The following is a 144,179-nucleotide window of genomic DNA, read 5'->3' as shown; positions in this document are numbered from 1 at the left end:
CATCGCCAAGCCCTCATGCGAGATAATATATCCCAAGAAGGAGACCGACCTTTGCTCTAAGACGCACTTCATGAGCTTTGCGTATAACGAATGCTCCCTTAGCCGAGAAAGCACTCGAATCACATCCTGCCGGCGCGTATCGTGAATGGGAGAAAAAATTAATATGTCATCCAGATAGACAACGACAGATGACAGTAGGAGGTCTCGAAACACATCATTTACGAAGTCTTGGAAGACTGCTGGGGCGTTGCATAAACCAAAGGGCATAACAAGGTACTCATAGTGACCGTCTCTGGTATTAAATGCGGTCTTCCATTCATCGCCCTAACGGATGCATACCAGTTATAAGCCCCATGCAGATCTAACTTGGTAAAGATGTGAGCACCTCGGAGTCTATCAAAGAGCTCTGCAATAAGACACAGGGGATACTTATTTTTCACAGTAATGGCATTGAGCCCCCTGTAATCTATACATGGTCGCAAATCACCCTCTTTTTTGCTCACAAAAAAGAACCCTGCTCCTGCGGGGTAAACGGATTTGCGAATAAACCCCTTCTCTAGGCTCTCTTTGATATAAGCAGAATTAACAAAGATAGCAACCAATACATAATTCCAAGATAATAGATACACTAAAAAGTACTGAAAAAGTTCATAGTGATGAACCTTGGAATGGACTAGGGCGATCGCAACCAATTATACAAGAACAAAGAAAAAACGACCAACAGAGCCCAATTAGCTGAAAGTGAAAACCTTTATTGGGGTGGTGAGCGGCACAATTACAAGAAGAACTCTGGCAACAGGATTTCCCAGCAAAATAGAGGTGTATCATTAAAACACCATACAATACATTATGGACCCAAAGATACAATTAGATTAAGTAACTAAATAATTATAGTAAACATTAGGGTGCGAGGTACTGAAGTAAAGGGAGGCGACTGAAGATAAGTGTGGCATAGTTTTAACACAATCTCATAGTGGTGATAACTGTAACTGTTTAATTTCATTAGGGATTTGTTGTCTGTGTTTGTCTGGGGTACTGTGAAAAAGCAAAAAAAAAAAAAAAAGTGTGTCTAGTGATTTAGTCAGTAGTATTAGCCACACCTGTTTCTAGAAGCTTCTAGCAGCTTCTAGTAGTCCTTGTAGAACTATATAAACCAGCCAGAGCAAGCGAGGTGCTGAGAGTGCGAGGTACTGAAGTAAAGGGAGGTGACTGAAGATAAGTGTGGCATAGTTTTAACACAATCTCATAGTGGTGATAACTGTAACTGTTTAATTTCATTAGGGATTTGTTGTCTGTGTTTGTCTGGGGTACTGTGAGAAAGCAAAAAAAAAAAAAAAAAGTGTGTCTAGTGACTTAGTCAGTAGTATTAGCCACACCTGTTTCTAGAAGCTTCTAGCAGCTTCTAGTAGTCCTTGTAGAACTATATAAACCAGCCAGAGCAAGCGAGGTGCTGTGAGTGCGAGGTACTGAAGTAAAGGGAGGCGACTGAAGATAAGTGTGGCATAGTTTTAACACAATCTCATAGTGGTGATAACTGTAGCTGTTTAAGAAGAGAAGAGTCGCCGTAAGCTGATCGATTGCTGGGACTTGCCGGGTCTCGCTGTTTGAGGACATCGCAAAACCGACTTTCGCCTGTCATACGCTACATCAGCATTATGGAAGAGAAGAAAATCCACATGGTCACCTGCAACACATGCTACATATTTACGGATCTGCCGCACAAAAAATCCAACTTCACCTGTCAAAAGTGCAAACTTGTTGCCCTCTTAGAGGAAAAGGTGCAGGGACTGGAAGAAAGAATAGCAACTTTGAAGCTAATTAAAGAACATGAGGACTTCTTGGACGAGGCAGAAGCAACAATTCAGGATATGGAAAGTGAGAAAAGCTTCAGAACACATACAGAGGCTGAAAAGTGGACACATGTGACCAAAAGAAGCCAGCGGATCAAGTGGTCGGCACCACCCACACAGCTTAGCAACCAATATGAAGCCCTCATGCTGGAGAACGAAAATGGCACAGCTCAGGATGATACCGTCTCTACAGGAGAAGACACAGTATCATCAAAAGAAGTTACTTTGTCAACAAAAGCAGAAACAAAAGACACTCAAAAACACTCAGGAGCAAAATGCAGTGCATCCAGAAAGAAAAGAAGAGTGGTAGTTATGGGCGACTCACTACTAAGAGGCACGGAGGCAACTATCTGCAGGCCGGACATAACCGCACGAGAAGTATGCTGCCTACCGGGAGCAAAAATCAAGGATGTGGCCAACAGGATACCAACTATCCTCGGATCCAAGGACGAATACCCGTTCCTATTGATACATGTAGGAACAAACGACACGGCAAGAAATGATCTACCAACTATTTGTGAAGACTTTGAAATTCTGGGGAAGAAAATTAAGGAACGGAACGTACAGGTTGTTTTCTCATCAATCCTCCCAGTCGATGGCCATGGTGTTAGAAGATGGAATAGGATACTAGATTTGAACAACTGGCTACGACGATGGTGCAGGCAGCAAGGATTTGGATTCTTGGACCATGGAGTGAATTACCTCTACGATGGACTTCTCGCAAGAGACGGGATACACCTCACAAAACCTGGGAAACACACGTTCGCCAGAATTCTTGCCACACTCATCAGGAGGGCTTTAAACTAGAAGAAGAGGGGATGGGAGAAAAAACAGCAGACAAGAACATGCAGCAGAAGGACAAACTAATCAAGGATACTAGATGCCGTAAAGAGGACCCAAGACAGGGTAATCAGAAGGAAGCTAAGAAAAGGGGAGCAAAACTTCTTTCCTGCATGCTGACCAATCCAAGAAGCCTGACCAATAAGATGGAGGAACTGGAGCTGGTAATGTATGGGGAAAAATGCGACATAGTAGGAATAACTGAGACATGGTTAGATGACAGTTATGACTGGGCGGCTAACCTGCAAGGATATGAATTGTTTAGGAGGGATCGTAAAAAAAGGAAAGGGGGTGGAGTCTGTCTATATATAAAGTCCAGTTTAAAGCCCAGACTAAGAGAAGATATTCAAGAGGGAAATGAAGACGTGGAGTCTCTATGGGTAGAGATACAAGGAGGGAAAACTAATAAAATCCTCATAGGGGTTTGTTATAAGCCACCAAATATAACAGAAACCACTGAAAATGTATTATTGAAACAAATAGACAAAGCAGCAAATCACAATGAGGTGATTATTATGGGGGACTTCAATTACCCCGATATAGACTGGGAAACTGAAACCTGCGTATCTCAGAAAGGAAACCGGTTTCTGTCAGTAACTAAGGATAATTTTCTGTCCCAACTTGTGCCGGGCCCAACTAGAGGGGCAGCCCTTCTGGACTTAATTTTAAGCAACAGGCCAGATAGAATAACAGACGTACGAGTGGATGGGCACCTAGGGAACAGTGACCACAATATAATACAATTCCACTTGTCCTTTAGTAAGGTGCCTTGGAGGGGGGTTACAAAAACGCTGAATTTCAGGAAAGCAAAGTTTGATCAGCTTAGAGAAGACCTTCGCCAAATTGATTGGGACAATGTCCTCAAAAATGGGAGCACAGAAAATAAGTGGGAAATTTTTAAATCGGTATTAAACACCCACTGCGAGCTAGCCATACCATACAGAAATAAAAGGGCTAGGAACAAGAGAAAACCAATGTGGCTAAATAAGGATGTAAAAGGGGCAATGAATAATAAGAAAAAGGCATTTAAAAAGCTAAAACAAGAAGGCAGCGAGGAAGCATTAAAAATATATAGAGAAAAAAATAAAATGTGTAAAAAACAAATTTATTTAGCAAAAGTAGAAACTGAGAGACTCATTGCTAAGGAAAGCAAAGCAAATCCCAAACTATTCTTTAATTATATAAACAGAAAAAAGATTAAAATTGATGGGGTTGGCCCTTTAAAGAATAATGAGGGTAAAATCATAGAAAGCGATGTGGGAAAAGCAAATGTTTTAAATACTTTTTTCTCAACTGTGTTCACACAGGAAAAGCATATGCCACGGGAAATGCAGAGTGATCATGTAAACGCTTCATTAAGTATGACCTGCCTAACCCAGGAAGAAGTGCAGAACCGACTTAGTAACATTAAAATTGACAAATCACCAGGCCCTGATGGCATTCACCCTCGGGTATTAAGGGAGTTAAGTAATGTGATAGACAGGCCTCTATTCCTTTTATTTAAAGACTCTATAGAAACTGGGTCTGTTCCACTGGATTGGCGGCTAGCAAATGTGGTACCAATATTCAAAAAAGGGTGCAAAAGGGAACCTGGAAACTATAGGCCGGTAAGCTTAACATCTGTTGTGGGTAAAATGTTTGAAGGGTTTATAAGGGATACTATTATGGAATGTCTCAATGTTAATAACTGTTTAACTCCATATCAACATGGATTTATGAAGGATCGCTCCTGTCAAACTAACCTGATCAGCTTCTATGAGGATGTAAGCTCTCACATGGACCGTGGAGAATCATTGGATGTCATTTATCTCGACTTCGGTAAAGCATTTGACACTGTCCCACATAAAAGACTGCTAAGTAAAATGAGAAAGCTTGGGCTCGGGGAAAATGTGTGTAGATGGGTAGGTAGCTGGCTTAGTGGTAGAAAACAAAGAGTGGTTAATAATGGTGCATACTCAGATTGGGCCAGGGTTACTAGTGGGGTGCCACAGGGGTCTGTATTGGGCCCCCTACTATTTAATATATTTATTAATGATCTGGTGGATGGTTTACAGAGTAAAATATCAGTATTTGCAGATGATACAAAACTATGTAAGGTAGTTAACACAAAGGAGGACAGTTTGCAACTACAGATGGATTTGAGTAAATTGGAGAATTGGGCTGAAAAATGGCAAATGAGGTTTAACACAGATAAGTGTAAGGTTATGCACATGGGAAGGAGAAACAGATGCTACGATTACTTACTAAATGGGAAACTGCTGGGGAAATCAGACATGGAAAAAGACTTAGGCATCTTAGTGAATAAGAATCTAAATTGGAGTGCCCAGTGTCAGGCAGCAGCCACCAAAGCAAATAGGGTGATGGGATGCATTAGAAGAGGTCTGGGGGCACGAGATGAAAACATCATTCTCCCTCTGTACAAATCACTAGTCAGACCACACTTGGAGTATTGTGTGCAATTTTGGGCGCCGGTGCTGAAGAAAGACATTACTGAACTTGAAAGGGTTCAGCGGCGGGCTACTAAAATAATAAATGGAATGGGTGCATTACAATACACGGAAAGGTTATCAAAATTAGGTCTATTTACTCTAGAAAAGAGAAGACTTAGGGGAGACCTAATAAATATGTACAAATATATCAGAGGGCCATATAGAGATCTCTCCCATGATCTGTTTGTACCAAGGACTATGACAAGAACAAGGGGGCATTCTTTTCGATTGGAGGAAAGAAAATTCCTACATCAGCATAGAAGAGGGTTCTTCACGGTAAGAGCAGTGAGGCTCTGGAACTCTCTTCCTGAGGAAGTGGTGATGGCCAACTCACTGAATGAATTTAAGAGAGGAATGGATGCTTTTCTTGTTAGCAAAAGTATAGAAGGTTATAAATAGCATAATCTTACAGGTAGATAGAAGAGCGACCTAGATTATTAGAGGAATGGGGGGGGCTGCAATACCAAGACAGGTTATTAAACTTGGGGTTAGTTAGTTAGGAAAAACAAAGGCTTAGGGGGATCTAATCACAATGTATAAATATATGAAGGGACAGTACAGAGACCTTTCCAAAGATCTCTTTACACCTAGGCCTGCGACTGGAACACGGGGGCATCCGCTACGTCTTGAGGAAAGAATGTTTAATCATAATCACAGATGAGGATTCTTTACTGTACGAGCAGTGAGACTATGGAGCTCTCTGCCGTATGATGTTGTAATGAGGGATTCACTAGTAAAATTTAAGCAGAGCCTGAACGCATTTCTTGAAAAATATAATATTACCAGTTATGTATATTAGATTTTATGACAGGGTGTTGATCCAGGGAACTAGTCTGATTGCCGGATGTGGAGTCAGGAAGGAATTTTTTTCCCCATTGGAGCTTATTTGACACATTGGGGTTTTTTTGCCTTCCTCTGGATCAACATGTTAGGCTGCGGGTTGAACTAGATGGACCTAGAGTCTCCCTTCAACCTTAAAAACTATGAAACTATGAAGGGTCCTAGATTGGTCAGGTATGTACTGAGACAGCCAAACACCAAGAAATCATGGGTGAAAGGATAAGGTTTATGGCTAGGATGGCAAAGAGGATTAGATCAGGTGTATGGCAGAAAATGGTAAAGGACACACACCACTAGGGTTATGAGGATCAATTAATTGCCATAACCACAAAGCCTATCTGTGCTAGAAAGAGTCTTATTAGGCACAAAGTACAAAAGACCATTGGAAAATTCCAAGAGGGAAGGACAAACATTATCCATGGAGGACATACCTGAGAAAGAACCGGGAGAGCCTGTGTCAGCGTCCACCCGACGGCCATTTCGGCATGAAATGCCTTCGTCAGGGGAGTGGTTTAGGTGAGGGAAGTGCAGGGATTAAAAGGAGGCATCATCCAATCAAATTGCTGGGCGGGGTGCATGACGCATGCGCTGCCTAGCAACCCAGGACGCGAATCACCCGCCGCATCAAGCATCACCCGGCGTACAGTCACGCGGCAACCACGTGACGCATCACATGGTCATCATGTGAGCGGACGCTGCGCGAGGCATAAAGACACAGCGGCGCGATGGCAATCCGGGGCAGGAGGTGCGCATGCGTGCTTGCCCAGCAGAGATGGAACCGTGGATACATATATGTTAAATGTGTAAGTGTATAAATATATTAGTAAAATTGTATAAACATGAGAAAGGCGGCCATAAAAGGAACTAAGGGCACCATAGTAAGACTATGGAACTTAATAGGTAAATAAATCCACCTCTTTCGTAGACATAGAAATTAATCTTAAAGAGGCAGTCTATAAATAGTTAACCCGGTACACGTCTAAAGAATATAAACAGATATATTAATATATGCCAAGCATGATAATATTCATATCTGGTACACTACTCTTCAAAAATGCTATAATGCAATGAGATGAGTAAAAGTCCATATGTATACACCATATATAGATAATGTTACACCCATACTAGTAGAAACCGTATAAGGGCAATAATTCAAAGCCATAAGTAAAAAAAAAAAAAAAAAAAAAAAGGGGACAAATGTTCATGAAAAAATTCATAATAACGAAATTAGCCAAAATGGTATGGAACATATGACGCTACAATATAGTACTAGAAAGAAGAAGTTGTAGTCACAATTTACAAACAATTCAGACAACAGACAATATTCAATAAATGTGCCCGGAAATCCATCTTGAAGGTGTCCAGTTCAATATGGTCCGCTTCATCTGTATAAATGTATAGTTATAGTCCTGAAGTTAAAGGGATGATGTCTGAATAAAAACAATGAAAGAATTAAAACCAAATATAAAATGGATAGGAAAGACTTTCCTAAACCACAACGAATCAAAGAAATGAGGAATAAGAAATATATTCATTGAGGCCCATAGGGCAAAGAGTTTTTAGGGTCCATATCCATCTTGTTTCCATCATTGCCAATTTTTGGCTAATTTTGCCCCCACGTATATTGGAATCGAGTCGATCAATGCCTCTAACTCTAAGTAGTGTTGCATCAGACTGGTGATATTGATGAAAGTGTCGAGGGATGGTTTTGAGAAGAGAAGTATCAACACAGTCCACCGCTGCAACAATCCCATTCACGTGTTCTCTGGTTCTGATTTTCAGTTGCCTGGTTGTAAGACCAATATAAATTTTAGGGCACAGGCAGTTGGCATAATAAATTACCGCAGTAGTTGTACAAGTGATGAATTTCTTGATCTTAAATGTGCGGGTCCCTGAGGAATCAGAAAATGAATTGGCCCTATCAATATTTTGGCAGGCAACACAATGCCCACAGGGGACACAACCAGTCCGGGGGGGCACGGGTCCAAAGGGAGATGGTTGAGTTACATAATCATAATGACTGGTAACTAGGTGATCACGCAGATTTTTAGATCTGCGGATACTGATCATTGGTCGATTTGGTAAGATCCTGGCTAACACTGAATCAGCCTGTAAAACAGGCCAAAATTTCTGTAGACAGGATCTCATGGCAGGGAATTGGCCATGATAATCAGTGACAAATCTCAACGTCTCCCTGGACCGGAGTTCCTTAGGGGCATAAAGTAAAGTGTTCCTAGTACTGTGTCTAGCTCTATTGTAGGCTTTTTTAACACATCTTTTACTATAGCCTCGGGCATAAAATCTATCTTTGAGCTCAATTGCTCTAATCTCAAAGTCAGAGTCTGTGGAACAAATTCTACGGAGTCGTAGAAACTGGCTCACGGGAATGGATCTGACCATGAAATTAGGATGGGAGGAAGAGGCATGCAAAAGCATGTTACCAGCGGTCTCCTTACGGTAAATATCCGTCTGTAAAATATTGGAGGAATCCCTTCTAACCATAACGTCGAGGAAGTTGATGGAATGCGGGTTTTCCTCAGAGGGGCCGAGGTGAATCTATGTTCAAGCACTCTATTTTGGGTGGCCAGTTCCTCCTCCTCTCTGGCCGCCTGTTTCTTGATATAAGAGATAGAGGAGTGACAGCATCCCCTCAAATACGCGTTAAGCGCGTCCCAATAGGCCGAGTGATTCTCTTCCACGGAGTTCATTTCCGTGTATGCCCTGAGCTGATCAGGAATCCTGTCATTGGTACCAAAGAGTGAAAGCCACCAAGGGTTAATCTTCCGTGACACTTTACGAGATTTACATCCTTCCCATTTAATGCCTACAAATACCGGGGAGTGATCTGATACTGATCTGGGCAGGTGACATACCGATTGTATATGGGCACAGACTCTTTCATTTCCACAAATGTAATCAATTCGAGATAATGAGTTTTTCCCTGGAGTATAACATGTATATTCTCTCAGTACTGGGTTAAAAAAACGCCACATGTCACACCAACCCACCTCCTGTAAGAATGCACTCAATCTAGTTTGTATCGTGGGGGAGATCGGGATCTGTCGGGTGTTGAATCTATCCAGTCCTGTGTTATTAATCAAATTAAAGTCCCCCATGCAGAGCACCAAGGCTTGTGGGAATTGTGAGGCAAACTTAGCGCTCAAGGGAAGAAGACTTTAAGGCACAGGCTACTGACCTGTTCGGTCGATTTCTAGACCGTGGCTACCCAAAAAAGATCATTCAGCAATCCTATGCTTTTGCTAAGAATACCAAGAGGCATAACATCATGGTCCCACGAGTCCGTGAGAATGATCATAACATCACACGTATTATTGGTACATATGATGTACAGTCCGAAAGAGTCTTTTCAGTGATAAAAAAGCACTGGAAGATTCTGAGGGCTGACCCTGATCTGGTGAAGCATATCAATAAGTTTCCAAGTATCACTTACAGGCGGGGTCGTACCATAGGTGACAAGCTAGTACATAGTATGTACCAGGGACCTAGACCACAGGGGACTTGGTTAGATAGACGCATCTGTGGGATGTTTCGGCGTGGGAATTGTAAATATTGTGGATCTATGGAACAATGTAAGAGGGTGATCAGTGCAGCTACAGGGAAGATTTTCCCTTTGCGTGATTTTGGCAATTGTAAAACCTCCGGAGTTGTCTATAGGGCTACCTGTACCTGTCCCCTTGACTATATAGGTAAGACCCTAAGAGAACTCCGGAGGCGGGTAGGTGAACATCTTTCGGATATTAGGAATGAACGAGACACTTCAATTTCCCGCCATGTTAATATGATACATGGGGGGGATGTAGCCCAAATCCGATTTTCCATTTTAGAGGTGGTGAAACCCAACCTTAGGGGAGGGGATTTTGATAGGACATTATTGCAGAAGGAATCCGCTTGGATATTCAAAATGGGATCTTTAACCCCAGGGGGGCTGAACGAGCAGCTCTCCTTTGGTTGCTTCCTTCCCACTTAGCTTTGAAGCGGTGTCAAAATTTGTTTAGTTTAAACCTGATTTGCTCTACTTTGCAAACCTCCTTTCCTTTTGGAATGGACCATATTGTTGGTGAATATCTATGCATTTTAGTCCTTGCCATGAGAGCCTGGTTACAGATGTACCCTCACTTAGTGGGGGATATGTCTGACTAGGAATGTGTGTATTTCTGTTGAATTTTTTGACAGTACCTGATGTATCACTATGTTATCAGTTTGTTCATCAAATTCCATACTATGCCTATGTAAATTAAGTGCCTACTAGGGGTTCGATCTGACATGGCGTCTTTTTATGATCATGGACGCTCATGTGGTATATATTGTCACAAATGAGGGTCATGTCTGTCGTGGCGTCCTTTTTATTAGCTTTCTTATCTATATTTTCCCCAATTAAGGGACCCCCTAATCACTATTATCGTTATCAATATAATTAAGGGTATATTTATATTAATGGGGGCTAAAGGCTAATATTGTATTTATGGAGGAGGCATTAAGTACCTTTTTTTCTTACGCCTGCGCATACATATGGTCTTCTGCACTATCTTATTATCTATATGCAGGCTCCGTTGGTTTTTGGCGCATGCGCTGTGCCTCTATTTACTTCTTCTTAACTTTGGCATCCTGAGGCCTCCGTCCACATGTGCGCGCTGCCTGTTGATTGGCGAAGGCGCAGTGGTGATGCGGACGGCGGCGTTCCTGTGGGCGTCACGATTTCCATGATCCTCAGACATGCGCCGTCCTTTTGTTTACATCCACCTATCTTTTGGCACATGAGGGCCTCCGTCGGCACATGCATGCTGCCAATGAGAATCTGGGCAGGCGCAGTTGTGATGCGGACGGAGGCGCCTTTAATACATCAGTCTCCTGGGTTTTTCTCAGGTGTGCGCATTTTATTAGGCATGCGCACATGTGGCGATATCGGCATCAGCTTGATTGCCTTGACCGCCTACAGCTGATCAGAAGACCGTGGGCTATTTAAATCTCTAAGTGATGTGCAGTTCCATGACGCCTCTCTGGACTATGGCAGTACATTTCCTTCAGCATTGTCTGACTAGCCGTGGATCCTGTGTGATGGGCGCCATGGATCTGCACATCTAAATACCCCTTTCTCCCTGGGCAAGTACTATTGTATTACTGTTTTGTATTACTGTGTTGTTCTGTTATCTTACATGCCTATTTGTGATGTAATGTATGAGTGTGCAATCTAGGTGAACATTTTTTCCAACCTGTTGCTGATAGAGCTTATCTGTTTTGTAGCCTCCTGATGAACCACATATTTATTATGTGGGGAAACGCGTCGAGGTGGAGACTGATGTAAATCTTGAATCTAATGGCTCACTTCTGCTAAACTGAATGAAATAGTTGCCATTTCTTGATTTTACAAGAAACCAGGGGACGCCTGGAGAGCACTGACTTACATTATCTGGACGTTCATGGACAGCAAGCATCCAAAACTTCCTAATTGTGGCGCTGCCTGAATGTATTTCTGTTTCCAAGTTAAGTCTTGAGCCCTCTGGTCCCACAGAAATTGGAATTTTATATTCTGCATGTGTTTACTGTATTTATTACACTGTGACCTGTTGGTCTATTTTTACACTGTTGGTGTGTTTTATATCTTTAATAAAATATTGTTAATGGGAATAACGTACCTCTACTGTTTATAAATATTCCCGGGCTTTGTCCCTAATTTTGAAAGATCCTGGCTAACACTGAATCAGCCTGTAAAACAGGCCAAAATTTCTGTAGACAGGATCTCATGGCAGGGAATTGGCCATGATAATCAGTGACAAATCTCAACGTCTCCCTGGACCGGAGTTCCTTAGAGGCATAAAGTAAAGTGTTCCTAGTACTGTGTCTAGCTCTATTGTAGGCTTTTTTAACACATCTTTTACTATAGCCTCGGGCATAAAATCTATCTTTGAGCTCAATTGCTCTAATCTCAAAGTCAGAGTCCGTGGAACAAATTCTACGGAGTCGTAGAAACTGGCCCACGGGAATGGATCTGACCATGAAATTAGGATGGGAGGAAGAGGCATGCAAAAGCATGTTACCAGCGGTCTCCTTACGGTAAATATCCGTCTGTAAAATATTGGAGGAATCCCTTCTAACCATAACGTCGAGGAAGTTGATGGAATGCGGGTGGTGAGTATATGTAATATTTATGTTGACATCATTGGAGTTTAAAACCTTCATAAAATTATGAAGATCAAAAAGTGTGCCCTGCCAGATCAAAAAAATGTCGTCGATCTACCACGTCCAAAAGGGGACGCGGTCCATCGACGGCAGATGATCTGACAGGAAGAGGTCCCTCTCCCACAGCCCCAGGAAAAAGTTGGCATACGAGGGGGCAAAAGATACCCCCATAGCTGTGCCCTGGAGCTGCAGGTAGAAGGACCCCTTGAAAACAAAAAAGTTGTGCGTTAAAGTAAATTCCAATAACTCCATGATGAGCAACACAATATCTCCAGGTAGGTTGGACATATCTAGAAAAAACCTAGTAGCCCGGAGTCCATCATTGTGTCTTATACTGGTGTACAGGGACTCAACGTCCCCGGTCACCAGTATAGTATCATCACCCACACACAGTCCATCAATCCTCCTCAGGAACTCACCTGTATCTTTAGTAAAGGAAGGTAAATCCTCAACCAGTGGTTGGAGTTTCGAATCAATCCAACGATTGACATGTTCCAAAAAATTGCCTCGACCAGACACAATTGGTCTCCCTGGTGGTATATTTATGTCTTTATGTACCTTAGGTAAAAGGTATAGAGTGGGAACTACAGGCTCGACCACCTGAAGAGCAGAAGCCAGCTCGTTGGTGATAACGTTGTTGTCTAATGCCACTTTAAGAATTTTTTGGAGCTGAATAGTATATGCAGACAGTGGGTTGAAAGTCAACTTCTTATAGCAGATTGTATCACGCAACTGTCTGAATGCTTCTTTTTCATATAATTCACGCGGCCAGACAACAACGTTACCACCCTTGTCTGCCGGCTTCAGCACGACATCGGGCAGGGCCTGCAGTTCCCGTAGCCGCACCCGTTCCTCTCTAGTGAGGTTATCAGACGTAATGGAAAATGGAATTTTTTCAAACTCTTTAGAGACCAATTGAACAAAAAGGTCTACATTGGTACAAGAGGATAAAGGAGGGAATTTTTTAGACCGAGGACGTATTGAAGGAGGAATCTTACCTCCTTCAGATGTATTATGCTCTATGGCGAGTTCCTCCAAGTCCCGTAGGGCTATCTGTTCCTCCTCTGTGGGAAAAAGAGCATCCAAATTAGAATAAAAAAAATGCTTCTTAAAGATCAAGGAGCGAGCAAAGAGATGCAAATCCTTGATAGCTAGAAATTTGTCGAATCTGGCAGTGGGTGAGAAGGATAGACCCTTCTCCAACAGGGACAAATCAGAAGAAGACAAGACATAAGTACTCAAATTAATCACCTTATTTGGATGTTTATGTCCTGAGATGTTATAGGTGTTTGAATTATTTGAGAATGTCCTGTTATCTCTAGATTTCCCAAAAACCATGCCAGATCGAGTAGTCATTGCAGATGACAAGGAAGGTGCATCCGTGTGGTCGCTCATGGAGGATGCAGATGAAAAAGAGGAGGCACGGGCAACCCGTGGTGAACCGGAGGGACTCTTCCTCCAGAAATAAACAGACTTTTGAGAAAAATCCCGCTGGTCTCGAATCAATTTCTTAGCTTGTGTGTCATGGATTTTCTTAACACACATGTCCAAAGCCTTATCCAGCTTAGAGTTGTAAATAACTAATTCGTCGGCTGGACAGTCTACTTTAAACTTAGATTGAATCACATCTAATTTTTCATCGATCTTAGAGATATTTTTACTATTTGATTCAATCAATAATTCTATGAACATTGTGGAACACACATTGCAAGCATCCTCCCATCTAGAAATAAATGATTCATCATCTATGAAAAAAGTGGGAATGACCCGAACTCTCAGCCCCCTGGGAATCAATTTCTTGGAAACATATTTTTGTAGGAATAAACGATTCCACCATAGTTTAGATCTTTTTAGATGTACCTGTTGAATGGTGGAAAAAACATCCTCAAAACTTTGATTATTTGTAGATTGTGAACCGCTGGCTGAATCACCATACACCAAGTCAGCTTGATCAAGCCAACTTTTTTCCTTCGCTTTATAGTCCATGGTTGATAACTGAAGGAGGTAACCTGTGCAAAACACAGCAAATAGATTAATTAACAAAGAGAGCAACCAATACATAATTCCAAGATAATAGATACACTAAAAAGTACTGAAAAAGTTCATAGTGATGAACCTTGGAATGGACTAGGGCGATCGCAACCAATTATACAAGAACAAAGAAAAAACGACCAACAGAGCCCAATTAGCTGAAAGTGAAAACCTTTATTGGGGTGGTGAGCGGCACAATTACAAGAAGAACTCTGGCAACAGGATTTCCCAGCAAAATAGAGGTGCATCATTAAAACACCATACAATACATTATGGACCCAAAGATACAATTAGATTAAGTAACTAAATAATTATAGTAAACATTAGGGTCCTAGATTGGTCAGGTATGTACTGAGACGGCCAAACACCAAGAAATCATGGGTGAAAGGATAAGGTTTATGGCTAGGATGGCAAAGAGGATTAGATCAGGTGTATGGCAGAAAATGGTAAAGGACACACACCACTAGGGTTATGAGGATCAATTAATTGCCACAACCACAAAGCCTATCTGTGCTAGAAAGAGTCTTATTAGGCACAAAGTACAAAAGACCATTGGAAAATTCCAAGAGGGAAGGACAAACATTATCCATGAAGGACATACCTGAGAAAGAACCGGGAGAGCCTGTGTCAGCGTCCACCCGATGGCCATTTCGGCATGAAATGCCTTCGTCAGGGAGGTGGTTTAGGTGAGGGAAGTGCAGGGATTAAAAGGAGGCATCATCCAATCAAATTGCTGGGCGGGGTGCATGACGCATGCGCTGCCTAGCAACCCAGGACGCGAATCACCCGCCGCATCAAGCATCACCCGGCGTACAGTCACGCGGCAACCACGTGACGCATCACATGGTCATCATGTGAGCGGACGCTGCGCGAGGCATAAAGACACAGCGGCGCGATGGCAATCCGGGGCAGGAGGTGCGCATGCGTGCTTGCCCAGCAGAGATGGAACCGTGGATACATATATGTTAAATGTGTAAGTGTATAAATATATTAGTAAAATTGTATAAACATGAGAAAGGCGGCCATAAAAGGAACTAAGGGCACCATAGTAAGACTATAGAACTTAATAGGTAAATAAATCCACCTCTTTCGTAGACATAGAAATTAATCTTAAAGAGGCAGTCTATAAATAGTTAACCCGGTACACGTCTAAAGAATATAAACAGATATATTAATATATGCCAAGCATGATAATATTCATATCTGGTACACTACTCTTCAAAAATGCTATAATGCAATGAGATGAGTAAAAGTCCATATGTATACACCATATATAGATAATGTTACACCCATACTAGTAGAAACCGTATAAGGGCAATAATTCAAAGCCATAAGTAAAAAAAAAAGAAAAAAAAAAGGGGACAAATGTTCATGAAAAAATTCATAATAACGAAATTAGCCAAAATGGTATGGAACATATGACGCTACAATATAGTACTAGAAAGAAGAAGTTGTAGTCACAATTTACAAACAATTCAGACAACAGACAATATTCAATAAATCTGCCCGGAAATCCATCTTGAAGGTGTCCAGTTCAATATGGTCCGCTTCATCTGTATAAATGTATAGTTATAGTCCTGAAGTTAAAGGGATGATGTCTGAATAAAAACAATGAAAGAATTAAAACCAAATATAAAATGGATAGGAAAGACTTTCCTAAACCACAACGAATCAAAGAAATGAGGAATAAGAAATATATTCATTGAGGCCCATAGGGCAAAGAGTTTTTAGGGTCCATATCCATCTTGTTTCCATCATTGCCAATTTTTGGCTACTTTTGCCCCCACGTATATTGGAATCGAGTCGATCAATGCCTCTAACTCTAAGTAGTGTTGCATCAGACTGGTGATATTGATGAAAGTGTCGAGGGATGGTTTTGAGAAGAGAAGTATCAACACAGTCCACCGCTGCAACAATCCCATTCACGTGTTCTCTGGTTCTGATTTTCAGTTGCCTGGTTGTAAGACCAATATAAATTTTAGGGCACAGGCAGTTGGCATAATAAATTACCGCAGTAGTTGTACAAGTGATGAATTTCTTGATCTTAAATGTGCGGGTCCCTGAGGAATCAGAAAATGAATTGGCCCTATCAATATTTTGGCAGGCAACACAATGCCCACAGGGGACACAACCAGTCCGGGGGGGCACGGGTCCAAAGGGAGATGGTTGAGTTACATAATCATAATGACTGGTAACTAGGTGATCACGCAGATTTTTAGATCTGCGGATACTGATCATTGGTCGATTTGGTAAGATCCTGGCTAACACTGAATCAGCCTGTAAAACAGGCCAAAATTTCTGTAGACAGGATCTCATGGCAGGGAATTGGCCATGATAATCAGTGACAAATCTCAACGTCTCCCTGGACCGGAGTTCCTTAGGGGCATAAAGTAAAGTGTTCCTAGTACTGTGTCTAGCTCTATTGTAGGCTTTTTTAACACATCTTTTACTATAGCCTCGGGCATAAAATCTATCTTTGAGCTCAATTGCTCTAATCTCAAAGTCAGAGTCTGTGGAACAAATTCTACGGAGTCGTAGAAACTGGCTCACGGGAATGGATCTGACCATGAAATTAGGATGGGAGGAAGAGGCATGCAAAAGCATGTTACCAGCGGTCTCCTTACGGTAAATATCCGTCTGTAAAATATTGGAGGAATCCCTTCTAACCATAACGTCGAGGAAGTTGATGGAATGCGGGTGGTGAGTATATGTAATATTTATGTTGACATCATTGGAGTTTAAAACCTTCATAAAATTATGAAGATCAAAAAGTGTGCCCTGCCAGATCAAAAAAATGTCGTCGATCTACCACGTCCAAAAGGGGACGCGGTCCATCGACGGCAGATGATCTGACAGGAAGAGGTCCCTCTCCCACAGCCCCAGGAAAAAGTTGGCATACGAGGGGGCAAAAGATACCCCCATAGCTGTGCCCTGGAGCTGCAGGTAGAAGGACCCCTTGAAAACAAAAAAGTTGTGCGTTAAAGTAAATTCCAATAACTCCATGATGAGCAACACAATATCTCCAGGTAGGTTGGACATATCTAGAAAAAACCTAGTAGCCCGGAGTCCATCATTGTGTCTTATACTGGTGTACAGGGACTCAACGTCCCCGGTCACCAGTATAGTATCATCACCCACACACAGTCCATCAATCCTCCTCAGGAACTCACCTGTATCTTTAGTAAAGGAAGGTAAATCCTCAACCAGTGGTTGGAGTTTCGAATCAATCCAACGATTGACATGTTCCAAAAAATTGCCTCGACCAGACACAATTGGTCTCCCTGGTGGTATATTTATGTCTTTATGTACCTTAGGTAAAAGGTATAGAGTGGGAACTACAGGCTCGACCACCTGAAGAGCAGAAGCCAGCTCGTTGGTGATAACGTTGTTGTCTAATGCCACTTTAAGAATTTTTTGGAGCTGAATAGTATATGCAGACAGTGGGTTGAAAGTCAACTTCTTATAGCAGATTGTATCACGCAACTGTCTGAATGCTTCTTTTTCATATAATTCACGCGGCCAGACAACAACGTTACCACCCTTGTCTGCCGGCTTCAGCACGACATCGGGCAGGGCCTGCAGTTCCCGTAGCCGCACCCGTTCCTTTCTAGTGAGGTTATCAGACGTAATGGAAGATGGAATTTTTTCAAACTCTTTAGAGACCAATTGAACAAAAAGGTCTACATTGGTACAAGAGGATAAAGGAGGGAATTTTTTAGACCGAGGACGTATTGAAGGAGGAATCTTACCTCCTTCAGATGTATTATGCTCTATGGCGAGTTCCTCCAAGTCCCGTAGGGCTATCTGTTCCTCCTCTGTGGGAAAAAGAGCATCCAAATTAGAATAAAAAAAATGCTTCTTAAAGATCAAGGAGCGAGCAAAGAGATGCAAATCCTTGATAGCTAGAAATTTGTCGAATCTGGCAGTGGGTGAGAAGGATAGACCCTTCTCCAACAGGGACAAATCAGAAGAAGACAAGACATAAGTACTCAAATTAATCACCTTATTTGGATGTTTATGTCCTGAGATGTTATAGGTGTTTGAATTATTTGAGAATGTCCTGTTATCTCTAGATTTCCCAAAAACCATGCCAGATCGAGTAGTAGTCATTGCAGATGACAAGGAAGGTGCATCCGTGTGGTCGCTCATGGAGGATGCAGATGAAAAAGAGGAGGCACGGGCAACCCGTGGTGAACCGGAGGGACTCTTCCTCCAGAAATAAACAGACTTTTGAGAAAAATCCCGCTGGTCTCGAATCAATTTCTTAGCTTGTGTGTCATGGATTTTCTTAACACACATGTCCAAAGCCTTATCCAGCTTAGAGTTGTAAATAACTAATTCATCGGCTGGACAGTCTACTTTAAACTTAGATTGAATCACATCTAATTTTTCATCGATCCTAGAGATATTTTTACTATTTGATTCAATCAATAATTCTATGAACATTGTGGAACACACATTGCAAGCATCCTCCCATCTAGAAATAAATGATTCATCATCTATGAAAAAAGTGGGAATGACCCGAACTCTCAGCCCCCTGGGAATCAATTTCTTGGAAACATATTTTTGTAGGAATAAACGATTCCACCATAGTTTAGATCTTTTTAGATGTACCTGTTGAATGGTGGAAAAAACATCCTCAAAACTTTGATTATTTGTAGATTGTGAACCGCTGGCTGAATCACCATACACCAAGTCAGCTTGATCAAGCCAACTTTTTTCCTTTGCTTTATAGTCCATGGTTGATAACTGAAGGAGGTAACCTGTGCAAAACACAGCAAATAGATTAATTAACAAAGAGAGCAACCAATACATAATTCCAAGATAATAGATACACTAAAAAGTACTGAAAAAGTTCATAGTGATGAACCTTGGAATGGACTAGGGCGATCGCAACCAATTATACAAGAACAAAGAAAAAACGACCAACAGAGCCCAATTAGCTGAAAGTGAAAACCTTTATTGGGGTGGTGAGCGGCACAATTACAAGAAGAACTCTGGCAACAGGATTTCCCAGCAAAATAGAGGTGCATCATTAAAACACCATACAATACATTATGGACCCAAAGATACAATTAGATTAAGTAACTAAATAATTATAGTAAACATTAGGGTCCTAGATTGGTCAGGTATGTACTGAGACGGCCAAACACCAAGAAATCATGGGTGAAAGGATAAGGTTTATGGCTAGGATGGCAAAGGGGATTAGATCAGGTGTATGGCAGAAAATGGTAAAGGACACACACCACTAGGGTTATGAGGATCAATTATTTGCCACAACCACAAAGCCTATCTGTGCTAGAAAGAGTCTTATTAGGCACAAAGTACAAAAGACCATTGCAAAATTCCAAGAGGGAAGGACAAACATTATCCATGGAGGACATACCTGAGAAAGAACCGGGAGAGCCTGTGTCAGCGTCCACCCGACTGATATAAGCAGCCATAGCCTCAGACCTGGGTATAGAAAGGGGGTAAACTGTACCCTTAGGTGGAATGGCACCCGGAATGAGGTCTATGGCGCAATCGTAGGGTCTGTGAGGAGGAAGTTTCTCGGCACCCTGCTTGGAGAAAACGTCTGCATACTCCAGGTAAGGAGTAGGTAGAGAGGAGACGTCAGGGGTCTTGATGGTAGACACTGTCTTGGAGGTTTTGGATAGACAATGAAACTGACACCCTGCATACCATCTGATAATACCATCAGACCGCCAATCTATCAAAGGTGAGTGCAGACACAACCAGGGTAAGCCTAAGAGCACGTCGTCAGTACTCTCAGGTAACACGAGAAACGAGATCTCCTCAGAGTGACCATGCGGTAAGGTAAGTTGTAAGGGTACAGTCCTTAGTGTTATTGCTTCTGAGAGTATAGTACCATTGACCACTCATACCGGACTAGCACTAGGTAAGATAGTGGATGGGATGTTATGTCTGGAAACAAAGGCAGAGGAGTCAAAGTTGCCATCTGCTCCAGAATCCACAAATGCCTGAATGGGCAATGGTTGGGAAGAAGAAAAACACAAACAACCCTTAAAAAAGCATTTAGAGGGTGAAGGTGACTTATCTAGCAACTCCCCTCTAATAGTCACTAGACCTGGGAGTTTCCCTGAGAGGATCCCTTACGTGAGGAACACTTATTGGCTTAGTGTCCTACCCGCTGGCATACAAAACAAACTGGGGGAGTAGCTTTGTGGGGTATAGGAGACGTACTGTGTGGAAAGGAGAAAAAGATTCAGCTCACCTGCTAGCCAAACTGCTCAAATCCTTAGGGTGCAAGGGTCCGCTGGTAGGTCCACGCCAGCATGGGATAAGCAACAGCAAAAAGGAGAGGAAAGATCCAGCACAAATTCCTTGTTGATAAAAAGTTTTTCTTATTCTTTATTGAAGTTTTAAAAGCAAAAACAAAAGGAGACCGAAGATGGGAAACATACATTAAAGCATGGGTGCTCTTAACGCGTTTCGGACTTTAAATAAAAACAAACTAAGTCCTTAATCATAAGTGACCCATACTGTGCAGAGTACTGCTCTTATAGACTGACTAACAAGCTCTAAGTTAGGGGTAGAATGAAAATGCAGTAATTAATTAACAAAAGGGTGTAATTGAGTTAAGCTAATTGAGAGGCAGTGAGTGAACCATGGGGATTGCAAGGTATATACCGTGGCGATGTTGAAATATTTCAGACATCTACAAAAAGTCCACATAACGAGCGAGATCCATAAATGCCTATATACAAACCTATACACGTATAAAAACATATTGTTATAAAGACTATATGAAAAAAATGTATATATAAAGAAGGGAGGATATATGTATCAGTAAATATATATACATGTATATGCATTTAAACGAACCCAATCGTGTGTCAAATAACCCAAATGTATGACAATATAACAAATAAATAAATAAATAAATCACACAGCAAAACTACAAATGTGTGAACAAATAAATAGATAAATATGATAGAGATGATGCATGTTGTAACACCCAGTTCATTGTAAATTAGGTCCATGTGTATTTCATTGTAACATTTATACATTTACAAAATTGACTAAGATCCTTGGTTATAATGAATATAACAAATATCATAAAATGGATAAATAAATATATGATAGGTGTATGCCTGCATGATCCCTATCATAAATGGAAAATTTGAAATATGTGAAAAATATATATGAAAAATATACATTTTTCCATATTCATTATAAATCCTTATTAGACCCACACCTCCATTTTGGCGGCTAGTGTTCACATAGCTATACACACATATGTATATACACATATTTATACTATGTATGTGTAGACTTATATGTCTTTGCAGTAGGTTCAATTTATTTATTTATAGGAATACCCGTGCTTACATTTCAGTGGTTGATTGAATTGTATATTTTATATCATAGGATATGCATATATATTTATAATATATATTTTTTTTTTTTTTTGGATATATATATTTTTTTGTATATTTTTCATATATATTTTTCACATATTTCAAATTTTCCATTTATGATAGGGATCATGCAGGCATACACCTATCATATATTTATTTATCCATTTTATGATATTTGTTATATTCATTATAACCAAGGATCTTAGTCAATTTTGTAAATGTATAAATGTTACAATGAAATACACATGGACCTAATTTACAATGAACTGGGTGTTACAACATGCATCATCTCTATCATATTTATCTATTTATTTGTTCACACATTTGTAGTTTTGCTGTGTGATTTATTTATTTATTTATTTGTTATATTGTCATACATTTGGGTTATTTGACACACGATTGGGTTCGTTTAAATGCATATACATGTATATATATTTACTGATACATATATCCTCCCTTCTTTATATATACATTTTTTTCATATAGTCTTTATAACAATATGTTTTTATACGTGTATAGGTTTGTATATAGGCATTTATGGATCTCGCTCGTTATGTGGACTTTTTGTAGATGTCTGAAATATTTCAACATCGCCACGGTATATACCTTGCAATCCCCATGGTTCACTCACTGCCTCTCAATTAGCTTAACTCAATTACACCCTTTTGTTAATTAATTACTGCATTTTCGTTCTACCCCTAACTTAGAGCTTGTTAGTCAGTCTATAGGAGACGTACTGCCTAATTCCATAGGGACTGGGGAATTCTCCAAAGTAGACTGCAAAGTTGGCGAGACCAGTAGGTCAGGTACTGGACTAACTTTAGGACGAGAGGTACCTAACTCGAGCTTACGCTCTTTATGCCGTACGTCTATCCTCGTTGCCACAGTGATAAGCTCCTCCAATGTTGGAGGAACTTCTCTAGTGGCAAGAGCGTCTTTAACGTAGCCAGCCAGACCTCGCCAAAAAATAGGAATCCGAACTCTCTCTGGCCAATCCAACTCAGAGACCAGCGTTCGGAAGTTAATAGCAAAGAGGCTAGTAGAGGAAGACCCCTGAGACAAGTCTAGAAGCCTTAAGGCTGCATCATGTGTGACTCGCGGACCTAAGAAGACAGACTTTAATGCCCCTAAGAAGGATGTAGCAGAATGTAAAACTACATCCTCACGTTCCCAGAGAGGCGTAGCCCACTCTAAGGCCTTATCTTGAAGGAGTGAGATAATAAACCCCACTTTGGTCCTTTCATTGGGAAAGTGAGAAGCATTATGTGCCAGGTGTATTTGGCACTGGCTGAAAACCCCCCGACATGTCTTGCTATCACCCAAGTACTTATTTGGGAGAGCAAGACGGGGTTCATGAGAGGAAGTCAGTACTGCAGTAACAGGTTTTTCCTCAACAGACTTGAGTCTAACCTCAAGCTGTTGAATATAGCGCTGTAGATGCTGTAACTCTGCCATCACAGCCAGGCCCTTGGCTCAGTCGTAATGTTACGGGGCTGCCTGGTATAACTAATTACGAGTAACAGGCAGTCAGGTCCCACCGTGCAACTGCTGCTAGTGACAGCAGAAAAGGGTGTCTGTACCACAGAAGTAGTACTTGTTCCTGTTGACAAGGGAGGAATTTGGGTTGAAGACTGCTAATGGAGTCCTCATTTGAGATATCCAGAGACGGTGCCGTATTAGCTGTATATCAGTGCCAATATATATCAATGTATATAAGACAAAGAACACACAGACATGCTCTCCCTGAGTCAACATCAGCAACTGAGCTCGTTATATATTAAAAGAAACTTAATTATTACAGAAGGCACCTTCGGCCTTGAAAATGATACACAGAGTTTATGGGAGTGTCACTTCCCTATTTCTCCCAGCATATTGTACAATACATCTGTTAATTAAAACATTCTTTCTGTGTGGACACTACTGATAAGAGTTTGTAGCTTCACATTTTGGCTTCATTATCTTTGGTTAACCCCTTCATGACTATACAACTTTGAATTATACTATGGGTCCATGCCATGGCTACATAGACAGACAGATAATTATGCATCTACATCTACATTTTGATTATTTATATACACAGATATTCTTATTACGTTTGAACAAACAAGCTATAGCTCAGTCGACCTCCACACTGTTACTTCACAGCAACACTAGGACTAGTATGACACACCCTGTTTAACTCACAGCGAGTACCGTATTAGCATAAACGAATATGTGGTAGCAAATAAATGTTAGGGCGACTACTGCATACGAATAGGAAATACCTCTGTTACTTCACAGAAGTAAGCTAGTAAATTAACAAAGCATAAACAATGCTCCTAGGAAAGGAGAGAATGCACAGGTCTCCTGTTAATGGTCACAGGCAAACCTAAGAACTAACCTCTATTATGCTCATAGAGGATGTGTAATATGACAACTGATAACAGAGAGCAATAGCTTTCTCTGAAATGGCTCAAGTGCAAGTCCCTGTCCAAGCCCCGTGTGCTAACCGCACTATAAGGAGCCAGGGAACTCTCTATGCTATCCGCAGAGAGTAAACAGGAGCGAAGGGGGAGAGGTTCCTACCTAGCCCGACTTCCCTAAAGCATGGGAAGCGGATATATTATGCAGACTCGCATGGAGCATCTACTCCCACACAAGCACATGTAACGACTGAGTACCGAGAGGCGGGCTCCAGGGCCCTTTATAAACTTGGCTCCACCCGCAAGATGGAGGATAATTAACAGGAACGACCCTGGGCCAATAGTAACGAGCAACGACAGAAGTGACATCACCCTCGGCCAATCATGTAATGCCACGTCACATGCCGAGGATCATGTGATCCCCGCATCATCTGTCACATCACACACGGCCAATCATGTAATGCCACGTCACATGCCGAGGACCATGTGATCCCCGCATCATCTGTGACATCACCCACGGCCAATCATGTAATGCCACATCGCAGACATGCTCAGAACAGAGTACACACTTAGCCTCAGAAATGATTAAGTCCGTGAGAATGCTCAGTAGCTCAAAATTGGGACTTAGACTCAGGAAGCTAAGAAGTTCCTAAACGACTGGAACGACGCAAACGAGAAGCAGAAGGGGAAGAAGAGGAAAGTGGAGCAACAGAACCACGGGCCGTAACACGAAGCTTATCTCAATCAAGGTGCTGGCTAAGCCAGAAAGAGAGACTCTGATCTGGGTGACTGCCACCAATCAGCAACTGATCCCATTCACAGGGGTCGTGGGTATGAAGGTTCGCGTCTGCAGGCAGGACGTTTGTAAGAAAGGAATCCTGTTAGGGAAGATGTACCCGTGATCCTCGGCATGAACATCTTGCATAAGTTGGATCAAATTATGTTCATGAAGAGTGGCCATGGTTAATGGAAACACACTACCCTGCAAGAGCCCATCCAAGAGGCTTTTCAACACTTAATTTGTGTCTGGGTGATCGTGAAGAGTTTGCTGGCCCACCAGTCTGTACGAAACATTAGGGTCCCTAGAGAGGAGCCTGTGACCCTACCCCTTGGACAAGGAAGAATGCTTTACCTGCCAGTTGGGACGTACCAAAACTTTGAAGGGATATAAGGGCTTGTCGAGCTAGCAGCCCCAGGAAGAGCAGGACAGGAGGTTATGATAACCTGCTTGCTAGCTGTAGTCCACCAGTTGAGTCCCGGAGGGAGCAGTGAATGTGGGTCCCAGGAAAGTCACCCTGCCATTGAGGATGGTGCTGGCAAGCATGTTGTTACTAATCGGCGCCGCCATATCCGCAAGCTGCCTGCTGCAGTTCCAGTTCTGGCCAGGCGCCGACCACCATTTTTGGCCGTGCCTCGGGTTGTCCAGCTTGCTCCTCCATGTCTACGTGTGGAGAGGCGGCTAGTGCGCATGCGTGTGCCAATTTACCCCAGCCAGAGCCTAAGTCCAGTGTTTCGCCTACTGAGCATGCTCAGCCTGATAGTACCATTTCTGAGGCTAAGTCCTCGGTTCAGGCTACTGAGCATGCTCCTACACTTAGTGCAAAAAGCCTCTTTGAAACAGGTATTTGGACTTCGTGCCGTGTCTAAGTCCTGTGTTGTGCCTACTGAGCATGCTCAGGCATCAGAGGCTAGGTCCGGTAAGGACCTTACTGGGCATGTCCGTGAGGTGGCAGGCCCTGATAGGGCAGAGGGCATCAGGTGTCCTGATGATGTGGCCACTCCGGACTGACTTGTGGAGGCCCGCCCCTATGACCTGGCACCTCACCATTGGTCGTCAGACGATGACTGGTGAGGTGTTTGTGGCATGGACTGCCATGAGGTCATCGGTGACGTGACGGTTCCGGATAGGCTGCTGATGACGTCTCTGATGATGTGGCACTCCGCAATTGAACCTAGGAGGTGCCATTGTGTTCCACCCTGGGTTTGGGTTGGACTCAGGTGATAAAAGGGGCTGGAGACAACATGGAGGGGCGCAGTCTTCTTATGTCATTGCTTTGTGCACACCTCCATGCAGTCTCTTTGCGGCCAAAACCACTAGTTCTGGAAGCAGTAGTTAGGGATAGGCGAATGGTGCCTGTCACGCCAAGATTCGTGGCTCGGCACATCAGGGTCAGGCGCCGTGCTTCCCTCCTGCCATTCCAGTCTTGCTGCAGCAGCCCAGTGACGTTAACTGGGCTGCGGCTGCTGCGCTACATGTCCAGTTGTGCTTCCTACGCATGCGGACAGCATACCCCAGGACCCCTGCGGCGTTAACAGGGAGTTCCTGAGCTGGGTGTGTGGACACTGTTATCCTCTTCGGATTCCCAGTCAACTCTACTGGTGTGACCACCTGGTCTGACGTGTCCTTCACACACGTGGCCAGTCGCGAGATGACCAGAAACGCTAATCAGAGGACCGCTCGACCTGATGTGTCCTACACACGTGGCCGACAGGGAGCTTTCGCGGCGACCTTCCGGTCAACGCTACCTGGTCATCACCCGGCCTGACGTGTTCCCTGCACACGTGGTCGGCGTAGCGCCAGGTACACCAAAACGCTAACTGGGTTGTGGTCTGGTCTGACGTGTCCCTACACACGTGACTGGTTCCCATGTCTCCACTGAGCCACCCAGCTCTGTATTCTCTACCAAACCTTCGGGTTGCCAGCAGCTTCTTTGTCATCTGGAGCACGGTGGGCCCCGACTGGCGACTGGGATATTTACCACCTTATCCTGATCTGCCAGTTCCCCCGTAACACATGTACATAACTCGAGCTGAGGTGATGAGCCAGACGAATGTGGCCCTGTCTCCGGTGTAAAATGTGGTGTGGACCCTGGAAGTCTCAGTAGTAACAGAAGAGGTGCCGACCTCAGAATGCAGTGGGTGAGTTTTCTTAAGCCAAATGAAGGTTCCCTAGCCAAGAGCGTGTATGGGTGATAGAATATGTGCTATGGCAGAACCAGGCCACATTCGCTCGCCACACTGAAGACTTTGGCTGCACTGAAGCCATCACCCACGAAATACCAACAGGGGACACTTACCCAATACAAGAACGCTACCGTCAAATCCCTCCTACATTGTACCAGAAAATGAAGATGTTGAATCAGATGCTGAATTCAGGGCTTGCACAAAGTAGTCAGTGCCGAAGAACAAGACTATTCCCTGGTCTTAGAAACAGGAGAAGTCCTTCAGGCCCTGAAAGGCACTCTAATTTCAGCTCCAATCCTGGTCTATGGAGATGTTGACCATCCATTCCTGCTGTACCCAGATGGCAGCCTCCACGGGCTGGAGCAGTCCTGTCACAAGAGCAAAATGGATGAGAAAGAGTCTTCACTTATGCTAGTAGATCCCTACAAGACACAGAAAGGAGCCTCTATAACTAAAATTCTTTTCATCTAGAACTCCTGGCCCTATTGTGAGCAACGATTGAAACATTTGTGGGCTTCCTGACAGGAACCAAGAACCAGGTCTGGACGGATAACAACCCCCTGGCCCACCTGGAGAATGCCAAACTGGAGGTCTTGGAGCAACAGTGGTGTAACGATAGTCCTGGGAGTGGACCCACTGGACCGTGCACCGGACTCCCCTGCGACGCCGCCTAGAGTGAACCCTTATACAGTGACTGTCGGGCGTAACCGCAGAGGGCCTAGATGCACGGAAGCCGGGATCAGCAAGAGTTACTGGATAGAGTCTTATGGATACAGGATCCTTATAAACAAAGAGAGCAAGACGAGAATTGGCACAAAAGTAGAATGCAAAAAATGTATCAAATTTTATTAACACCGATATAAAAATTGTATAAATATCAGGATAGTCATAAGAATTGCATAATCAGGTAACACAAAAAAGAGGATGGAATCACAAAGTTGCAAGTGGATGCAAAACTTAGTATAGCACACAATTGATATTAAAACAATCCAACCCGCCACTGAAGAAAAACAGGGGGGGGGGCCCATAGAAAATAGTAAGAATGATGTTAAAGAATTATATGTCTAAATTGTATGGGCCCGGAAAAAAGCCCCAAACCCCAGCAAGCAACGAGTAGCAGAAAGCCTCTCCACAGCTGAGTATAAACACAGTACAATGACTATTCAGTAGCTGAGGAGAAGTGCCAGAAAAGTGGACAAAGGAGGAAAAAGTAATAGTACAAAGAAAGAGGAACAGGTGTATCAGTGGCAGTCCATAACTAAGAAATGGGTAAGGGAAATTACAATCCAGATGCATAAACCTGTATATAACAGGGAATGCCAAAGGTAAAAGTAGTAAACATAATTAAGTAAGTCTGGATGGTAAGGACTGGCAGTGTTACACCTGAACACCAAGAGATTGAATATTAAAATAGATGAAAAAAGTAGTCGTGAACAGAGAGGTGCAGATGGTAATAGAATTAGTCGTGGAGCTAAGAGAGGATATCTGAACCAGGTACAGGTTAACGGGATCAGGCTGAAGTCCAGAAACGGAGACTGGTGCAGGTTAACAAGATCAGGCCGAGGTCCAGGAGTGGAGACTGGTGCAGGTTAACGGGATACGGCTGAAGTGTGTGCTCAGAACGGTACACAGGATCCGCAAGTGTGGCGCCCCTGACCTGGTCAGGCACCACTTAGTACTTAGTACTCATAAGTGAGATAGGGCAGGAAGCTATCTTTACTTGGTCCACGCTGCCAGCAAACGGGCCAGAAAGGGGAGAAAAGGCAGTTGCGACTTCCCTGGATGAATCCCATATACTTCAAGTCGGGGTTATCCGAAACAAGAAGTGCTAGGAAGGCGAGCTTACAGTCACCCCTATACGAGCCTGAAGGATACCTGGTTCTCTCTGGTTCATCTCAGCATCGCCTGGGTTGCCTCACTCTACATATGAATTTGAAATAACATAGAAGGAAAAGTGCACATCACTGCTTACCCTTTCAAGAGGTAGTGAGTAGAGATGAGCGAACCGGTCCCGGTTCGGCTCGAGGTCGGTTCGCCGAACGGAGGTCCCGTTCCAGTTCGGCTCGTCGAACGTTCGACGAACCGAACTCGAACTGCATAGGAAACAATGGCAGGCAATCACAAACACAGAAAAACACCTAGAAAACACCCTCAAAGGTGTCCAAAAGGTGACAAACAACTCACAACACATGGGAAAGTGACAAGGACATATACTCATGCGAAAACAAAAGAGCTGGACAAGGAAAAAGAGGAGGACACACAGATATATGAGTATATGCAAGGAAACATCGATTCCATTAATGTGCAACTTGAGCCCTGCTCATTTTAGGCTTCCAATCTGGATAAATTGCCTGAGCTCGCCACGTACGCCTTGGGGATCTTGTCGTGTCCTGCAGCCAGCGTTCTCTCGGAACCTGTCTTCAGTGCTGCTGGGGGTCTGCTGGCAGATAAGCACACGTGTCTGTCCACTGACAATGTGGACATGGCTCTCAGAGGACTTTTCTTCCCCTGGGTCAGCCAGGGGACGGGAAAGGCACGCGTATTTTTGAGAGTGCTTCATGCAAAGCATCTTTTTCTTTTTCAAAAGGGGGCTCAACCGATGCCAGTCAAGTGGGGTGTGTGTGGCCCAATTAGTGGCAACGAGGGAGACTGTGGTTGGAGTCCCCTTGCTGTGTTTCTAAAAGAATCAAGATGAACAAGTCATGGCTCTCAGAGGACTTTTCTTCCCCTGGGTCAGCCAGGGGACGGGAAAGGCACGCATATTTTTGAGAGTGCTTCATGCAAAGCATCTTTTTCATCTTGAAAATTGGGTCAACTGATGCCAGTCAAGTGGGGTGTGTGTGGCCCATTTAGTGGAAACGAGGGAGACTGTGGTTGGAGTCCCCTCGCTGTGTTTCTAAAAGAACCAAGATGAACAAGTCATGGCTCTCAGAGGACTTTTCTTCCCCTGGGTCAGCCAGGGGACGGGAAAGGCACGCGTATTTTTGAGAGTGCTTCATGCAAAGCATCTTTTTCATTTTGAAAAGGGGCATCAACTGATGTCAGTCAAGTGGGGTGTGTGTGGCCCAATTAGTGGAAACGAGTGAGACTGTGGTTGGAGTCCCCTCGCTGTGTTTCTAAAAGAACCAAGATGAACAAGTCATGGCTCTCAGAGGACTTTTCTTCCCCTGGGTCAGCCAGGGGACGGGAAAGGCACGCGTATTTTTGAGAGTGCTTCATGCAAAGCATCTTTTTCTTTTTCAAAAGGGGGCTCAACCGATGCCAGTCAAGTGGGGTGTATGTGGCCCAATTAGTGGCAACGAGGGAGACTGTGGTTGGAGTCCCCTCGCTGTGTTTCTAAAAGAACCAAGATGAACAAGTCATGGCTCTCAGAGGACTTTTCTTCCCCTGGGTCAGCCAGGGGACGGGAAAGGCACGCGTATTTTTGAGAGTGCTTCATGCAAAGCATCTTTTTCATTTTGAAAAGGGGCATCAACTGATGTCAGTCAATTGGGGTGTGTGTGGCCCAATTAGTGGAAACGAGTGAGACTGTGGTTGGAGTCCCCTCGCTGTGTTTCTAAAAGAACCAAGATGAACAAGTCATGGCTCTCAGAGGACTTTTCTTCCCCTGGGTCAGCCAGGGGACGGGAAAGGCACGCGTATTTTTGAGAGTGCTTCATGCAAAGCATCTTTTTCATTTTGAAAAGGGGCATCAACTGATGTCAGTCAAGTGGGGTGTGTGTGGCCCAATTAGTGGAAACGAGTGAGACTGTGGTTGGAGTCCCCTCGCTGTGTTTCTAAAAGAACCAAGATGAACAAGTCATGGCTCTCAGAGGACTTTTCTTCCCCTGGGTCAGCCAGGGGACGGGAAAGGCACGCGTATTTTTGAGAGTGCTTCATGCAAAGCATCTTTTTCTTTTTCAAAAGGGGGCTCAACCGATGCCAGTCAAGTGGGGTGTGTGTGGCCCAATTAGTGGCAACGAGGGAGACTGTGGTTGGAGTCCCCTCGCTGTGTTTCTAAAAGAACCAAGATGAACAAGTCATGGCTCTCAGAGGATTTTTCTTCCCCTGGGTCAGCCAGGGGACGGGAAAGGCACGCGTATTTTTGAGAGTGCTTCATGCAAAGCATCTTTTTCATTTTGAAAAGGGGCATCAACTGATGTCAGTCAAGTGGGGTGTGTGTGGCCCAATTAGTGGAAACGAGTGAGACTGTGGTTGGAGTCCCCTCGCTGTGTTTCTAAAAGAACCAAGATGAAGAAGTCATGGCTCTCAGAGGACTTTTCTTCCCCTGGGTCAGCCAGGGGACGGGAAAGGCACGCGTATTTTTGAGAGTGCTTCATGCAAAGCATCTTTTTCTTTTTCAAAAGGGGGCTCAACCGATCCCAGGCAAGTGGGGTGTGTGTGGCCCAGTTAGTGGAAACGAGGGAGACTGTGGTTGGAGTCCCCTCGCTGTGTTTTACATGCTTTTAGAAGGGCATGACATGGCTTGGAGGTTGACTTTCAGCATCTGCAAACTGTTGGCTACCAAAATGCTGCCTTTCCAACACCTGTGGTTATAGACAATGAGGAACATACTGATGAAGATGAGACGCAGATACCTGATTGGGATGACAACTTAAATATTCGGTCAGGGCAAGAAGAGGCTCGGTCTGAGGGGGAGGGGAGTGCAAACACAACAATTGATGAAGTTCTAGATCCCACCTACTGTCAACCCACAGTCAGACACTCGAGGAGGTCAACAGAGGCGGTGGAGGAGGATGCAACCGACGACGAAGTTACCTTGCGCCTTCCTGGACACAGTCGGAGCACTGGTAGCACGTCTACAACTGCATCCTCAGCCACCACTCTGCCTCTGAGCATTATTCGGGGTGGATCAACAGGTCGCATGGCCTCTAAGCCTTGCCTAGCCTGGTCCTTTTTTGACATAGAAAAAGATCGCCCAAATTATGTGATCTGTAAAATTTGTCATGGTTCTCTTAGTAGAGGTCAAAACCTCAGCAGTTTGACAACTTCTTCCATGAATCGTCACATGAATAAATATCATATGGCCTGGTGGGAAGCTCACCGTGCTGCAATGCGGCCTAGCGGAGAGAACCATCCACCGCCTGCCCCTTCCAGTGCATCCGCGCGCTCGTCATCTTCTAGGACTGTGGGGACAGCTGTCACACCTGTTTTTCCACCCACAACTTCCACCACTGTAACCGCAACAGGCAGTTTGCTTGGTAGGTCGTCAGTTGGTTTGGAAGGGGAAACAAGTGAGTGTGTACAGCTCTCTCAAACATCGATAGCACCAACGTTGGATGAAGGCAACATCATGTCTCCGCCTGCACTTTCCTCACAAACCTGCATTTTTCCAGGGACACCCTACTCAACACCGTCTACACACAGCAGCCAGATCTCTGTCCCTCAGATGTGGTCAAATAAAAGGCCACTTCCTGCGACCCATGACAAAGCTAAGAGGTTGACTCTATCCCTCTGTAAGCTGTTGGCTACCGAAATGCTGCCTTTCCGCCTAGTGGACACACAGGATTTTAGAGACCTTATGTCTGTCGCTGTGCCCCAGTACCAGATGCCCAATCACCACTGCTTCTCCAAGAAAAGCATGCCCGCGCTACACCAGCATGTCGCACACAACATCACCACTTCCTTGAGAAACTCTGTGTGCGACAGGGTGCATTTCAACACAGATACTTGGACCAGTAAGCATAGACAGGGTCATTACATGTCACTGACTGGGCACTGGCAAACTATGGTGAGAGATGGAGAAGGGTCTGCTGTACAAGTCTTGCCGTCCCCACGAGTTGTTTCAATCCTTCTTCTGTATGTAGAAGTTAATACACTGCTTCTGCCTCTTCAACCTCGTGTGGGTCCTCCACCTTGGCGCAAACCCTGTGTGGTCAGGCCACCCTTCCTTGTAACTGCGCACAAGGACTACCACACACCTCCTTACTATGCTGGCAGCAGAGCTCAATGCCATCAGGCGGTCAAAGTTTTACTTTGAAATGTATGGGAAATGTGAGTCACACCGCTGAGAAGTTGTGGACGGTTAGCTCTGGATACCGAGTTTCATCAATGGTTGTCTCCACTCAACCAGCAGCCAGGGAAGGCCGGGTGCGACAATGATGAAAACATGGGTGCGGCCCTTCGCTGTGACAATGTGACACACATGCCTTGTGTGGTTCACATGTTGAACCTGGTTGTCCAGCAATTTTTAAAGCACTATCCTGGCCCACATGGCCTTCTGCAGAGAGCACGGTGTAACGCCTTCCTTGATCCACACACTCAGATGGGCTGTTAATGATAGGCTAGAGGGAAGCCACTCACCAAGCAGGACCCCTAGAACCCTGAAACCCTTTAACCCCTATACAGGGATTAGGAATTGCACAGGGCCCAAGGTGATTAATACCTGTGGAAGGCTGCAGTTCCAGAGAATAGTAGTCAGGCAGGGTCAAAACATTAATTGAGGAACAGGAACAGAATGGGACGGCCAGGACTTAATCAGAAAACAAGCAGAGGTGAAATGCGGATCGGCCAACAAGGTACATAAACAGCAAGCAGGAAAAGTAGTCAGGTAACAAGCACACAAAATCATAAAACTGAACTGGGGGTAAAATTAACCAGAGGTTCATAGCTATGTCTGGCAGTGGTCTGCAGACAGGATGGGCATAAAAAAGGGTGTGGTGTCTTCCCATTGGCTGTAGCTGAATGATGGTATTTCATCTGTGAGATACCCACCAGCTACATTCAGCCAGAGATTCTGCATCTGTCAAGGTAATGCAGCCCAGTGGGTGAGCATAACCTGCGTCCACCTGCGCCGCTGGCATCGACTCCTCTCCCATCATCAGCACTATTCATGAAAGGAACACGTTGTCACCTGGCGACCGGAGTACAAATTGACGGAGCGGACTCCGTTGGTGACTTAATAGCCATGTGCGGCAATGATGCAAACCTGGCTGCGGGCCATCGTCAGGGCAATGTGACACACGTGCCTTGTATGGCTCACGTGTTGAACCTAATTCTCCAGCAATTTTTAAAACACCATCACGACCTACATGGCCTTGTGCAGCGTGTACGCTCGCTATGTGCTCACTTCCATCGTGCGCACACAGCAGCTCAACAACTTTCGTCGCTACAGAAGTCTTTAGGTCTGGTGGTTAAACGCCTGAAATGCGATGTGCCCACACGCAGGAATTTGAATCTGCACATGTTGCAGCGTTTGTGGCAGCACCGCCGAACCCTGCTGCAATACGTTATGACATATAGCCTGGGATCACTTGATCCAGAGGTGGTGCAGATCACGCTGCTGGAGTGGTGTCAGATCAAGGACCTATGCACCCTGCTACACAGTTTAGAAATGTCGACGAAGATGTTTAGCACTGGCAATGTCATTCTCAGCGTGACAATTCTGGTCATCTACATGATGGAGCACACTGTAATTATTATTCGGAGTCAGGTGTTGGGACAAGAGGAAGGGGAGGAAGTACAGGAGGAGTCATATGCGGAAGGGATAACAAGATCTACGAGGTCCAGTTGGTCAGCGGCACCTATGCGGCAGTCATGGTGAGGGAGAGGGATTAACAAGGGCGCATAGTATCAGCAGAAAGTGTTGAGGAAGGTGCAGGAGCCCATGAAGAAATGGAGGACGAACTGGCGATGGGCATGGAAGACTCAGCAGATGAGTGAGAGCTTGCTCACATTTCGGTTGTGCGAGGTTGTGGGGAGAGGGCAGAGGAAGGAGGCACGATTCTCACCTCTCTGCCACCAACACACCAAGGACTTGGTCCTCCTGGATGCACAAGACACATGAGCGGCTTCTTGCTGCACTACCTACAACATGACCCTCGGATTGTACGAATTCAAAGTAATCCAGAATACTGGGTTGCCACACTGTTACATCCCCGGTACAAGACAAAATTTGGCAAAATAATTCCTGCCATAGAAATGGACGCACGTATACAGGAGTATCTGCAGAATGTGTTACTCAATCTTAGATCTACTTTTCCACTAAACACCAGTGCAGCACAGAGTGAATCTCAACGCTTTGTCATGGATAGGAGGAAATGGTCTTTTACTTGTCCACATCTGAGGGACCGAGGCCTGGCTGCTGTGCTGAGATGGCGTTGAGTACGGTGTCCCTGCACAGTTGCACTTTTGGTCATATACCAAAATGAGTTGAAAAAGGACAGATGCTGGTGGAAAGGGGAACAGGTGTGTTGGAAAGGGGAAAAAAGTTTTGGTCCGTGGATTTGGTGGTTAAGCAACAGTAACATTTGCTGAAGAAACACCATCTGTTACAGTGGGACTGGCAGATTTGGATAAAGTGGTATATACTATGTTACCGCTATATAACGAAAATTAATAAGAAAAGAAAGAGAAAGGTATATATCCCCATCAGCAGTCAGTGTCCACCGTGCTCCCAGATGGAAAAGGAGAGGTTGGCAACTGGAAGGTTTGGTGGAGGATACAGAGCTGTGTGGCTATGAAACTAATAGTAGCCTGAACCGAGTTAGACGCCATTCGGATCTGGAGACTGTGAGCCCTGTTAGTGTCACAGGGTCCACATGCCCACCCAGCCCAGGAACTCCCTGTTAACAACACAGGGGCCATTGAGTACGCTGACCATGTGCGTAGGGGCACACCTGTGGACAGCAGGCGCATCAGCAGCAGCAGGCCTGTTAATGCCACTGGGCTGCACAAGCAGGACTGGTAGGACAGGAGCTGGTCTTAACCGTTCTGCGTTACCAACTGTGGTGGTGGCCTGCATCGACACCCTATCCTTGCCTACCTCTGGCCTAAAGCCGCAATGGGTTCAACACATGGAGGTGTGCTCTTTCGGAGCATAATAGAAGACTGCGCACCTCCTTGTTGGCTCCAGCCCCTTTTATAACCTGGGTCCGCCCCAAACCAGGGTGAACCACAATGCACCTCCTGGAGACAAAAGTAGAGTGACACGTCATGAGTGGCATAACTAGCGTCCTATTTGGAACCGCAACTTCAATGATGACCTCATGGCTGCCATGACCCAAACACCTCACCAGTCATCGTCTGACCATCAATAATGCGGTGACAAGTCATAGGGGTGGCCCTCTGCAAGCCATTTGGGAGGACACCTGATGCCCTGTGGTCTATATGTGCCCCCCCACATCAGGGGCAGGGCCAAAGAGTTCATTACCGGACCTAGTCTATGATGCAGTAAGTGCCTGAGCATTCTCAGTAGCATGAAATACAGTATCTGAAAAAAGACTATCAGCTTTAGCATGGTGTCTAGGCACAAAACAGGACTTAGACCCGGCACGTAATGCAAGCACCTGTGCAAAGAGGGTTTTCACACTTAGTGTGGGAGCATGCGCTGTATCCCTAAATGAAGACTTAGCGTCAGGAATAGCACAATCAGGCTGAGCATACTCACTAGGCGAAACACTGTAATTAGGCTGCAGCTGGGGTAAATCGGCACACGCATGCGCACTAGCTGCCTCTCCACACTTAGACGTGGAGGGGAAATTGCTCTTGGAGATGCTGTCTATGAACAGAAGGAAAAGCTAAAGGAAGCCTGACTTTCTATCCCTCCGAATTATCAAATGCAGCAATGAATTCCATGAGTTTGCTATAACATTAGCGTAGCAAAATGTGCATGAGGGTGTCATGTAGAGGTGCTAGAAATAGCTTGGCACCAGTGGGGCACTAATGGAATACAACAGCCAGTTCTATGATGCCACTAAATGGCAGTATTTTTTGCTATCATTATAGCTTATTAAAAACAGAGCAGGAGGGTGTCATGCAGAGGTGCTAGAAATAGCTTGGCACCAGTGGGGCACTAATGGAATACAACAGCCAGTTCTATGATGCCACTAAATGGCAGTATTTTTTGCTATCATTATAGCTTATTAAAAACAGAGCAGGAGGGTGTCATGCAGAGGTGCTAGAAATAGCTTGGCACCAGTGGGGCACTAATGGAATACAACAGCCAGTTCTATGATGGCACTAAATGGCAGTATTTTTTGCTATCATTATAGCTTATTAAAAACAGAGCAGGAGGGTGTCATGCAGAGGTGCTGCACATAGATTTGCACTAGTGTGACTAGACAAAAGTCCAATAGCCACGTTTAGGATGCCACTAGGTACACTGACTGTTTGCTAGTATAATGGCTTAGTTAAAAAAAGTTTGAGTGTGCAATGCAGGCAGACGTGCTGCAAATATCTTTACAATAGTGTGAATAGACAAAAGTACAATAGCCACGTTTAGGATGCCACTAGGTACACTGACTGTTTGCTAGCATAATGGCTTAGTTAAAAAGAGTTGGAGTGTGCAATGCAGGCAGACGTGATGCAAATATCTTTGCAATAGTGTGACTACACAAAAGTACAATAGCCACGTTTAGGATGCCACTAGGTACACTGAGTGTTTGCTAGTATAATGGCTTAGTTAAAAAGAGTTGGAGTGTGCAATGCAGGCAGACGTGCTGCAAATATCTTTACAATAGTGTGAATAGACAAAAGTACAATAGCCACGTTTAGGATGCCACTAGGTACACTGACTGTTTGCTAGTATAATGGCTTAGTTAAAAAGAGTTGGAGTGTGCAATGCAGGCAGACGTGCTGCAAATATCTTTACAATAGTGTGAATAGACAAAAGTACAATAGCCACGTTTAGGATGCCACTAGGTACACTGACTGTTTCCTAGCATAATGGCTTAGTTAAAAAGAGTTGAAGTGTGCAATGCAGGCAGACGTGCTGCAAATATCTTTACAATAGTGTGAATACACAAAAGTACAATAGCCACGTTTAGGATGCCACTAGGTACACTGACTGTTTGCTAGTATAATGGGTTAGTTAAAAAGAGTTTGAGTGTGCAATGCAGGCAGACGTGCTGCAAATATCTTTACAATAGTGTGAATAGACAAAAGTACAATAGCCACGTTTAGGATGCCACTAGGTACACTGACTGTTTGCTAGTATAATGGCTTAGTTAAAAAGAGTTGGAGTGTGCAATGCAGGCAGACGTGCTGCAAATATCTTTGCACTACTGTGACTACACAAAAGTCCAATAGCCACGTTTAGGATGCCACTAGGTACACTGACTGTTTGCTAGTATAATGGCTTAGTTAAAAAAAGTTTGAGTGTGCAATGCAGGCAGACGTGCTGCAAATATCTTTACAATAGTGTGAATAGACAAAAGTACAATAGCCACGTTTAGGATGCCACTAGGTACACTGACTGTTTGCTAGTATAATGGCTTAGTTAAAAAGAGTTGGAGTGTGCAATGCAGGCAGACGTGCTGCAAATATCTTTACAATAGTGTGAATAGACAAAAGTACAATAGCCACGTTTAGGATGCCACTAGGTACACTGACTGTTTGCTAGCATAATGGCTTAGTTAAAAAGAGTTGGAGTGTGCAATGCAGGCAGACGTGATGCAAATATCTTTGCAATAGTGTGACTAGACAAAAGTACAATAGCCACGTTTAGGATGCCACTAGGTACACTGACTGTTTGCTAGTATAATGGCTTAGTTAAAAAGAGTTGGAGTGTGCAATGCAGGCAGACGTGCTGCAAATATCTTTGCACTACTGTGACTACACAAAAGTCCAATAGCCACGTTTAGGATGCCACTAGGTACACTGACTGTTTGCTAGCATAATGGCTTAGTTATAATGAGTTGGAGTGTGCAATGCAGGCAGACGTGCTGCAAATATCTGTGCACTGCTGGGACTATACAGAAGTCCAACAGCCACGTTTAGGATGCCACTAGGTACACTCAGTGTTTGCTAGTATAATGGCTTAGTTATAATGAGTTGGAGTGTGCAGAGGACAGGAGGGTACAGTGCCAGGATTGTGGGGCTCTGGGTAGAGGAATGGAAGCCTGCCTTTCTGTTCCCTCCTAATGGGGAAATGCAGCGACGAAATCCCTGACCTTGGCTACACAGACGCTGTCTCTGTTTTCAGGACCTGTCACCTATGGCTCTGACCCTACCGGTTTCAGCCCTTAAAAGGACTGATAGAAAGTGCTATCCCTATGCTGTCTAACGCTGTGTATGGAGCGCATACAGCTGTATCGGCGATAGGACTCAGGAGGACGGAGCTGCGACAGTGATGTCTGACACCAAAGACGCAGAAGAGATAATGGCGTCCTGGAGGAAAATGTCCGGTTTTATAATGCAGGGACATGTGACATGGACATCCTATCACACATGCCGTTGCTTCTCTGGCTAAAAGTCCACTTAGCTGTGTGTGTGTCTGGGATTGGCTGACATGCTGGCCCGCCCCACTACACGCGCGCGCTTAGGGAAGGAAGACAAGGAAAAAAAAAAAAAATGGCGATCGCCATTATAGAAACAGCAGTGATCTGAAGGCGCTGTTCACGCACACTATACACAGAAATGTCATAATAGTGTGATTCACAGAGTAACTTACACTATTACAGCGGAAACCAAGCTAGGAATTAGCTGTTTTCTTGCTGCTAGAACCGTTCTCGAACGTTTCTAGAACTATCGAGCTTTTGCAAAAAGCTCGAGTTCTAGTTCGATCTAGAACAGGCCCCAAAATCACTCGAGCCTAGAACTGGAGAACCTCGAACCACGAACCGCGCTCAACTCTAGTAGTGAGATGATCCCGTTTCACCACTAAGCAGTGTGGTTGTTGCTTTATGACATCGGGCACAATCCTGAAAAAATTCCTGGTATGATGGAAGCTGCTGTCTCAACCGTGGTGCTATTGCCCAGACGAAGCCATCAATTCATAGAAAATAAAAGAGCGGGCAGCACTCTGCAGGTAGCTTCAGACAGCTTTATTTTTCGTTGCCTCACTCCACCATCAGCAAGTGAGTAAACAGTTAAAAGACATTTCTGGACTGCGACTGAGTTATTCTGCGACCTGTGGTTCCACACACATACACCCGAGCCCCTGTGGCCAGCCTCACTCTCGGGAGGCCATACTACCAGACTGCAGTCACCATCAGCCCCAGACGCTCGTTCAACTGCAGTGGCGGTCCCACATCACCCTGACCGCAAAACCAAGAGTGGCGTCACGACTCCTCTGAAAGTGAACCTGAGATATCTGTTGCCAGAAGGGTCCTTACAGAGAAGTCCCCGAAGTGTCCCGCAGGCAACCACTGCAGCGCTGTGGTGGGCGACTCACAAGCAGAGACAGAGTTACACAAAGCACAGGCATAGCGGGACCTGAACAACTGGTACAAGAGACAAGCTACAGGGACGCATTGAACAAGCACTGGCTATGGGGAATAGGAAGTCTTAAATACTCAAGGTTAATTAGTAGTCATATCCCGGACAGCTGGGCTGGCCCTTTAAGTCTAGGTGAGTGCACACGCGCCCTCTATTGTGCATGTGTGAGGACTGCAACCCGGAAGTCAGAGCTGAGACCACAGGAGGAGAGGCAGGACGCTGGAGCGCAGGTGGCTGCAGTGAGTGTGCGGCGCAGGGCCGGGACCGACAGGGAAAAGGTATGGACGAGGTAGCAGGAGAGCGGGCTCGGCGGGGAGTGGGGACCCCAGGAGTTGGAGAGACGGAAGGTGGGTGGCGCAGTTGGACCGGGAGCGTGACAGGTGGGTGGCCCGTCTAGTGAAGTTTGATTTCAGTATCTGCTATTGTGCCACTAGTGAGAGTGCCAATTCAGATGGGCTGTTGAGGGTGATTTTGGAGGTTCCATTAGGGAACCTTGATGAATACTTTGAAAGAGAGGAGACTCTGAATTTCCAGAAATTCACTCTCTCAGAGATGGTGGCCCTAAGCAGTGGAAAGGCCTGCTTGCTATCCAAGTCTAGGTGAATCAAGGAAGAGGGGGGACATGCTCAAGATGAAGATGAAGGACTGCAGCAGATGAAGCACTGGGTAGCCCAGCAGCAAATGCCTGGCAAAGAAGAAAGAGACAAGCTCAACGCTCAGGAGAAGAACATTCTCCACCAGTGGGAACGACTCAAGCTCCAAGAGACAGTACTTTACCATGGGAAACAGCACATCTAGGAGTCCGAAGTGAGGTGGCAGGTGGTCATGCGAAAGGGCTTTGCCCAAGAAGTCGCCAAGGAGGCTCATGAGACCTATCAGTGATTGGAGCAGTACGTGTACTGCCCCCGGTTGGAGTCCATAGTAGAAGAAGTCTGCCGGCGGTGCCAAGTGGGAGATCTCGTCAAGAGCACAGAACAGAAGGCACCCGTTCAGACCATCTGAACCAAAGAACCTTGGGGTGCCACAGTACTGCCTGGTCATGATGACTGACCACTTTTCCAAGTTAGCCATGGTAACTCCAACTGGAGATCAGATTGCCAAATCATCAGCATGAGCCATTTTTCAAGATTTCATTTGAGTGTACAGGGCCTGAAGCGGATCCATTCTGACCAGAACACATATTTTCAGGGCAAGGTGATGGAGGCACTGTATCGTCTGTATGGCATCAGGCAGTCTTTGACCACCCCCTATCAGGCCCAAGGCAAAGGAGCATGCAAACGCTTCAACCAGATGCTGCTCCAAATGTTGAGAACTTTAGAGGAAGACAAGAAGGTGCGCTGGCCGAACTACCTGTCAGAATAGGAATGGACCTATAAAAACTAGGTCCACTGTGCTACAGTGTACAGCCAGTACATGTTGTTGTTTGGAATTCCTGGGCAGGATGTGTTTGAACTAAATTTGAACCAGCCAGAGAACTTTACAGAGCAGACTGCTACCTCATGGGTGAAGGAGTACCACCAACAGTTACATGTCATCCGACGACTAGCCAGACAACAGCTGCACAAGAAAATGTACAATGGTTGCAGCTCAGTCCAGGATGTCCCACTACAACCCAGACACTGAGCAAACAAAGAAGAATCCAGGATCCAAGTCCAATATATAAAAAACTTCACTTTATTTTAATAAAAGTTAAAAAAACACAGTAAAAGTGCTTCATCAAAAATACATGATCATGCAAGGAAGACGCGTTTCGGACGCATAGCGTCCTTAGTCATCTATCACAATGAATATACAGAGGGTAAAAAAAGACATTCTACCGGAAATGACAAACAAACAGATCACCTGGACACTTGGACATATTCATTAATATAATGATAGACATATAAACAATGAATATAAACCTGGAATACATATAAAAAAAATAAATAAATAAATATTACTCAATTTCTCAAATTTAATATTAAAGGCATTCTGGTGTTTAATTCAAAAATCCATTTAGCTTCTCTCTTGTGTAACAAAGCTGCAGGGTTCCCTCACCTTTTGGGTAAAAAAAATTGTTCAATGGCATTGACTCTAAAAGAGCCAGTATTACCGTTATGCACATTGATGAAGTGCTGAGAAGCGCCCGAGGGGCTTCTACTGCTGGCAATATTAATGTCATAGAGATATTCTGAAATCCTGTGTCTTAGTGTGCGGCTTGTGCTCCCAACATACTGCACATCACATGAAATACAGGTGATTAAATAAATAACCCGACTAGATCCACAGTTAATAAAGGATCCCATATTAAATTCCCTTTTGGAGACACAGGAAAATATTTTTTTTAGTATTAAGCATGTGTTTGCACAAGCTGCACAGTTTGTGACCACACCTGCATGATAAAAGCTATAGATAAGAGCAGAAATCAGTATTTGTTCAATAAAAAGGAATCAGGTCCCAAAATAAATGATTCTGTGTTTTTTTCTACCAAATTTAGCAAAGATAATTTTGAAAGATGGTGTTAGATTCGTTTCTAAAAGAAACCACACTATAGGCTCAATACTTTGTCCCAGTGATCATTCAAATAAAAGTTCTTTTAAGAAAAACAACAAGAAAACCTGGCTTTCTACTGTGGGGTCATACAGGTGTGGTCACAAACTGTGCGGTTTGTACAAACACATGCTTAATACTAAAAAATATTTTCCTGTGTCTCCAAAAGGGAATTTATTATAGGATCCTTTATTAACTGTGGATCTAGTTGGGTTATTTATTTAATGTATTTAATGTATTTCATGTGATGTGCAGTATGTTGGGAGCACAAGCCACACACTAAGACGCAGGATTTCAGAACATCTCTATGACAATAATGACAGCAGTAGAAGCCCCTCGGGCACTTCTCAGCACTTTATCAATATGCATAACTATAATACTGACTCGCAGGTAACATCGCTGTATGAAGTCACCTGCTTGCCTGTGAATGGTAGAGTGCAGAGAGCTCCTAGCGCAAATTAATCAAATGTAGTAAAGCCCTGCCGGCGTCGGCCGCCTGCATAGTAACGCGATCGTCACGGGGTCTATGGGTCTGCAGGCCACAACAAGCAGTTAAGAGAAAACAGGGAACAGAGGAAAGGTGAGGAGAATCTTTTTTTTTGTGTGTGTGTCAAGATCGGCATAATAGGGAACTAGGATGAGGACTGGAGACATTATTACTTGGGCACAAAGCTACAAGGATGGGCACGATGCTACAAGGATGGGCACAATGCTAGAAGGGTGGGTACAATGTTACAAGGATGGGCACAATGCTGCATGATGGGCACAATGCTGCAGGATGGGCACATTGCTCCAAGGATGGACACAATGCTACAGGATGGGCACAATGCTACAAGGATGTGCACAATGCTACTGGGCACAGTACTAATGGGCACATTACTACTGGGCACAAAGATGGGATCATTAATACAAGGCACAAGGATGGGCACATTATTACTGGGTACATTACTACTGGGCACAAGAAAGAGATAAAATATTTTTTTTTACCATTAAAAATGCTTTTTTACATAAGTGCAGATTAGTTTTAATAAACAAGGAAAAAATGTTCACAAAAAGTGATCCAAAGGTGTATAGAAAAAAATACATGGAATCACTAAAATATCACTTGGCCCTGCAAATAATGTGGCCCTCCCAAATATTTTTTTCCTCTATGTGCGGCCCATACACCCAGTCGACTTTGAGACCCCTGCTCTAGATGAACTGAAGTCTGGAATTGCTGATTTGACTCTGGGTAAGGCCCCGGGTCCAAATGGCTTTCCTGTGAAGTTATATGGGAGGAATCAGGAACTTTTGGTACCACCTCTGCTAGAGGTTGTCATGCAAACCACCTGGGAAGTTCCCCTTCCAAACTCCTTTTATGATGAAAACATTATAGTGCTTATAGAAGAGGGGATGGATCCCCTGGAGGGCACATCTTATCATCCCATCTCCTTAGTCAATGTGGACTACGAAATTTTCACTAAGATACTAGCATCTAGACTGAACTCGGTAATTTTGGATATCATTAACCCAGATCAGACAGGCCTTATGCCAGGGAAGAATACTTCCATTAATATTAGAAGGGTTCAGTCTGTTGTATAATACAGTACCATTGTGACGGGCAATGAATGGGCCCTGGCCTCGCTGGATGCTGCCAAGGCATTTGATTTACCAGAGTGGAAGTTTCTGATGACCTGCCTTCAGAACTTCAGATTTGATCCCTGATTCTGTGCTTGGTTCCGAATGCTATATCTGGCCCCTAAGGCCAGTATGGTGGTTAATGGGATCTCATCTAAACCCTTCCTATTAGAAAAGGGGACTGATCAGGGGTGTCCATTGTCCTCAGCTCTCTTTGCCCTAGCCATTAAAGATTTAGCAATCAAGATTCACTCTGACAGGCTGATTAAGGGCATTCAAATTGCAGACCTGGTGGATGGAAGGACACAATAGGCCTGTACGCAGATGATATGATTGTAGCGCCCCTGAAACACTCAGGGCACAACAAGGAACTGCATCCTCTTGGGGATGCAGGACCTACCCCCTGGGACCTGGAGTACCTGTGCCGATACCACCAAAGCACAACTAAAATCCTATTTCTCCACTCAATGCACTCACGCATAGAGGGTTAACCATGTAAGGGGATAGTCGCCATGGAAAGGAACGAGTCCCTGGGATTAGCCAGCCTAGTGGGTGGGGGTCAGCAGTCAGTTGAGAGTCTAGGGAAGTGTGCCACACAAGAGAGGTGTGTGGACGTGCCTGAGCTGGATCCGTGCAGCAGTGACACGGGGCACAGGAAAGAGGTCGCCAGGACGGGTAACAGAGATACCGCTGGGACCGGAGCACGCACGGGGCACAGGGCCCTAGATTATGCACCAGTTCTACACGGCTTGATAAATACCTGCCCGGTGAGGACATCTTCACGGACTTCACCGAACCAAATAATCCGGGGGCATCAGCAGTAGACTAGGATCAGGGTTCGGACACTTACCTCCCCACAAAGTCCTCACTGACCGCCGTACGGAGAAGGAGACTGTATCCAAAAAGGGACAGTCGGGCCCCAAACGCTCCACATTATGGGCATCCAACCAACAGAGAGTGCCGGGGACAGAGCGAACTGGGTCACTACATTGGCACTGATACTCCAAGGGACCTGAACCAGCAACTCCTGGGTCCAAGTGAGTAGAGACTGTTAAAGACAACCTGGTGTGGTCTCCGTTATTATCCCTCATCATTTCCCAGGCACGGCCCTACCTGCAGAGGGCCTAACACCATTGCTGCAATCACCACCAGCTCTGGGAGTACCCACATTTAGCAGCGGCGGTTCTCTATCTTTAACCGCAACCCGCAGGTGGCGTCACATGACATTAACTCCATTCACCCCTGTAAATACCCCCTTTTATAAAAGAAGCCCCAGGGCACGGGATCGGGCAACGGCCACCAGAGTGACTTCCCCGTTTTCAACTGCCCAGGACCAAGTACCCCCTTCCCCAGGTGCGACATGATTATATTTATGGATTATGTGGAGCAGTCATTGCGTCGGGTTGTCAATGTTATAAATTATTTTACTAAATATTCTGGATTAAGCACAAATTGGGATAAATATAATCTGATGTCCCTTTCCCATGGCCCTATCCCCTCTGCATTTAATCTCTAACTTTAAATATTTGGAAATTATCATACATAAAGATAGTAAACAAGACCTCCTGTCCAATATATACTCTCTTTTAGAACTGGCTAAAGTGGGCTTTACACGCTACGAGTTTGCTACAGCGATCTCGTTGGGGTCACGGATTTTGTGACGCACATCCGGCCGCTGTAGCGATCTCGTTTTGTGTGACTCCTAGGAGCGATTTTGGATCGTTGCAAAAACGTCCAAAATCGCTCCTCGTTGATATGGGGGTCCTCTCCCAATTATCGCTGCTGTCGCTTGGGCGAAGTAGTTCGTCGCTCCTGCGGCAGCATACATCTGTACGTGTGACGCCGCAGGAACGAGGAACCTCTCCTTACCTGCCACACACCAGCAATCAAGAAGGAAGAAGGTGGGCAGGATGTTCGTTCCGTTCATCTCCGCCCCTCCGCTTTGATTGGGCGACCGCTTAGGGACGTCGCTGTGACGCCGAGCGAGCCGCCCCCTTAGAAAGGAGGCGGTTCGCCGGTCACAGCGACGTCGCTGAGCAGGTAAGTACGTATCACGCTGCCGTAGCGATAATGTTCGCTATGGCAGCGATCTTCACATATCGGTATAATGACGGAGGCGGGTGCTATCACGCTCGCTATTGCTAGCATTGGCTAGCGATGTCGCAGTGTGTAAAGCCACCCTAAGGCTAAATTCCTACTATGGAGCAAGTTACCTTTATCAGTTCCGGGAAGTATTAATATAATAAATTTAGCTATGTTCTTCAACATAGCACAGTTTTAGTCCCTAAATAATTTTTTTCATCCTTAAATACACTAATAACTGGGTTTGTATGGTGCAATGCAAGGCCTAAATTAAAACTGACTACACAAAATAGGTCCAAACAGCTGGGAGGGGGGCTGTGTTACCAGATTTCTACTATTATTGTCTAGCGGGGCAGTTAAAGGCGATATTCTCATGGATGCCAGGCTCTTCTTTGCCTTATGCTATGTTCACACACTGCGTATTTTACCCGCGTTTTTGGTGTCTTTTTGCTGCAGAAATGTCTTGAGAAATTCTTGTAACCTTTCTGCAGACATTTCCCAGCCAAACCTATGGCAAAAAAAATTAGCTGTGCGCACACTGCATTTTTTTCTTAAGAAAATTCTTTCAGTAGATTTTCTTAAGAAAAAGAATGAGCATGTCACTTCTTTTCTGCAGCTAACTGCATTATTTTTCTCCATTGACTGTAATGTAATCATGAAATAACGCAGAAATAACGCAGGTAGCAAGTGATGTGCGTTATTCCTGCGTTATTCCCATGTTATTTCACGTTTTTCGTGACATAGTGTACATCCCTGCCCTGCGTTTTGCAGGGAAGTGATGTCACTAGCAGAGGAAGAGGAAGAAGAAGAGAAAATAAAAGCGCGTGCTTCGCCGTATTTTTACCGTCCAGCCGGGTAAGCACACAGCGGCGGCCCGGTATTCTCAGGCTGGGGAGAGCGAGGGCCATGGTTAATGCACCCCCCACTCCCGCAGCCCAGAATATCAGCCCGCAGCTGCCCCAGGACTGTCGCATCCATTATGCGACAGTCCCGGCGTGTTACTGGCTCTTCCTGTTGCCGTGATGTGGTGGCAATCAGGGTAATATGGAGTTAACGGCAACCAATAGCTGCCGCTAAGTCCAAGATTAGTAATGGCAGTGTCTATGACACGCCATCACTAATCTGCAAGTGAAAGTAAAGAAACACTCCCACACACCGAAAAATCCTTTATTTGGAATAAAAGACAAAAAGCCCCTCTTTCTCCACTTTATTAAACCCCTGAACATAGCTCTGACGTAATTCACAGCGATGTCCCGCGGCGTCTGTGAGCGAGTGCACAATGCAGCTCCCTGAGCGATGCTGCAGTTAACTCCAGGTCATTTCTCACGGTCGGTGATGGGAACAAATTACCGGCCGCGAGAACTGCAGTGTGTGTGGGGGTTGGGGGAACACAAACATCATAAATAAAGCTGGAATATCTATCCCTCTATTATCTATCTATCTATTATCTATATTGTCTATCTATTATCTATATTACCTTTCTATCTATCTATTATCTATCTATCCATTATCTATATTATCTATTATCTATCTATCTATCTTATCTATCTAGCTATATTATCTATCTATGTATATATCCTAGCTTATCTTATCTATCTATCTATATTATCTATCCATCTATCTCTCTATCTCTCTATCTATCCCTCTATCCATCTATCTATCTATCTATATCTATCTCTCTATCTATCTCTCTATCTATCTTTTTTTTTTTCTTTCTTTTTCAATGTGCTTTATTGCTGTAAAAGCATTAAAAAACGCAGGGACCAACCTGAAAAAAACGCGCCAAAAACGCACAAAAAACGCACCTGAGTTATTGGTGTGTTTTTTAACGCAGGTGCGCTAATCCTTCACTCTCAAGAAATTTCTTAGGAAACTTCTTAAGAAAAATCATTTTTCTAGTGTGAACATAGCCTTACTCCTAGAGCCAGTTAGCTCATGCAGCAGGGACTAATTGTCTACTTGGTTTCCTCGAAACGGAGGAGCTGGATTCGCAGAAACTGTTGCCCCTTCATAGACTAGAGTGGCAGGTTTGGAGACAGATGAAGAGGGTCTTGCATTTCGCAGACATCATAGCTGAAATGCCCGTATGGCAAAACATATTTTTCCACATTATCAGACCGCTTATCTTCTACATTCTGGAGTTTGCATTGTGTTTTCTCTCTCAATGAGATATATGAACAAAATGCCAGTCCAACCCCTTCATAACCAAGGGTCATACCAGTATGTCCTATTTTTACGTGACTTAACAACCAATGGTGTATCGGTATGTCCCAAAAATTGCTGGGGCACAGGGGGCTGTGCTCCCGCGATCGCGGCCGGTTACTCGGCTTACCCGATGGCCGAGTCACTTTCCCCATAGCCAAGGATGGTTCCTGCACCATCCCTCGCTGTTTAACCCCCTAATTGCCTCGGTCAATACCGATCGTGACACTTACGGGATTAGGAGAGGGATCATGCTCCCTTTCCCCCCTGATCAGGATGTAATCGCGAGGGCCCCATTATTGTCATGGTGACCCGAGGTCATCATGATGACTTCCAGGTTACCTGACTACTGGGAGCATACGGAAATCCTGCAGCATGATCAAAGACACTCTCTGCGCAGCTCTGATAGCTGTGATGTCCTGCAGGGATCGATCACTGCAGAACATTACAGCTGCGATCAAAACAGTACATCAGTATCAGTATCAGAACAGTACATCAATATCAGTATCAGTACACTTTTTTATCGCCACATCCATAACAACCCGAGCTATAAAACTGTCACCCTACTTAACCCCTTCAGTGTAAACAGTAACAAATAAATATAAAAAGTAACAAAAACTGTCTTTTCAACATGCAGCTAACAAAAAAGTTAAATAAAATGCGATAAAAAAGTCATATATAAATAAAAATGGCACCACTGAAAATGTCATCTTGTCACACAAAAAATAAGCCACCAGCTCCATCATCCAAAAAATTAAAAGGTTATAGCTCTCAGAATGCAACAATGCATAAACTGTTTTTTTTCTATAAAATAGTTTTTATGGTGTAAAAGTAGCAAAAAAAACTATATAAATATAGAATTGCTGTAATCATACCGACCTGAGAAATAAAACTATCTTTTCACTTTTACGGCACGGCGAACGACAGAAAAAATAAATAAAACAAAACTATTCCTGGGTTGCGGTTTCTCCTTGATTTTGTGTAACGATTGCTTGGATCCACAGACTCAGACAGGCTAGAGGGAAACCACTCACCAAGCAGGTCCTCTAGAACCCTGAAACCTTTTAACCCCTATACAGGCATTTGGAATTACACAGGGCCCAAATTGATCACTACATGTGAAAGGCTGCAGTCAGATGAGAGTAGTAGTCAAGCAGAGTCGAATCGGGAAATGCAAAACAGGGACAGAATCGGCAGGCAAGGACGTAATCAGAAAACAAAGTAGAGGTCAAATCCGGATCGGGCAGCAAGGTACATAAACAGCAGGCAGGAGGGTAATAAGGAAACAAGCAGAAGTCAGAACACCAGAATCACTAAACAGAACAGGGCGGGAAAAGGAACCAAGAATACAAAACTATCTCTGGCAGGGGTCAGCAGACAGGAGGGGAAATAATAAGTGTGTGGTGTCTTCCCATTGGTTGTAGCTAAATGATGGTAACTTTAGCTGGAAGACATGCCACCTACAGTCAGCCAGTGGTACTGCAGATCCCAAGGGAACCCAGCCCGGTGGATGAGCAGAGCCTGTTCCCACCAGCGCCGCTGGCATCGACTCCTCTCCCATCACCAGCACTAGCCATGGCAGGAGCATGGCGTCGCCTGGTGATCGAAGTAGAAGTTGCTGGAGCGGACTCCGGTGGGAACGTAACAGTACCCCCCCTGCATGAGGGGCCTCCGGACCCTCAAAACCCGGCTTGTCAGGGAACTGGAGATGAAATAGCCTAACAAGACCTTTAGCATGTACCTCACTTGCTGGCACCCATGATCTCTCCTCGGGCCATAACCCTTCAAATGCACCAAATACTGTACCGCCCCTCTAACAACATGGGAGTCAAGGATCCTCTGTACTTCATACTCCAAGTTACCCTTAACCAAAATAGGAGGAGGGGGGCCTGACTGGGTGAATAGGAAAACAATACAACTTGAGGAGGGATTTGTGGAACACATTCGATATTTTAAAGGACTGAAGGAGGTTCAGGCGGAAAGCTGTGGGATTAATGACCTCGATTATCTCATAAGGTCCAATAAATCTGGGACCCAGCTTAGCAGAAGGGACCTTGAGTTTAATATGACGAGTGGACAACTATACCTTATCCCCAACTCCAAGGCTTGGGCCCTTGGAACGCCTCTTATTAGCAGCCAAGGCTTGACCACCCTGTGCCCTCTTCAAGTTCTCTTTCACCTCAGACCAGATAGCTTTCAGTTTGTCCACAGTGCTTTAAGCCTTTAAGCCTCAGGAGTAATCACCATAGAGGTAGAAAATGACCCAAAATGTGGATGCAACCCAAAATTGCAGAAAAAAGGGGTAGTCTGGATAGACTCCTGATACTGATTATTGATGGCAAACTCAGCTAGCGGCAGATATTTCACCCAGTTAGACTGACGGTCAGACACATAACACCGGAGATATTGTTCTTAGGTTTGATTAGAACGTTCAGTCTGACCATTGATCTCTGGGTGGTAGGCAGAAGAAAAAGATAACTCTATATTAATGTTTTTCATAAAGCCCTCCAGAATTTCAAGATGAACTGCGTTCCTCGGTCAGAAACAATATTCTCTGGAACCCAGTGTAACCACACAATATGCCTAATGAACAACCTACTTAGAGTTTCAGAATTAGGCAATCCGGACAATGGAACAAAATCACACTGTTTGCAGAACCTATCCACTACTACCCAGATACAAGTCTTCCTTTCCGAGGGTGGAAGGTCAGAGATAATGTAACGCCTGCCTGGATCCACAGACTCAGACGGGATGTGATGGACAGGCTAGAGGAAAGCCACTCACCAAGCAGGACCCCTAGAACCCTGAAACCCTTTAACACCTATACAGGGATTTGGAATTACACAGGGCCCCAGGTGATCATCATTGTGGCTGCTCATTCATATATGAGTCGCACATTTAGTCATGTGCAGACGAGCTGCTCTTCCTAAGGCCTAGCACACACGGGGAGAAAAAAAACCCGGAGCAAGTGGAATGCGATAAAATCCGAGAAAACAGTCGCAGCATGCTGTGAGTGTAATGCAAGCCTGTTTCACTTGCACCCATACAAGTCTATGAGGTGAGAGAAACATCGCACTGGACTTGTGTTACAGCGGTGTACTGCGACTGCTGTGCAATCTCGCATCAGCCGGCAATGGAGGAGTGAGGGAGAAAAATTCCGGCCCTCCCCTCCGCAGTGCAGATCCTCCCCACTGCAGCTGTGGTCTGATCGCACGATCGGACCACAGTCACAAGACCCTTGGCTCCCGCTGTGCTGCGAGCGTGAGCCGAGTGTCATGTGAGGACTCGCACTAATCCCTGTGTGGCTTCAGCATAACTCTCTCAATCTTCTTTGAAAAACAGAAGTAAAAAGAGACGCTAATTGTCACATGACTAAATATGAGACTTGCATATGAGTGGTGCGGCAATATGATGACTGCTGGAAACAGCAAGCGGAGCTGAATCCTGACAGTGAGTATATTATACGTTGTTAGCATTGGGCTACAAAGCTTAATTATAATTTTTTGTGATGAAAGTCTGCACTCTAGGTGACTGCAGGCTTCTGAATTCTCACAAATCATGCTCTGCACACATTTAGGATTCTCCCATGCCAGTGGCAAGAGTGGAGGGTCATGTGAGCACAATTATGCCAAGTACCGCACATCCGCCTCATTGATTAGCATGGGAACAGATGTACAGTACCTGGCCGCGGCCACTATCAGAAGACAGAGCAGATCTGGAATTGAGCCTTCAAGCCGTCTGCTGCTGTCGTCGATATTTAAAGTGAACCTGTCAGGTACAATATGGGTACATATTGCTAATCCTTACCTAACCGTCCCTGTTTATACTAGCATAGATAAAGAGATCTTTAGAAAAAGTATTTCTAAAGATGTTTTATCAAATGCGATGCTGCCATCGCCACCTGATGCTGGATTTCAGCTCAGTGTGCATGACCCCGGAGTTTTAGTCATGTGCACTATGAAGCCGGGTGTATGCGTCCTGGCTTCAAACTGAAGTAGTGCACATGACTGAAATTCTGGGGTCATGCGTACTGAGCCAAAATCCAGCGTCAGGCGGCAACAGCAAAGGAGAGGTGAGTGACATCATCCTCTAATGCTGCGTATTCATTAGCATGATCACACACCCACAGGGGCCCACAGGGGCGTATGAACATGCTAATGGGGCTGACTAGCAAAGGAAGTAATGCCCTTGGGACTAGTCCCCTCACTCATTAGCATATGATAACAGATCTTTTTCTAAAGATCTGTTTATCTATACTAGTACCAAAAATCAGCTTTGGCAAGATGTGAATACAATGGGAATTAAATATGATAAGGTGGTCTCCTAGTATAAGGAAAAAAGATGCCACCACCCACTTATTCACAAATATAATGGATATTCTGATCTATACAATCATGCAAACCAACTCACAAAAAGATCAGATAACAAATTTGATATAAGAACAATCTTTATTTATCAATAAAATATACATAAGAAAAAGAGGGGATGTAGCAACAGGGAGGATACACAAGGTGGCATACCAGAGCAGCTGGGAGCAGAGATATGTGCAGCGTTATAAAAGAGTCACCAAATAACCTTATTATAAGGAGAAGGGAAAGCCAGCATGTATTGATGAAGTATATTCAGGCCAAATCCCAAGATAAGACAATACAAAAGGCATCCGATGGTGACAATAAAGTATTAACAATGAGCACACATACTCACAGCTGGAGTCAGCGTGAGTATGTGTCCCTGACGAAGGCTGACGCTGAAACGCGCGTCGGATGGGACTTGGCGCCATTCCAGCTGTGAGTATGTGTGCTCATTGTTAATACTTTATTGTCACCATCGGATGCCTTTTGTATTGTCTTATCTTGGGATTTGGCCTGAATATACTTCATCAATACATGCTGGCTTTCCCTTCTCCTTATAATAAGGTTATTTGGTGACTCTTTTATAACGCTGCACATATCTCTGCTCCCAGCTGCTCTGGTATGCCACCTTGTGTATCCTCCCTGTTGCTACATCCCCTCTTTTTCTTATGTATATTTTATTGATAAATAAAGATTGTTCTTATATCAAATTTGTTATCTGATCTTTTTGTGAGTTGGTTTGCATTATCTATACTAGTGTATACAGGGACAGTTAGGCAGGGATTAACAATATACTCCCAAAACTGCTCATGGTCCTTGTGCATATTGCACCCGACAGGTTCTCTTAAAAACAGCCAATTGGCGAAAGTCCCACGTGCCGGATCCCGGCTGATCAGACACACTACCCGTATACCGCACACAGCCATGATACACTGACTGTATACCGCACACAGCCATGACACACTGACCGTATACTCCACACAGCCATAACACACTGGCCATATACCACACACAGCCATGATACACTGACTGTATACCGCACACAGCCATGATACAATGACTGTATACCGCACACAGCCATGATACATTGACCGTATACCGCACACAGCCATGACACACTGACCATATAACGCACACAGACATGATACACTGGCCATATACTGCACACAGCCATGACACACTGGCCATATACCACACAAAGCCATGATGCATTGACTGTATACTACACACAGCCATGACACACTGACCGTATACTGCCCATAGCCATGACACACTGGCCATATACCACACACAGCCGTGATACAGTGACTGTATACCGCACACAGCCATGATACACTGACCATATACCGCACACAGCCATGACACACTGATCATATAACGCGCGCAGCCATGATACACTGGCCATATACTGCACACAGCCATGACACACTGATCATATACTGTACACAGCCATGACACACTAGATATATACCGCACACAACTCTGACACACTGGCAGTATACAGCACATTGTACTCACACAATGGGCGTATACTGCACACAGTCTTGACACACTGGTCATATTGTATAGTGCACACTGGCCATATACAGTACACATGCATTGGATATACTGTATGCCGTACACAACACTCACACACTGTAGACAGCACTCACACGCCGTACACAGAACTTACACGCCGTACACAGCACTCACACCCTGTACACAACACTCGCATGCGCACGCTGTATACGACACTCAAATATCGTATACAGCACTCACATATCGTATACAGCACTCACATATCGTATACAGCACTAACACATGCGACATGCTGTATACAGCACTCTCACACGCTGTACACAGCACTCACATGCTATATGCTGTATACAGCACTCACTTACCGTATACAGCATACATATATACATACATACACATACAATATATGTATGGCCAATCAGCTCTGGTTTCATTCTCCTCTTCTGTCTCCTCTGAGGTGCTTGAGCTGAACAAACAGGTCTGAGTGCACAGGACGAGAGGGTGACAGACTGAGCACATGGCACTATGCAGCACTGCCGTGCGGGCCCTTCCCCCAACACGCTGCAATCTGACAGGAGATGTGCAGGAACCAGAGGCAGGGGGAGATCCCTACTCAGTGTTGTCTGCCGATCGGAGCCCCTGTGTCACTGCACAGGTTGCACAAAGCTACCGCCGGCCATGCAAATGATCACAGGGAGCCGCGCGCCACACTTTCTCTGACTCCGGCTGTCAGCTTGATTGCTGGACTCAGAGAATAGCCAACTCCCACTACAGAGGGCGGTAACACACAGCCGCCAGGGAGACTCTCAGAGTGATGCATCAGGGAGCCTGACAGTGCCCCCCTGACAGCTGTGCCTGGGGCACATGCCCCGCCAGCCCCCCCTAGATACGCCTCTGCAGAATACAAAGCATAGGTCAAATCTGGGGATCAGGCAGTGAGGTACATAAACAGCAGGCAGGAGGGTAGTCAGGAAACAAGCAGAAGTCAGAACACCAGAATCACTAAACAGAATAGGGCAGGACAGGAATCAGGAATACAGAACTATCTCTAGCAGTGGTCAGCAGACAGGAGGGGAAATAAGAAGAGTGTGGTGTCTTCCCATTGGTTGTAGCTGAATGATGGTAACTTCAGCTGGAAGACACACACCACCTACAGTCAGCCAGTGGTACTGCAGATCCCAAGGAAACCCAGCCCAGTGGATGAGCAGAGCCTGTGCCCACCAGCGCCGCTGGCATCGACTCCTCTCCCATCACCAGCACTATCCACGGCAGGAACACGGCGTTGCCTGGTGATCGAAGTAGTAGTTGATGGACTCCAGTGGGGATATAACATTCTGCCTCACAAAAAGTGGAGTAGAAAGCGATCAAAAATTCATATGTGACCAAATAAGGTAACAATAAAAAACTCCAACTAATCCCACAAAAAATAAACCCTCGCATTACTATGTGGGCAGAAAAATAAAAAAAAACTATAGCCTTCAAAATCATGTGATGCAAAAAACCTTCATTTTGTAAAAAGTGTACCGTATTTTTCGGACTATAAGACGCACTTTTTCCCCCCCAAATGTTGGGGGAAAGTGGGGGTGAAAGTGGGGGGTGCATCTTAAAGTCAGAATGTGGCTATGTGGAATGAGGGTGCTGCGGTGGAGCGGGTCATTGGGGGCATGAGCAGGCTGCAGCAGTGCCTGCCGTGACCACTTGGGCCCACTCATTACATATGCATGCCCATCCTCCCGCCCATCTCTCAGCGCTGAAGCCAGCGCTGACAGGTGGGTGGTATGATGGGCGGGGGATGCGCGCTTACTAAACAGCCGGCCGCATGATCACCCCTGGCAACTACAGGCTGGAGTGATCATATGCACCCCGCATCATCATCAGTGCGGGGTGCAGTGAATCAGTACACTCACCATTCCCCTGCAGCACTGCGATGTCCTCCTGTCTGTGCCGACACGGCTGTGTGTGGAGACTAGCAGTGCTCACAGCGATGACGTCATCGCAGTGCGCACGTGTCCACACACAGCCGCACTGGCACAGACAGGAGGACATCACGATGCTGCAGGGATCGTGGCCGGCTCCACATAGTGCTGCCGGCACAGACAGGAGGAGGAGCGATGCTGCGTGGAGCGAGGAAAGGTGAGCATAAACGTTTATTTATTTTTTTGTGTGCCACAGGATGCAGGACATATAGCAGGATGGGGGTATATGAGCAGGGTGGGAGTAAATGAGCAGGATGGGGGTATATGAGCAGGATGATGGCATATAGCAAGATGATGGCATATAGGAGGATGGGGGTATATGAGCAGGATGGGGGTATATAGCAGGATGGGAGCACATACCAGGATGGGGGTATATAGCAGGATGGGAGCACATACCAGGATGTAGGTATATAGCAGGATGGGAGCACATATCAGGATGGGGGTATATAACAGGATGGGAGCACATACCAGGATGGTTGTATATAGCAGGATGGGAGCACATACCAGGATGGAGGTATATAGCAGGATGCGGCCATATGCCAGGATGGGGTATATAGCAGGACAGGATGCGGCCATATGCCAGGACGGGGTATATAGAAGGATGCGGCCATATATAGCAGGATGCGGCCATATGCCAGCATGGGGTATATAGCATGACGCGGCCATATACCAGGATGAGGTATATAGCAGGATAGCAGATTGGGAGCACATACCAGGATTGCAGTATATAGCAAGATGGGGCTATACCAGGATGAGGGACATATATATAAATATATATATATATATATATATATATATATATAAAAAAAAGGCAGGAGGATCATTACCAGGATAGGGTACCTTAGTAGAGAATTTGGGGATATTACCTCCATAATAGTGTCAGCAGCAGATCATCATCCCTTAACAGTGTGCCATGACCACATTTTTTGTTTAAAATTTTATTTTCCTATTTTCCTCCTCTAAAACCAGGGTGTGTCTTATAGTTCGAAAAATACGGTATATAGTGTGATAGACACCAAATCTATAAAAACTATATAAACCTGGTATCACTGTAATTGTTGTGACCAGAGGAACAAAGCTACCTAATCATCTATACTGGAAGGTGAACAGCATAAAAAAAATAAATAAATAAATCCAATTCTTTAACTGCTATTGATTTGTTCATTCTGTCTCTAAAAGATCGCGGTACAGCTCGGCTCCTATTTATCCTGTGCTCCACGCTGAGCGCTTCCACTGGGATTACATGTAAGGTTGCATGCCTGCGATTAGGAATAGCACCATATTGGACACAGCATCTTCTTGCTGCTTTCCAAACCCGCTGTGTTGTGTGGTACAAGCACAGTGAATGGATTTATAGAAATCCCATGCCCACTCTGCTTCTTTTCTCTTCAGCGTCAACTGACATGCAGGCTTCCCAAGATGCAGTATGTAAATTTATACTGCGGAGACGTGAGTGTCCTCAGCTGGGAAAACATAGTTTGCTGCCTCATTAGAGAATAGATCCATTGCGAGTTTCACCTAAATCATGTATTTCAGAGCTGTCAGGGTGGATAAAAATCAATGTTTTTTTAAAACAAATCAAAAAAATCGGATTTTTTTGATTTAAATCGGATTTTTTTCAATAAACTGCTTTTTGAGGAAAATATTTTACCATCCAAAGGTTCTTCCATCATGAGATAAAGCTGAGTTGTTTAACTCAGTAGAATAAAGGCTGTATATGTGTAACATTCACAATGCCATGCTCTTCCAGAGGTTTCTGTAGGATTAGTGGGCAGTTTCTCTCCTATATTATCACAGACGCTCGCTTTACTTACGCAGTTCTCAAAACTGAATTTGACTCCGCAGAGGTCTCAGCCTCTTCTTCACGGCAAACATATTACAACATGAACAGAGTTGAGAAAAAGACCTTAACCCCTTCACGACCGCGGGCAGTAAAATTACGTCCTATTTTAACGTGACTTAACGACCAGGGACGTAATTTTACTGCCTAAACTTCATTTGATTGCCGTGGCCATAGCAACGGCTTTCAAATGATGTCCCCTGCTGTTTCTTACAGCAGGGGACCTTTGCTTGACCCCAGGGGGGGTGGCATCGCCACCCCCTATCGACGATCGATGTGATTGGCTGTTCAAATCTGAACCGCCAACCACATCGATCGCACTAATTTCGGCAAAAATAATGCCCGAATTAGTGCGATCCTGTGAGATCCAGCTATGAGATGCCGCAGCTGCTGCAGCATATCATAGGTGAACCTCAAACATGCCGCCCCCAGCCCCTGCAGCACTGATTGGAGCGATCACGCTATGACGCGCAATCGCTCCAATCAGTGTGCAGTGGGGCGGTCTGATCTGCCGGTGGCCGTCCTCCCCAGGCCTGTACTGCTCTGGGGACCCTCCCCCAACATGGCTGCAGCGTGGAGTGGCTGGTACTTTTGGTACCACGCCACCGCTGCTGCCGCCGCAGACGCCGCCTCTGCTGTCACCGCGCCAGCTCCAAAGGTAAGTATTGCGCTCCGGCGATGGCCCCTGCGCGCTCCCGTGAAGGCCCCTGCGCGCTCCCGTGAAGGCCCCTGCCCGTGCCCCCCCAGATCTGCCCCCCTACGCCCCGATCTGCCCCCCTACGCCCCGATCTGCCCCCCGGCATCCCGATCTGCTCCCCACGCGATCTGCCTGCCTCCTCTGTCATCTCTATTCTGCTTCCAAGGTTCCTTCCTTCTGCCTTTGCTTCTCCGCCCCCTCTGCTCTCCCTCTAACCCCCCCCATCTGCCCCCCCCTCTCCCCATCCCCCCCTGCCCCCCCCCGACGTCCTCTTACCTGCCTTCACGGGTCGTCCGAGGTCTTCACTGGCCCGATCACATCTGCCTCCATCGCTGGGTCCTTCTGCTGATCTGTCCAACGTCCTGCCTGCTGCTGGTGTAAAGCTGTCTATCTCACTGCCTTCTTGTTCCTCTGCAACTCTTCTGGTCAGTGATCCTCTTGGTACTGTGAGTATAACTTTTTTTTTTTTTTTTTTTTCTTGTATCCTGTCCATTTTTACACTTCATCTGTCCGTGCGTCCCGCTAAGCGCTGATCAGGGATGCAGATAACGGATCTGCATCCGTGGTCAGTTTTTGGCATGACTTTTTTCCGTATTCGCGACGCTTTTTGTATCGCGTCCGTCCGTGCGTCCCGCCGAGCGCTGATCAGGGATGCAGATAACGGATCGGCATCCCTGCTCAATTTTTGGCGTGACTTTTTTCCGTATTCGCGACGCTTTTTGTATCGCGTCCGACCGTGCGTCCTGCCAAGCGCTGATCAGGGATGCAGATAACGGATCTGCATCCCTGCTCAATTTTTGGCGTGACTTTTTTCCGTATTCGCGACGCTTTTTGTATCGCATCCGTCCGTGCGTCCCGCCGAGCGCTGATCAGGAATGCAGATAACGAATCGGCATCCCTGCTCAATTTTTGGCGTGACTTTTTTCCGTATTCGCGACAATTTTTGTATGGCATCCGTCTGTGCGTCCCGCCGAGCGCTGATCAGGGATGCACATAACATATCTGCATCCATGGTCAATTTTTGGCGTGACTTTTTTTTTTACGTATCCCAGACGCTTTTTTTATCGCATCCGACCGTGCGTCCTGCAGCGGCCGATCAGTGCACTGCGTCTGTGCGTTTGAAAAGTCAAATGGCGCTCCTCTTCTGAGCCCCGCCATGCGCCCAAACAATTACTTTCCACCACATATGAGGTATCTGCGTACTTAGGAGAAAATGCACAATACGTTTTATGGTGCATTTTTTCCTGATAGCCTTGTGAAAAAAAAAGCTACCTAGTTGAAGCAACCGTTTTGTGGTAAAAAAAATTTTTTTCTTTTCACGGCTCAACGCTATAAACTTCTGTGAAGCCCCCAGGTGTTCAAAGTGCTCATCAAACATCTAGAAAATTTATTTGAGGGCTCTAGTTTCCAAAATGGTGTCACTTGTGGGGGAGCTCCACTGTTTAGGCACCATAGGGGGTCTCCAAACGTGACATGGCGTCCGCTAATGATTCCAACCAATTTTGCTGTCAAATGGCGCTCCTTCTCTTCTGAGCCCCGCCATGCGCCCAAACAATTACTTTCCACCACATATGATGTATCTGCGTACTCAGGAGAAAATGCACAATACATTTTATGGTGCATTTTTTCCTGTTACCCTTGTGAAAAAAAAAGCTACCTAATTGAAGCAACCGTTTTGTGGTAAAAAAAATTTTTTTCTTTTCACGGCTCAACGCTATAAACTTCTGTGAAGCCCCCAGGTGTTCAAAGTGCTCACCAAACATCTAGAAAAATTATTTGAGGACTCTAGTTTCCAAAATGGGGTCACTTGTGGGGGAGCTCCATTGTTTAGGCACCTCAGGGGGTCTTCAAACCTGACATGGCGTCCGCTAATTAGTGCAGCTAATTTTGCATTTAAATGGCGCTCCTTGCCTTCCGAGCACTGCCGTGTGTCCAAACATTTGATTTCCACCACATATGAGGTATCTGCGTACTCAGGAGAAAATGGACAATACATTTTATGTTGCATTTTTTCCCAATACCCTTGTGAAAAAAAAAGCTACCTAGTTGAAGCAACAGTTTTGTGGTAAAAAAAAATTTTTTTCTTTTCACGGCTCAACGTTATAAACTTCTGTGAAGCCCCCAGGTGTTCAAAGTGCTCATCAAACATCTAGAAAAAATATTTGAGGGCTCTAGTTTCCAAAATGGGGTCACTTGTGGGGGAGCTCCATTGTTTAGGCACCTCAGGGGGTCTTCAAACCCGACATGGCGTCCGCTAATTAGTGCAGCTAATTTTGCATTTAAATGGCGCTCCTTGCCTTCCGAGCACTGCCGTGTGTCCAAACATTTGATTTCCACCACATATGAGGTATCTGCGTACTCAGGAGAAAATGGACAATACATTTTATGTTGCATTTTTTCCCGATACCCTTGTGAAAAAAAAGCTACCTAGTTGAAGCAACAGTTTTGTGGTAAAAAAAAAAAATTTTTCTTTTCACGGCTCCACGTTATAAACTTCTGTGAAGCCCCCAGGTGTTCAAAGTGCTCATCAAACATCTAGAAAAAATATTTGAGGGCTCTAGTTTCCAAAATGGGGTCACTTGTGGGGGAGCTCCATTGTTTAGGCACCTCAGGGGGTCTTCAAACCCGACATGGCGTCCGCTAATTAGTGCAGCTAATTTTGCGTTCAAAAATTCAAATGGCGCTCCTTGCATTCCGAGCACTGCCGTGTGTCCAAACATTTGATTTCCACCACATATGAGGTATCTGCGTACTCAGGAGAAAATGGACAATATATTTTATGTTGCATTTTTTCCCAATACCCTTGTGAAAAAAAAAGCTACCTAGTTGAAGCAACAGTTTTGTGGTAAAAAAAATTTTTTTTCTTTTCACGGCTCAACGTTATAAACTTCTGTGAAGCCCCCAGGTGTTCAAAGTGCTCATCAAACATCTAGAAAAAATATTTGAGGGCTCTAGTTTCCAAAATGGGGTCACTTGTGGGGGAGCTCTATTGTTTAGGCACCTCAGGGGGTCTTCAAACCCGACATGGCGTCCGCTAATTAGTGCAGCTAATTTTGCGTTCAAAAATTCAAATGGCGCTCCTTGCATTCCAAGCACTGCCGTGTGTCCAAACATTTGATTTCCACCACATATGAGGTATCTGCGTACTCAGGAGAAAATGGACAATACATTTTATGTTGCATTTTTTCCCGATACCCTTGTGAAAAAAAAAGCTACCTAGTTGAAGCAACAGTTTTGTGGTAAAAAAATTTTTTTTTCTTTTCACGGCTCAACGTTATAAACTTCTGTGAAGCCCCCAGGTGTTCAAAGTGCTCATCAAACATCTAGAAAAAATATTTGAGGGCTCTAGTTTCCAAAATGGGGTCACTTGTGGGGGAGCTCCATTGTTTAGGCACCTCAGGGGGTCTTCAAACCCGACATGGCGTCCGCTAATGAGTGCAGCTAATTTTGCGTTCAAAAATTCAAATGGCGCTCCTTCCCTTCCGAGCTCCGCTGTGCACCCAAACAATTGATTTTTACCACATATGGGGTATCGGCGTACTCAGGAGAAAATGCACAATAAATTGTAGGGTGCACTTTCTCTTTTCTCCCTTGTGAAAATGAAAATTTTATGGCTAAAGTAACATTTTTGTGTTAAAAAGTAAAATTTTCATTTTTTCCTTCCACATTGCTTTGGTTCCTGTGAAGCACCTAAAGGGTTAATAAACTTTTTGGATGTGGTTTTGAGCAGAGTGAGGGGTGCAGTTTTTAGAATGGGGTCACTTTTGGGTATTTTCTGTCACCTCGGTCTCTCAAAGTCACCTCAAATGTGATGTGGTCCCTAAAAAAAATTATTTTCTAAATTTTGTTGGAAAAATGAGAAATTGCTGATGAACTTTGACCCCTTCTAACTTCCTAACGAAAAAAAAATTTGTTTCGAAAATTGCGCTGATGTAAAGTAGACAAGTGGGAAATGTTATTTAGTAACTATTTTGTGTGACATATTTCTCAGATTTATGGGCATAAATTTTCAAAGTTTGAAAATTGCGAAATTTTCAAAATTTTCGCCAAATTTCCTAAATTTTCACAAATAAACGCAAAAAATATCGGCCTAAATTTACCACTGACATGAAGTACAATATGTCACGAAAAAACAATCTCAGAATCGCCAGGATCCGTTGAAGCGTCCCAGAGTTATAACCTGTAAAATGACACTGGTCAGAATTGCAAAAAATGGCCCGGTCATTAGGGTGTTTTAGTGGCCGGGGGTGAAGGGGTTAATCCTATTGTTCTACAAACCTATGAATACAGAATCAACCCCTTCAGTGCCAAGTCCAAGAAGTTAGACAATATGTTTCTGATTGTTTGGAGTGGAATAGATCTGCACAACACAAGAAGAATGTGAATCTAAGTGTGAGGAGGAGGAAGGGCAAGCAGACAAGAAAATAAAAGTGAAACTTTGAGCACAATACTGCAGCATAGCCACAGACAGACAAGTCTGGATCTGTTTGTGTGTACGATCTGAGGTTTATTACATTCTTTCCTTATAATGGCAGCAGGCCGTAAAAGAGACCCAGTTTGGGAATATTTTAATGAAGCTCCTTCGCCTATCGGTAAGGCAGGCATGCGTGCAAAATGCAAATGATGCAACAAAGAGATGCAAGGCCTGGTGGCGCGAATGAGGCAACATCATGAGAAGTGCGGTGATGAAGATGACCAAAGAAACACTTCTGAACAGGCAGGATCTTCAGGTTGGTAAACATTTTTATTGAATCCTATTTCTAAAGACTGAACTGTCATGTGTGAGAAAAATTATATTTCTTATTATTACTGCATGTTACTGTCATTTGGTACAGTTATGCAGAAAAACAAATATTCCTTTTGGGGCAGGGGCAGTGATGTGTTGTGTACAATAAGCAGAAATTGTATAATAAACAATAAAATAACAGCATTGACTTTTTTTGTTTAGGGGAATTCATGGATTCTGGAAACTATCCACCTCCAAGATCACCATCATCCTGTTCTACACTTTCAGAGTTATCCATCCAGGATAGTGCTTCATTAGCAACAGCATCATCATCAGACACCCACAGCCACATATCACCATCACCCAAAAGGAAGAAAAAACCGTTACCTCCTGGAACCACCATAGATAGGTTTGTGATAAGAACTAGCAGATTAGGAAAAGAGTTGATTGATGAAAAAATTGCCCAGTTTATTTATGCAACGAACTCTTCTTTCCGTCTGACTGAGAACCCATATTTCATTAATATGGTTCAGTCACTGAGACCAGGATACAGTCCACCCAGCAGAGCTGATGTTGCAGGGAAACTGCTGGATCAAGTGTATGACAGAGAAATGGAGCAATGTGCAACAGCTCTGAAGGGTAAAATTGTTAACCTAAGTATTGATGGGTGGAGTAATGTCCACAATGATCCTATTGTATGTGCTTGTATAACAACAGAAGAAGGTAAAGTCTTCCTTGCACAAACAACTGATACGTCAGGAAATGCACACACAGCAGAATACTTACAAGAAGTGGCAGTAAAAGCTATAAAGACATGTGAACAAAAATTCAAATGTCTAGTACGCAGTTTGGTCACTGACAATGCTGCAAACGTATCCAAGATGAGAAGAGATTTAGAAGAGCAGGGAGGGAATACAAAGCTGCTAATAACATATGGTTGCAGTGGTCATTTGCTGCACCTCTTAGCCAAAGACTTAAGTGTTCCAGAAATAAAGGCTAATGTTGTTGAAATTGCTAAATACTTCCGTAATAATCATTTTGCTGCAGCAGCTCTGAAAAGGATGGGTGGAACCAAGCTAACGTTCCCACAAGATGTTAGATGGAACTCTGTGGTGGACTGTTTTGAGCAGTATATCAAAAACTGGCCTATTCTGATGACACTTTGTGAAGAAAATCGAGATAAAATAGATGGCACTGTCACGGCCAAAATCCTCAACATTGTGCTTAAGAGCAATGTTGAACATATGCTGAGCTTCCTGAAACCCATCTCTCAAGCTTTAAACAAAATACAGAAAAATAGCTGTTTTATTGCGGATGCTCTTGAAATTTGGAAGGAACTGAGTGAACACTTAAAAACAGAACTACACATGGACAGAATTAAATTACAAGCAGTAAACAAACGAATGGGACCAGCACTGACTCCAGCTCATTTTTTGGCAAATATTGTCAATATCCAATATCAGGGTCAAAACCTAAGTGCTGAGAAAGAGGAGTTAGCTATGACATGGGTATCCAGCAATCATCCATCTTTAATGCCAACTATAATAAACTTAAGAGCTAAGGGGGAACCATTCAAGAAATATATGTTTGCTGAAGATATTTTAAGGAAGGTCACACCAGTAAACTGGTGGAAGTCACTTAAGCGCTTGGATTTAGAGACTGTTCAAGTAATGATTTCACTTTTAACAGCAGTAGCTGCTTCTGCAGGCGTTGAAAGAATATTCTCTTCCTTTGGACTCATTCATTCTAAATTGAGAAATCGGTTGGGACCCAATAAAGCAGGAAAGCTTGTTTTTCTTTTCCAGATTATGAATAGGAACAAAGAAGAAGATGATGATGAAGATGACGACAAGTGAGCTACAGAGGACAGCAGGGACAGTAGTATTTAAGTTTTTCATGTGTCGGCTGGGCTGACAGTCTAAGTTTCTTAAAATATATATATATATTTTGTTTAGCCAAATTAGTTAACAAACATGGATGTTTGTTTAAGCAAATAACTTATGCTGTAATGTTGTTATTGTTTCAGTTGAATAAATCTATTTAAATTGTTATTAAGGTCAGGATTATTTTTCTCCTTCCTAAGTACAACAGAACAGTGGTGTCCAAATATGAATGATTAACCCATTAAACTGGGGAGTAATATAAAAAGTGATTCTAAAAATCTTCATCTACTTGCACGTTAAAGTAGCATGAACTAGTTTAGGTAGAAACTTTGATTTAAATCACTGATTTAAATCAAGCCTTACTGACTAGTGATTTAAATCGTGATTTAAATCAGTTAGATTTAAATCAAATCCACCCTGGGAGCTGTAGATAGAAACCCTCATTTAAGTACTCAGCATAGAGCACAATATAAATGTGAACTGATCCAAAATGTTCTGTAACAAAATTGTCACCAAATAGCATTCAACTCAACTCACAAAAACACAAGTTCCCCCTCTGGTTCGTCATTGGCTAACAGAAATATAGAGGGCTTCAACGTTACTGTCAAAAAAGAAGACCAGCAAAATCTAAGCTCCCAATGTCAAAATCTAAGATCCAAATGCCCCCCTTTCTTCTGAGCCCCACAATGTGCCTAAACTACAGTTACTAGCCACATGTTTTCCATTGTAGTGAGGAGAGCCCACCTAAATGTATGGGGTGCAGGTGTACAGAAGCATGAGCTGAACACAATGTACGGGCACTGTACTGTACAGGGCAAAAGGGCATATTTGCAATTTTTAATTTTGCAACATTCACTGTGTTTGACACCATGGGTGTATTCCAGATACGAAATTGGCACTACAGTGGAGTAATTTCCAAAACTTGGTCGCTTGAGGGGGATTTCTTCTTTTCTGGCACTTAGGGGCTCTGCAAATGGAGTCCACAAACTATTCTAGGAAAATCTGTGCTCCAAATATCAAATGGCGTTCCTTGCCTCCGAACCCTGTGGTGGGGTCAAACAGTACTGTGCAGTCCCAGGTGGGGTATTGCTACAATCAGGAGGAATTGTGTAACACATTATGGGGCCCTTTTTACCTATGTTCTTTGTGAAAATTGGAAATATGTTTAAAACAGCATTTTAGTTGTAAAAATGTAATTATTTTTCTGTTCACCGCCCATAATAGTATAACATTTTGTGACACAACTGTAGTGTCAATATGCTCACTGTACCCCGGATTAATTCATGCACACGCACATCATTCCAATCAAATCTGCACTCCAATATGGCACTTCTTCCCTTCTTCATTTTGTACTGTGCCTCAAAAGCAGTTTTTGACCACGTATGGGGTACTGGCGTACTCAGGAAAAATTGCACAAAAAATTGTATGGTTTATTATCTCCAGTTACCCTAGTGAATTTGAAAAATTAACACATTTTTGTGGTTAAAAAAAATATTTTTTTGTTTTCACAGCTCAATGTTAAAAAACTCTGTGAAGCCCCCAGTGGTTTCAGGTGCTCACAAAGCATCTAGATCAGGAGTGGGGAACTTTTTTTACTGCCATGGGACATTTGGAATTTTCTGCCAACCTTCAGGGGCCACAAAAAAATGATCAACTTGAAAACTACCCGGCTATATTTGGTTAAACAATTAATTAACTCACCCCTAATGTGGTTGCTGGAGCTGCTTCTCTTTGGTGTGGCTGTGATGTTCAGTGATATTGATCATGTTGTTTCTCAGAACTGTTTTTTCAGGTATTTCTCAATCTGGAGAGGCTGGGGGCATATATATCACAGGAGCGATGGGGGCTAGGGCATACATATCACAGGAGACGCTATGGCATATACATCACAGGAGACGCTGGGGCACATAAATCACAGGAGACACTGGGGTGCATAAATTACAGGAGACACTGGGGGTACACATCGCAGGAGGGGCTGGGTCATAAACATCCTAGGAGGGGCTGGGGCATAAACATCCCAGGAGGGGCTGGGGAATAAACATCCCAGAAGAGGCTGGGGCATAAACATCCCAGAAGAGGCTGGGGCATCAATATCCCAGGAGAGGCTGGGGCATATATATCCCAGGAGGGGCTGGGTCACGGATAGCACTTGGTGGCAGCACGGACAGCACTCGGTGGCAGCACAGACAGCACTAGGTGGCAGCACAGACAGCACTAGGTGGAAGCCTGGAGAGCACTGGAGGTTACAGAGTACTTTGAGGGTACATATAGCACTGGGGGGTACACAGAACCCTAAGGGGTACACACAGCACTGGGGGGGTACACACAGCTTTGGGGGGTACACACAGCACTGTGGGGTACACACAGCACTAGGGGGTAAATACAGCATTAGGGGGTACAAGCACTGGACGGGGGGGTACGGGCAGCGATGGGTTGCATACTCAGTACTCACAGTACTGGAGGGAGGTGTCACACAGCACAGGTACGGAAGGCATGTACAGCAGGGAGGCCAGTAACCTCTTCTTCTGTGACTGGAGCTAAGAGCACTGCTTAGCCCGCCCGCAAGGGGAAACCCTGAGAATGTATAGGCTGCAGTCAGGTCTCGGAAGGAGCCTGTACATTCTAGCATCTTCAGTAGTTAGTCTGTTAGAATATACATGCTGCAATCAGGTTTTGGAAAGAGCCCGTACATTCTAGCATCTACCCACAGGCCAGGGTGCGTGTGCAGTGGGATTTAAACGAATGTCAGTTGGCAAAAGCACGTCTGACGCTCGAACACTGTGGTCCCCAGGAATCAGGAATGTGCCCGGGGGCCACATAAAAAGTCATCACGGGCCACAAACGGCCCGCAGGTCGGAGGTTCCCAATCCCTGATCTAGATAAACTCCTTGTGGGATCTAGTTTCCAAATAGGGTCACTTGTGGGGGGAGCTATACTGTTTAGGCATCTCAGGAGTAGAGTTGAGCGCGGTTCTAGGTTCGTGGTTCTCCAGTTCGCGGCTCGAGTGATTTTGGGGCCTGTTCTAGATCGAACTAGAACTCGAGCTTTTTTGCAAAAGCTCGATAGTTCTAGATACGTTCGAGAACGGTTCTAGCAGCAAAAAAAGAGCTAATTCCTAGCTGGCTTACCGCTGTAATAGTGTAAGTCACTCTGTGACTCACACTATTATGAAATTTCAGTGTATAGTGTGCGGGAACAGCGCCTTCAGATCACTGCTGTATGGATAATGGCGATCGCCATTTTTTTTTTTTTTTCCCTTGTCTTCCTTCACTAAGCGCGCGCGTGTAGTGGGGAGGGCCAGCATGTCAGCCAATCCCAAACACACACACAGCTAAGTGGACTTTTAGCCAGAGAAGCAACGGCATGTGTGATAGGATGTCCATGTCACATGTCCCTGCATTATAAAACCGGACATTTTCCTCCAGCATGCCATTATCTGCCTTCTGCGTCCTTGGTGTCAGACATCACTGGCGCAGCTCTGTCCTGAGTCCTATCGCCGATACTGCTGTATGCGCTCCATACACAGCGCTGGACAGCTTAGGGAGAGCACTTTCTATCAGTCCTTTTAAGGGCTCGTACCGGCAGGGTCAGAGCCATAGGTGACAGGTCCTGAAAACAGAGACAGCGCCTGTGTAGCTAAGGTCAGGGATTTCCTCGCTGCATTTCCCCATTAGGAGGGAATAGAAAGGCAGGCTTCCATTCCTCTACCCAGAGCCCCACAATCCTGGCACTGTACCCTCCTATCCTCTGCACACTCCAACTCATTATAACTAAGCCATTATACTAGCAAACACTGAGTGTACCTAGTGTCATCCTAAACGTGGCTATTGGACTTCTGTATAGTCCCAGTAGTGCACAGATATTTGCAGCACCTCTGCTTGCATTGCACACTCAAACTGATAGTTACTAAGCCATTATACTAGCAAACACTCAGTGAACCTAGTGGCATCCTAAACGTGGCTATTGGACTTCTGTATAGTCCCACTAGTGCACAGATATTTGCAGCATGTCTGCCTGCATTGCACACTCAAACTCATTGTTACTAAGCCATTATACTAGCAAACACTCAGTGAACTTAGTGGCATCCTAAACGTGGCTATTGGACTTCTGTATAGTCCCACTAGTGCAAAGATATTTGCAGCACGTCTGCCTGCATTGCACACTCAAACTCATTGTTACTAAGCCATTATACTAGCAAACACTCAGTGAACCTAGTGGCATCCTAAACGTGGCTATTGGACTTCTGTATAGTCCCACTAGTGCACAGATATTTGCAGCATGTCTGCCTGCATTGCACACTCAAACTCATTGTTACTAAGCCATTATACTAGCAAACACTCAGTGAACTTAGTGGCATCCTAAACGTGGCTATTGGACTTCTGTATAGTCCCACTAGTGCAAAGATATTTGCAGCACGTCTGCCTGCATTGCACACTCAAACTCATTGTTACTAAGCCATTATACTAGCAAACACTCAGTGAACTTAGTGGCATCCTAAACGTGGCTATTGGACTTCTGTATAGTCCCACTAGTGCACAGATATTTGCAGCACCTCTGCCTGCATTGCACACTCAAACTGATAGTTACTAAGCCATTATACTAGCAAACACTGAGTTTACCTAGTGTCATCCTAAACGTGGCTATTGGACTTCTGTATAGTCCCACTAGTGCACAGATATTTGCAGCACCTCTGCCTGCATTGCACACTCCAACTCATTATAACTAAGCCATTATACTAGCAAACACTGAGTGTACCTAGTGTCATCCTAAACGTGGCTGTTGGACTTCTGTATTGTCCCACTAGTGCAAAGATATTTGCAGCACGTCTGCCTGCATTGCACACTCAAACTGATAGTTACTAAGCCATTATACTAGCAAACACTGAGTGTACCTAGTGGCATCCTAAACGTGGCTGTTGGACTTCTGTATTGTCCCACTAGTGCAAAGATATTTGCAGCACGTCTGCCTGCATTGCACACTCAAACTGATAGTTACTAAGCCATTATACTAGCAAACACTGAGTGTACCTAGTGGCATCCTAAACGTGGCTGTTGGACTTCTGTATAGTCCCAGTAGTGCACAGATATTTGCAGCACGTCTGCCTGCATTGCACACTCAAACTGATAGTTACTAAGCCATTATACTAGCAAACACTGAGTGTACCTAGTGTCATCCTAAACGTGACTATTGGACTTCTGTATAGTCCCACTAGTGCACAGATATTTGCAGCACCTCTGCCTGCATTGCACACTCCAACTCATTATAACTAAGCCATTATACTAGCAAACACTGAGTGTACCTAGTGGCATCCTAAACGTGGCTATTGGACTTCTGTATAGTCCCAGTAGTGCACAGATATTTGCAGCACGTCTGCCTGCATTGCACACTCAAACTGATGGTTACTAAGCCATTATACTAGCAAACACTGAGTGTACCTAGTGGCATCCTAAACGTGGCTGTTGGACTTCTGTATAGTCCCAGTAGTGCAAAGATATTAGCAGCACGTCTGCCTGCATTGCACACTCAAACTCATTGTTACTAATACATTATAATACCAAAAATTTAGTAAACTTAGTGGCATACAAGAAGTGGCTGTTGTACTCCATTAGTGCCCCACTGGTGCAAATCTATGTGCAGCACCTCTGCATGACACCCTCCTGCTCTGTTTTTAATAAGCTATAATGATAGCAAAAAATACTGCCATTTAGTGGCATCATAGAACTGGCTGTTGTATTCCATTAGTGCCCCACTGGTGCCAAGCTATTTCTAGCACCTCTGCATGACACCCTCCTGCTCTGTTTTTAATAAGCTATAATAATAGCAAAAAATGCTGCCATTTAGTGGCATACAAGAACTGGCTGTTGTATTTCATTATTGTCCCACTGGTGCCAAGCTATTTCTATCACCTGTGCAGGACACCCTCCTGCTCTGTTTTTAATAAGCTATAATGATAGCAAAAAATACTGCAACTTAGTGGCATACAAAAAATGGCTGTTGGACTCCTTTATTGTGCCACTTGTGCCAAGCAATCTCAAGCACCTCTGCATTCTACCCTCATGCACATTTTGCTATGCTAATTTTATAGCAAACTCAGGGAATTCCTTGCTGCATTTGATCATTAGGAGGGATAGAAAGTGAGGCTTCTTTTACTGTCCTGGTACCCACAGAACACGGCCACTGTACCCATCTGTCCACTTTTGCCACGCTATTTAATTTGCCCAAACAGCTGACTCTTTTTCTGCCATCCTAAAATTGTCTGGAATACTAAGTTAGTGTTCCTTTGCTGCCAAGCAAGGTACAACACATGTGCATTCTACACTCCTTTCCATTTCTGGAATGCAATTATTAACTGCAGGTAGTCCAGCCAATCTGTGACGAAGGTGCAGGCGTGGATATAATGTAGCCTGCATCCAATGATGGTTCTCTCGATGTCTGACAGCTCAACAATACCTTCTGTTTCCACTTCCAAAACAAGTGATGACCTGCCAATCACACTCCCTGTTGCGTGTAAAGGAGTGGAAGTTCAGTGTGAAAAACCATGTGTGACTGCTGTCCCCACAGTCACAGAGGATGAAGAGCACGCAGATGCACTTGATGGGGCAGGCGGTGGTTGCACAGGCACGCTAGGCCGCATTGTAGCACAGTGAAATTCCCATTGCGACTTATGCTTCATTTTAAGTCGTGTACAGGGTGGGCTCCCCACTATGCAGCAAAACCAGGCAACAGGAAAAGGACTCTAGGCAGTTGGGTTGATAAATGATTGTTTAACTTTACCAAAACAAACAATAAGAACCATGCGTACAATTTAAATAATTGAACAATCTATTCTGTTGCCTACTACCTGCTAATCCCTCTGTGTAGCAGTAATTGTGTGTTTGTGCGTGTGTGTGTGTGTGTGTGTGTGTGCGAACACGACTTACCAGTGGCGCATCACAAGAGCTTCAGAGTTATCTACCTAAACATAGACAAAACACATTACCCCCCCTGAATACCCTTGTTAGCTGAAGCCTCACAGATAATGCAGATGATAACAGTGTGAATGCAAACCACACAGCTCTGCAACACAGTCATGGAAATCTTGAAAAGCAACAGTCAATGCAAACATGTGTTGTGTTACGGGGGGCTGTCTGATAAGAACCTAAAGGAGTATCAGACAGTCAGGGTCCACCGTGCAAAGACTCTGCTGCAGACTATGGCAGAGTGCAATACCTCTGTTAACTCACAGATGGATATAATAAGTAAGTAAAGCAATTCCTCCCTTACTTGGAGGGTGTGTGGAATGATCTCTGTTAATAATCACAGAGACAAAGGCAATGTGTGCGAAATGGCACCTACCTAGGTCCGCTCTTCTAGTGGTGCAAAAGAGACGAACAGCAGCATAAGCCGCACAAAGCTCCTACCTGCGTTCGCTCCACTAGTGTGCGAGGACACGAACCACTAGATATGGCACCTGCCTAGGTCCGCTCTTCTAGTGGTGCAAAAGAGACGAACAGCAGCGTAAGCCGCACAAAGCTCCTACCTCTGTTCGCTCCCCTAGTGTGCGAGGATACGAACAACTGCCAGACGCAGTATAAGGAACGTTACCCTAGCGGCAACGTCCACCTACGAGTCGAACCACAAGGCCCAGCCAGACCATGTGCCTCAGGCACCTGCCTATGTCCGCTCCCCTAAGAGGTAAGGATACGGACAGCAGCCGAAGCTGTAAGGTATAAGAACGCTACCCTGCCGGAAGCGCTCACCTAGCATAGACAGAGGAATGCCTAGAGGAACGCGCACAGAGCGTCTACTCTTATGCATGAACCAAGAGGACTGAGTGACATGTGGCGTGTGTCAGGGTCTTATATAGACTCTGTGCCTCATCCAAGATGGAGGACACCAGAGCCAATCCGCTGCCAGAATGACAGGAGTGACGTCATGCTGGCCTATCACTGAGCAAGGCATCACAAGCAGATGACCAGCGACCAATCGGCATAGAAGGTGTCAGAGACATGTGACCTCGTGTCAGCGATGATGTCACCCGCACATGTGCAATGGCTCCAAGATAGGACTTAGTCTCTGGCGCTCGCACATGTGCAGTAGCAATAAATCTGGACTTAGTCTCCAGCGCTCGCACATGTGCCGTAGCAAGAAATCTGGACATAGTCTCCAGTGCTCGCAGCAACCGTAACAGTACCTCCCCCTCAAAGGCCCCCCCCCCGGCGACGCAGGTAATCGGCAACTAAGTCGAGAGCATGGACAGCCTCTTCAGGCTCCCAAGAGCGATGTTCCGGGCCGTAACCCTCCCAATCTTTCAAGAAGAACCTGCGCCCTCTAACCATCTTAGAACCAACTATGGCTCATACCTCATAGCTAGAGCGAGAGGAATCAGAGGCAGGAGAGTGCACTTCACGAGCGTGAGGTAAAATAGCCGGCTTTAGCAGTGAGACATGGAATTTGTCATGAATCCTAAGATGGACGGGTAACTTCAATTGGTAGACTACAGGATTTACCTGTCGAAGAACCTCATAAGGACCCAGGAAGCGAGGAGCAAATTTGACAGAGCTCACTCTAAGTCTCACGTGTTTTGCAGAGAGCCACACAAAGTCCCCTGGAGAAAAGACAGGAGCCGGGCGACGAAACCGATCGGACACCATCTTCATACGGTCCTTAGCTGCTTGGATCGACTCTTGAGTCCGATCCCAAACCTCTCTGGCATTAGTTGCCCAGTCGGCCACAAGAGGAGGAGGTGCAGCAGCGGGAAACGGTACCGGTACCCTAGGGTGTTGCCCATTATTGAGTACGAACGGTGTCTGCCCAGTGGCCTCAGCCAGCGAATTGTTAAGGGCAAATTCTGCCCAGGGTAGGAGGGAGGACCAGTTATCGTGTTTCTCAGCAACAAAGTGTCGAAGGTATATAATCATAGATTGATTGGTACGCGCAACCAAACCATTGGTCTCCGGATGGTACGCCGAAGAGAGATTCAACTCAATTTGCAGAAGGCTACAAAGATCTCGCCAGAAACGGGAAGTAAATTGAGGGCCTCTATCACAAATGATATGATCTGGCATCCCGTGAAGCCTAAAAACATGCTTGAGGAATAGTTTGGCTAGTACCCTGGAAGATGGGATTCTCGATAACGGTACGAGATGAACCATCCGGGAGAAATGGTCCGTAATGACCCACACAAATCTATGTCCCTGTGAACATGGAAGATCACCCACAAAGTCCATGCCTACCACCTCCCATGGTCTTTCTGGCACTGGTAAAGAATGCAAGAGCCCAGCCGGTCTCTGCCGTAATGGACGGTTGCGAGCACACGAGTAGCAGGAACCGACATATCTCTTGACGTGGCTGGCTAAGTGTGGCCACCAATACCACCTCTCCAGTAACTCTCGTGTCCGCCTAATACCAAAATGCCCACCCACCTTTGAGGTGTGGGCCCATGACAGTATATCATTCTGTCGATCAGGTGGAACAAAGGTCTTGCCCGGTGGGATTTGGTCTAACGTCACAGGGGAGAGCGTATGAAAAACCCTGGAGGGAAGGATAAGACGAGGTTCGTCAATCTCTTCCTGGGTAGAAAGCATAGAGCGAGACAGGGCGTCTGCCTTGTTATTCTTACTCCCAGACAGATAGTTGATGGAGAAGTGAAAGCGGGAGAAAAACAAGGACCAGCGGGCTTGGCGAGGATTCAGACGCTGAGCGGTTTGTAAGTACGTCAGATTCTTATGGTCTGTATAGACCTGGAAAGGATGTTTCGCTCCTTCCAGCAAGTGACGCCACTCCTCCAAGGCTAATCTCAAGGCGAGCAGTTCCCTATCCCCAATGGTATAGTTTCTCTCTGCCGGTGAAAAGGTTTTCGCAAAGAAGAAACACGGCCTTTTTCTACCTGCACCGTTCTTTTGATACAAGACCGCACCAGCACCCACTGAAGAGGCATCAACCTCTAAGAGGAAGGGCTTACTCTCATCGGGTCTTTGAAGAACGGGAGCAGTTGAAAAGTGTCTTTTTACTGCCTCAAAAGCCTGAGATGTCTCAGTAGACCAGGCTTTGGGATTAGCACCTTTCTTAGTCAAGGCCACCAAAGGGGCCACCAAAGTAGAAAAATGGGGTATGAACTGCCTGTAATAATTTATGAATCCTAAGAAGCGTTGCACCGCCTTCAAGGAATGAGGTTCGGACCATTGCAGGACAGCAGAGAGCTTCGCAGGATCCATAGCCAGGCCCTCTTGTGAGATAATGTAACGCAAAAAAGGCAATGAGGACTGCTCGAATACACATTTCTCGAGTTTAGCAAACAATGAGTGCTCCCTTAAACGGGAAAAGACACGAACGACATCCTGGCGATGAGTCTCCAGATCAGTAGAAAAAATCAGGATATCGTCCAGATACACCACTACTGAGGATAACAGTAAATCCCTGAACACATCATTTACGAAGTCCTGAAATACTGCGGGTGCATTACATAACCCAAAAGGCATGACGAGGTATTCATAGTGACCGTCTCGGGTGTTAAAAGCGGTCTTCCATTCGTCACCCTCTCGAATTCGTACCAAGTTATACGCACCCTGCAGATCCAACTTCGTAAAAACTTGAGCTCCTCTCAGTCTGTCAAAGAGCTCCGAAATTAAAGGTAATGGGTATTTGTTCTTTATTGTGATTGCGTTGAGACCCCTGTAATCTATGCAGGGACGCAAATCACCCTCTTTCTTCCGAACAAAGAAAAACCCAGCTCCTGCGGGAGAGACAGACTTACGAATGAACCACTTCTCTAAACTCTCTCTTATATAGGTCGACATGGCCTCCGACTCAGGTATCGACAGGGGGTAAACCCTGCCTTTAGGTGGAACCGAACCTGGGATAAGGTCTATGGCACAGTCATACGGCCTATGGGGTGGAAGAACCTCAGCACCCTGTTTGGAGAACACGTCAGTGAAATCCAAATAGGGTGTAGGTATGGGAGAGAGATCAGTAGATGCAACCGCAATGACCTTAGGTGGTAAGGGAAGACATCGGGACTGACATTTCGAACCCCAACTAATAATGCTGTCAGACTCCCAGTCAATGTGAGGAGCATGAGTCCGAAGCCATGGGAGACCCAGAAGGATGTCGTCTATACCCTCAGGCAAAACAAGAAAAGAAATCTCCTCTATGTGACCCTGAGACAGGGAAAGGCGCAAGGGAACTGTCCTCAATGTAATGGAGTCAGACAACATAGTTCCATTAACAACACGGACAGGAATAGGCGCCTCTAACATGATAGAGGGAATATTGTGTCCCTTTACAAATCCTGAGGACACAAAAGTCCCGTCAGCTCCGGAATCCACAAAAGCCATAATAGGCCATGTATTCTCAGATAACGAGAGCTGACCTGGGATACAACACTTAGAGGGTGCAGAAGACGTCTCTAGTAACCCCCCTCTAATGGTTACTAGGCCAGGGAGTTTCCCTGACGACTAGGACACATGTTGGCATAGTGCCCAGCCTGACGACATATGTAACATATAGGAGGACCAAACTTGCGTAATCTGGAAGACGTATGACCTAACTCCATAGGAGTGGGAGATGTTTCAGATGCTGAGGAAGATGGTAGTGGACCCTCAACAACTGGAATAGCCCGATGCTTAGGGCGTGAGGAAGAGACCTCGAGTCTACGTTCCTTATGGCGTACATCGGTCCTCGTTGCTACTGTGATCAAGTCCTCCAGAGAAGCAGGGACCTCACGAGTAGCAAGAGCATCCTTGACATAGCCTGCCAACCCTCTCCAGAAGATAGGAATCAACACCTTCTCTGGCCAATCTAGTTCTGCCACCAGAGTTCTAAAAGCAATGGCATAAGAACTAGTGGATACCGAACCCTGAGATAGATCTAACAGTCTCAGGGCCGCATCATGGGTAACCTGCGGACCCATGAATACCGCCTTAAGAGCATCAAGAAAGTCTTGATGTCTCAGAGTAACCACATCAGAGCGCTCCCATAGGGGAGTCGCCCATTCTAAGGCTTTGTCCTGAAGTAAGGAGATGATAAAGCCTGCTCTGGACCTCTCCGTAGAGAAGCGAGAAGAGTTGACCTCTAGGTGTATCTGACACTGACTAATGAAACCACGACATGATCTGGCATCGCCAGAATATCTGTTTGGCAGAGCAAGTCGAGGATCATGTGCAGATGTCACCATGGTCTGAGGTTTATCCTCTATACTCTTGAGCCGTGACTCAAGTACTTGTATGTAACGGTGTAACTGCTGATATTCTGCCATAACTGCCAGACCCTTGGCTCAGTCCTAATGTTAAGGGGGGCTGTCTGATAAGAACCTAAATGAGTATCAGACAGTCAGGGTCCACCATGCAAAGACTCTGCTGCAGACTATGGCAGAGTGCAATACCTCTGTTAACTCACAGATGGATATAATAAGTAAGTAAAGCAATTCCTCCCTTACTTGGAGGGTGTGTGGAATGATATCTGTTAATAATCACAGAGACAAAGGCAATGTGTGCGAAATGGCACCTACCTAGGTCCGCTCTTCTAGTGGTGCAAAAGAGACGAACAGCAGCGTAAGCCGCACAAAGCTCCTACCTGCGTTCGCTCCACTAGTGTGCGAGGACACGAACCACTAGATATGGCACCTGCCTAGGTCCGCTCTTCTAGTGGTGCAAAAGAGACGAACAGCAGCGTAAGCCGCACAAAGCTCCTACCTCTGTTCGCTCCCCTAGTGTGCGAGGATACGAACAACTGCCAGACGCAGTATAAGGAACGTTACCCTAGCGGCAACGTCCACCTACGAGTCGAACCACAAGGCCCAGCCAGACCATGTGCCTCAGGCACCTGCCTATGTCCGCTCCCCTAAGAGGTAAGGATACGGACAGCAGCTGAAGCTGTAAGGTATAAGAACGCTACCCTGCCGGTAGCGCTCACCTAGCATAGACAGAGGAATGCCTAGAGGAACGCGCACAGAGCGTCTACTCTTATGCATGAACCAAGAGGACTGAGCGCCATGCGGCGTGCATCAGGGTCTTATATAGACTCTGTGCCTCATCCAAGATGGAGGACACCAGAGCCAATCCGCTGCCAGAACGACAGGAGTGGCGTCATGCTGGCCTATCACTGAGCAAGGCATCACAAGCACATGACCAGCGACCAATCGGCATAGAAGGTGTCAGAGACATGTGACCTCGTCTCAGCGATGATGTCACCCGCACATGTGCAATGGCTCCAAGATAGGACTTAGTCTCTGGCGCTCGCACATGTGCAGTAGCAAGAAATCTGGACTTACTCTCCAGCGCTCGCACATGTGCAGTAGCAAGAAATCTGGACATAGTCTCCAGTGCTCGCAGCAACCGTAACATGTTGCTGTCCCTCTATGATTTAAACTGTACATGACAATTTGACAGTGCAGAGGCAGCAAGTCTTATTGTCTATATAGTCGGCCTACCCAGAATAGATATGTGTTTTGCTAATAAAACAAAGTTTTGCGTGCCCGCATTATTGTCTGGGAACAGCCTACCGTACCCGGGTACTGTGATGTCCAGTTACCAGAAATACAGACTTTACGCTCCTCTCACGGTAAACAGTATAGACAGCACCGTAAGAATGTTGGTCTATGGCACAGGATGCTGCTCACTGACGTTACAGTGCTCATCATCAAAGTACAACACAACTTCCCTCACAATTGAACGAAGTGTTTCCGCGGTGGCTCCTTGCTGTAACACACACCTTTAGCTTTTCCTTCTGTTCATAGACAGCATCTCCAAGTCCACACCCGAAGAGCAATTTTATATTGCTATAGTGACCAAAGGCAGAGCCAAAAAAACAGCAGCCCCTTGTGTGTAGTCTGCAACAATGCATGCAATGAACGGCAAATAAGCATATTGCGTTGACAGTTGCTAAAGCTGAGCAATACACCTTCACGCTGTCAATTCATATCCATGTGATACTTCATGGAGGAAGTACTCAAAAGTGTGAATTTTTGCCTTCTACTTACAGATTGTTGACAAATCTTACAGATTCCATGACTTGGGTGATCCTTTGCGATGTCCAAAAATTCACAGGCTAGGCAAGGCTTACAGCCCATGCGACCTGCATAGCAAACACGACTTCTGCTCAGAGGCAAAGTTGTGGCCCATGATTCAGTTGTTGACGTGCTTCCAGTACTTTGTCTCTGGCCAGGAAGACGCAACGTAACCTCGTCGTCAGTAGCATCCTCCTCCACCTCCTCTGTTGACCTCATCGACTGGCTGACTTTGGTTTGACAGTAAGTGTGGTCTCCAACCTCATCAATTACCCTGTGTGTTTTCATTCCCCTCGTCCTGAGTCCTCCGAGAAAACCTCTTCCTGCCCTGACCGAATAGTAAAGTTGTCATTTTAATCAGGTATCTGTGCTCCTCATCATGTTCCACCTTGTCTCCACCAGGAGGATTTACTTTGTGGAAATGATGGTGTAGATTAGGCTCAGCACCTTCTTCATCGGGGCCTGGATCCCACTCATAAAGCTTCTGGTTATGTGCGCAGATCATTTCCCCTGTCTCATGGAACTCGCTACCTCAACACGTCAGATTATCTGCTACACCCGCAAACTTCAAACTGAATCTGAAAACTCATTTGTTCAGAAATGACTATAACCTTCAATGACACCACCACCATACGTACCTGATTCTCAACCTACACCACTCCTACTGTCTCCTCCCAAAAATCCTTTAGAATGTAATCCAGCAAGGGCAGGTCCCTCTTCCCTCTGTACCAGTCTGTCTATAGTTACTTGTATATTTATTCTGTATGTAACCCCCTTCTCATGTACAGCACCATGGAATCAATGGTGCTCTATAAATCAATAATAATAAAAATAATAATAACTTCCTTGTCTGTACTCACTGCAGCTTTGGAGCAGACCTCTGATTCCCAGGCTATAGTGTGACTGAACAGCTATGCAGAATCAACCATCTCTGTTACCCCATACTCAGCAGGGCTGGTGGAAACTTGAGAGCTGTTAGGAAGCAAGTGCGATTGGGTTGACACCACAGAGGAATGGAGTATTTGGGATCTTGAACTTGAGGTGGAGGAGAGGCCACTTTATGGAGCACTTGAGATCCATTGAAGCAGCTGCTGTTTTGGCCTCATCTACATTTGTTAGCGATGGTCGTGTCCATGAAAAAAGGGATCATATCAGATTATCCATGGGAAGAAGTACACCTGTTCTTTTGGACGGTTTTTGTTGTTACAAAACGGTGACGCCTTAAACGCAAGCAGCCTGCTGCGGTTTCAGTTGCGCCCAGGCATCAGCTGCCATTTAGGCCTGTGCCTCGGGGTGCCCAGCTGGCTGCTTTCTCCTCCACGTCTAAGTGTGGAGAGGCAGCTAGTGCGCATGCGTGTGCCGATTTACCCCAGCCGCAGCCTAACTCCAGTGTTAAGCCTAGTGAGTATGCTCAGCCTGACTGTGCCATTCCTGAGGCTAAGTCTTCATTTCGGGCTACAGCGCATGCTCCCACACTTAGTGCGAAAAGCCTCTTTGCACAGGTACTTGCACTCCGTGCTGGGTCTAAGTCCTGTGTTGTGCCTAGACACCATGCTAAAGCTGATAGTCTTTTTTCAGAGACTGTATTTCATGCAACTGACCATGGTCAGGCACTTACTGCATCAGAAACTAGGTCCGGTAATGAACTCTTTGGCCCTGCCCCTGATGTGGGGGGCCCATTTAGACCACAGGGCATCAGGTGTCCTGATGATGTGGCCAGGCCACTCCCAAATGGCTTGCAGAGGCCCGCCCCTATGACTTGTCACCTCATTATTGATGGTCAGACGATGACTGGTGAGGTGTTTGGGTCATGACAGCCATGAGGTCATCATTGAAGTTGCAGTTCCAAATAGGACGCTAGTTATGCCACTCATGACGTATCACTCTGCTTTTGTCTCCAGGAGGTGCATTGTGGTCCACCCTGGTTTGGGGCGGACCCAGGTTATAAAAGGGGCTGGAGACAACAAAGAGGTGCGCAGTCTTCTATTATGCTCCGAAAGAGCACACCTCCATGTGTTGAACCCATTGCGGCTTTAGGCCAGAGGTAGGCAGGGATAGGGCGTCGATGCAGGCCGCCACCACAGTTGGTAACGCAGAACGGTTAAGACCAGCTCCTGTCCTACAAGTCCTGCTTGTGCAGCCCAGTGGCATTAACAGGCCTGCTGCTGCTGATGCGCCTGCTGTCCACAGGTGTGGCCCCAATGCACACGGTCAGCGTACTGAATGGCCCCTGTGATGTTAACAGGGAGTTCCTGGGCTGGGTGGGCGTGTGGACCCTGTGACGCTAACAGGGCTCCCAGTCTCAAGATCCGAGTGGCGTCTAACTTGGTTCAGGCTACTATTAGTTTCATAGCCACACAGCTCTGTATCCTCCACCTAACCTTCCAGTTGCCAAACTCTCCTTTTCCATCTGGGAGCACGGTGGACACTGACTGCTTATGGGGATATATACCTTTCTCTTTCTTTTCTTATTCATTTTCGTTATATAGCGGTAACATAGTATATACCACCTTATCCAAATCTGCCAGTCCCACTGTAACAGATGTTGTTTCTTCATCAAATGTTACTTTTGCTTAACCACCAAACCCACGGACAAAAACTTTTTTCCCCTTTCCAACACACCTGTTCCCATTTCCACCAGCATCTGTCATTTTTCAACTCATTTTGTATATGACCAAAAGTGCAACTCTGCAGGGACACCGTACTCAATGCCATCTCAGCACAGCAGCCAGCCCTCGGTCCCTCAGATGTGGACAAGTAAAAGACCATTTCCTCCTATCCATGACAAAGCGTTGAGATTCACTCTGTGCAGCACTGGTGTTTAGTGGAAAAGCAGATCTAAGATTGCGTACCACCTTCTGCAGATACTCCTGTATACGTGCGTCCCTTTCTATGGCAGGAATTATTTCGCCAAATTTTGTCTTGTACCGGGGATCTAACAGTGTGGCAACCCAGTAGTTAGCATTACTTCGAATTCGTACAATCCGAGGGTCATGTTGTAGGTAGTGCAGCAAGAAGACGCTCATGTGTCTTGTGCATCCAGGAGGACCAAGTCCTTGGTGTGTTGGTGGCAGAGAGGTGAGAATCGTGCCTCCTTCCTCTGCCCTCTCCCCCCAACCTCGCACAACCAAAATGTGAGCAAGCTCTCACTCATCTGCTGAGTCTTCCATGCCCATCGCAAGTTCGTCCTCCATTTCTTCATGGCTCCTGCACCTTCCTCAACAATTTTTGCTGATGCTATGCGCCCTTGTTAATCCCTATCCCCCACCATAACTGCTGCCTAGGTGCCGCTCACCGTATGGACCTTGTAGATCTTATTATCCCTTCTGCATATGACTCCTCCTGTACTTCCTCACCTTCCTCTTGGACCAATACCTGACTCCGAATAATGCTTACAGTGTGCTCCATCATGTAGATGACCAGAATTGTCACGCTGAGAATGTCATTGCCAGTGCTAAACATCTTCGTCGACATTTGTAAACTGTAGAAGGGTGCATAGCTCCTTGATCTGACACCACTCCAGCAGCGTGATCTGCACCACCTCTGGATCAAGTTAGCCCAGGGTATACGTCATACCGTATTTCAGCAGGGCTCTGCGGTGCTGCCACACACGCTGCAACATGTGCAGATTCCAATTCCTGCGTGTCGGAACATCGCATTTCCGGCGTTTAACTGCCAGACCCTAAGACTTCCGAAGCGATGAAAGTTGTTGAGCTGCTGGGTGCGAAGAATGAAAGTGAGCACATAGCAGCGTGCCCGCTGCACAAGGCCATGTAGGCCAGGATGGTATTTTAAAAATTGCTGGAGAATCAGATTCAACACGTGAGCCATACAAGGCCCGTGTGTCACATTGCCCTGACGAAGGGCCGCAGACAGGTTTGCATCATTGCCGCACACGGCTGTTAAGTCACCAACGAAGTCCACTCAATCAATTTGTACTCTGGTCCCAATGGGAAGACACCACACCCTTTTTTAGGCCCCTCCTGTCTGCAGACCACTGCCAGACAAAGCTATGAACCTCTTGTTACTGTTACCCCCAGTTCAGTTTTATGAGTTTGTGTGCTTGTTACCTGACTACGTTTCCTGCTTGCTGTTTATGTACCTCGTTGGCCGATCCGCATTTCACCTCTGCTTGTTTTCTGATTAAGTCCTGGCCATCCCATTCTGTTACTATTCCTCAATTAATGTTTTTGACCCTGCATGACTACTATTCTCTGGAACTGCAGCCTTCCACAGGTATTGATCAACTTGGGCCCTGTGTAATTCCAAATCACTGTATAGGGGTTAAAGGGTTTCAGGGTTCTGGGTGTCCAGCTTGGTGAGTGGCTTGCCTCTAGCCTATCCTTTACAGCCCATCTGAGTGTGTCGATCCAGGCAGGCGTTACACCGTGCCCTCTGCAGAAGGCCATGTAGGCCAGGATAGTGTTTTAAAAATTGCTGGACAACCAGGTTCAACACATGAGCCATACAAGGCATGTGTGTCACATTGCCCTGAAGAAGGGTCGCAGACTGGTTTGCATCATTGTCGCACCCGACCTTCCCTGACTGCTGGTTGAGTGGAGACAACCATTGATGAAACTCGGTCTCACTCTCCAGAGCTAACCGTCCACAATTCCTCAGCGGTGTCTCACATTTCCCCTACATTTCAAAGTAAACATTTGACCGCCTGATGGCCTTGAGCTCTGCTGCCGATATAGTAAGGAGGTGTGTGGGATTCCTTAGGCGCAGTTACAAGGAAGGGTGGCCTGACCACACAGGGTTTGGGCCGAGGTGGAGGACCCACACGAGGTTGAGGAGGCAGAAGCAGTGGAGGAACTTGTACATACAGAGGAAGGATTGACACACAAGTCGTGGGGACGGCAAGACTTGTACAGCAAACCTGTTACGTGTTACGGGGGGGCCGGCAGATTAGGAACAGGGGGTATATATCCTAATCGCCAGTCGGGGCCTACCATGCTCCAGATGACAAAGGAGCTGCTGGCACCTGAGGGTTAGGCGGAGACTATAGAGCTGGATGGCTCTGAGATAACCCAGGAACTCTGGGAACCGGTCACGTGTGTTGGGACACGTCAGACCGGACGACAACCCGATTAGCGTTTTGGTGCACCTAGCTCTACACCAACCACGTGTGCAGGAAACACGTCAGGCCGGGTGGTAACCAGGTAGCGTTGACCGGAAGACCACCCCGAAAGCGCCCTGTTGGCCACGTGTGTAGGACACGTCAGGCCGAGTGGTCCTCCGATTAGTGTTTCTGGCCACCTCTCGACTGGCCACGTGTGTGTAGGACACATCAGGCCAGATGGGTACACCAGTAGCGTTGACCAGGAAGCCGAGGAGGATAAGGAACACCCTGTTAACTCCACAGGGGTCCTGGGGTACACTGTCCGTGCACGTAGGGGGCACAACCGGACAGGTGGCGCAGCAGGTGCGTTGTCCGTGTGCGTAGGGGGCACAATCAGACAGGTGGCGCAGCAGGTGCGTTGTCCGTGTGCGTACGGGGCACAATCGGACAGGAAGCACAGCAGCCGCAACCCAGTTAACGCCACTGGGCTGCTATTGCAAGACTGGAACGGCAAGAGGGAAGCACGGCGCCTGACCCTGATGTGCCGAGCCACGAATCTTGGCGTGACAGGCACCGTTCGCCTAACCCTACCTACCGCTTCCCAACATAGGCTTATGCCGCAATGAGGCTCTAACATGAAGGTGTGCTCTGACTGAGCAAATGTGAAGACTGCGCACCTCCATGTTGTCTCCAGCCCCTTTTATAACCTGGGTCCGCCCCAAACCCAGGGTGGAACCACCAAGGTCCAATAGCAGAGTGCCATGTCATCAGTGACGTCACATGCGACCTATCCGGAACCGCCACGTCATTGATGACCTCATGGCAGCCACGCCCCAAACACTTCACCAGTCATCGTCTGACGACCAATACTGAGGTGCCAGATCATAGGGGCGGGCCTCTGCGAGCCAGTCCGGAGTTGCCACGTCATCAGGACACCTGACACCCTCTGCCCTATCAGGGCCTGCCACCTCACGGACATGCTCAGTGAGGTCCTTACCGGACCTAGCCTCTGGTGCACCAAGTGCCTGAGCATGCCCAGTAGCCTGAGCATCAGGCTCAGAAAGCAGACTATCAGTTTGAGCATGCTCAGTAGGCACATCCCAGAACTTAGACACAGCACGAAGTCCAAGTACCTGTGCAAAGAGGCTGTTAGGGTTAATTGTGGGAGCATGCTCAGTAGCCTGAACTGAGGACTTAGTCTCAGACATAACACAATCAGGCTGAGCATGCTCACTAGGCAAAACACCGGGCTTAAACTCTGGCTGGGGTAAATCGGCGCACGCATGCGCACTAGCCGCCTCTCCACACTTAGACGTGGTGGAAGGAACAGCCAACTGGACGACACGAGGCACGGCCAAGAACGGCAGCCGGCGCCTGGGCGCAACAGGAACCGCAGCAGGCTGCTTGCGGCTATGGCGGCGCAGGTTCGTAACAAAACCCTTCTCCATCTCTCACCATAGTCACCCAGTGCCCAGTCAGCAACATGAAACTCCCCTGTCCATGCTTACTGGTCCAAGTATCTGTGTTGAAATGCACCCTGTCACACACAGAGTTTCTCAAGGAATCGGTGAGGTTGTGTGCGACCTACTGTGGTAGCGCGGGCACGCCTTTCTTGGAGAAGGAGTGACGACTGGCCATCGGCTCTTGGGGCACTGCAATGGGCATAAGGTCTCGAAAATCCTCGGTCTCAAAAGGGTGTAAAGGCAGCCTTTCTGTTGCCAACAAGTTGCAGATGATGAAACTCAACCTCTTAGGCATGTCATGCCCTTCGAAAATCATGTAAAACACAGCGAGGGGACTCCAACCACAGTCTCCCTCGTTGCCACTAATTGGGCCACACACACCCCACTTGACTGACATCAGTTGATCCCCCTTTTCAAAATGAAAAAGATGCTTTGCATGAAGCACTATCAAAAATACGCGTGCCTTTCGCCTCCCCTGGCTGACCCAGGGGAAGAAAAGTCCTCTGAGAGCTATGACTTGTTCATCTTGGTTCTTTTACAAACACAGCGAGGGGACTCCAACCACAGTCTCCCTCGTTTCCACTAACTGGGCCACACACACCCCACTTGACTGGCATCACTTGATCCCCCTTTTCAAAATGAAACAGATGCTTTGCATGAAGCACTCTCACAAATACGCGTGCCTTTCCCGTCCCCTGGCTGACCCAGGAGAAGAAAAGTCCTCTGAGAGCCATGACTTGTTCATCTTGGTTCTTTTAGAAACACAGCGAGGGGACTCCAACCACAGTCTCCCTCGTTTCCACTAATTGGGCCACACACACCCCACTTGACTGGCATCAGTTGACCCCCCTTATGAATGAAGCACTCTCAAAAATACGCGTGCCTTTCCCGTCCCCTGGATGACCCAGGGGAAGAAAAGTCCTATGAGAGCCATGACTTGTTCATCTTGGTTCTTTTAGAAACACAGCGAGGGGACTCCAACCACAGTCTCCCTCTTTGCCACTAATTGGGCCACACACACCCCACTTGACTGGCATCACTTGATCTCCCTTTTCAAAATGAAACAGATGCTTTGCATGAAGCACTCTCAAAAATACGCGTGCCTATCGCCTCCCCTGGCTGACCCAGGGGAAGAAAAGTCCTCTGAGAGCCATGTCCACATTGTCAGTGGACAGACGCGTGTGCTTATCTGCCAGCAGACCCCCAGCAGCACTGAAGACAGGTTCCGAGAGAACGCTGGCTGCAGGACACGACAAGATCCCCAAGGCGTACGTGTCGAGCTCAGGCAATTTATCTAGATTGGAAGCCTAAAATGAGCAGGGTTCAAGTTGCACAGTAATGGCATCGATGTTTCCTTGCATATACTCATATATCTGTGTGTCCTCCTCTTTTTCCTTGTCCAGCTGTTTTGTTTTCGCATGAGTATATGTCCTTGTCACTTTCCCATGTGTTTGTGTTGTGTTGTGAGTTGTTTGTCACCTTTTGGACACCTTTGAGGGTGTTTTCTAGGTGTTTTTATGTGTTTGTGAATGCCTGCCATTGTTACCTATGCAGTTCGAGTTCGGTTCGTCGAACGTTCGACGAACCGAACTCGAACGGGACCTCCGTTCGGCGAACCGACCTCGAGCTGAACCGCGACCGGTTCGCTCATCTCTACTCAGGAGGTCTCCAAACACGATATGGCATCCACTAATGATTGCAGCTAATTTTGCTTTCAAAAATTCGAATGGCGCTCCTTTTCTTTCGAGCTCTGCCGTGTGCCCAAACAACTGATTTCCACTACATATGAGGTATTGCCTTACTCAGAACAAATTGCACAATTAATTTTATGGTACATTTTTTTCCTGATACCTTTGTGAAAATGTAACATTTTATGGCTAAAGTAACATTTTTGTGAAATATAGTAAATTTTTAATTTCTTCCTTCCACATTGCTTTGGTTCCTGTTAAGAACCTAAAGGGTTGATAAACTTCTTGGATGTGTTTTTGAGCAGTGTGAGGGGATAGTTTCTAGAATGTGTGAGGGATTTTAATTGAAAATCCACAAAAAACCAGCGCTAGATGGGTTTTTATAATTTTTATTATTAAAGGTGCTCACCACCAAAAAATGCTATCCTTGTTCCAAGACAGAATATTTAGTAGTATACAATGCACTAGATATCATTAAAACCAATGAGCACATAAGATAAAATAAAATAATATATATAAAATAAATTGAATTGCTAAGAAGTGATGACAATATTCACAATGATCTAGTTCTAAACAGTCTGATATAATGCCCCGGCCGGTGGCATACAGCCTGTTTGATTAGTATTTTAGACTAGTATAATGAATTAAAGTATACTATACCAGCCCCCGATTGACTTAGAGGTTTAAATTGCAAACAATACAACTTTGCGATGTTATATTTACCCCCAGGGCCTGGGGGAAAAAACCCTCAAAACAGTCTGAACGTGATAATCCCCGGTTCACAGTGTAATATCAGCAGGGTTTTTTTCTGCAGTAAATAGACCGGGTTTCTCCGTAGATTTAATTTGCTGCACGTTGCGTCTTAGACTGGAGCCATTGCAGATACAGGATTAACCTGTCAGACTTCCAGAGCAGACAATTTGGAACCAGTGGCCGTAGTTAGTGCTGGCTCTAGAGGAGATGTAGTATTACCAGCGTCCCTCTTTAACGGAGCCTTTAGAACACTTCACGATGCCACAGGCAGGCGGTCCCGTATGATCCCAATTGTGCTTCAAAAACGAACAGTGCGGAGCCACTGGAACCACTGGAAGCACCAATATGTGCTGGCTTCAGACAGGGATAAAGTCAATGGTAGCTTCTCCACCTCTCCAGCGGGCAGTCCGGATGATGTCCTGTATGGGCTGACTGAATCCACACGAGGGAGAAGTTCCTTAGCAAGATATCACCGCACAGGTTCCTTGAGGAAGGGGACCGTTACACGCCCCCGAAACGCGCGTCGGATCAGGACTCTGCTTTGTCTATCTCACCTGTGCGGTGATATCTTGCTAAGGAACTTCTCCCTCGTGTGGATTCAGTCAGCCCATACAGGACATCATCCGGACTGCCCGCTGGAGAGGTGGAGAAGCTACCATTGACTTTATCCCTGTCTGAAGCCAGCACATATTGGTGCTTCCAGTGGTTCCAGTGGCTCCGCACTGTTCGTTTTTGAAGCACAATTGGGATCATATGGGACCGCCTACCTGTGGCATCGTGAAGTGTTCTAAAGGCTCCGTTAAAGAGGGACGCTGGTAATACTACATCTCCTCTAGAGCCAGCACTAACTACGGCCACTGGTTCCAAATTGTCTTCTCTGGAAGTCTGACAGGTTAATCCTGTATCTGCAATGGCTCCAGTCTAAGACGCAACGTGCAGCAAATTAAATCTACGGAGAAACCCGGTCTATTTACTGCAGAAAAAAACCCTGCTGATATTACACTGTGAACCGGGGATTATCACGCTCAGACTGTTTTGAGGGTTTTTTCCCCCAGGCCCTGGGGGTAAATATAACATCGCAAAGTTGTATTGTTTGCAATTTAAACCTCTAAGTCAATCGGGGGCTGGTATAGTATACTTTAATTCATTATACTAGTCTAAAATTCTAATCAAACAGGCTGTATGCCACCGGCCGGGGCATTATATCAGACTGTTTAGAACTAGATCATTGTGAATATTGTCATCACTTCTTAGCAATTCAATTTATTTTATATATATTATTTTATTTTATCTTATGTGCTCATTGGTTTTAATGATATCTAGTGCATTGTATACTACTAAATATTCTGTCTTGGAACAAGGATAGCATTTTTTGGTGGTGAGCACCTTTAATAATAAAAATTATAAAAACCCATCTAGCGCTGGTTTTTTGTGGATTTTCAATTAAAATCCCTCACATAGTCTATTAATTTCTGGCAGAGTGAAGGGGTTCCTCTGCCATTAAAACTAAGCTGCAAGAACTAAAAGGGTTTATTGGTTAAGCGCTGCCAACTGCCTGCAGGCAATTTTAGAATATAGTTTCTAGAATGGTGTCAATTTTGGATATTTTCTGTCACCTAGGCCTCTCAAAGTCACTTGAAATGTGATGTGGTCCCTAAAAAAATGGTTTTGTAAATTTTGTTGGAAAAATGAGAAATTGCTAATGAATTTTGAACCCTTCTAACTTCCTAACAAAATAATTTTGATTAAAAAATGGCACTGGTATAAAGTAGACATGTGGGAAATATTATTTAGTTACTATTTTGTTTGACATAACGCCAGGATTTATGGGCATAAAATTTCAAAGTTTGAAAAATGCAAACTTTTCAAAATTTTCTCCAAATTTTCAAAATTTTCACAAATGAATGCAAAAAATATTGGCCTAAATTTACCACTATCTTTAAATACAATATGTCATGAAAAAATTTTGTCAGAATCACTAGGATCCATTGAAGCGTTCCAGAGTTATAACCTGTCAAAGTGACACTGGTCAGAATCGTAAAAATTGCCTGGTCAAAAGGGTGGTTTAGTGCCCGGGGGTGAAGCGGTTAATGTTGCTAGATGCCATTTTTTAGATACTTGCAGCTCAGAAAGGTGATCAACATTACATGAGAAGAATACCCGTGGCTGTTCTAATATCCTCCTTTCTTTTGATAGGGATACTTTGGTTTCAAGGCCTTAAAGACTTGATCTCCTCTTTGTATACGTACTTGCTGTCCGTAGGGAATGAGTCTTAACCTTTGGCAGTTAAGGAAAAGTGGGGGCTACTGGTTCTGAATATGCATGAGGACTGAGAGGAAGTTTTGGAAACATCCAACATTGAACATTGGAACATTGGCGTCCCAGACACGCAGGGAGCATGTGCGTCTGTTAATGATATATGTCCAGGGCCGGCCTTAGCAGCATATATATTGTAATCCCTTTATTAACCAGACTGGGCACACCCCATTTGGCAATGCTGAAAATAATTTTGTTGGAAAATTTGTAAGATAAATCCACACCGAATAATGTAATATTCTCTAGAACTTCATAATGCACACCTCAGCTGCTGCAGAACCTCAAAATACACACCTCAGATGCTATAGAACCTCATTATACACATCTCAGCTGCTGCAAAATCTCATAGTTCACCTCAGTTGCTTGAGAACCCCATAAGACACACCTCAGCTACTGCAGAACCCCATAATACACACCTCAGCTGCTGCAGAACCCCATAATACACACCTCAGCTGCTGTAGAACCCCATAATATACACCTCAGCTGCTGCAGAACCCCATAATACACATCTCAGCTGCTGTAGAACCCCATAATATACACCTCAGCTGCTGCAGAACCCCATAATACACACCTCAGCTGCTGTAGAACCCCATAATATACACCTCAGCTGCAGCAGAACCCCATAATACACATCTCAGCGGCTGCAGAACCCCATAATACACATCTCAGCTGCTGCGTAACCCCATAATACACATCTCAGCTGCTGCGGAACCCCATAATATACAACTCAGCGGCTGCAGAACCCCATAATACACACATCAGCTGCTGCAGAACCCCATAATACACACCTCAGCTGCTGCAGGACCTGATCATACACAACTCAGCTACAACTCACATAATCCTAGTGACTGTGCACACAACATAGCCAAACAAAAGACAGCACCCGGCCTACCAATCCAATATAAACTCATAGGTAACACAGTCCATTGGACTAGGCAATTACATGCAGCCATACAAAGTCCATGGGCCTTGCCTCAGAGTCGAACCCAAAACTTCTCGTAACCCAAGCAAAGAGCCTACCACTACACCAACAAACAGAAGTGGGAAACTGACTCTACATTAATTCACATAATCCTAGTGACTGCGCACACAACATGGCCAAACAAAAGGAAAAGACAGTACCTGGCCAAAGAATCCAATAGAAACGCATAGGTAACACAGTCCATTGGACTAGGCAATTACATGCAGCCATACAAAGTCCAAGGGCCTTGTCTCAAAATCGAACCCACAACCTCTCGCAGCCCAAGCAAAGAGCCTACCACTACACCAACACAGAGAAGTGGGAAACTGATGCTACATTAATTCACATAATCCTAGTGACTGCTCACACAACATGGCCAAACAAAAGCAAAAGACTGCACCTGGCCTATCAATCCAATGGAAACTCATACCCAACACAGTCCATTGGACTAATCCATTACATGCAGCCATACAACGTCCATGGGCCTTGCCTCAGAGTTAAACCCAAAACCTCTCGTAGCCCAAGCAAAGAGCCTACCACTACACCAACAAAGAGAAGAGGGAAACAGAGTCTACAATAATTCCCATAATCCTAGTGACTGTGCGCACAACGTGGCTAAACAAAAGCAAAAGACAGTACCTGGCCTATCAATCCAATGGAAACTCTTTTCAACACAGTCCATTGGACTAGGCAATTACATGCAGCCATACAAAGTCCATGTGCCTTGCCTCAGAGTCGAACCCACAACCTTTCGCAGCCCAAGCAAAGAGCCTACCACTACACCAACACAGAGAAGTGGGAAACTGACTCTACGTTAATTCACATAATTCTAGTGACTGCGCATACAAAATGGACAAACACACCACCTGGCCTATCAATCCAATGAAAACTCATAGGCAACACAGTCCGTTAGACAAGGAAATTACATGCAGGCATACAAAGTCCATGGGCGTTGCCTCAGAGTCAAACCCACAATCTCTCGCAGCCCACTCAAAGAGCCTACCACTACACCAACACAGAGAAGTGGGAAACTGATTCTACATTAATTCACATAATCCTACCGACTGCGCACACAACATAGCCAAACAAAAGCAAAAGACAATACCTGGCCTATCAATCCAATGGAAACTCATAGGCAACACAGTCCATTGGACTAGGCAATTACAAGCAGCCATACAATAACCATGGGTCTTGCATGAGAGTCAAACCCACAACCTCTCACAACGCAAGCAAAGAGCCTACCACTACACTAACACAGAAAAGTGGGAAACTGACAATACATTAATTCACATATTCCTAGTGACTGCGCACACAACATGGCCAAACAAAAGCAAAAAACAGTACCTGGCCTATCAATCCAATGGAAACGCATAGGTAACACTGTCCATTGGACTAGGCAATTACATTCAGCCATACAAAGTCCATGGGCCTTGCCTCAGAGTCGAACCCACATCAACTCGTAGCCCAAGCAAAGAGCCTACCACTACACCAACACAGAAAAGTGGGAAACTGTTTCTACATTAATTCACATAATCCTAGTGACTGCGCACACAACATGGTCAAACAAAAGCAAAAGACAGTACCTGGCCTATCAATTCAATATAAATTCATAAGCAACACAGTCCATTGGACTAGCAATTACATGCAGCCAATCAAAGTCCATGAGCCTTGCCTCAGAGTCAAACCCGCAACCTCTCGCAGCCAAAACAAAGAGCCTACCACTACACCAACACAGATAAGTGGGAAACTGACTCTACATTAATGCACATAATCCTGGTGACTGCGCACACAACATGGCCAAACAAAAGACAGTACCTGGCCTATCAATCCAATGGAAAATCATAGGTAATACAGTCCATTGGACTAAGCAATTACATGCAGCCATAGAAAATCCATGGGCCTTGCCTCAGAGTCAAACCCACAAGCTCTCCCAGCCCAAGCAAAGAGCCTACCACTACACGAACACAGAGAAGTAGGAAATTGCCTCTACATTAATTCACATAATCCTAGTGACTGCGCACACAACATGGCCAAACAAAATCAAAAGACAGTACCTAGCCTATCAATCCAATAAAAACTCATAAGCAACACATTCCATTGGACTAGGCAATTACATGCAGCCATACAAAGTCCATAGGTCTTGCCTCAGAGTCGAACCCACAATCTCTCACAGCCCAAGGAAAGAGCCTACCACTACACCAACGCAGAGAAGTAGGAAACTGATTCTACATTAACCCTGCTGTACTGTTCGGGTCAATATGACCCGAAATGATTTTTGAGACCCTGCAGATTTTTTTTAATGAGGATTTGAAACTAGTGGTCCCTTGACTTCTCCTCATTTGTGGAGCTCTACATTTTTTTTTTTCTTTTGTTTTTTTTTTTTTGTTTAGTTTTTGCTACACGCTGATTGTTACACTTGTAGTGTTCGGGTCAATATGACCCGATAGCATTTTATACTGTTCTACACGTCTCTGATTATTTCTGACTGCAAAAGTTATGTTTATTTATGTGTACTTCATCTCAAAATGGTGTATACAGGAAAAACCCCTAATGAAAGACCTGAAAAAATCAGGGTATGCGTGTTGTTCTAGATTTGACTCATGGACTAAAAGGACAAAATGTCACATGTGACAACTTTTACATCCTATCAACTAGGCCAGATGTTAAAGAAAAAACAACTTACCATGCTGGGTACTATGAGAAAAAACAATCTACCGCAAGGTATCCTTAGCAAGAGAGAGGTGTACAGTTCTACTTTTTATTTTTCTGAAAAAACAACTGTTGTTCATTATGTTCCAAAAAAACCAAACAGGTAATTCTAATGAGCACAATGCACCATGACAATGCCGTAAGTGATAGAGAAGACAGAAAGCCTGACATTATTTTGGATTATAATACCACAAAGGGAGCAGTTGATACTTTAGACCAAGCAATATCAACATATACATGCAAACGCAAAACCAATCGGTGGCCAATGATTTTATTTTATAACATACTGGACGTTTCTGCATACAATGCATTTGTCTTATGGAGAGAAATCGACCCTGATTGGAACCGGAATAAGCTGCATAAAAGAAGGTTATTTCTTGAGGAATTGGGAAAATCCCTGCTGAGGCCATATATTGAGAGCAGAAAAGTGACCCCCAGAAGTGAAGGAGCAACAGCCATTGTAAAAAGTGTCCAGCATGCTCAAGAAATCCACGTCCACGGCCTCCACCAGCACAGCTACCAGCAAAAAAAGGAAGAGATGTAGCTTCTGTCCATCTTCCTGTGACAATAAGACTAATCTGACATGTGCTGGATGTTCAAAATATCTGTGCAAAGGACATGTGTCTTATTATTGTGTTCAGTGTAAAAACGCATGAACATGTTCAGTTTATTCTTTTTTCTTTCTAAAAAGGTTGAAGTTTTTATGATTTTTCATTTGTTGATTTGTAAAATTTATTTTCAAAAAGTTAAATTTCATGTTTTAGTAATAGTAATGTAAAGCTTCTTTATTATTTGTGTGCAGAATGTCAACAATCGAAGATAATTGCAAAAAGCCTGTGTAACCTTTTTATGAAAAAAAATAAATAATTAAGTTTGAATTTAAATTTTTTTATTTGTTTATCATCAACCATGTTCACATACAGTATTTCAATGAAAAAAGTATTCAAATAAAGCAATTATAGTAGCTAAAAATCAAGAATTAATAGGTCGGGTCATATTGACGCGGGAACAGTACAAGTGTATAGCAAATGCGAACAGAACAGCAGGGTTAATTCACATAATCCTAGTGACTGCGCACACAACATGGCCACACAAAAGCAAAAAACAGTACCTGGCCTATCAATCCAATGGAAACTCATAGGTAACACAGTCCATTAGACTAGGCAATTACATGCAGTCATACAAAAACTATGAGCCTTGCCCCAGAGTCAAACCCTCAACGTCTTGCAGAACAAACAAAGAGCCTACCACTTCACCAACACAAAGAAGTAGGAAGCTGAGTCTACATAAATTCACATAATCCTAGTGACTGCGCACACAACATGGCCAAACAAAAGCAAAAGACAGTACCTGGCCTATCAATCCAATGGAAACGCATAGGTAACACAGTCCATTGGACTAGGCAATTACATGCAGCCATACAAAGTACATGGGCCTTGCCTCAGAGTCGAACCCACAACCTTTCGTAGCCCAAGCAAAGAGCCTACCACTACACCAAAACTGATAAGTGGGAACCTGATTCTACAAAAATTCACGTAAACCTGGTGACTGCGCACACAACATGGCCAAACAAAAGCAAAAGACTGTATCTGGCCTATCAATCAAATGGAAACTCATAGGCAACAAAGTCCATTAGACTAAGCAATTACATGCACCCATACAAAGTTCCTGGGCCTTGCCTCAGAATCAATCCCACAACCTCTCGCAGCCCAAGCAAAGAGCCTACCACTACACCAACACAGAGAAGTGGGCAACTGACTCTACATTAATTCACATAATCCTAGTGACTGCGCACACAACATGGCCAAACAAAAGCAAAAGATAGTACCAGGCCTATCAATCCAATGTAAAATCATAGGCAACACAGTCCATTGGACTGTGCAATTTCATGCAGCCATACAAAGTCCATGGGCCTTGCCTCATTATCGAACCCACAACCTCTCGTTGCCGAAGCAAAGTGACTACCACTACACCAACACAGAGAAGTGGGAAACTGATTCTACATTAATTCACATAATCCTAGTGACTGCGCACACAACATGGTCAAACAAAAGCAAAAGACAGTACCTGGCTTATCAATCCAATGGCAACTCATATGCAACAAAGTCCTTTGGACTAGGCAATTACATGCAGTCATACAAAGTCCATGGGCCTTGCCTCAGAGTCAAACCTAAAACCTCTCATAGTCCAAGCAAAGTGCCTACCACTACACCAACACAGAGAAGTGGGAAACTGATTCTACATTAATTCACATAATCCTAGTGACTGCGCACACAACATGGTCAAACAAAAGCAAAAGACAGTACCTGGCCTATCAATCCAATGGAAACTCATAGGCAACACAGTCCATTGGACTAGGCCATTACATGCAGCCTTACAATGTCCATGGGCCTTGCCTCAGAATCAAACCCACAACCTCTCGTAGATCAAGCAAAGAGCCTACCACTACACCAACACAGAGAAGAGGGAAACTGATTAAGCTGGGTTTACACACTGCAACATCGCAAAGGACATCGCTGTAACGTCACCGGTTTTGTGACGTAACAGCGACCTCCCTAAGTCTCTGCTAAGTCGCTGGTGAGCTGTCAAACAGGCAAACCTGGCCAACAACTCAACAGTGATCCGGACCTGCAGAGCGACCTAGCTGGTTGTTGGGGACGTTGATAAGCAGCCTTTTGAAAGGGAAGTTGCTAACAAAGTCTCTGCAAAGTCTTTCACACACTGAAACTTTCCAGCGATGCATGCTGCACAGCGGGAAACAAAGGACCTAGGAATGTTCCTGAACGATTTGTAACGATTACAACTTCACAGCAGGGGCCGGGTAGCTGATAGGTTTCACAAACTGTAACATCGCAAACAACATCGCTATTGCGTCACAAAACCGGTGACGTTACAGCGATGTCGTTTGAGATGTTGCAGTGTGTAAACCCAGCTTTACACATTAATTCACATAATCCTAGTGACTGTGCACACAACATGGCCAAACAAAAGTAAAAGACAGTACCTGGCCTATCAATCCAATGGTAACTCATAGGTAACACAGTCCATTGGACGAGGCAATTACATGCATTCATACAAAGTCCATGGCCCTTGCCTCAAAGTCAAACCCACAAACTCTCTCAACCCAAGCAAAGAGCCTACCACTACACCAACACAGAGAAGTAGGAAACTGCATCTACATTAATTCACATAATCCTAGTGACTGCACACACAACATGGCCAAACAAAAGCATAAGACAGTACCCGGCCTATCAATCCAATGGAATTCCATATGTAACACAGTCCTTTGGACTAGGCAATTATATGCAGCCATACAAAGTCCATGGGCCTTGCCTCAGAGTTGAACCATCAACATCTTGCAGAACAAGCAAAGAGTCTACCACTACACCAACACAAAGAAGTAGGAAGCTGAGTCTACATTAATTCACATAATCCTAGTGACTGCGCACACAACATGGCCAAACAAGAGCCAAAGACAGTTCCTGGCCTATCAATCCAATGGAAACTCATAGACAGCACAGTCCATTGGACAAGGCAATTACCTGCAACCATACAAAGTCCAGGGGCCTTGCCTCAGAGTCGAACGCACAACCTCTCGTAGCCCAAGCAAAGAGCCTACCACTACACCAACACAAAGAAGCGGGAATCTGATTTTACATTAATTCACATAATCCTAGTGACTGCGCACACAACATGGCCAAACAAAAGCAAAAAACAGTACCTGGCGTATCAATCCAATGAAAACTCTTAGGCAACACAGTCCATCGGACAAGGGAATTACATGCAGCCATACAAAGTCCATGGGCCTTGCCTCAGAGTCGAACCCACAACCTATTGCAGCCCAAGCAAAGAGCCTACCACTACACCAACACAGAGAAGTGGGAAACTAACCATACATTAATTCACATAATCCTAGTGACTGCGCACACAACTTGGCCAAACAAAAGCAAAAGACAGTACCTTACCGATCAATCCAACGGAATTGCATTGGTAGCACACTCCATTGGACAAGGTAATTACATGCAGCCATACAAAATCCATGGCCCTTGCCTCAGAGTTGAACCCACAACCCTTTGCAGCCCAAGCAAAGAGCCTACCACCACACCAACACAGAGAAGTGTGAAACTGACTCTACATTAATTCACATAATCCTAGTGACTGCGCACACAACATGGCCAAACAAAAGCAAAAGATGGTTCCTGAGTCCTGACCTATCAATCCAAAGGAAACTCAAAGGCATTACAGTCCATTGGACTAAGCAATTACATGCAGCCATAAAAAGTTCATGGGCCTTGCCTCAGAGTCGAACCCACAACCTCTTGTAGCCCAAGCAAGGAGCCTACTACTACACCAACACAGAGAAGTGGGAAACTGATTCTACATTAACTCACATAATCCTAGTGACTGCGCACACAACATGGCCAAACAAAAGCAAAAGATGGTTCCTGACCTATCAATCCAATGGAAACTCATAAGCATAATAGTCCTTCGGACTAAGCAATTACATGCAGCCATGCAAAGTCAATGGGCCTTTCCTCAGAGTCAAACCGACAACCTCTCACAGCCCAAGCAAAGAGCCTACCACTACACGAACACAGAGAAGTGGAGAACTGACACTACATTAATTCATATAATCCTAGTGACTGCGCACACAACATGGCCAAACAAAAGCAAAAGACAGTACCTGGCCTATCAATCCAATGAAAACTCATAGGCAACACAGTCCATTAGACTAGGTAATTTCATTCAGCCATACAAAGTCCATGAGCCTTGCCTCAGTGTCAAACCCACATCAACTCACAGCCCAAGCAAAGAGCCTACCACTACACCAACACAGAAAAGTGGGAAGTAGATTCTACAATAATTCACATAATCCTAGTGACTGCGCACACAACATGGCCAAACAAAAGCAAAAGACTATACCTAGCCTATCAATCCAATGGAAACTCATAGGCAACACAGTCCATTGGACTAAGCAATTACATGCAGCCATGCAAAGTCAATGGGCCTTTACCTCAGAGTCAAACCGACAACCTCTCGCAGCCCAAGCAAAGAGCATACCACTACACCAACACAGAGAAGTGGGAAACTGTTTCTACATTAATTCACATAATCCTAGTGACTGCGCACACAACATGGCCAAACAAAAGCAAAAGACAGTACCTGGCCTATCAATTCAATATAAACTCATAAGCAACAGAGTCCATTGGACTAGCAATTACATGCAGCCTATCAAAGTCCATGAGCCTTGCCTCAAAGTCGAACCCACAACCTCTCGCAGCCCAAGCAAAAAGCCTACCACTACACCAACACAGAGAAGTGGGAAACTGACTCTACATTAATTCACATAATCCTAGTGACTGCACACACAACATGGCCAAACAAAAGGAGAAGACAGTAGCTGGCCTATCAATCCAATGAAAACTCATAGGCAACACAGTCCATTGGACTAGGCAATTACATGCAGCCATACAAAGTCCATGGGCCTTGCCTCAGAGTTGTATCAACACCCTCTCATAGCCCAAATAAAGAGCCTACCACTACACCAACACAGAGAAGTGGGAAACTGACTCTACATTAATTCACATAATCCTAGTGACTGCGCACACAACATGGCCAAACAAAAGCAAAAGACAGTACCTGGCCTATCAATCCAATGGAAACTCATAGGCAACACAGTCCATTGGACTAGGCAATTACATGCAGCCATACAAAGTCCATGGGCCTTGTCTCAGTGTCAAACCCACAACCTCTTGCAGAACAAGCAAAGAGCCTACCACTACACCAACAAAAAGAAGTAGAAAGCTGATTCTACATTAATTCACATAATCCTAGTGACTGCGCACACAATATGGCCAAACAAAAGCAAAAGACAGTACCTGGCCTATCAATCCAATGGAAACTTTTAGGCAACACAGTCCATTAGACTAGGCAATTACATGAAACCATGCAAAGTCCATGGGCGTTGCCTCAGAGTAAAACCCACAAACTCTCGCAGCCCAAGCAAAGAGACTACCACTACACCAACACAAAGATGTGGGAAGCTGAGTCTACATTAATTCACATAATCCTAGTGACTGCGCACACAACATGGCCAAACAAAAGCAAAAAACATTACCTGGCCTATCAATCCAATGGAAACTCAAAGGCAACATAGTCCATTGGACAAGGCAATTACATGGAGCCATACAAAGTCCATGGGAATTGCCTCAGAGTCGAACCACAACCTCTCGCAGCCCAAGCAAAGAGCATACCACTACACCAACAAAGAGAAGTTGGAAACTGCCTCTACATTAATTCACATAATCCTAGTGACTGCGCACACAACATGGCCAAACAAAAGCAAAAGACAATACCTGGCCTATCAACCCAATGGAAGCTCATAGGCAACACAGTCCATTGGACTATGCAATTACATGCAGCCATACAAAGTCCATGGGCCTTGTCTCAGAGTCGAACCCACAACCTCTTGCAGATCAAGCAAAGAGCCTACCACTACACCTACACAAAGAAGTGTGAAGATGAGTCTACATTAATTCACATAATCCTAGTGACTGGGCAAACAACATGGCCAAACAAAAGCAAAAGACAATACCTGTCCTATCAATCCAATGGAAACTCAAAGGCAACAGAGTCCATTGGACTAAGCAATTACATGCAGCCATACAAAGTCCATTGGCCTTGCCTCAGAGTTGAACCCACAATCTTTCGTAGTCCAAGCAAAAAGCCTACCACTACACCAACACAAGGAAGTAGTAACCTGATTTTACACTAATTCACATAATCCTAGTGACTGCGCACACAACATGGCCAAACAAAAGCAAAAGACAATACCTGGCCTATCAACCCAATGGAAGCTCATAGGCAACACAGTCCATTGGACTATGCACTGACATGCAGCCATACAAAGTCCATGGGCCTTGTCTCAGAGTCGAACCCACAACCTCTCGCAGCCAAGCAAAGAGCCCAACACTACAACAACACAGAGAAGTAGGAAACGGACTCTACATTAATTCACATAATCCTAGTGACTGCGCACACAACATGGCCAAACAAAAGCAAAAGACAGTACCTGTCCAATCAACCAATAGAAACTCATAGGCAACAGAGTCCATTGGACTAGGCAATTACATGCAGCCATACAAAGTCCATGGGCCTTGTCTCAGAGTCAACCCCACAACCTCTCGTAGCCCAAACAAAGAGCCCACCACTACACCAACACAGAGAAGTGGGAAACTGATTCTACATTAATTCACATAATCCTAGTGACTGCGCACACAAAATGTCCAAACAAAAGCAAAAGAGATTACCTGGCCTATCAATCCAATGGGCACTCATAGGTAACACAGTCCATTGGACTAGGTAATTACATGCAGCCATACAAAGTCCATGGGCCTTGCCTGAGAGTCAAACCGACAACCTCTCGCAGCCCAAGCAAAGAGCATACCACTACACCAACACAGAGAAGTGGGAAACTGTTTCTACATTAATTCACATAATCCTAGTGACTGCGCACACAACATGGCCAAACAAAAGCAAAAGACAGTACCTGGCCTATCAATCCAAAGGAAACTCAAAGGCATTACAGTCCATTGGACTAAGCAATTACATGCAGCCATAAAAAGTTCATGGGCCTTGCCTCAGAGTCGAACCCACAACCTCTTGTAGCCCAAGCAAGGAGCCTACCACTACACCAGCACAGAGAAGTGGGAAACTGATTCTACATTAACTCACATAATCCTAGTGACTGCGCACACAACATGGCCAAACAAAAGCAAAAGATGGTTCCTGACCTATCAATCCAATGGAAACTCATAAGCATAATAGTCCTTTGGACTAAGCAATTACATGCAGCCATGCAAAGTCAATGGGCCTTTCCTCAGAGTCACACCGACAACCTCTCACAGCCCAAGCAAAGAGCATACCACTACACCAACACAGAGAAGTGGAGAACTGACACTACATTAATTCATATAATCCTAGTGACTGCGCACACAACATGGCCAAACAAAAGCAAAAGACAGTACCTGGCCTATCAATCCAATGGAAACTCATAGACATTACAGTCCTTTGGACTAAGCAATTACATGCAGCCATGCAAAGTCCATGGGCCTTGCCTCAGAGTTGAACCCACAACCTCTTGTAGCCCAAACAAAGAGCTTACCACTACACCAACACAAAGAATCAGGAATTTGAGTTTACATTAATTCACATAATCCTAGTGACTGCGCACACAACATGGCCAAACAAAAGCAAAAGACAGTACCTGGCCTATCAATCCAATGAAAACTCATAGGCAACACAGTCCATTAGACTAGGTAATTTCATTCAGCCATACAAAGTCCATGAGCCTTGCCTCAGTGTCAAACCCACATCAACTAACAGCCCAAGCAAAGAGCCTACCACTACACCAACACAGAAAAGTGGGAAGTAGATTCTACAATAATTCACATAATCCTAGTGACTGCGCACACAACATGGCCAAACAAAAGCAAAACACTATACCTAGCCTATCAATCCAATGGAAACTCATAGGCAACACAGTCCATTGGACTAAGCAATTACATGCAGCCATGCAAAGTCAATGGGCCTTTACCTCAGAGTCAAACCGACAACCTCTCGCAGCCCAAGCAAAGAGCATACCACTACACCAACACAGAGAAGTGGGAAACTGTTTCTACATTAATTCACATAATCCTAGTGACTGCGCACACAACATGGCCAAACAAAAGCAAAAGATTTTACCTAGCCTATCAATCCAACGGAAACTCATAGGCAACACAGTCCACTGGACTAAGCAATTACATGCAGCCATGCAAAGTCAATGGGCCTTTACCTCAGAGTCAAACCGACAACCTCTCGAAGCCCAAGCAAAGAGCATACCACTACACCAACACAGAGAAGTGGGAAACTGTTTCTACATTAATTCACATAATCCTAGTGACTGCGCACACAACATGGCCAAACAAAAGCAAAAGACAGTACCTGGCCTATCAATTCAATATAAACTCATAAGCAACAGAGTCCATTGGACTAGCAATTACATGCAGCCTATCAAAGTCCATGAGCCTTGCCTCAAAGTCCAACCCACAACCTCTCGCAGCCCAAGCAAAAAGCCTACCACTACACCAACACAGAGAAGTGGGAAACTGACTCTACATTAATTCACATAATCCTAGTGACTGCACACACAACATGGCCAAACAAAAGGAGAAGACAGTAGCTGGCCTATCAATCCAATGAAAACTCATAGGCAACACAGTCCATTGGACTAGGCAATTACATGCAGCCATACAAAGTCCATGGGCCTTGCCTCAGAGTTGTATCAACACCCTCTCATAGCCCAAATAAAGAGCCTACCACTACACCAACACAGAGAAGTGGGAAACTGACTCTACATTAATTCACATAATCCTAGTGACTGCGCACACAACATGGCCAAACAAAAGCAAAAGACAGTACCTGGCCTATCAATCCAATGGAAACTCATAGGCAACACAGTCCATTGGACTAGGCAATTACATGCAGCCATACAAAGTCCATGGGCCTTGTCTCAGTGTCAAACCCACAACCTCTTGCAGAACAAGCAAAGAGCCTACCACTACACCAACACAAAGATGTGGGAAGCTGAGTCTACATTAATTCACATAATCCTAGTGACTGCGCACACAACATGGCCAAACAAAAGCAAAAAACATTACCTGGCCTATCAATCCAATGGAAACTCAAAGGCAACATAGTCCATTGGACTAGGCAATTACATGGAGCCATACAAAGTCCATGGGAATTGCCTCAGAGTCGAACCACAACCTCTCGCAGCCCAAGCAAAGAGCATACCACTACACCAACAAAGAGAAGTTGGAAACTGCCTCTACATTAATTCACATAATCCTAGTGACTGCGCACACAACATGGCCAAACAAAAGCAAAAGACAATACCTGGCCTATCAACCCAATGGAAGCTCATAGGCAACACAGTCCATTGGACTATGCAATTACATGCAGCCATACAAAGTCCATGGGCCTTGTCTCAGAGTCGAACCCACAACCTCTTGCAGATCAAGCAAAGAGCCTACCACTACACCTACACAAAGAAGTGTGAAGATGAGTCTACATTAATTCACATAATCCTAGTGACTGGGCAAACAACATGGCCAAACAAAAGCAAAAGACAGTACCTGTCCAATCAACCAATAGAAACTCATAGGCAACAGAGTCCATTGGACTAGGCAATTACATGCAGCCATACAAAGTCCATGGGCCTTGTCTCAGAGTCAACCCCACAACCTCTCGTAGCCCAAACAAAGAGCCCACCACTACACCAACACAGAGAAGTGGGAAACTGATTCTACATTACAACATGGCCACAACATGGCCAAACAAAAGCAAAAGTGGAAACTCATAGGCACCACAGTCTATTAGACTAGGCAATTACATGAATCCATTCAAAGTCCAGGGGCCTTGCCTCAGAGTTGAACCCACAACCTCTCGTAGCCCAAGCAAAGACCCTACCACTACACCAAAGCAGAGAAGTGGGAAACTGTCTGTACATTAATTCACATAATCCTAGTGACTGCACACACAACATGGCCAAACAAAAGCAAAAGACAGTGCCTGGCCTTTCAATCAAATGGAAACTCATAGGCAACACAGTCCATTGGACTAGGCAATTACATGCAGCCATACAAAGTCGATCCCACAACCTCTCTCAGCCTGTCATGCCTTCATAGAAATGCATATAATTATTTTATTATGCCATGTAATAAGATAACATTTAGTAATTGACATTGATACTGATGTCGTGATATCCAACAGCACCATCTGTTGGCAATGTTGTCTTACTGCAGTTAGTTTAATGTTTCACTGGTTACTGTGCAATGAAAATTGTCCTACCAAGGCTTATGTAGTTACCCATCAGACCTTGCATAGGCTCTGCCCCTTCTTCTTCTTTAGCAGCCATTTCAGTTACATGGACACACACATTCTGCATGCTGAATATCTCTCCAGATCTCTGCTCCTTATGTTTGCCTCTACATAGCACAGTCGGTGAGTTATGATCCCCTGGTTAGGGCTCATCAAATTATAATGTAATTGGTCTGTTCTGCAAGTATTATCTAGACATTATAGCTAATATGTATTCGCCATGTAGTGCATTTAACCTGCATGTCCTGTATCGAATGGAATGCTATGTATCTCAGATATGTTTTATGTTATACTTAGTATTTTCATTTATTTCTTGTAGTTTTACACTGATCTCATCAATAAAAGTTGTAAAGGACCCCCAGCGTCCGAGTCAATGCATTGATGGGAAAGAGTTAAGCTGTCTGTCAACTCGTCTTCCAAAGCACAGATTGAGGGTACCAGAACAGTAAAACGACTGCTATAAACGGGGTTGAAGCATAGACGCCGACTTCTATCAGAGAGCAGTCAAGCCGCATACAGACACCATGTCAGATAGAGGATCTGAAGTTTATGTAACACGCTCCCATGTAAGCTCGTCAGCTTCAAGGAAGTCTGTGAGTAGCGCTGCAATTGCCACCGCCAGGGCAAAGGCGGAAGCCACCAAAGTGAGAGCTGCCTTCTCTGAACAAGAGTTGAAATTAAATACAGAAAAAGCCCGTCTAGAAGCTGCCTTCGCTGAACAAGAGTTGAAATTAAACACAGAAAAAGCACGTCTAGAAGCCGACCTTGCAAAACTTGCTGTAGACACAGAAGCAGCAGCAGCAGAAGCTGAAGTATAAGCTTTAGAAGAAGCAGCATGCAGCAACGGTAAAAGGTCAAGGCTCGGACCCCAACTTAGTCATCGGGATATCTCACAACGCACTTCGGACTACGTGCTACAGCATACCGCATCAGATGACCGTCTACTTTCAGCTCCAAGAGGGAGACTTAATCCTGCCATTCAGCCATCAACCTTCATTCAACAAACATCCCATGTTCAGCATGAAGGTAATTCCGTCCACTTAACACCATCAATGTCACCTGCACCCAAGTTTGTAGATTCCTACTACACAGCGAACCGCCACAAGATGGAGGACCCTGATGGTGACTATCATGGTGACAACGTATTTGACGGCAACAATAACTCACTGGGACCTCATCAGAGCGACATGTATCCGGACCACCCTCTCAGAAATCAAGAGCTACCAGCTTTCCTCAAGTTCTTTGCACGCCGTGAGTTACTCACCAAAGGTCTCTTAAAGTTTAACGACCGTCCTGAAAGTTACAGAGCGTGGAGAGCTTCCTTCAGAAACGCCATGGCCGGCCTGGACATCTCTGCCAATGAAGAGATCGATCTCTTGGTCAAGTGGCTAGGAAACTAATCAGTAGAACATGCAAAACGCATCAAGGATATCAGCATCCACCACCCGAGCAAAGGTTTGTGCCTGTTATGGGAGAGACTTGATGAGTGCTATTGCTCTTCAGAGAGGATAGAAGGATCCCTCTTCAAAAGGTTGGAGGACTTTCCCAAGATCTCTAATAAGAGCTTTCACATGCTAAGAGAATTGAGCGACCTCTTGGTAGAACTCCAAGTCGCCAAGTTTGAAGGAGACCTGCCAGGCCTCGCGTCCCAAGATGCAGCCAGAGGTATTAAACCCATAGTGAATAAGCTGCCTTACAGTCTGCAAGAAAAATGGTTGAACCGGGGTTCAGATTACAAACAACGTCACAACGTGCCGTTTCCTCCATTCCATGTCTTCGTAGATTTTGTGCGCCAGCAAGCCAAGATCAGGAATGATCCCAGCTTTGACCTTTCCACCGCAGATCCCGTCAACCCACGAACAGGTAAGCCTGCTCCAGTCCACAACCCTCGAGGCTCACCTATCACTGTACACAAAACTAATGTGTCCGCTACAGATTCATCATGCAAGACCCACAGTACAACAGAACCTGAAGGGTCACCAACAATTGACCCAGACAAAGAGTGCCCCCTACACAAAAGGCCTCATCCACTGCAACAGTGCAGGAGTTTTAGAGGAAAATCTCTTAAAGACCGTAGAATCTTCCTCAGAGAAAACATATGTTACAGATGTTGTGCATCCACATCTCACTTAGCTAGAGACTGCAATGCCAGTATCACTTGTTCGGAGTGTAACAGTCAAGAGCACAGCACAGCTCTACACCCAGAGCCAGCCCCACAGAACCCCACACACATAGACCGACTTACAGAGCACGGCGGGGAGGAGACAGACAGTACACCTCCTGAAGTGTCACCCCAGTGCACTCAAGTTTGTGGAGAAGGTCTTACTAACAAATCCTGCTCAAAGATCTGTCTGGTTACAGTTTACCCTATAGGCTACAGAGAAAAAGCGGTTAAACTCTATGCCATACTCGACGACCAGAGTAATAGATCACTTGCCAGCTCAGCTTTCTTTGACATCTTTGGAATCAAGGGACTTAGCTGCTCCTACTCACTGAAAACATGTACAGGAGTGAGTGAAGAATCTGGCAGGAGGGCAACAGGTTATCAAATAGAATCCCTAGATGGGAAGACATCCTTACCCCTTACTGCATTAATCGAGTGCAATGCCATCCCGAACAATAGAGAGGTAATACCCACTCCAGAAGCAGCACTACACCATCCCCATTTGAGAAACATAGCGCATCTCATTCCTGCACTTAATTCTCAAGCCAAGTTGGTCCTTTTGCTGGGGAGAGACATCATCAGAGTTCACAAGGTGAGGAAACAGATAAACGGTCCTCATAACTCGCCCTACGCTCAGAAGCTAGATCTAGGATGGGTAGTTATAGGGGACGTCTGCCTCGGGAATGCTCACAAGCCGAACAACGTCCAATTTCTCTACACGAACACATTGGAGAGTGGCCGTCCATCCTTTTTTCTACCCTGCCCCAACAAATTCCTAGTGGAGGAGAATCTCACCAATTCAGCACACTTAAATGGTGGGAAAGACAGATACGCCATGGATGAATTGTGCGACGGAGACAAAGATCATCTAGGGTGCGCTGTCTTTCAAAAGACCAAAGAAGATTATAAACTAGCCCATTCCATTGAAGATGAGACCATCCTGGAGATAATGGATCAAGGATTTCACAAGGATGAAAACGACAGCTGGGTGGCTCCACTACCATTCAAGCCACAAAGACCCGGTCTTCCTAACAACAAAGAGATGGCACTAAAGCGCCTTACCTACTTAAAGCCCAGTTTCTCAAAGAAGCCAGAAATGGAGGTACATTTCTTTGCTTTCAGGGACAAAATATTCAAAATACCAACCGACCAAAATCCTGCAGACCATGCGACCAGAGCGGTATCGGCGCCACGCCTCAAAGACACTAACTGGCTAGTCGGACCTGCATTTCTGTATCAACCAGTACCCACTGCTGACGAGACACATACACATGAACTCTTCGAACCAGAATCAGATGTAGAGCTACGGCCTCAAGTTTCCACACTTAGCACAATGATCACCAACAGGCACCTTAATTCCAGCCGCTTCCTTAGATTCTCTACCTGGAGATCGGCCTACAGAGCCTTGACTTGCCTGATACATGTCATTAGATCCTTTAAAAACAGACAATCGAGACCAGCTCCATGCAAAGGCTGGCATCGTTGTCATAAAGCTTACACAGTGGAAGAGCTCACGCAAGCCAAACACGCAATCATCTGTTGTGTACAGCATGAAGCTTATACCCAGACTCCCTCCGGAACCACAGAAGTGTCCCATAAGATAGTCCCCTTAAAAAACTGGACCCGTTTGTAGATACTCAAGGACTGCTGAGAGTCGGGGGACGAATTTCAAATGCAAAGCTTGAAAATGACGAGTGTACTCCAATCATTGTTCCTCACGGCCATGTTGCTTTCCTGCTGGTTGAGCATTATCACGCACAGGTTAGACATCAAGGGCGCTTGATAACTGAAGGAGCCCTACGGGAAGCGGGTTTCTGGATAACAGGAGTTAAGCGACTTGTGAGTAGAGTCATCTTCAAATGTATCATCTGCAGGAAACTTCGTGGTTCTTGTCAATCCCAAAAAATGGCAGACCTACCAGCAGACCGTTTGAGTACCGAACCTCCTTTTACTAACGTGGGCCTCGATGTGTTTGGTCCCTGGTCAGTTGTCACACGTCAGACTAGGGGAGGACATGCAAACAGCAAGCACTGGGCCGTCTTGTTCACATGTTTGAGTATTAGAGCCGTACACATAGAAGTCATTGAGACAATGGACACATCCAGCTTCATAAATGCCTTCAGACGATTCATTTCTCTCAGAGGACATGTGTAGCATATGTAAGGGGTGGGCAGACCCCTTACAAGGAGGTGCAGTTTCCCCCTGAAAGTGGTTAATGTTGATGATATTTAATAAAAATGTTTTACTGTTTTAGTGGGTTCCCCTAGTGGCCGGGTGGGACGGCTGTCCCCATAGAAACTGTACAGGAGGGAGGAGGAGCCGGCAGCTTAGGGGGAAAGGGAGTGTGTGTGTGTGTTGAAGGCAGTTGATTCCGGGACGGGGGAGAAGGAACAGCCAGGGGCAGAGTGTGGAGCTGAGTGGACAGGAAGAACAGAGGGAAGGAGAGAAGAAGTGTCCTCAAGGGTGAAGCAGAATTGGTGTGGGTCCAGTCTGTGATAGCCGGAGTGGGAGCCTAGGTGAAGTGGAGTAGCCGGGCACATCCACACTAGAGGAGACAACAAGGAAAGATTTCCCCGGACAGGAAATGTGACCATGTGCTACAAAATCAGTGCATTGAGCTGTCTTTGAAACTTCGTGCAATAAAGATGTCATTTGGTTTATCTGATCCCTGCCTGAAGAGTCTTCCTGCGGCTGACAGTATGCTCTTTTCCACCACACTCTGCCCCACAGAACAATCCCCTGTCCCAAAAGTGACGGCGAAGCCGGGGGTAAGCCTGATAGAAAAAGGGGCCACGACTACAATCCCTGAGGCACCCCTGGTACCCCGTTACACATACACGCTCTGACAGAGGATCTAACTTTGTAGGAGCATGTGGTGAACTAAAGATTCCCTCAAATCTGGACATTAACCAAGTAGAAAGACGTCTTTCAGAACTAGGTTGTACGTGGACCTTTAACCCACCGCACTCATCTCATATGGGAGGCGTGTGGGAGCGCATGATCAGCATCGCTCGCAGAATCCTCGATTCCATCTTTCTGCAACTTGGTCCTTCGAAGCTCACTCATGAGACTCTAACAACCTTCATGGCCGAGGTAGTAGCTATAATGAACGCCAGACCACTGGTTCCCATATACAATGACGCTGATGACCTATCTCTGCTCACCCCTTCAACTCTCCTCACCCATAAGTTTAATGTGAGTATGCCAACTTCTGGAGAGTTTACTACAAAAGACTTGTACAAAACTCAATGGAAAACAGTTCAAATGTTAGCAGACCTTTTCTGGACCAAGTGGAGAAAACAATATCTCTCTACATTACAGACAAGAGACAAATGGCAAGATAGTAGACCCAACATGAAACCTGGAAATGTTGTCCTAGTGAAGAACACTCAGTCTAAAAGGAACGAGTGGCCTCTAGGATTGGTAACTAAGGTCTTCCCAAGTCAAGACGGACAGGTCAGGAAAGTGGAAATCAAGATTCCCAAGCAAAGTGGAAAGCTGTTTCTTAGACCTGTATCTGAACTTATTCTATTGCTCTAGTTTAAGTTTACGTGGCATTCCCCCGAATGCCAGACGGGGAGTGTCATGCCTTCATAGAAATGCATATAATTATTTTATTATGCCATGTAATAAGATAACATTTAGTAATTGTTGACATTGATACTGATGTTGTGATATCCAACAGCGCCATCTGTTGACAATGTTGTCTTACTGCAGTTAGTTTAATGTTTCACTGGTTACTGTGCAATGAAAATTGTCCTACCAAGGCTTATGTAGTTACCCATCAGACCTTGCATAGGCTCTGCCCCTTCTTCTTCTTCAGCAGCCATTTCAGTTACATGGACACACACATTCTGCATGCTGAATATCTCTCCAGATCTCTACTCCTTATGTTTGCCTCTACATAGCACAGTCGGTGAGTTATGATCCCCTGGTTAGGGCTCATCAAATTATAATGTAATTGGTCTGTTCTGCAAGTATTATCTAGACATTATAGCTAATATGTATTCGTCATGTAGTGCATTTAACCTGCATGTCCTGTATCGAATGGAATGCTATGTATCTCAGATATGTTTTATGTTATACTTAGTATTTTCATTTATTTCTTGTAGTTTTACACTGATCTCATCAATAAAAGTTGTAAAGGACCCCCAGCGTCCGAGTCAATGCATTGATGGGAAAGAGTTAGGCTGTCTGTCAACTCGTCTTCCAAAGCACAGATTGAGGGTGCCAGAACACAGCCCAAGCAAAGAACCTACCACTACACCAACACAAAGAAGTGGGAAACTGATGCTACATTAGTTCACATAATCCTAGTGACTGCGCACACAACATGGCCAACAAAAAGCAAAAGACTGTACCTGGCCAATCAATCCAATGGAAACTCATAGGCAACACAGTCCATTGGACTAATCAATTACATGCAGCCATGCAAAGTCCATGGGCCTTGCCTCAGAGTCGAACCTACAATCTCTCGCAGCCCAAGCGAAGAGCCTACCACTACACCAACAAAAAGAAGTAGGAAACTGCCTCTACATTAATTCACATAATCCTAGTGACTGCGCACACAACATGGCCAAACAAAAGCCAGAGACAGTAACTGGCCTATCAATCCAATGGAAACTGATAGGTAACACAGTCCATTGGACTAGGCAATTACATACAGCCATACAAAGTCAATGGGCCTTGCCTCAGAGTCAAACCCACAACCTCTCGCAGAACAAGGAAAGAGCCTACCACTACACCAACACAGAGAAATGGGAAACTGACTCTACATTAATTCACATAATCCTAGTGACTGCGCACACAACATGGCCAAACAAAACCAAAAGACAGTACCTGGCCTATCAATCCAATGGAAGCTCATAGGCAACACAGTCCATTGGACTAGGCAATTACATGTAGCCATAAAATGTCCATTTGCCTTGCCTCAGAGTCAAACCCACAACTTCTCGTCGCCCAAGGAAAGAGCCTTCCACTACACCAACACAGGGAAGTGGGAAACTTACTCTACATTAATTCACATAATCCTAGTGACTGCGCTCACAACATGGCCAAACAAAAGCAAAAGACTGTGCCTAGTCTATCAATCCAATGGAAACTCATAAGCAACACAGTCCATTGGACTAAGCAATTACATGCAGCCATTCAAAGTCCATGGGCCTTGCCTCAGAGTCAAACCCACAATCTCTCTCAGCCCAAGCAAAGAGCCTACCACTACACCAACACAGAGAAGTGGGAACCTGATTCTACATTAATTCACATAATCCTAGTGACTGCGCACACAACATGGCCACACAAAAGCAAAAGACAGTACCTGGCCTATCAATCCAATGGAAACTCATAAGTAACACAGTCCATTGGACTAGGCAATTACATGCAGCCGTACTAAGTCCATGGGCCATGCCTCAGAGTCAGACCCACAACCTCTCTCAGACCAAGCAAAGAGCCTACCACTACACCAACACAGAGAAGTGGGAACCTGATTCTACATTAATTCACATAATCCTAGTGACTGCGCACACAACATGGCCACACAAAAGCAAAAGACAGTACCTGGCCTATCAATCCAATGGAAACTCATAAGTAACACAGTCCATTGGACTAGGCAATTACATTCAGCCATATAAAGTCTATGGGCCTTGCCTCAGAGTCGAACCCACAACCTCTAGTAGCCCAAGCAAAGAACCTACCTCTACACCAAAACATATAAGTGGGAAACTGACTCTATAATAATTCACATAATCTTAGTGACTGCGCACACAACATGGCCAAACAAAAGCAAAAAACTGTACCTGACCTATCAATCCAATGGAAACTCATAGGCAACACAGTTCATTGGACAAGGCAATTACATGCAGCCGTACTAAGTCCATGGGCCATGCCTCAGAGTCAGACCCACAACCTCTCTCAGACCAAGCAAAGAGCCTACCACTACACCAACACAGAGAAGTGGGAAACTGAGTCTACAATAATTCACATAATCCTAGTGACTGCGCAGACAACACGGCCAAACAAAAGCAAAAAACGGTACCTTTCCTCTCAATCCAATGGAAACTCATAGGCAACACAGTTCATTGGACAAGGCAATTACATGCAGCCATACAAAGTCCATGGGCCTTGCCTAAGAGTTGAGCCCATAACCTCTCGTAGACCAAGAAAAGAGCCTACCACTATACCAACACAGAGAAGCAGGAAATTGATTCTACATTAATTCACATAATCCTAGTGACTGCGCACACAACATGGCCAAACGACAGTACCTGGCCTATCAATCCAATGGAAACTCATAGGCAACACAGTCAATTGGACTATGCAATTACATGCTTCCATACAAAGTCCATGGGCCTTGCCTCAGATTCGAACCCACAACCTCTTCGCAACCCAAGCAAAGAGCCTACCACTACACCAACACAGAGAATTAGGAAATTGATTCTACATTAATTCACATAAGATGAACAAGCAATACATGGCTAGTTAATACTCTGAGGGAAAAACACAGAAAATTCCCTCAGGGGGGGTGCCAACTTCCAAACAAAACATGTTAGACAATGAGAAAGGAAGAGAGGAGGCACTGAAATATGCAAAATTAGTAATTTATTAGACATCAACAGACATAAATACTACAAGTAGAAAAAGTCATCAATAAATAATTATGATTTTTGCATGAAAATATGAAAAAATGAAGCCACAGGGGGTAGATGGGAACATAGGAATATACCGAGAACACAATGAAAAAACCTACAACCACCAGACCTGAACCATGCCAGAAGAACAGCTGAAGGGCTAGTCGTGGATCGGAGAGGTGTATAATTAGCTCAGGGGTAAAAGGATGAATAATCCCTGGCAGGGTAATTTAGAACCTTAGATGGCAATAGTAACACATTTATTAAGATACACCGCCGAGTCATGAGCCAGCCCTGGAGCCATCCAGATGTGAAAAGTAGCCGTGGAACATGGAAGTGAGGCCGTAAAAAACTCAACTAAAGCAACCCACACAAAAGTGAAGTCAGGGCTGTCACTAATGGGCATATGTAGTTGTAAAGCACAAAAGTGAGGCTGTAATAGAATGAGGTATATAAAACATGACCGATCTATAAATGCCCATAAGGAACGCTCGAGCCACTAGATAAATAGTCGTGGATTGAGAGGTATGTGTGAGCATGGGGCACAAGTAAGACTATAGTAAAAAATCTTGATAGTATAGCCCATAGGGTACACACTACCAATCATGTAGTCGTGGATAGAGAGGGTTGCAAAAAATGGAGTATATGAAGTAACAGCGGCCCACCAAGTAGTCTATAGGAAACTGTTTCTGGTATGAGAGTAAGTGAAATAGAAGTAAAGAACAGTGGCGCCAGTGCCAAACACAGCAGCAGTAAGGAGTAGATATCCCATATGCATAGACCTGTGAAGACAGGAAAAGCTAGGGGCCAAAAAATAACATGCTGCTGCGTTGGGCAGTGGCGTAACGTAAAGGAGAGAAAAGAGTGACAAGAAAGTGGAAAGGAAAAAACAGTGAGTGAATGAGAAATACCAGAAAGGTTACCTAATGACTGGCTGGACGGGAAGGTGGAGAGGAGACTTCCTTCAACGACCGTTTCGCTTCAAAAGTAATATTCTATTACAGCCTCACTTTTGTGCTTTACAACTACATATGCCCATTAGTGACAGCCCTGACTTCACTTTTGTGTGGGTTGCTTTAGTTGAGTTTTGTACGGCCTCACTTCCATGTTCCGCGGCTACTTTTCACATCTGGATGGCTCCAGGGCTGGCTCATGACTCGGCGGTGTATCTTAATAAATGTGTTACTATTGCCATCTAAGGTTCTAAATTACCCTGCCAGGGATTATTCATCCTTTTACCCCTGAGCTAATTATACACCTCTCCGATCCACGACTAGCCCTTCAGCTGTTCTTCTGGCATGGTTCAGGTCTGGTGGTTGTAGGTTTTTTCATTGTGTTCTCGGTATATTCCTATGTTCCCATCTACCCCCTGTGGCTTCATTTTTTCATATTTTCATGCAAAAATCATAATTATTTATTGATGACTTTTTCTACTTGTAGTATTTATGTCTGTTGATGTCTAATAAATTACTAATTTTGCATATTTCAGTGCCTCCTCTCTTCCTTTCTCATTGTCTAACATTAATTCACATAATCCTAGTGACTGCGCACACAACATGGCCAAACAAAAGCAAAAGACAGTACCTGGCCTATAAATCCAATGGAAACTCATAACGTAACACAGTCCATTGGACTAGGCAATTACATGCAGCCATACAAAGTCCATGGGCCTTGCCTTAGAGTCGAAGCCACAACCTCTCGTAGCCCAAGCAAAAAGCCTACAACTACACCAACACAGAGAAGTGGGAAACTGACTCTACATTAATTCACATAATCCTAGTGACTGCACACACAACATGGCCAAACAAAAGCAAAAGTCAGTACCTGGCCTATTATTCCAAAGGAAACTCAGAGGCAATGTAAGGGGTGGACGGACCCCTTACAAGGAGGCTTAGTTGCCCCCCCCTGAAGATACCCCACACTGGGGTAGATAAAGCTGTTAATGTTAATGATTAATTGTGTTTTACTGCATTTGTACAGTGTAGATGGGTTTCCCCTAGTGGCCGGGTGGGACGGCTGTCCCGATAGAAACAGTGCAGGAGAAAGGAGGAGCCGGCAGTAGAAGGGGGAGGGAGAGAAAGTGTTGCAAGGAAGAAAGTGTGAGTTTGAGGCAGTCGAGTCCGGGACAGGGGAGAAAGAGCAACGGGGGCAGAGTGTGGGAGCCAAGCTGACAGCTAGCGAAGGAAAAGGAAATAGAAAGTGTCCTCTATGGTGAAACAGAGTTGGGTGGGTCAAGTCTGTGGTAGCCGGAGTGGGAGCTCAGGTAAAGTGGAGTAGCCGGGCACATCCCCCTCAGAGAGGAGACGACAAGAAAAGCTTTTCCCGGCAGGAAGTGTGACTGCGTATTACAAGATCCGTGCAGTGAGTCTGTTGTAACACTCTGTGCAATAAACATGTCATTTGGTTCAACTGCTCTCCGCCTGCAAAGTCTTCCTGCGACTGACAGTGTGCTCTCTTCCACCACACTCTGCCCCACAGAACAATCCCCTGTCCCAAAAGTGATGGCTGAGCCGGGGGTTAGCCTGATAGAAAAAGGGGCCACGACTACAACCCCCAAGACACCCCCGGCACCCCGTTACAGCAACACAGTCATTTAGACTAGACAATTACATGCAGCCTTACAAAATCAATGGGCCTTGCCTCAGAGTTGAACCCACAACCTCTCATAGGCCCAAGCAAAAAGCCTACCACTACACCAACACAGCGAAGTTGGAAAGTGATTCTACATTTATTCACACAATCCTAGTGACTGCGCACACAACATGGCCAAACAAAAGCAAAAGACAGTACCTGGCCTATCAATCCAATGGAAACACAGTCCATAGGACAAGGCAATTACATGCAGCCATACAAAGTCCATGGGCCTTGCCTCAGTGTCGAACCCATAACCTCTTATAGCCCAAGCAAAGAGCCTACCACTACACCAACACAGAGAAGTGGGAAGTTGAGTCTACATTAATTTACATAATCCTAGTGACTGCGCTCACAACATGGCCAAACAAAAGCAAAAGACAGTACCTGGCCTATCAATCCAATAGAAACTCATAGGCAACACAGTCAATTGGACTAGACAATTACAAGCAGCCACACAAAGTCCATGGGCCTTGCCTCAGAGTCGATCCCACAATCTCTCGCAGCCCAAGCAAAGAGCCTACCACTACACCAACACAAAGAAGTGGTAAACTTATTCTACATTAATTCACATAATCCTTGTGACTGCGCACTCAACATGGCCAAACAAAAGCTAAAGACAGTACCTGGCCTATCAATCCAATGGGCACTCATAGGTAACACAGTCCATTGGACTAAGCAATTACATGCAGCCATACAAAGTCCATGGGCCTAGCCTCAGAGTCGAACCCACAACCTTTTGCAGAACAAGCAAAGAGCCTCCCACTACACCAACACAAAGAAGTGGGAAGCTGAGTCTACAATAATTCACATAATCCTAGTGACTGCGCACACAACATGGCCAAAAAAAAGCAAAAGACAGTACTTGGTCTATCAATCAAATGGAAACTCATAGGCAATACAGTCCATTGGACTAGGCAATTACATGCAGCCATACAAAGTCCATGGGCCTTGCCTCAGAGTCGAAGCCACAACCCCTCGTAGCCCAAGCAAAAAGGTTACCACTACACCAACACAGAGAAGTAGGAAACTGACTCTACATTAATTCACATAATCCTAGTGACTGCACACACAACATGGCCAAACAAAAGCAGAAGACAGTACCTGGCCTATCAATCCAATGGAAACTCATAAACAACACAGTCCATTGGACTATGTAATTACATGCAGCCATACAAAGTCCATGGGCTTTGCCTTAGAGTCGAACCAACAACCTCTCATAGCCCAAGCAAACAGCCTACCACTACACCAACACAGAGAAGTGGGAAACTGACTCTACATTAATTCACATAATCCTAGTGGCTGCGCACACAACATGGCCAAACAAAAGCAAAGACAGAACCTGGCCTAGCAATCCAAAGGAAACTCATAGGCAACACAGTCCCTTGGACTAGACAATTACATGCAGCCATACAAAGTCCATGCGCCTTGCCTCAGAGTGGAACCCACAACCTCTCATAGCCCAAGCAAAGAGCCTACCACTACACCAACAAAGAGAAGTAGGAAACTGATTCTACATTAATTCACATAATCCTAGTGACTGCGCACACAACATGGCCAAACAAAAGCAAAATACAGTTCCTAGCCTATCAATCCAATGGAAACTCAAAGGAAACACAGTCCATTAGACTAGGCAATTACATGCAGCCATACAAAGTCCATGGGCCTTGCCCCAGATTCGATCCCACAATCTCTCGGAGCCCAAGCAAAGAGCCTACCACTACACCAACACAAAAAAGTTGGAAACTGATTCTACATTAATTCACATAATCCTAGTGACTGCGCACACAACATGGCCAAAAAAAAGCAAAAGACAGTATCTGGCCTATCAATCCAATGGAAACTCATAGGCAACATAGCCCATTGGACTAGGCAATTACATGCAACCATATAAAGTCCATGAGCCTTGCCTCAGAGTCAAACCCACAACCTCTCGCAGAGCAAGCAAAGAGCCTACCACTACACCAACACAAAGAAGTGGGAAACTGTCTCTACATTAATTCACATAATCCTAGTGACTGCGCACACAACATGGCCAAACAAAAGCAAAAGACAGTACCTGGCCTATCAATCCAATCGAAAGTCACAGGCAACATAGTCCATTGGACTAGGCAATTACATGCAGCAAAACAAAGTCCATGGGACTTGCCTCAGAGTCAAACCCACAAGCTGTCGTAGCCCAAGCAAAGAGCCTACCACTACACCAACACAGAGAAGTAGGAAACTGACTCTACAATAATTCACATAATGCTAGTGACTGCGCACACAACATGGCCAAACAAAAGCTAAAGACAGTACCTGGCCTATCATTCCAATGGAAACTCATTGGCAACACAATCCATCGGACTAGGCAATTACATGCAGCCATACAAAGTCCATGGGACTTGTCTCAGAGTCAATCCCACAACCTTTCGTAGCCCACGCAAAGAGCCTACCACTACACCAACACAGAGAAATGGGAACCTGACTTTACATTAATTCACATAATCCTAGCGACTGCTCACACAATATGGCCAAACAAAAGCAAAAGATAGTACCAGGCCTATCAATCCAATGGAAACTCATATGCAACACAGTCCATGGGACAAGGCAATTACATACAACCATACAAAATCCAAGGGTCTTGCCTCAGAGTCAAACACACAATCTCACATAGCCCAAGCAAAGAGCCTTCCACTACACCAACACAGAGAAGTAGGAAACAGATTCTATATTAATTCACATAATCTTGGTGACTGCGCACACAACATGGCCAATGAAAACAAAAGACAGTAACTGGCCTATCAATCCAATGGAAACTCATAGGCAACACAGTCCATTGGACTATGCAATTACAAGCAGCCATACAAAGTCCATGGGCCTTGCCTCAAAGTCAAACACACAACCTCTCGTAGCCCAAGCAAAGAGCCTTCCACTACACCAACACAGAGAAGTGGGAAAATGACTTTACATTAATTCACATAATCCTAGTGACTGCTCACACAATATGGCCAAACAAAAGCAAAAGATAGTACCAGGCCTATCAATCCAATGGAAACTCATATGCAACACAGTCCATTGGACTAGGCAATTACATACAACCATACAAAATCCAAGGGTCTTGCCTCAGAGTCAAACACTCAACTTCACGTAGCCCAAGCAAAGAGCCTTCCACTACATCAACACAGAGAAGTAGGAAGCAGACTCTACAATAATTCCCATAATCTTGGTTACTGCGCACACAACATGGCCAAACAAAAGCAAAAGACAGTACCTGGCCTATCAATCCAAAGGAATCTCATAGGCAACACAGGCCATTGGACTAAGCAGTTACATGCAGCCATACAATGACCATGGGCCTTGCTTCAGAATTGAACCCACAACCTCTCGTAGCCCAAGCAAAGAGCCTACCGCTATACTAACACAGAGAAGTAGGAAGTTGATTCTACATTAATTCACATAATTCTAGTGACTGCGCACACAACATGGCCAAACAAAAGCAAAAGACAGTATTTGGCCTATCAATCCAATGGAAACTCATAGGCAACACAGTCCATTGGACTAAGCAATTTCATGCAGCCATACAAAGTCCACGGGCCTTGCCTCAGAGTCAAACCCACAACCTCTCGCAGCCCAAGCAAAGAGCCTACCACTACACCAACACCGAGAAGTGGGAAACTGACTCTACAATAATTCACATAATCCTAGTGACTGCGCACACAACATGGCCAAACAAAACCAAAAGACAGTACCTGGCCTATCAATCCAATGGAATCTCATAGGCAACACAGGCCATTGGACTAAGCAGTTACATGCAGCCATACAAAGACCATGGGCCTTGCTTCAGAATTGAACCCACAACCTCTCGTAGCCCAAGCAAAGAGCCTACCACTGCACCAACACAGAGAAGTGGGAGGCTGACGCTACAATAATTCACATAATCCTAGTGACTGCGCACACAACATGGCCAAACAAAAGCAATAGACAGTACCTAGCCTATCAATCCAATGGAAACACAGTCCATAGGATGAGGCAATTACATGCAGCCATACAAAGTCCATGTGCCTTGCCTCAGTGTCGAACCCATAACCTCTCATAGCCCAAGCAAAGAGCCTACCACTACACCAACACAGAGAAGTGGGAAGTTGAGTCTACATTAATTTACATAATCCTAGTGACTGCGCTCACAACATGGCCAAACAAAAGCAAAAGACAGTACCTGGCCTATCAATCCAATGGACACTCATAGGCAACAGAGTCAATTGGACTAGGCAATTACAAGCAGCCACACAAAGTCCATGGGCCTTGCCTCAGAGTCGATCCCACAATCTCTCGCAGCCCAAGCAAAGAGCCTACCACTGCACCAACACAGAGAAGTGGGAGGCTGACGCTACAATAATTCACATAATCCTAGTGACTGCGCACACAACATGGCCAAACAAAAGCAAAAGACAGTACCTAGCCTATCAATCCAATGGAAACACAGTCCATAGGATGAGGCAATTACATGCAGCCATACAAAGTCCATGGGCCTTGCCTCAGTGTCGAACCCATAACCTCTCATAGCCCAAGCAAAGAGCCTACCACTACACCAACACAGAGAAGTGGGAAGTTGAGTCTACATTAATTTACATAATCCTAGTGACTGCGCTCACAACATGGCCAAACAAAAGCAGAAGACAGTACCTGGCCTATCAATCCAATGGAAACTCATAGGCAACAGAGTCAATTGGACTAGGCAATTACAAGCAGCCACACAAAGTCCATGGGCCTTGCCTCAGAGTCGATCCCACAATCTCTCGCAGCCCAAGCAAAGAGCCTGCCACTACACCAACACAAAGAAGAGGTAAACTTATTCTACATTAATTCACATAATCCTTGTGACTGCGCACTCAACATGTCCAAACAAAAGCTAAAGACAGAACCTGGCCTATCAATCCAATGGGCACTCATAGGTAACACAGTCCATTGGACTAAGCAATTACATGCAGCCACACAAAGTCCATGGGCCTAGCCTCAGAGTCGAACCCACAACCTTTTGCAGAACAAGCAAAGAGCCTCCCACTACACCAACACAAAGAAGTGGGAAGTTGAGTCTACAATAATTCACATAATCCTAGTGACTGCGCACACAACATGGCCAAACAAAAGCAAAAGACAGTACTTGGTCTATCAATCAAATGGAAACTCATAGGCAATACAGTCCATTGGACTAGGCAATTACATGCAGCCATACAAAGTCCATGGGCCTTGCCTCAGAGTCGAAGCCACAACCCCTCGTAGCCCAAGCAAAAAGTCTACCACTACACCAACACAGAGAAGTGGGAAACTGACTCTACATTAATTCACATAATCCTAGTGGCTGCGCACACAACATGGCCAAACAAAAGCAAAGACAGAACCTGGCCTAGCAATCCAAAGGAAACTCATAGGCAACACAGTCCCTTGGACTAGACAATTACATGCAGCCATACAAAGTCCATGCGCCTTGCCTCAGAGTGGAACCCACAACCTCTCATAGCCCAAGCAAAGAGCCTACCACTACACCAACACAGAGAAGTAGGAAACTGATTCTACATTAATTCACATAATCCTAGTGACTGCGCACACAACATGGCCAAACAAAAGTAAAATACAGTTCCTAGCCTATCAATCCAATTGGAACTCAGTCCATTAGACTAGGCAATTACACGCAGCCATACAAAGTCCATGGGCCTTGCCTCAGAGTCAAACTCACAACCTCTCGCAGGTCAAACAAAGAGCCTACCACTACTCCAACACATAGGAGCGAGCAATTGGTTCTACATTAATTCACATAATCCTAGTGACTGCGCACACAACATGGCCAAACAAAAGTTAAAGACAGTACCTGGCCTATCAACTCAATGGAAACTCATAGGCAACACAATCAATTGGACTAGGCAATTACATGCAGCCATACAAAGTCCATGGGCCTTGCCTCAGAGTCAAACCCATAACCTCTCGTGGCCCAAGCAAAGAGCCTTCCACTACACCAACACAGAGAAGTGGGAAACTGTCTCTACATTTATTCACATAATCCTAGTGACTGCGCACACAACATGGCCAAACAAAAGCTAAAGACAGTACCTGGCCTATCATTCCAATGGAAACTCATTGGCAACACAATCCATCGGACTAGGCAATTACATGCAGCCATACAAAGTCCATGGGACTTGTCTCAGAGTCAATCCCACAACTTTTCGTAGCCCACGCAAAGAGCCTACCACTACACCAACACAGAGAATTGTGAAACTGACTGTACATTAATTTACATGATCCTAGTGACTGCGCACACAACATGGCCAAACAAAAGCAAAAGAAAGTACCTAGCCTATCAATCCAATGGAAACTGATAGGCAACATAGTCCATTGGACTTGGCAATTACAAGCAGCCATACAAAGTTCATGGGCCTTGCCTCAGAGTCGAACCAACAAACTCTCATAGCCCAAGCAAAGAGCCTACCACTACACCAACACAGAGAAATGGGAGCCTGACTTTACATTAATTCACATAATCCTAGCGACTGCTCACACAATATGGCCAAACAAAAGCAAAAGATAGTACCAGGCCTATCAATCCAATGGAAACTCATATGCAACACAGTCCATTGGACAAGGCAATTACATACAACCATACAAAATCCAAGGGTCTTGCCTCAGAGTCAAACACTCAACTTCACGTAGCCCAAGCAAAGAGCCTACCAGTACACCAACACAGAGAAGTGGGAAACTGACTCTACAATAATTCACATAATCCTAGTGACTGCGCACACAACATGGCCAAACAAAAGCAAAAGACAGTACCTGGCCTATCAATCCAAAAGAATCTCATAGGCAACACAGGCCATTGGACTAAGCAGTTACATGCAGCCATACAAAATCCAAGGGTCTTGCCTCAGAGTCAAACACACAACCTCACGTAGCCCAAGCAAAGAGCCTTCCACTACACCAACACAGAGAAGTAGCAAGCAGACTCTACATTAATTCACATAATCTTGGTGACTGCGCACACAACATGGCCAAACCAAAGCAAATGACAGTACCTGGCCTATGAATCCAATGGAAACTCATAGGCAACACAGTCCATTGGACTAGGCAATTACAAGCAGCCATGCAATGTCCATGGGAATTGCCTCAGAGTCGAACCCACCACCTCTCGTAACCCAAGCAAAGAGCCTACCACTCCACCAACACAGAGAAGTGGTAAACTGGTTCTAGATTAATTCACATAATCCTAGTGACTGCGCACACAACATGGCCAAACAAAAGCTAAAGACAGTACCTGGCCTATCAATCCAAAGGAAACTCATAGGCAACACAGTCCATTGGATTAGGCAATTAGATGTTGCCATACAAATTCCATAGGCCTTGACTCAGAGTCAAACCCACAACCTCTCACAGCCCAAGCAAAGAGCCTACCACTACACCAACACAGAGAAGTGGGAAACTGCCTCTACAATAATTCACATAATCCTAGTGACTGCGCACACAACATGGCCAAACAAAAGCAAAAGACAGTACCTGGCCTATCAATCCAATGGGAACTCATAGGCAACACAGTCCATTAGACTATGCAATTGCATGCAGCCATACAAAGTCCATGGGCCTTGCCTCAAGGTCAAAGCCATAACCTCTCGTAGCCCAAGCAAAGAACCTACCACTAAACCAACACAGAGAAGTGGGAAACTGACTCTACATTAATTCACATAATCCTAGTGACTGCGCACACAACATGGCCAAACAAAAGCAAAAGACAGTACCTGGCCTATCAATCCAATGGGAACTCATAGGCAACACAGTCCATTAGACTATGCAATTGCATGCAGCCATACAAAGTCCATGGGCCTTGCCTCAAGGTCAAAGCCATAACCTCTCGTAGCCCAAGCAAAGAACCTACCACTAAACCAACACAGAGAAGTGGGAAACTGACTCTACATTAATTCACATAATCCTAGTGACTGCGCACACAACATGGCCAAACAAAAGCAAAAGACTGTCTCTGGCCTATCAATCCAATGGAAACTCATAGGCAACAAAGTCCATTGGACTAAGCAATTACATGCAGCCATACAAAGTCCATGGGCCTTGTCTCAGAGCCGAGCACACAATCTCTCGTAGCCCAAGCAAAGAGCCTTCCACTGCACCAACACAGAGAAGTGGCAAACTGACTCTACAATAATTCACATAATCCTAGTAACTGCGCACACAACATGGCCAAACAAAAGCAAAATACATTACCTGGCCTATCAATCCAATGGAAACTCATAGGCAACACAGTCCATTGGACTAAGCAATAACAAGCAGCCAAAGTGCATGGGCCTTGCCTCAGAGTCAAACCCTCAACTTCTCGCTGCCCAAGCAAAGAGCCTACCACTACACCAACACAGAGAAGTAGGAAACTGCCTCTACAATAATTCACATAATCCTAGTAACTGCGCACACAACATGGCCAAACAAAAGCAAAATACATTACCTGGCCTATCAATCTAATGGAAACTCATAGGCAACACAGTCCATTGGACTAAGCAATAACAAGCAGCCAAAGTGCATGGGCCTTGTCTCAGAGTCAAACCCTCAACCTCTCGCTGCCCAAGCAAAGAGCCTACCACTACACCAACAAAAAGAAGTGGGAAACTGATTCTACATTAATTCACATAATCCTAGTGACTGAGCACACAACATTTCCAAACAAAAGCAAAAAACAGTATCTGGCCTATCAATCCAATGGAAACTCTTAGGGGTACTTTGCACGTTGCGACATCACAAGCCGATGCTGCGATATCGCACGCGACAGTCCCCGCCCCCGTCGCAGCAGCGATATGCGTTAATAGCTCCTTGATTGTTGTTTTACCTTCACATTATACATAAACTTGCTTTTAACGATCGCACAAATGTTTGTATTTGTCGTTACTAATCATACCATCTCTAATGAGTATCCATTTTTTTTTTTTTTAAATCAAGTCAACCACATTTACTTGTGATCATGTGACTGCCGTCATAGTAGCAATTATGAAATACTACACACACATACTACAACTTGTATAATGTTCATGTGTGCTCAACATTTTTGATTGGTGATGTTGTAAATAAAAAGGCTGCGATGGGAGATCCACAAATGCATGTGTGAGTTCCACTTCGGTCGCACGTGTGGTAAGTCTGTTTGTTATTAAACTATGTTTAATTAAGCCACTTTTTGTGGTGTGTTAATTGGCTTCAGCATATTTTGCTTTATATCATAGCTTATAATCTTGTAGATCTGAGATGTCATTATTTGTACATTTTTTTGGTTGTTTAAATATTTAAAAAATTGTGTTAAAGTTATTATTTTTTGTAATTCAAAAGTATGATATATTTGAAAAGGTCATTATCATAAATGTTTGTTTGCGTTTATCAGATCTGTAAATATTTTGGCTTCATACTCAACAAAGATGTTGATATCTTCTTTTTTTTTTTTTTTTATTTTTATCTTAGTTGCCTTTTCATTTGTGACAGTTCATATAATTACCAATATTATTCAAAATTCTGAGGATGGCTCATATAAAAGGAGGAATTTATACGAGAATTTATAGCTGAGTACAGAGATAATTCATGTTTGTGGCGAGTAAAATCTGCTGACTACAGCAATCGAAATATGAAAAAAGCCGCATATGTGAAGTTAATTTCTGTATATGATCGCTATCACGATCCTGAAAAGGGCACAGAACAAATAGTCCGGAAAAAATTGCAAGCACTACGCAGTGTTTAAAAAAGAACTCAACAAGGTTGAGGAGTCAAAAAAATCTGGCTCAGGCACGGGGGACATATATACCCCTAAACTGTGGTATTTTGAGCATATGATGTTTACTCGGGACCACAAACTCCCCCGTGCCTCCACTACTCTATTGCCTCCCCTGCCGCTTTCCACAGAAGATAAAGAGTCTGGCTCTTCCTTGTCAGAGGTAATTAATTTAATATTTAATGTCACCATAATAGAGAAAACATTGATTGAGATTTTGTTAGGTTTGTTATGATCTTTGCCTTAACTTTTTTTTTTTTTTCATGTTTAAAAATTAAATTCTAAAATGGCAAATATTTTTTCGTGTAGTCCACTGTGCAATTTTTTTATTATTTTAACTATTGTAGTTTATAAACATTGACCAATGTTACAAAAAGCAACACAATAATTGATACTATGATAATTTAACTCAATCTCTATTTCTCTGCCAGATTCGTAATCCAGTCCTTACAACCACAATAGCAGATCATGAACCCAGTACGGATGAAATCTCAGCCACCCCGGACAATACTTCATCAGCTGTAGATGACGAAGTTCCGGGTCCATCATCGCGTTATCGCAGACATTTGTTTAATAAAAAAAATGGTATGCATCCCATTGCTGGTGTTTCACAGCTGGTTGGCATAGCCAAAACCCTTTTGGAACGCAATAATAGACCCCCAATCTCTGCGTTTGGACAGTTGGTATCTGAAAAAAATGATTGGTTTAGATCGGGATACCCAAAACTTGGCTGAACACTGGATGCTCGAAGTGATCAATGCTGCCCACACAGGATTTTTAAAAAATTTCAATAGCAGCATTTTAAAGAAAAAGCCAGAACCCCAAATAGCGGTACCTACAACAACAGAGGAAGTAGAAGCTGCAACCGCTAAGATGGAGGCTCAGGAAATAGTAGATGTACCTGTGACCCCATCAGTAAACGTTTGCGCCACATTAATAGTGAATATCCTCCTTGTAAAAAAAGATTATGTAAACGTAAATTTTTTCGCAAATGATGTTTTTGATCCATGATGTTTCTCATCAAATATTGAAGAATAATTGTAGATTTTTGTGCGTTTAAATCTAATTATTTTATAGGTAAAATTACAAACTGTTAAGATTTTTATTGTTTAATATTGTTGAGCCTAAAAATTATGCACAGAATGAGATTGAACATGCTCAATATATGTTCAGAATTTTGTGTTGAACGTATGACATAGATTGATATATTTTTTTTTTTTTTTTTAAATAAAAATCGTTTTTTTTTATGCCGTTAAAAATCTGGTTCAATAGCCATTAGGTAACAGCTTTTAAGTTGTTTCTTTGTGTTTTAATTATTGTTTAATATCATATTACTTTATAATCTCTAAGTTACCGTATTTTTCGGACTATAAGACGCACCGGACTATAAGACGCACCCTGGTTTTAGAGGAGGAAAATAGGAAAATAAAATTTTAAGCAAAAAATGTGGTCATGACACACTGTCATGGGGCGAAGATCTGCTGCTGACACTGTTATGGGGGTAATGTCCCCAAATTCTCTACTAAGGTGCCGCATCCTGGTAATGATCCTCCCTGCCTGGTATATACAGTATATGTCCCTCATCCGCTATATACCGTAATCCTGCCATATGGCCGTATCCTGCTATATACTGGCATGTGGCCGCATCCTGCTATATAACCCAACATGGCATATGGCCCCATCCGGCTCATAATATGCCCCCATCCTGCTCATAATATGCCCCCATCCGGCTCATAATATGCCCCCATCCTGGTCATAATATGCCCCCATCTGGCTCATAATATGCCCCCATCTGGCTCATCATATGCCCCCATCCGGCTCATCATATGCCCCCATCCTGCTCATAATATGCCCCCATCTGGCTCATCATATGCCCCCATCCGGCTCATCATATGCCCCCATCCGGCTCATCATATGCCCCCATCCTGCTCATAATATGCCCCCATCCTGCTCATAATATGCCCCCATCTGGCTCATAACATGCCCCCATCCGGCTCATAATATGCCCCCATCCTGCTCATAATATGCCCCCATCCTGCTCATAATATGCCCCCATCTGGCTCATAATATGCCCCCACCGGGTCATAATATGCCCCCATCCGGCTCATAATATGCCCCCATCCGGCTCATAATATGCCCCCATCCGGCTCATAATATGCCCCCATCCTGGTGTATGGCCGCATCCTGTGGCACATAAAAAAAATAAACGTTCATACTCACCTCACTTTACCTCACTCCCTGCAGCATCGCTCGTCCTTCCGTCTGTGTCAGCGGCAGCGCCGCTGATTGGAGCCGTCCCCATTACCCTGCTGGATCGCGATCATCTCCTGTGTCTGTGCCAGTGTCCCGGCCGCTGCGTGTGGACACGTGCGCACAGCGATGACGTCATCACTGTGCGGCCGCTAGTCTCCACTCAGCTGCCGGCACAAACACAGGAGATGATCGCGATCCAGCAGGGTAATGGGGACGGCTCCAATCAGCGGCGCTGCCGCTGACACAGACGGAAGGACGAGCGATGCTGCAGGGAAAAGTGAGTACTGTACACTCACTGATTCACTGCTCCCCGCGCTGATGATGACGCGCGGGGAGCAGTGAATACAGCCGCACATGATCACTCCAGGCCGTAGTTGCCAGGGGTGATCATGCGAGCCGGCTGTTTATTCCCCGCCCATCATCCCGCCCACCTGTCAGCGCCGGCTTCAGCGCTGAGGGATGATGGGCGGGGGATGGGTGTGCATATTAAATGAGCGGGTCCACGTGGTCACGGCAGGCTGCTACAGCCTGCTCGTGCCCCCGATGACCCGCTCCACCGCAGCACCCACATTCCCCGCAGCCACATTCAGACCATAAGACGCACCCCCCACTTTCCCCCAACATTTGGGGGAAAAAAGTGCGTCTTATGGTCCGAAAAATACGGTATATTCTTTGAAAAAGGAATCAACACAATATTTGATCAATAATGCATTAATATGTGTCTTATGCACCTGTTATATTGTGTGACTTATGTTTATGAACGTGAACACATCTAATTATACATTTTTTGGACACCAAATATCTCATTTGTCAATTAATGTTAGATAATCCTCGTGAACAGCGATTCTGTAAAAATTATTAGGTTTTTTAATTTTAAAAAACTTTTTTATTACCAACAAAAGTTCCAAATATAAGTGGAAAAATATCTTGACATTTACATACATAATAAAAACATTACTTTAAAAGTATTAATAAACTATTTTTAAAACAAAAAAAAATATTAAATTAACATTAACTTACAAGATAAATTATCTATATAGGATGATTGATAATGTGAACACATATACTAAAAAAAAGTATTTTAAATAAAAAAAAAAAAACAAAATTTGTTAAAACATATGCCATTATTTGGCATTACTTCAAACATCATCAAAACATTAGGCTTGTATAAGATTGTTAATGAGCTGCTCCAATTTTTCTGTAGCCTGACTAATCGTTGAAACACACTTCAAAATCTCTTGTAAGTTGTTTGTTGAGACGGGTCCTGTTTGGGTTCACATTATGTTGGCGATCAAAATAAATGAAACATGAAAAAAAGAACAATTAAATTATTTTTAAAAAAACAAAAACTCTCTGCTATTCAAAAATATGACATTACCAAATGTCAGATTAACCATCTTCATACACACACCTGATTCAGCAGGCACATGATCATCTCCTTCAGATACTGAGGGACTTATAGCCCAGCCTAATCTCTCAGCTCCACCTGTTAAGAAAGAGGTGTTCTGTTATTTATTAAATAAAGCTAAAAACAATAAACTTACAATCACAATTTTGTGAAAAAAATTTTAAAATGATTAACAAAATTCTTTTTTTTTTTTTTTAAAAGTTAATTAAAATAAAAAATGAAACTGGAGGGATATAAAGTTTTATACATTTTACTAAAACATTCTCTTTGTGTCAGCTATATGTTATAACTTAATTTTACATATTTAACACAAAAAGATGTAATATAGTTATTGAAATACAGTTGCTGTGATTCACACCTGCATTTATGTCTCTGTTGTCCTCTGGGATATTCGGAATTGTTCTTAGATCATTGGAAACCCTATATTCATCCAAAACCGCTTGGGACCCTATACATGGATGATCAATTGACATAACAAAGAGAGGTTATGTTAGCGACATGCGGGGTTTTTTTTGGGTTTTTTTTTAAAATTTTTTTATGTTTTGTGCTAAACATGATAGATGTAATTGATGTTTGTTTTATGGTGAACTATATCTTCCCATTTACTTTTTGTGTATTGTACACAACGATAATCATATTTTTTAAAATATTCAAAGAAACAATTAAAAATGTTATCAAATATTTTCCTTAATCAAAAATTTACAAACATATGTTGAATACCTTTTATTTAAAAAATAAGATAAACTGAACCACATGAACGAGTACCATTTAGGGTTAAAAATAGGTATTTGGATATACATGTTTACCTTAAATAACTTAAATTATTTAAAATATAAATATTTAAAATTTCTAATAATAACTAACATTTGTTGAAAAAATTATGTAAACACACTTACCAGATTCATAACCCATTTCCATTCGTAATCTTTGGATTCTGTTTGAACTTCTATACTGCAAATCGGACCATTTTTTTTTTTAATTTGTTGTATTGACCTTTTTATCCCAAAGCGAATACATAATCCTCTTCGTATCTGTTTTAATATTTTTTTTTTGCGTCGCCTTGTCTTCGATAATCCTCTATTACCACCATAATCCAGGATGTCTAGGTCTGTCTTTACTATCATTATCATTACCCACAATGCCAAGCAAGAATCCTTGTGTCTGCCTATCAATTTATATTCCTGTTATGTGTCTAAATTTTACATAGTTTATGTTCCTTTTAAAATATATTCTATAACATTATATTATGTATGCTAACACTATTTTTACAAGAAATATATTAGCTTATTGTTTGTTTAAAACTATAGTTTGTAAGAATGTTTTTTGTAAAAATGTTTTCATTACTGATGCTAAACCATTTAGATAGTAAGGAAACTTACATCACAATCTAAAAAACACTGATTCACATGAAATTGCCAGGTAGAGAATGTTATTTAGTATAGTTTTATTTTGAAATTAGTTTCATAAATTTTAAAATTAAAATAAGAAACTTCACTGCATATTGTTTTAAAATTATAAACATTTTATGAAGTTTTTAAAAAAACACACTAAATGCATCAGTACTTTGATGTAATGTCCTAGCAACTTTTTTAAAAATATCTAGGTTTTTTTTTTTTTAAAAAAAAAAACTAATTCAAATTATTGTCAACCACAAAAAAAAAAAAAATTAGAGACAATAACAACTAAGTTGAAGGCTGCCAAGCCACAGCACCAGGACCATTAAATAAATAACAGTAATTTTCACGGTTGGCGATAACATCATTGTGCATCCTGCCACTGCTGATGTGCGTGTTTAGGGACAATAAATGAGGATCATGAGCTCGCCACTCCCCCGCAACAAATTCCCCAGTACTAGGATTGATGGTGTCAGCATAACCGGGAGGTATGTAATTTAGCCCCTCTCTTTTCCTGAGGAAGTAGTGCAGGATGCAGCAAGCCAAAACCATGCGATCTATGGAATCAATTTTTAGATTAATGGCAGTATGAAAAATTCTAAAGCGTGTCGCTAGTATGCCAAAAGCACTTTCGACCACCCGTCTGGCTCTAAAAAGGCGATAATTAAATACACGGCGTTGAGGAGTTAATGATATTTGGGGATAAGGACTTAATAGGTTTTTTCTTAAGGGAAAGGCCTCATCCACCAAAAAAACTAAATTCATATTGCCATAAGTTGCAGTATTATCTGGTAGTCCCAATTGAAATTGGGCGAGACGTTTTCCAAATTGTGTGTGCTCTAGTGCCCCACCATCAGATATACGACCATTTAATCCTAAGTCGACCATTATGAATTCATAATTAGCATTAGCTAATGCTAGAAGAATAATGCTGAAGAAGCCTTTATAGTTGTGGAAATATGAGCCACTATTGTGTGGCTGTGTTATACGGATGTGTTTTCCGTCGATGGCCCCTCCACAGTTGGGAAACTGCCACATTGTGTTGAAATCTTGGGCAATGTCTAGCCACTCTTTGACATTTTTCGGGAATGGCATAAAGTCTCTTAATGATTCAATAATTGCCTGGCAAGTTTCTGAGATCAAAGTGCTTAACAGAGAAAGCGATATGGCCGAAGCATACTGCAAGTCAGTGCGAGATCTTCCAGTCGCCAGAAAACGCAGGGTGACGCTGAGGCGGTCTGCACTGGGCACAGCAGCTCGCATAACGGTGTTTTTGCGTGTGATATAGGGTGCAACTCTTTCGTGAAGGAGATTGAAAGATTCCTCCGACATGCGCAGATAATTATGAAAACCTTTAGGATTATTCTCCTGGAGATCTCGCACAAGATGCATATGTGTGTAGCGTTCTCTTTGCAGCAGCCACTGGCGTGCCCATATGCGGCCGTGTCTTTCATTTGCCAGCCCTCCGTCATTTGCTTCTTGTAGAGCCGACGCAGCTGCAGCAGCTATTGCAGCTCCAACAACACTATGCTCATTATCCGCGGGCATTGTGACCAGTGTGAGAATCTAAAAAACATATCCATTTTAACTTATTAGCCTTAAATTTCAGTTAAATTCTTAAAAAAACATTTTGTACACATAAACAAAATAACTATTTATGAACAGTTTATGGAGGCACCATTATTACATATTTTGTCTTGAGGAAAAAAAAGAACAAGTGATATATAAACAAAATGTAAATATATTTTAAAATCTAAATCAATAAAATTTTAACAAACAAAAAGGGCACATGGTCGAAAAACTAGACAGAAGAAACATTACTATTATCTGAAAAATGCTCACCCACACGATGTGACCGACCGCCACAACATACCCCATAAAAACAGCACTTTTAAAGCATAGGAACTACTACCATACGCAGGTGCGTTAACCAATTATAACTGAGATAGGCAGCATGTCATTATAATACGTGTATTGACGTTGAGATAATTTTATTAATTAAAATAAAGGAGGTTGCATGTCGTACGAACATACATTACACACAAAACACAGGCGGAGAAAGCGTATGATTTGAAAGGAGATCACATAATCGCACTCCAAGATTATGTTTTGCCCCGATCCTGCACCAATCATACAACAACGACGTTTTTGCGATCGTTTATCGTAACAAATACGATTTACACACTACGATGTCACATATGACACTGGAAGTGCGTCATTTTCATTTTGACCCCCACCGACATTGCACCTGCGATGTCATAGTGTGCAAAGCCCACCTCAGGCAACACAGTACCTGACCTATCAATCCAATGGAAATTCATAGGCAACACAGTGCATTAGACTAGGCAATTACATGCAGCCATACTAAGTCCATGGGAATTGCCACAGAGTCAAACCCACAACCTCTCGCAGCTCAAGTAATAAGCCTACCACTACACCAACACAGATATGTGGGGAACGGACTCTACAATTAATTCACATAATCCTAGTAAATGCGCACACAACATGGCCAAACAAAAGCAAAAGACAGTACCTGGCCTATCAATCCAATGGGAACTCAAAGGCAACACAGTCCATCGGCCAAGGCAATTACGTGCAGCCATACAAAGTCCATGGGCCTTGCCTCAGAGTCAAACCCACAACCTCTCGCAGTCCAAGCAAAGAACCTACCACTACACCAACACAGAGAAGTGGGAAACTGATTCTACATTAATTCACATAATCCTACTGACTGCACACACAACATGGCCAAACAAAATCAAAAGACAGTACCTAGCCTATCAATCCAATGAAAACGCATCGGTAACACAGCCCATTGTACTAGGCAATTAAATGCAGCTATATAAAGTCCATGGGCCTTGCCTCAGAGTCAAACTCGCAACCTCTCGTAGCCCAAGTAAAGAGCCTACCACTACACCAACACAGAGAAGTAGGAAACTGACTCTACATTAATTCACATAATCCTAGTGACTGCGCACACAACATGGCCAAATGAAAGCAAAAGACAGTACCTGGCCTATCAATCCAATGGAAACTTCTCTGTGTTGGTGTAGTGGAAGGCTGTCTTTTGCTTGGCCATGTTGTGTGTGCAGTCGGTAGGATTATGTGAATTAATGTAGAATCAGTTTCCCATTTCTCTGTATTGGTGTAGTGGTAGGCTCTTTGCTTGGGCTTTCAAGAGATTGTGGGTTCGACTCTGAGGCATGGCCCATGGACTTTGTATGGCTGCATGTAATTGCCTAGTCCAATGGACTATGTTGCCTGTGAGTTTCCATTGGATTGATAGGCCAGGTACTGTCTTTTGCTTTTGTTTGGCCATGTTGTGTGCGCAGTCACTAGGATTTTGTGAATTAATGTAGAGTCAGTTTCCCACTTCTCAGTGTTGGTGTAGTAGTAGGCTCTTTGCTTATGCTGCAAGAGGTTGTGGGTTTAACTCTGAGGCAAGGCCCATGGACATTGTATGGCTGCATGTAATTGCCAAGTTCAATGGACTATGCTGCCTATGAATTCCATTGGATTGATAGGCTAGGTACTGTCTTTTGCTTTTGTTTGGCCATGTTGTGTGTGCAGTCACTAGGATTATGTGAATTAATGTAGAGTCAGTTTCCCACTTCTCAGTGTTGGTGTAGTAGTAGGCTCTTTGCTTATGCTGCAAGAGGTTGTGGGTTTAACTCTGAGGCAAGGCCCATGGACTTTGTATGGCTGCATGTAAGTGCCTAGTCCAATGGACTGTGTTGCTTATGAGTTTCCATTGGATTGATAGGCCAGGTACTGTCTTCTGCTTTTGTTTGGCCATGTTGTGTGCGCAGTCACTAGGATTATGTGAATTAATGTAAACTCAGCTTCACACTTCTTTGTGTTAGTGTAGTGGTAGGCTCTTTGCTTGTTCTCCATAGAGGTGTTGGGTTTGACTCTGAGGCAAGGCCCATGGACTTTGTATGGCTGTATGTATTTGCCTAGTCCAATAGACTGTGTTGCTAATGAGTTTCCAATGGATTGATAGGCCTGGTACTATCCTTTGCTTTTGTTTGGCCATGTTGTGTGCACAGTCACTAGGATTATGTGAATTAATGTAGAGTCAGTTTCCTACTTCTCTGTGTTGGTGTAGTGGTAGGTTCTTTCCTTAGGCTACGAGATGTTGTGGGTTCGATTCTGAGGCAAGGCCCATGGACTTTGTATGGCTGCAAGTAACTGTTTAGTCCAATGGACTGTGTTGTCTATGTGTTTCCATTGTCTTGATAGGCCAGGTACTGTCTTTTACTTTTGTTTGGCCATGTTGTGTGCACAGTCACTAGGATTATGTGAATTAATGGAGAGTATGCTTACAACTTCTCTTTGTTGGTGTAGTGGTAGGTTTTTTGCTTGGGCTGCGAGAGGTTGTGGGTTCGACTCTGAGGGAAGGCCCATGGACTTTGTATGGCTGCATGTAATTGCCTAGTCAAATGGACTGTGTTGCCTGTGAGTTTCCATTGGATTGATAGGCCAGGTACTGTATTTTGCTTTTTTTTGGCCATGTTGTGTGCGCAGTCAGTAGGATTATGTGAATTAATGTGGAGTCAGTTTCCCACTTCTCTGTGTTGGTGAAGTGGTAGGCTCTTTGCTTGGCCTGCGAGAGGTTGTGGGTCTGACTCTGAGGCAAGGCCAATGGACGTTGCATGTAATTACCTAGTCCAATGGACTGTGCTGCCTATGAGTTTCCATTGGATCGATAGGTCAGGTACTGTCTTTTGCTTTTTTTTGGCCAAGTTGTGTGCGCAGTCACTAGGATTATGTGAATTATTGTAGAGACAGTTTTACACTTCTCTGTGTTGGTGTAGTGGTAGGCTCTTTGCTTGGGCATCAAGATGTTGTGGGTTTGACTCTGAGGCAAGGTCCATGGTCTTTGTATGGCTGCATGTAATTGCCTAGTTCAATTGACTGTGTTGCCTATGAGTTTCCATTGGATTGGTAGGCAATATACTGTATTTTGCTTTTGTTTGGCCATGTTGTGTGCACAGTCTAGGGGTTATGTGAATTAATGTAGTCAGTTCCCCACTTCTCTGTGTTGGTGTAGAGGTAGGCTCTTTGCTTGGGCTATGAGAAATTGTGGATTGACTCTGAGGCAAGGCCCATGGACTTTGTATGGCTGCATGTAATTGCCTAGTCAGATGGACTGTGTTGCCTATGAGTTTCCATTGAATTGATATGCCAGGTACTGTCTTTTGCTTTTGTTTGGCCATGGGTTGTGCGCAATCACTAGGATTATGTGAATTAATATAAAATCAGTTTCCTACTTCTCTGTGTTGGTGTAGTGGTAGGCGCTTTGCTTGGGCTGCGAAAGGTTGTGGGTTTGACTCTGAGGCAAGGCCCATGGACGTTGCATGTAATTGCCCAGTCCAATGGACTGTGCTGCTGATGAGTTTCCATTGGATTGATAGGTCAGGTACTGTCTTTTGCTTTTGTTTGGCCATGTTGTGTGCGCAGTCACTAGGATTATGTGAATTATTGTAGAGTCAGTGTCCCACTTCTATTGTGTTGGTGTAGTGGTAGGCTCTTTGCTTGGGCTATGAGAGGTTGTGGGTTCAACTCTGAGGCAAGGCCTATGGACTTTGTATGGCTGCATGTAATTGCTTAGTCCAATGGACTGAGTTGCCTATGAGTTTCCATTGGATTGATAGGCCAGGTACTGTCTTTTGCTTTTGTTTGGCCATGTTGTGTGCGCAGTCACTAGGATTATGTGAATTAATGTAGAATGAATTTCCCACTTCTCTATGTTCGTGTAGTGGTAGGTAGTGATGAGCGAGTATGCTTTTTACTACTCGGTACTTGCACGAGTATCACTGTACTCGGGCTATTCGGCGGGTACTGAGTAATTTCGCGATACTAGTGCTGTACTCGTGGTTTTCATCCCTGCATGTTGGCGCTCTTTTGAGAGCCAGCCCTCATGCAGGGATTGGCTGACAGACCACTGCAATGCCGCAGCCCTGTTAGTTGTGGAATTGCAGTGATTGGCCGGCCCGCACAGCCTGACCGAGCCTTTATACCAGCGGGTGCGCTGTGCTCTGCACACAGCCATCTCATATTCCCTGCTTTCCCCGCCCACAGGCGCCTATGATTGGTTGCAGTGAGACACGCCCCCACGCTGAGTGACAGGTGTCTCACTGCACCCAATCACAGCAGCCGGTGGGCGTGTCTATACTGTGCAGTAAAATAAATAAATAAATAATTAAAAAAACCGGCGTGCGGTCTCCCCAATTTTAATACCAGCCAGATAAAGCCATACGGCTGAAGGCTGGTATTCTCAGGATGGGGAGCCTCACGTTATGGGGAGCCCCCCAGCCTAACAATATCAGTCAGCAGCCGCCCAGAATTGCCGTATACATTAGATGTGACAGTTCTGGGACTGTACCCGGCTCTTCCCGATTTACCCTAGTGCGTTGGCAAATCGGGGTAATAAGGAGTTAATGGCAGCCCATAGCTGCCACTAAATCCTAGATTAATCATGTCAGGCGTCTCCCCGAGATACCTTCCATGATTAATCTGTAAATTACAGTTAAAAAACACACACCAGAAAAATCCTTTATTAGAAATAAAAAGCAATAACAAAGTCCCTCATCACCAATTTATTAACCCCGACAGCCTCCATGTCCGGCGTACTCCACAGTCCTCCAGCGTCGCATCCAGCTGTGCTGCATGAAGGTGACAGGAGCTGCAGAATACACCGCCGCTCCTGTCAGCTTCACACAGCAACTGAGGTGAGTAGCGCGATCAGCTGCTGTCAGTCAGGTAACTCACGGCCACCGCTGGATCCAGCGGTGGCCGCGATTAACCTCAGTGACAGCTCAGCTGATCGCGCTACTCACCTCAGTTGCTGCATGGAGCTGAGCGGTGCGGCGGTGAGTAGCGTGACAGCTCAGCTGATCGCGATAGTGCCACACAATGTTTTTACGTAAAATCTTTCATGTAATAATCTCAAAAAGTAACATACACCAGCTCTATCTCACTATTGGGTATGTGCCCTTAACATTTCCGCCATGAAAATTCATTTTGGTGTCATTTTGGAAGGTTTTCTGTCGAGTCCGTAAAAATGGCGTAAAACACGGATAAAATTGTTCACAGCTGTGACTTTTGAGTGATAAATGCTTCAAGGGGTCTTCCCCATGCTTTTGCCATGTCATTTGAGCACTCTTCTGAGACTTTTGTGACATTTTTAGGGTTTCTACATGCTGCCGGGGGTCATTTCAGAAAAATTCTCGGGTCTCCCATAGGATAACATTGGGCTCGGTGCTCGGGCCGAGTACACGAGTATCTTGGGATGCTCGGCCTGAGCTTCGAGCACCCGAGCTTTTTGGTACTCGCTCATCACTAATAATTATGTGAGAATTTTATGTTACACGGATTATTGTTCATATAAAAATGAATTTGTCTATACTTCTTTCCTCCCCTTTTTCCATACTTATCTCACCCCACAGGCTGCCCCTTTTTCATGTAGATCCCATGCCATGCAGACCCTTTTTCTATACAGATTTCCCCCAAGGTTGCCCATTTTTCCATATAGATCCCACCTTGCATGCTGCCCCCTTACTCATACAGCTCCCACCCCCAATGGCTGCCCCCTTATTCATACAGATACCACGGCACAGACTGCCCCCTTTTCTTTACAGACGCAAGCACGTAGGCTGCCCACTTTTCTATACCGATCAAACCCCAGATTCTGCCCCCTTAACCATACAGATTCCACATGCAGGCTGCCCCATTTGCAATTCCCACCCAACAGGCTGCCCACTTTGCCATACAGATTCCATCTGTTAGGGCCAGGTGGATGGGCAGACCCGGGAGGTGGATCCACTGGGCCGAACTCCCAGATGAGGGAAAGGAGTCCGGTAGCCGGAGCACTATAGGTAGCAGGACAGTCCGCGCACAAGAGCACAATGGAGAAGTCCCTGGGACCACGGAGTCACTGATGGTAGTCCGGGTGACGGAGCTCAGGTTCGGAAGCCGGGATGATGTCAGACGGGGTCCGGAACCGTTGGAGCGAGATGACGGGTCACCGCAGGGAACAGAGATGGTACGGACTGTCAGGATGGCAGATAGGCAGCGTTCGGGGTTCGGGGTTCGGCAGGACCGGATGGCAATGCAGGATCGGCTCTAGAAGAGAGAGAGGTGAGTATCTCACAGAAACACAAGGAGACCTGACTCCTAGCTTGGGAAACACGAAGAACAGGCCCCGCCCCCTTGGACATTAAACCCCTTTATACCCTGTACCTGTGTGCTTCATTTCCTGTCAGTGGACACTGGCCCTTTAAGAAAGGGTCAGTGACCGCGCGCGCACCCTAATGCGCATGCGCGCGGCCCGGGTGCCAGAAGCCAGGGCAGGAAGCTGAGAGGAGGAAGCAGCAGAGCCGGGCTGGGGCTGGGAAGCCGACGAGCGCCGGGAGCGGGAACCAGGAGGCCTGGGAAGCGCGGGCAATGGAGGCTGGAGAGCGGGGAGCGTGGCAGGTGAGCCGGGGAGCGGAGCAGAGGACCCGGGGAGCGTGACAGTACCCCCCCCACGCCCCCCTACCCGCAACTGGGACAGGAAGGCACGGATCAGAGGAGTACCCACATTCTCCCTGGGCTCCCAGGACCTATCCTCAGGACCATAGCCTGCCCAGTCCACCAGAAAGAACTGTCGACCCCGTACGGTCTTCATGGCCACGATATCCCTTACCGCATAGATGTCGTCATCAGCAATAGGAGGAGGAGCCGGACTGGCAGCAGCGGAGAAGGGACCAAGGACAACCGGCTTGAGCAGAGAGACGTGGAAGGAGTTGGGTATCCTCATCGTGGCCGGGAGCTGCAGTTTGTAGGAGACCTCATTGATCTTGCTGAGGACTTTAAACGGTCCGATGTAGCGAGGTCCCAGCTTGTAGGATGGTAACTTCAATCGGACGTACTTGGAAGCAAGCCAGACGAGATCTCCGGGGGAGACACACGGAGGATCCAGACGTCTCTTGTCTGCGTGTCTCTTCATCCGCAGGGATGCACGTGCAAGGAACGCCTTAACTGAGTATGGTTGTAAAGTCACGGACTACCGCATCAGCAGCAGGGACATCCGAGGAAGAGGATACAGGCAATGGGACAGAAGGCTGAAGTCCGTAGACGACATGGAATGGAGAACTGGAGGAAGACTCACTGACGTGGTGATTATGGGAGAATTCAGCCCAAGGAAGAAGCGTGGACCAATCGTCATGATGGGCGTTGACGTAGTGACGTAAGAAAGAGGTCAATATCTGATTGACCCGTTCCACTTGGCCGTTCGACTGAGGATGGTAGGCAGAAGAAAAGTCCAGAGTTACTCCCAGATGTTTACAGAGAGCCCTCCAGAAGCGGGAGGTGAACTGAGTTCCTCTGTCGGACACAATGTGTGATGGAAAGCCATGCAAGCGGAAGATGTGATGTATATAGGCGTCCGCGAGTTCCTGGGCAGAGGGCAGTCCAGCCATAGGGACGAAATGGGCCATTTTAGAGAACCGATCCACCACGACCCATATGACTGTGTGTCCGGAGGACAATGGCAAGTCCGTAATAAAGTCCATCGCAATGTGTTGCCAGGGAACTGAGGGTATAGGCAGAGGCAGAAGACGGCCATATGGCAGGTGTTTGGGCGTCTTGTTCCTGGCACAAGAGGAGCAGGCAGAGACAAAAGAGGCGACGTCCGTGCGAAGGGATGGCCACCAGTAATGACGTACAATCGCACTCCAAGTTCTCTTCTGACCAGCATGACCGGCTGTTTTCGAGGCATGGCCCCAGTGTAACACTTTTTGCCTGTCAGTCTCAGAGACATAGGTCTTCCCGGGCGGTATCTGGGCCAGGGTGACTGGAGCCACCGGAATAATCTTACTTGGACAGATGATGGGTTGGGATGTCTCCTCCTCCTGCTCCATGGGCATGAAAGACCTAGACAAGGCATCAGCGCGTACATTCTTGTTCGCGGGTCGGAAATGGAGCTGGAAATCGAACCGGGCAAAGAACAAGGACCACCTGGCTTGCCGTGGGTTCAGTCTCTGAGCGGACCGCAGGTACTCCAGGTTCTTGTGGTCCGTGTAAATAATAACGGGGTACACTGCTCCTTCCAGAAGATAGCGCCATTCCTCCAGAGCCAGTTTGACTGCCAATAGCTCTCAGTCACCGATGGTGTAATTGCGTTCAGGCGCTGAGAAGCTCTTGGAGAAGAAACCGCAAGTCACCATCTTCCCGGAGGAGGACTTCTGCATGAGCACTGCTCCGGCTCCCGAGGAGGAGGCATCCACCTCCAAGGTGAACTGGCGGTTTAACTCCGGACGGTGGAGTACAGGAGAGGAGGCAAAGGCCCGCTTTAGAGAGCCAAACGCGGCGTCGGCCGCAGGTGACCAGTCCTTTGGATTAGCCCCCTTCTTGGTCAAGGCGGAGAGAGGAGCAGTCAGAGTAGAGAAGTGAGGGATGAACTGGCGATAATAGTTGGCGAATCCCAGAAAGCGTTGGATTGCCTTCAGTCCAGAAGGAGGAGGCCAGTTGAGAATGGAAGAGACCTTCTTTGGATCCATCTGCAGTCCGGTATCGGTGATGAGGTAACCCAGGAAGGGGAGAGAAGACTGTTCGAAGACACACTTCTCGTACTTGGCGTACAGACGATTCTCTCTCAGTCTTTGTAGAACCAGTTGCACGTTCTCTCGGTGGGTCTGGAGGTCCGGAGAGAAGACAAGGATGTCATCCAGATATACCACCACACAGACGTAGAGAAGGTCCCGGAACACGTCGTTCACTAATTCTTGGAAGACTGCTGGTGCGTTACACAGGCCGAAGGGCATCACGCAGTATTCATAGTGCCCATCGCGAGTGTTGAACGCGGTCTTCCATTCGTCCCCCGAGCGGATACGGACCAGGTTGTAGGCACCCCGAAGATCCAACTTGGTGAACACACGAGCTCCTCTGAGCCGATCAAACAATTCGGGGATGAGCGGCAGGGGGTACTTGTTTTTTACGGTGATTTGGTTCAATCCCCGGTAGTCTATGCATGGGCGTAAGTCGCCCTCTTTCTTCTTCACGAAGAAGAAGCCTGCTCCAGCAGGAGAGGAGGATCTCCGAATGAATCCCCTTGCCAGGCTCTCTGTGATGTAAGTAGACATGGCCCTTGTTTTGGCTGGAGACAGTGGATATATCCGTCCTCGAGGTGGTGTAGTTCCCGGGAGCAGGTCAATGGCACAATCGTAAGGACGATGTGGCGGAAGCACCTCTGACTCCTTCTTATCAAAGACGTCCGCGAAGGACCAATAGGCTGAGGGCAGTCCCGATAGGGACTCTGGAACCGGAGGTCGCCGGATGGGTTGTATGGTCTTCAGACAGTTCTCATGGCAAGAAGAGCCCCATCGAGTGATTTCACCAGTGCCCCAGCTGACTGAAGGATCGTGTGTCCGTAACCAAGGAAGGCCCAGCAGGATTTGATGTGACATGTGTGGGAGGACATAGAGAGCGATGTTCTCGGTGTGCAGAGCACCGATACGCAGTTCAACCGGCCTGGTGATCCAGGAGATGGTGTCAGAGAGGGGTCTCCCATCCACAGAGGCAATCACTAGGGGTTTGGCGAGTGGAGTAACAGGCACCTGGTACTTGTCCACCGTGGCCTGCTGGATGAAATTGCCTGCTGCCCCAGAATCGAGGTACGCCTCAGCCGTGAACCGCGTCTCTCCCGTTGTCACTTGCACAGTCCATGTAACCGGGTCTGAGAGAGTCCCAGCACCTAGGGTGGCCTCTCCTACCAACCCTAGGCTTTGGAGTTTCCCGGCCTCTCTGGACAGGAGCATAGCAGGTGTGTGCCCTCTCCGCAGTAGAAGCAGTTACCCTTGGCGAGCCGCTCCGCTCGACGTTGTTCAGACTGTCGCACACGGTCGATCTGCATGGGCTCATGGACGGAGACACCAGATGCCGTTGACTGGAGTACGGCGGGCTTCTGCGGAGGAGAGGATTGCCGTACCGGACGTCTCTCACGGGACACCTCTTTGGACCGCTCCTGAAAGCGGATGTCCACTCGAGTTGCTAGGGTAATCAGGGCGTCCAGGGTGGACGGTACGTCACGACCAGCCAGCTCATCTTTGATTCGACCCGAGAGTCCTTCCCAGAAGGCGGCGGTTAGGGCCTCGTTATTCCACCCGAGTTCCGAAGCCAAGGTGCGGAAACGGATGGCGTATTGACCCACCGTCAGAGTTCCCTGACGTAACCGGAGAAGAGATGAAGCAGACGCGGAGGCGCGTCCGGGCTCGTCAAAGGTGCCGCGAAAGGCCTGCAGGAACTCCTGGAGGTTCTTGGTCATAGGGTCCTCCTTCTCCCACAAGGGGTTCATCCACGCCAGTGCCTCGCCCTCTAGGTGAGACATTATGAAAGAGACCTTGGCTTGGTCGGAGGCAAACAAATGCGGCAGCTGCGTGAAATGGAGGGAGCATTGGTTTATAAACCCCCTGCAGGTCTTGGGATCTCCGGCGTACCGGGGTGGTGAGGCCAA

This window comes from Anomaloglossus baeobatrachus, chromosome 1 (genome assembly GCF_048569485.1).
Source record: "Anomaloglossus baeobatrachus isolate aAnoBae1 chromosome 1, aAnoBae1.hap1, whole genome shotgun sequence".
NCBI lineage: Eukaryota > Metazoa > Chordata > Amphibia > Anura > Aromobatidae > Anomaloglossus > Anomaloglossus baeobatrachus.
Note: the sequence above shows the minus strand (reverse complement) of the source record.